Here is a 144,179-nt window from a genome sequence, read left to right on the forward strand (position 1 = left end):
TGTTTTTTTGTATCTATCTACTTCTACTATGTGACAAAATAAATAATATCTACTCATTTCAGAACAATATTTATTGGATTTCATTCATTATTTGTTAACAAGTCAATATAACAACTGAGGTATGTAAAAATATAACTAATAATTTTTCTTTTAATAATACCGGTTCTAATACCGGTATCCCAATATTTCTTATTTCAAATATGAAATACCGGTATTCAGATTTTGGCTCGGTATTGTAAGCCCTAGTTGACCTAGATGTGCGACTCCCTCTGATGCTTCATCATAACTTATTTTAAATCTTTTTACATCGCTGCTTGAAGCCATGATCAAAGGGAAATCGTTCGAAAAGAATTTTTAATATTGATTGATATTTGTCTAAATGAGAGTTTTTGACAACACGAAGTCAAAATATATCCATCAGTTTTCTAGCGTTCTTGAAAAAAATTGCTTAGCAGTCGAACAGTTAAACTATTTACCGTTAACGATTAAAGTAGTGTAATTAGTTTTTATATTAAACTAGCTGATCCCGCAAACGTTGCTTTGCAAAAAAAAAAAAGTTTTCATTAACAAATAAAAAATAAGGGTTTATCGTAGAGGGAACACAAAAAGGGAAAACAAAAAAACATAAATTTTCACAATTTATGTTTTTTTTTGTATGCTGTATTATAAAAAAATAAAAACAAAAAATTTTGTATTAAAAATAAAATAAAAAATTTAGGGGTGGACCACCCTTATCACTTAGGGGTATGGAAAATATATAGTGGCCGATTCTCAGACCAACTGAATACGCATATAAAATTTGGTAAAAATCGGTCAAGCCGTTTCGGAGGAGTACGGTAACTAACATTGTGACATGGAAATTTTATATATTAGATTTTAAATACATGGGGTGATTCAACAGGAAATTTAAGTTCTGACAAATAAAAGATATCATTAACAAATAGCTTGAATAGGTCAGTACCTCATGTCACATGTCACACAGTTTTTAAACAATGCATGTGTCGTTTACAAAATGTCTAAATCGCATTGTATGTAATGAATTATTTATCGAATGTGTGTATAGTAAGGACATGTTAAACTTTTTGAAATGCAGTCTTAAAATTTGTATTCTGTAACTTAAAATAGGTTGTCGTTAGGGGAAATTAAAAATTAGGTAAAAGTCCCAAATAAGCACTGTGGTAGATTACATATATCTAAATACATTCTTTGAATATATTTATTAAACTTTACTCCCTGTTATATTTGTTTTCAATAAAAATTGATCTTGTTGAAAATTAATATAAATACTTAACCAAATTCCGTAATTATATGTAATAACAAGACACAGATTGTAGATAAGTAATATATTCCCATCAAAATTTCATAACACTCGTGTTTTTAGTTTATAACTTAACAAATTGAAGTTCAACTATGAAGTACAAATAAGTAGTTTGAATTGCAAATACAGATTGTAATATTGTAACGTAACATTCTCGAATTCATATTGAATTTAGATTTGAAATTGTTTATGTGGTATGTGAATTATTAAATAAGTGATGTAAATTATACCCTTATAATTAATTATTCATTTTTTATCAACCGTGGTAACAACGCAATTTACATGAAACGATAATATTACAATATCATTTGTTATTGAAGATTTGAGTTTGATAATTGTATTTCAACAATTCTCGTCAAAAGGCATAAGCCTAATAAAGATTTATGAGGAATAGACCATAATTGCCACACTTGGCAACTGGATTCGCGATTGCAATGAGGTATTATGATACGCAGAGGACGCTGCTGCTCATCCTCTGAAAACTTGTTGGTGAGCAGTGGAAATCCAGGATAATTAATACACAAATTGTGAATTTTATAACATTGTTTATAGGGAACAGATCCCACAACCTACGATCGCAAGTCAGATTTCTTACCACTGGGCTACTACTCCTCTTTCAACAGTTAATAACATATCAATTATAATTACATGTACATACATATATTGGTAGGTGGTTAGTTTCTTCGATTCATAAAACACACAATTAGTGTTAAATCCATTACATCACCTTTACAAGTAAAGAAAAACGTCACGCAAATATTAGCTTATCCTCGGATATGTCAAAACGAACTATTTTAGGAAAGGTCTCTTAGAAGATTTCAGAAGAGAGAAAATTGTGGAACCAAAAAGCATATCTTTGTTCTATAGACTAGAGTACTTTATACATAGATGGTAGATCTCTATTGATGTCTAAGTAATTATTACTGCAACCTTTGCATCTCTAAAAAATAGTAGAGTAAAGTGCTTATTTTAAGAAGGAAAGCGAGAAGTTAAAAAATCTTTCCTAACCTGCCCTGCAATGCCGTAGTCTTGTAAATATACATGGGTATTAGTTATAGGTATAAAAAATATAAGGCTTTTTATGGGCTATACATGCATACCTTTCAAGCTTTTACACCTATAACGCTGCTTAATTTTAGCCACAGATTATATTTTTCAACATGGCATCTTTACATGTGATGTAATAGTAAATTATTAACGATTTAGTCGATTACCCAGAACTACACTTTTTAAATAGAGTTTTCCCAACCTAGTAGCCGGTAAAGAAATAGAAAATGTTATTACCAGCCATTTTGCAGATATAATGTGGGAAAACATTCTACTTTTTATAGATTTTGCTCATATAGTAACAAGAAAAGATATTTATTTTATATATGCTCTGGTTCTTTGTTAAATTTAATGTAAGTAACATTTTAAATGAGTTCGAGTTTTATCAATGGCACGTACTCAAATTCAATAAAGCAAGTTGTGTTCAATATGTTTCAGAAATTATTCACGTTTTTTTAAATTCTTATGTAATATAGGCATTAAATGAGATTGATATATATTCCGAATTGTAAAAAAAAAAACTATTAAAACTGTCGAAATACAAATCATCCTAAGCGTTGTTAATACCGGTTATAATAATAATTTTGAATGTAATTGTTATATAATGCAAGCTATGTGTTATTCGTAGCCATTGTTATATTCTAACGAATGAAAAAAGTTTTAATATTTGACATTGCGATTTCTTTCTATTGCAATAAATTAAGCAAGACTATTACATCTGTGTAATGTTCAAAACCTTAACAATTCTGTAATGGAATACGACAGATTTATGATAGTAGGAATTTTCTAAGATTCATAATAGTAGACATGCAATCTTTATTTGTGAAAAGCTTAAGGTATAAATTAGCTCTCCAGGTATAGATATTAAATAATGGAGCCTAATAAAACTTTATAGATTATATAAATTAAACTAAAAAGCTTGTTTTTCGGTTTATTTAATTTTTTGTAATGTAAAGGAAGTTATCTCTTTGAAGAATATTATGTAGAATTATCGCCACAGATATAATGTCAATAAATGTAGTGACATTTATGCCTTCGTTCAGAAATAAAATATTGCCAGTAGAAAAAAAAAATTTCTGTAATAAATATAAAAGACGCGACTAGCGGGTAAAGGTTATTAACCACCTGAGCACGTTGAGAAGTAAAATAATATGTACAAAGATTATTTTTAATTTACACGAACCTAACCGCAGCTGTGACACATCACTGATGGCGTCGAAATTCAAATTGGCGTTCGAATTTAAATTGGAACGCATAAGAATATTTTGAAATAAAAGTATTGCGACCGTAGTGGCCAGCAATACGGAGCGTAAACTCTACAGGTGACTATCTCTTGGTCCAGATATTTATATAACCATGTAGAATCACCTACCTTAAAGCATATGCCTCCCCTATAGATCATCACGATGATCGGCGTTCGTTGCCGGCATCCAGACAATGGTTTTACTCCACCTAGCCTACCTACTCCTAGTTCTACTATTGTATATACAAAAATCTTTTAAATTATGTTAAAAAAGACACCGATTAAAACTATTTTCCCACATACAATTCCAAATAGAAAATACATAGTAGTAAATATATTAATACGCATGTGTTAACACACACGTAATTCAAATATTGCAAAAGTTATAGCACCTTGTGTAATAAAGTCGCACAGCTAGCAGTGCACGCTTAAGTGAATCTTTCATATAGTCTAAAACGTTGCATAAAGTTCTTTAATATGCAGCGAAATGAAATCTAAGTTTTGAACAAAATTTATGCCCGACAAATTCAAGAGTTAGCGGATGACTAGATATAATGCTAGCCTGGTAACATTTAATTTAAACGATGTATCAGGTCACCTGTTCAAAGTTAATAAATTTTAGTCGCTTGTACAAAATAAAGGTTGAGTACCACTGCTTGAAACAGAATTATATCTTACACAAAGTCTATTATAAGATTTAGGTTCTCAAATGCGATTAAAATAAATTTCCACAAATGTCCAATAATATCACTTTGAAGCGGTTTGCATCCAATGTTTTTCGACAATCTTGACGAGGTAGTCTAGTCTGTCCACCTTGTTTCATGTAAAAATAATTAGCATTACAATACTGGATACATTTATATATTTAATTTAGACATAGTTAACCATTTCGTCGGTCCGGAGATAAATTAATGCTGGTAAAAAAATTATGTGAATAACATAAAAGTGAATAAAATAAAAAGGAAGGAATAATATAGATAAATAAAAGATGGATGTAAATGGACCGAAATTACCACAATTAATTATTAGTGAAATAAAACATATCGTCTTGTTTACTAACGAAGCTAGCATGAGTTATTTAACCCTTTCACGACCACGGGGACACCGGTGTCCCAAGCAAAAATCATGGATTAATAAAATATTTACGTAACCATTGTAAATTATTTTTTTGTTTTAATATTTCGGAAAGTACCTTTTTATTATTTTTTACTAACAATATAGCATAACTAACACCGTTTGTTGTTTATCGTCATCGGAACGTTAGAGTTCTTTTGGCGCGAATGATCTGCTGTTTGGAATAAATAATTGATATTGTAAAAGTGCAGTAAAAAAGGATAATGACCAAGGGGTATTTGATGTCGAGGTTGAAGAGACGACGACTCTTCAACGGCAAGAATCACCTGAACCTTCAACGTCTCAAAAAAACAATCCATCTAATCACTAATCAATCATCTAACAACAGGAATTGTTTCGCCGAGTACAACAAATAACTTGCCCTATTATATTTATATTATTCATAAACAAATAAAAAAAAGTACACTAAGTAACAAATGTACATTATTTACAACAAAACAGACTTACCAACAAGTAAACCAAAATTTAGAGTTTAAGTAGAAAGTAACCCTTAGCGACCATAGGGACATATTTGTCCCATAAATTTCCAAAAAAATTGTAAAACTTTTTTGAATTTTTAGTATAAATTATGTTTTTAGGATGCCTATTAATTCATTACATCTAGCTAAATTAATTAAATAAGGTACCGTAACCTTATGGTACTGAAAGGGTTAAAAAGGCCACTAAGTGTCATAGAAGTAAGACTTAAATAACATATTAGACCAATTAAACATTCACATTTTCTAATAACCGGCATACAGCTGTAATTGGGACGCTTTGCGGGTATAACTTTTTGACTATATCACTAATTAAAACATTCAGAGTTATTAAGCCCTTTGTGCTTTACGAAGCTAACTAGGAAGTTATAGCTGTGTAAGTTGGAAATTAGTTTGCAACCTTCACTCGTGTGTAACCCTATAAATAGGGTTACCAAAAGGAAATCAATATTGTCATTGTAGAAAGTTTTTGTAAATTATTTCTAATTTTAAAGAAATCTTTATGATTTTCCCTTTTTAAAATTTTTATAATTTACAAATGTAATGTTAAAGTTTTTCTTTTTGACTGTACTTTCACTGCTGCTCTAGTGGCATTTGCAGATTTAGGGATTTCGAGGCAGCAGGGCGCAGAAGACGCCTAGCTTAAGACCTATTTTAAGGTAGTAATACTCGACAGCTTTAGGAGGCCGCCGATGTCTTAGATCATTTCGACGAACGCGAGGAGACCTGGGAACAGTATTAATAATATCCGCTTAAAATTCCAACACAAGGGCGTTCGGAGGTCCAATCCTAAATTTGATCGCTTGCTATTGTCTAGTTAATAACTACTACTCTACTTCTAGTATTATCAAGGTTATCATCATCCCCTGTGATATAAGATTTGGCCTCGTTTTGTCGTTGCTTCGGCCGAAAACTTCAATACGTATTACGTGTCAGTACGGTGCGGCGTTTAAATCGCGCACCTACAATTAGTGAAGTTATGAGTGTGACAGCATATTTTTGAAGTTTAAGTACATAATAATTTGGTACTTGATCTTTTCATCATTAAATTTCTCATATATTATTCTATACTAAATAAATAGTTAAATATAAAAAGCGTGCATTTCGAAAGTTTTAGTTGTTTCAATAGTTTGCATTAGTTGGATCCGCTAAAGCGTCCGTCGAAGTTTTATTTTGGTTAAAATTATGTGAAACTCAGAAGTTTAACATATAAGTTACTACAAATAGTATATACTGTTGAAATTTTTGGTATTAAAATTGTAACAAATGATATAGAATTCATCACCATCATTATATCAGTCCATACAGGCTCGCTGCAAGGCAAAAGCCTCCTCCAGTATCAAATAAGATATGTAATTTATCGCGTGCCGTAATTAGATACGTTTTTAGTTCCGCTAAAAATATTTTTCTACATGAGAAATGTGTGTATTAAATCAAAATATTAAAAATTGAACGCATTATTTTTACTAATCATGAAAATGCTTTAGAATTGGGTGCGTTGTTGGTGACAACATTTCGAACATTGAAACAATTGGACAAATGAAGCTAAAAATAAACCTTCAAAGAGCCGCTGATTGGACTCCTCTGATATATAACATAATATGATCTATCTCTGAAACATAATATATAGCATAGATGAATATTAATAAAATATTTTTATAAACACGGAAAAGCATTTTTTTTAATATTCGTACAAAAATTCTAATTCTAGTGTAAAATAAAGAATACTTTATTTTTAAAACTGGTATGTAAATTAAAAAAAGAAATGAAAACTTTCGATGTTGTTTTATCTACAATTCAATTAAATGTAACATCGTCTTCGTTTCAGCCCATAGACGCCCACTACGAGGCATAAGCCAAAGACATTTATAATGGACAATACCATAATCGCCATGCTTGGAACCCGCCTTCCACTGGCGATCACACTGTAGTATTATGGTGCGCAGAGGACGCTCCTGCCCATCCCCTGGAAACTTATTTGTGAGCACTGGCAATTCTGTATAAATAATGCACAAAGTGTAAATTATACGAGGGTGAATCAAAAAGTTCTTGGAAGTGCATATATATGAAACTTTTTTGGATCAAGTTCGATATTCAAATTAAAGAGTGTCTATCACACTATATTTATGCAGACTGTCACTTGTTTTTGTCAGTTACAACAAAAAATTTATTACATGCGAACGAATGTAATAAATTTTTTTGTGCAACGAGTTGCTAAAAAGTCAAAATTATGGATAAAAGTGAGTTACGTGCGGTGATAAAATATCTCAGTTTGAAAAAAATGTCTACGAAGGAAATTTTTTTGGACATTCAGCAGACATTACGGGGTGATACTGTACCCTATTCTACGGTTGCGTACTGGGTGGCTGAATTTGAAAGAGGTAAATCAAGCTGTAAATATGACCCGCGTTCTGGGCGGCCTTCAACCTCCGTTACAGAAGAAAATGTCAAAAAGGTTGAGAATTTGGTTTTGGAAGACAGAGAATGACTATAAAACATATAGCTGAGATCCTAAAGATATCTTTTGGTAGCGTTCAATCCATTTTAATTGATTCACTGGGGTTCAAAAAAGTGTCTGCAAGATGGGTGCCACGAATGTTAACCGACGAAAACAAAAAGCGACGTTTGGAAATTTCCAAGCGTAATCTCGAAATGTTCCAGCGTGATTTGGATAATTTTTGCCGTCGTCTTGTCACCATGGATGAAACGTGGGTCCACCATTTTGATCCTGAAACTAAAAGACAAAGCATGTCTTGGAAACGACCATCCTCTCCATCCATTAAGAAATTTCGAGTTGCTCCTACCGCTGGCAAAGTTATGGCCTCTGTGTTCTGGGATAGTGAAGGAATCCTTTTTATTGATTACATGCCAAAAGGCCAGACGATTACTGGACCCTATTATGCAAATTTAATCCCGAAAGTGCGTGAAGCGATTAAAGAAAAACGTCGTGGAAAACTGTCGTTGGGCGTGTTGTTCCTTCAAGATAACGCTCCTGCTCATCGATCGGAAGTTGCGCTCAACGCAATCCGCTGTGCTGGCTTCAATCTCCTTGACCACCCACCATATTCTCCGGACTTAGGCCCAAGTGATTTTCACTTATTTCCAAAATTAAAAGAGGAAATTCGTGGAACAAAATTTCACGATAATGACGCGGTTATAGCTGCCGTAGAGGACTTTTTCGAGAGTCAAGAAAATAATTTTTTTTCACTAGGAATAAGGAAGTTAGAAACGCGTTATTCTAAATGCATTGTATTGGAGGGAGATTATGTAGAAAAATAAAATATTATTATTTAAATCTTTGCATTTTTTAATATTGATTCCAAGAATTTTTTGATTCACCTAGGTATAAGATCGTATCCCGGGAAATGAACACGCGACCTACGATTACCAGTCGCAGTCCTTTACCGTTTGGCTTCCTTTGTTTTTAACATAATAAGTGTAACATTTTTCAGGGTAGAATAATAGAAATAAATCAACCGAATATTTTTACTTAAGAAAGGCATTTATTACATTTAAGTGAGTTTAAATTTGAACTTTAATTAAATTAGATTTATATACCCGCAATAAACATTTAAAAGTATATTTTTTTACACCAAAGACAGTTTTTGGTATAAAAAGATTAATTGATGCAGTTTTGTAAAGCTAACACTCATTAACAGATTTATGTAATTTATATAATTAGTTGTTTTATCTTGCTAAGTTTTTCATACATTATTGTAGTGTACATATATTATTCGGTATATGATTTAGCACATCGGCCGCAAAAAAAGTTATCAACTATCTTTAGCATTTTAGGAACAATGAATGGCGATAGACAAAGGTTAATACATTAAAAAACTGATTTGATACATCTTGATTTTCTTTCCGACGTGCCAAATAAAATGCCGGATACTGTGAAATATTTGGTAATACTATTGACACGATATAAGCATTTTATTAAACCAAGGAAATTTAATATTTTGTGCATTTAAATAACGTATGTGTATTCTAAATATTTTATACTTATACAAGGTCTATGTTATAATTCTATGAACTATTGTATATAGATTAAGTTACATTTCAACTTTTGGAGGTTCACGCTCCTGTCCGATGACGCTGATTTCTTTTTGCTCTATTTCTTCTGGTTGTACCTTGGTAACTGATGCTTCTACTGGTGGTACTGCATAATGCATGATGTGATCTGACAGTAAAGTTTAATATTATTTAAGTAGAAACTTTATAGAGCTACCGAAAATGCTGTACCGCGCCTTAGGTATGCGAGTGGCAATGCAGAGGGGCGAGGGAGAATATCGGCCGCGCCGTCAGTCTGTCGTCAACGGTCGGAGCAGCAGCGCTCATACTGTTTTTATCTCGGCCCCCACCTTGTCGCACTTATCTACGGCGCGGTACAGTTATTTCGGTGTCACTGTAGTTGGTAAATGAACGTAAAGGAATGTGATCCCGATCGGTAATGTTGAATATTAAAATGTGATTAGTACTATATTGTCTTTATTCAAAGTTATAGGTTGCCACTGTACTATTTTAAACTTTACGTTAATATTTCATATAATTATTTTATCGAGTATTTTCCATCTGTGAATTGTTTTTAATATCATTTATTTTCTCTTTGCTGTCTATATTGGGACATGATTTTGGAGTAGAGACGACGGTTCGGCAAGAGTAGCGTAGCACGTCAAAATATAAAGTGGAAAGACGACCCTGTTAAGCTTGTCGGAAGATTCTGGGTGCAGGCAGTTTTCTTTAGGTCCTATTGGAAATCTATGGAAGAGGCCTTTATTCACCAATGAACGTCATACTGCTGAAATGATGATTAATATAATGACATATTTTTGATATCTTGCTCCCCAATGGCCGGATTGAAATAAACACAAAATAGACATACTTCTGGTTTTAATAGACATATTAATTTATATTAGAATCGCACATGAAGACTAGCGTTTGGAATATTGTACTAGTAAAATATAAAGTAGTGTTAACTTTAGCTCGTGTATTTTAAACACACTCTATAATTATCTTTTGTTTTCTTACGTATATAGTTCGTTTTTATTTTTAAAGATACCTTTTCATATAGTTTTGTTTTGTATATTATTGAAGAGTTCATTATCGTTATTTCACTATTCATAATTTCAATTATAGGCATTCATTATAGATTTTTAATAGAACCGGTTGGAAGCGGCCTGCATTCATCGACTTCCGTCAACCTTAATATGGTTGTTGTCTACCTTGTGAGTAGAAGTGCTACTACTCAAGAACATTAAACTTCCATCTGTTCTGCAGGTCACAGCGCTGATCTGCCTACTACCACTGAACTTGCATATCGACTAGGCTATTTCTGTTACTTTTGTTCATCTATGGTCCTCCTAATTATTTATTTGATCTTGTAGAGAAATCTAATCGAGTATAGCCCTCTCCATGGCAGCTTCAGCGATTGATAGTTTACAAAGAGACTCGAAGAAATTATAACGTTTCAGTGCCGTGTTTAGTCTATATAATTTTCAAAGGCCACTTACCTTTGAAATTGAGAAGCAAAGCTCCGATCGCTCCAATTATTCCGCATGTCAGGAGTAACCAGCGCACCACGCCGACTACACGTTTTGGTATAAACAGCTGATGCTTCATCATCTTGATGAAGGAACTATTCAATCCTATCCCCTTTTAACATATAAATATAGAAAACATTTATTAAAGTTACAAAACTAAATTTACTTTCATATTGTATGTTCTTTATACTAGGTAAGCCTGTTTCTTAAAAACCTTTCGTCATCATCATTTCAGTGGTAGGACGTCCACAGCTGGATATAGGCATCACCCAAAGATTTTTAATAGGATCGATAGGAACCGGCCTTCATACTGCGTTTTCTGGTGAACTTAATAATCTCGTCTGACCACTTTGTGGGTTGTGGTAGCTTGTGGTGTCCTCTATTTTCGAGCCTTAAGGATAAAGATGAAATTCATTTATTTAACATTGGAACTTTTAAGGCTTCAGCCACCGCATATTCAACACTTTTACAAAAACAAATTACTGATTTATGAAATAATATTGTCGAAAAAGGTAGAGTGATTTTAGAACTTGTACTGTGAAGTCACATTATATATATAGCTTTATTTTTATAAATTAAGAAATAAAGTGTGTAACTTCAGACTTGTACATATTGAACTAGTGCCATTTGAAGATCTTTTCACGTAAATAAAAAAGAAACATAAAATTAATCTCCTAAGCACAACACTTAATAAAATATAGTGCTAACATAACAGCTAAACTATGCAGTTGGTGGCAAATCATAACTTACTGTGTCTCTAATATATTATATTTTATACACTTTATAAATTATGTTACCTCTTCAACCCAAAACAATGGCGCTATAGTGTCCGGAAGGTTTTTGCAGAGTTCCATTTTGTCTGTTTTAACCAGTCTTAAGTTAAATTGGACACGTTGTTTGGCCGATAAAGGAGTTCCAGTTATCTATTGTTCGTTGATATTATAGAAAATAAGAGAATAAATAAATTAGTAACAACCTTCTAACTGATGTCAAGTTTGAATAGAGGTAAATATAATTAAAATCGCAAATATTTATTGAAACTAATAAAGCTTCATTGCTTATTACTTCGTATATTATCATATAGGTAACTTTTAAAGGAACGTATGATATTTATATGAACAAATTACGAATCCAAAGATCTCTAATTTAATGGTATCTCCATTTGATAATTATTAAGAGGTATTGTCAAAAAATCTAATATCCACGCCTGCTTATTGCAAATATTTGGGACTGTACCCGTAAGTTTTGCGAAGTTATTTATTTATTTTATAAATTAGATTCGACGTTTCAGCCCATAGGCGCCCATTGCAAGGTATAGACATACCCCAAAGATATTTATTGAGGATGGTGTGTGGTATTATTGTACGTAAAGTACATTGCAGCCCATCCTCTGGTTGTTTCTATGCAGAAGCAATCTTATACAATTAATTTGAACTCTGTAAGATGTAATGTGTTAATTATTTAAGATTCTATTACGGGAATAGAACCCGCGAACGACGGTCCCAAGTCTCAGTCCTTCCTATCCGACTACCACTTCTCTGCCAAACATATTTATATTTCAAATTTTAAATATTTAACCAGAATTTTTTAAACTATCGTGTTGTACTTAAAAATGATATTACGTCGGAAAATTTGCTGACAATTGGTTCACATTGATGAAATTTTATATAGAAGTTAAAATAAAATGAATAGTTTAAAATTTATTTATATAATCTACAAAATATTTTAGTTTCTATTCTGAACACTTTCTAGTTTTACTGTTTATGTAAGAGTTGCTATTATATTTAGTTTATAGTAAAAGTCCAACGTTCCATATCTGTTATTTTTTACGTTAACAGTCGTAAGTTCGAGATTAGCTTACAATCACTTTTAAATCACTAATAGTGATACCTATTATTTAAATTTAAATCAATAATAATTTAATATAGCATGTAGGGTGTTTTGGGTGATAGTGAAGCCTTGGAACGTATTGATTTAAATATTATATAAGAGACCTCAGCAAACATTTTTTTCTAGTTTTTATAAAATTTTGCACTTTTGGAATATTTCTTATGAAGTATATATGTGAACAGTATCGATGGTACAATGTGGAGCATAATTTTAGTGAATTATAAGAATTTATCATAAAAATAATTACCGGCTCAAAGTCTATAACGATTTCGTGTTCGTTGGCGTCGGGATTTAATCCTTTAACACCTGCCATTATTTTTGGATCGCAGTCCAAAAAGTGTGGCATGGAGACGTACATCGGTGCTCCCAAGCACTTTGTTAAATCCATCAAACCTTTCGGCGGGCAAGTGTCGGGAGTGTCGCAGTAACACTGAAGTTCCGGATCGTTTGCATAGTCTCCGATGTTAGCGATGTATCGATTAGTTTTAATACCTTGGTATGAGGTCTTTTTTTGATACCAGGGTTTAAATGACCTGTAAGATAAATTAAGCAACACATTAAAAACACTTTCATTAATATGGTTACTATTCACATGGTATTATTTACGATGACCACTTGTTTACGTGAAGGGAAGAAAGCCGGAATAGCCTAATTTGGTAGTAATTAGAATCAGATAGAACTCCTTTATATTGATATCCTTCATCTTAAAGGTACGCGAGTTCCTAATGCACCCGGATCTTTGTAGAGCCCAGATCAAACTCAGACTTAACCGCAGCGAGACAGGGTAAGCATCGGCCGCTCTGTTGAGTAATTTCTCAGTTAACGCACGCAGCGGCGGAACTCTTGCCCTTTTATCTTTCGCTCCCACCTTGCTGTAAGACGCGGTACAGCGGTTTCGGTAGCTCAATAATGGCTGTTAGGCCATATTAAGCAAGTTTGTAACATTCTAAAACCAATTATACCCGAGACTACACCGCAAAGTATTCAAAACTTCAGGAATATAAAATTAATCATTAACATTTCCATTAGTTTAAAAAGTCATTATTACAACAATTTTTTGCTTGAAGGTAAAAATATCTTTAGTTTAAAGTTATGTACCTGCAGAAGTCCGCAGAGAATGACTCTAGACGATCGGATTCTGTCAAAAATGGCGGGAATATTGTGCCATCTGCCCCTTGATACTCATTGCATGAATCTCTGAACTGGTCCATTTCTGGTTTGCCGTCGATTGCAACCACTTTGCCGACGTCCATTACGTTGTCCATGCCTCGTTTCACTGTTATCACGTGACTGTCCACTGTTGCATTACGCTGTATGGAGAAATAATATTTAAAAACTTACTTTATTTTTGCTTCCAGGTGTCGCGGATGTACATTATTTAGTATTTTATGCACAAAGCGATTGATGAATTCGCGAATGTATTGATCATTTTACCCTGTACAAAAATCAAAGGCTTCAGATAAAATTATTTGGAATAAATAATGTAACTAAAATATAATAAGACAAAGCAATTTCAATATTCGATATTACTCTGTATTGTCTCATTTATTACTGTTTATCATTTGTTCCTGTGGACTTTGTACTTGAGAAAATTATTTTACATATACACAAGGACCCAAATCAATAATCAATTATGTCTCAAATGAAAGTTAATATTTATTTTTATCGTTGCTTTAATGTAACAAATTCAAGGAACAATACGAGTATGTCAACCCGTTGACTTTTCCGCTATCTCTTTGTGTATATATCATAATTTTCTTTCTACAACTTAAACAGATGGTAGCAGGGGCTTTAAGGTTTCTAAAGTGGAAAATACCGGTCGGTGTGCTAAAGTACAGGACGAGTTGGACAGACGATCTTGTTGACGTCGTTGTAAAACGCTTTCAACTGATCTTATTTTAAATTTGTGAGAGAGTTCTATGACCAGCGAAAGGCGTCCTTTGGTTGAAATTCTGATAAATGTAAATCTATTCGCTTTCGTGTCTATATCGTTATACAGTTATAACGTATATCTGATATTATTGTGTGGACTTTAATATAAAAGTGGTTTTTAATAATCTTTGTTTCAAAAATGTTTTAGTAAATTACCGGGTGTCACGTTTTCGGTCTTATTCGTTGTCGCTTAGATATCTATTTCATTTTGTAGCTTTCTTAAAATTTTCACTCTAGTGCTTTGTGGTACAAGATATTTTTTGTATAGTTACATCTTAACAAGCCTTTTTTGTTTTTTATTGACGTCATACATTTGAAAGCTGTGTTAAAGTAATAAGTACTTTTTACCTTTAAGTCTCTTTGGGAAAATAAAATTTTTGTTTTTGTTTTATTTTACAGCATTTTCACTTTTTTTCTTTATAAAAAATCTTTATCGTCGCTTATCGAAAATTAAAAAAAGTAAGCCAAATTGGTTGAAGTATTCTCGATATATGTTTAACAATACGTTTGGATATTTATTTCTTTGTATATAGATGTTCAATTACATATATAAAATGTTATTTTCTTCAACATGTTGTACACATATATGTTTTAAAGACATACCATTCCAAATAAGGAAAAAAGATACTGATTGTTTGGTCCGAAGATGAGGGAGTTAGCGGCCTCTTTTTTAAGCGCCGTACAAACAGCTTTTGGAGCGAATTCAGTTCTAGAACAGTTGATAACAGTGCCTCTGAACAGTAAATCTAGCGCTTTCTCCCGAGCGAAAAGATCTGGTGGATTGTCGAAAATTCCATTAAAAGCTTTTCCGATCATGTTGAGCATTGCTGGTTTTTCTTTAAGCACCACTCCGACCATTGCCTGAAATGATTCAATGTGTTTAGACTTTGAATGTGTTTTAAGATAAATATCACGTAATAGTAATTAAGAATTGAAAGCCCAAAGTGTTACACTGAGCCATGGGAAAGGCTATATTCGGGATTTCTTTACTTGATCGGACTAAGAACGAGATTAGCAATTTCAAATGCAGTGGGTACTTTAGAAAGCGTGCAGAAATTATGTCCTTAAGGGACAGGAATGAAGACCACGGATCAACAAACACTGCGAACCGTATCCACCCATAAGTACATGTATGCAGGTTGCTTCCAATCAGTTCTAATGGAAGTCTATGAAGGAGGTCTATGTCCAACATAGTCCATGGTTGAAATAATGAAGGCTTTAAGTAAGATAGTTACCATTAAGAATGGATGCGGCATAACAATAAGTTCTTCTCCAGTCAGTCCAGGCCCTGAAAGTTCTTTCTTGAAGTAGTATTTGTCCAGTCTTTTGTACGTAATTGTATCAGTATCTTCATGATCTTCGACTTCAACTTTTTCTTTCCATTCCCTGTTTAAATAATTTTAATATAAATATTTTATCAGTGTGATATAGCAAAAGTATAATTTATTAAACAATCCTAATATATACATGACTATTTTGATTAACCCTTATTTTTTATTTGTTTTTTAACGTTTCCTAGAAATAAAATACATGGCAAAACAACGTTTGCGGGATCAGCTAGTAAATTATATAAACATCAATACATATGGTGAGACTTATTGTTCTTTGTAAAATAAAATTATTCTTCGCGTATGATATAGGTAAACAATTTTGTGCGAAGGAATAAACTCGTTTAAAGAAAATAGAGACATTTAAAAAACATGTGTCGAGTATTTTACCGTCGATAGTCATAAATAATAAATGAATATGATACAGTGGTCTCATACATATAACTACACATGTGTATTGCATATACATTTGCATATTTTATTTAATAACATAATTCTTTTAACATGACTTTGAGGTTACAGGAAATTAATTTTTCATTATCTTTAATTTTTTATTAAAAGACAGAACTCATGGTATATCTTTTTTGCATAAAAGAAAATTACATATTTCCTTACAATATTTTAGTTCGATATGCATACTTTTTGTTACATGACGTATGTCTAAAGGTAATAAAAAATAATAGTGGATGTGAAATTCGGAGCTTAGGTAACAATATAAATATATATTTTTGTAAGGATCATCATTATTTCAGCCGTAAAACGTTCACGGTAGGACAAAGTTTTCACACAGGGATTTCCTACTAGTCTAATAGGACTGGTTGCAGAGTCTTCCGTCGACCAACATGATCGTCTGTCTACCTTTTAGGTTAGCCTCCCACGCTCTCTACGGTTTGTGGTCTCTACTTCAGAAGCTTAAGGCCCCAGCGACCACCTGTGGGCTAAGTAGATCGCCCATTGCCTCTGCAACTTGTCAATTCACTGGGCTATGTCGTATACTTTCGTGTGGTAAACGTTAAATGATATTTCTATGATTAAAGAGTATCTTTTATTTATAATTATAAATTACTTATCTTTGTAATAAAATATCTGCACATGTAACTCATAATCTTTTTAAAAATATTTTTTAGTGACATTTTCGTTTTGTAATATGCAATATTAATCAAATTTTTAATGAGTTTGAAATTCATAGCTGAAATAAATTTTTCTTTTAATGATGATAGCATAGGCCAACGACAAAAATGTTACAAAGAAAAACCAATATTTTTAAGTGTCAACTTTATGGTCTTTCGTTAGCAATTGACTGGATCGTAAAATACCATCTTTCATATGTCTCATACTTAGAAATTTTAACACGACGCCGTTTTCAAACAAGTTTAATATGATTTACTTTATTAGACTATATCTTACTAATCTAAATGTCGCTTTCATGTTTATTTTATGTTGTTGTATTGTAAATTCATAGATGCAACAATATTACGTTAATTTTCACGTATATCGTAAATGATTTCATACAGATAAACTTCGTTATGTTACAATGACGTAATATTTTAAATGTATGCATATTATATTGGTCAAGTTATCCGAAGATATTAATATATAAAACATTATTATGGGTAATCAAATTGTGTTGTATAAAGAGACATGTCGCGAATGTTACCAGACCAAGTTACAGAAATCGATTCGCCCAAGGTTTAGTTGATTGATGAGACTATTTTAAATTCAAAATGAATAATCAAATTATTTTTTTTAGTAACGAGACTTTAGTAAATTCAACGGTAAAATAAGAATGTAATTCGTATATAATTATTAACATGTGCGCATTCGAGTGTCAAGTGACATTGTAGAACAGACGTTTAAAACTAGTAATGTAATGAATGCCTTGAACAAATAATGACGTGGCATGTAATAGACAGTCCAATAAAAAAAAAAACAGATTTACGACGAACAATCAAACGTAACAAAAATGACACAAAAGTTATGTTTTATAATTTTCATTGTTACTTTAGCAATTTTATATTATAATACTTACCACAAAATAGCATTGGACAGATTTAAAAATAATAGCTTATAAGAGGCTTCGTACATCAGGCTCCATATGATTAGTAACTAATTTGTAGGCAGCTGTTACGATTTTAGAATCCAATTTCGTGTAACATCTCAAAATTTATATGAGTAAATTTAAAAGGATAATTTAGTAGTTAATCGGAACATTAATTTAAATAATAAATGTATATAAAAATACGTCAAAAACATAAAACTTCGTAAATTAAATGACAAAATGAAAAATTCTGTGAACTTACTCGAAGTAGTAGGGTCCGACTTCTTTCACTATAGGTATAGCTCCCTTGTGGACTTCCTCTGCGTTTGTGTAGTTGAACAAGTAAATCTTGAAGTCCAATGCGAAGGGAATCTTCATCCACATCTGTCGAATGTCGGTTTTCGGGGAAAGAGACATTTCCTAGACGAATTAAAATCGACATGAAATTAAAATGTAATTCAGGGACAGGAACCCTTTTGGCAGTGCATTTACAGTATAAAAAAACATAGAATTATTAACCTATTTAAATTTGTATATTATGAAGGTGATAACTAAATCCAATACTTGATTAAGATTACGATTTAGTAATAATCATACAAAAGATTTTTTTTCCCATCGGTTCTATAGGATATCCATGGAGGAGTCCTGTGTCCAGAAGTGGGTGTCTTACGGTTGAAACTATAATGATAATGATACACAAGATTTTTATAAACGTTTGAGTATAGTAATTTACTTAAAAACGGTGCTCGTACGGGGCATTAGATTTGGCACGCCAGAAATAACTTGTCGTGCAAATTTTTAGTATTTTTTTAACACAATCGGTTTTAACAGCTCTGTGTATATATAAAAATGTGTATATTCTATAGTTTACAGCTACTCAATGGTCTTTGAGAAACCAAACACCTAAAAAAGTGAGAAGATCTTTCTAGAACGCAGTTTAACTAAAAAAATGTTTATGGTAGTGAGTGTTTTTTTATGATTGAAAAAAACAGGGTGGTTGGTGAAGCTTTAAAGGAGTGAATGTATAGCTCATTAGCAAGCTAAAAGCTTTGAAATTCTTACACCTACTTCCAATCACATATATCACTGTATAAAGTGATCAGTTTGAAAAAAAGTACATTGATTTATTTTTTTTACTACAAAGTCTGTAGATCTATGGTAAATTATAATTAAATTTGAATTTATAATAATTCGAATTTAAAAACCCTTTTTACTATATTATCGTTACTTTATTTCTGAATGCAGCAATTTTTGGATAGTACATATTAATTGACAGCATATACATTTACCCTTTAGAACATTTACACCTATAACTAATCAACCTGTATATGTCAGCTTAATCTATACTTTACAATTGCTTAATAGTTTTATTTCTGGTATAAGTATAACACGGAGAGAATGGAAATAGATTATTCTAGAATGAAGTTCAACTAAAAAATCATAATAACGATCAATCATCGAAACAAAAAAATGAACAGTAATTTGTTCTATCTTGATTTGATTGAAAAATATATCCTAAATATAACAATCTAAATATTTTAGTATTCAATAACATATATTTGTAGTAATTGATTTAAAAAATATCTTTGGTTGAGAATAGCTAATCATAAATCATGTCAATGGAGACCATAAAAATAAAATGTCTGATATAAATCTTGATGTAAATAAATACTACATACTCAGCGAATTTTTTCGCAATGATAAACCGAGTAGAGTCCGTCGAGATACTTTTAATTAAGTCTGTGTAGACGCATTGACATAACGTATTGACATAATACGTTTTAATTATTCCCGCAATTTTGCAATTAAAACGTGAAGCTATAATTAACTGAATTCGTAAGGATATTTCTATGTTGAATAAATTGTGTCACATTATAATTTATGTTTGAAATTGGTCTTGTCATTCTTTTATAGAATCGATGTTTGAATTTTTTTGTTCATTTGTCTTGAAAAATTTCTTGTATCAAAACACATTAAAATGTGTGTTAAATTTATAAATGTGAATACTGTAATACATACGAATCTTCTTGAGCGATATATATAAATAAAAAAACCAAATAACTCTCCAGATGTTGTAATCGACCGGAAAAATGAGGTAGAGATTTTTTTTATTAAAGGAGAGGATTAATTTAAAATGTTCACTCTTTTATAATTTATTTGGTAATTACTTTTATAACTTTGTTACTATGCACACTAAGCTTAAAACTTGAATAAATAATTCAAATTGTATTGCAAAAGCTGCGTAATAAATATTTATTCGTGTTTATGTGTATCTATACCCTTTATATACAGTACTCGGCGATATATATTGCACATCGACCTTTGGAAGGAGACAATCGGCTAATTTCGGATTCGCAGAGCATTATCTCTGTTCCATACTACCTATGTGATGTTTTGTTAGTCGAACGATTGCCGATTGTCTCTTTCTAAAGGTCAATGTGCAATATTTATCGCCGGGTGCTGTACTAGTTGATCCCTTCCCATTTCGCGAATTTAAGGAACACTCCCCTCACTCCCCCTTGCATGGGAAATTTCGTAAAATCCGTTCTTGGCTGACCTCTTTTTAATAATATACTTACCAATTTCCAGTCACGAAAAATTATGGTTCCAGAAATGTTTATTATGTTTCGAGTTAGTACATATGTGAAAATCTTATCTATCTATTATATCTATATATATCTTATCCATTTTATTATAAATATTATCTATATAAATATACATATTTACATATATAGGTATAAACCAATGTGGTGCAAAATGTAGCTTATTTTGTACTATAACGTAATGAAATTAAATTCACTTTGATGAATCTATATTTTTAATTTCCCTTCATGTCAGCAGAATTAAATTACATTCGTGAATTCGTTCGAAAAAAATTGCTTACCTTTTTTAGTTGGCTTTTTAAAACAGTAGGAAAGATCACCCAGCCGAAGAGCAAGCCGAAAATCGCTACCCCGAAACATCCGATTGCAATTTTTATGTGCTTTGTCAACTGCATCATGACGGCACACTTGTTCCAGCTGCAAAGAGTGCGATACAACATTATATGGCTTAATAGAACAGAATCAATTCTATTTCTTATTTTCTTTTATTACGTTCATTAGCTATATATATATATATATATATATATATATATATATATATATATATATATATATATATATATATATATATATATAGCTCTAATCATGTACAATAATGGCAGGAGTGTTCCAAACACACCTTGCGACAGATTCAAATGGGTTTTTTTGTAAAATATTTTCTGTTTTCTTTCTCTAGCCGTCTTTGACAAGACGGGGGTGACAGTCATCCAGAGTAAAAAGGTACCTACAAAAACTGCGTGCTCTATTGATCACGTCGTCGCTTTTAATTAGGCGAGTTGGTGGTCAAACGTGGACAAAAACCATTAATATACTAATTAGATAAGTTTTTCTTATCAAAAATGTACCTTCGTTATCAACAACCTTTTGCAATCTAGTATACAAATTTTCAATGCCGTAGCGGAAAAAATCAATTGGTGTTTCTGTAAAATACGTCGACAGAAACGACATTGCCGTCTCGTCTTCCTAATATTTAAGAAGGATGTAGCTGATGAAATGCTAAGCGAAGATTCGTATGGTGTAAATTCTCTATAAATACTGTACTAAATTTTGTGTTATAAAGCATTGTAGCATGTTTATAATACGTGAAAGTCTTTGTTTTGTTACTTTATAGAGTATATACTCACTTCTTATAAGCAGTAAAAATGTTTAATATATATAGTCATTAGTTACAAGCATAAAAGCTTCAAAGGGGTACGTATAGCTTTTTTAAAAAGTTTTATGCCTTTTTCGGTCACTCTGAAGTTTTATTTATTAGAATGAGGCAGGCTAATAACTTCCTGCATTACAAAGTGCAAGGACCGGTTATAAACAATTGTTTTAAAAAAGTTTTTCTTTAGTAAATTAATTACATTGTTTATTATGTTTGAAATCTTTGATTTTTGGATATTATGTACCGTAATTATTTATTTTTCCTGAAACGTTTGATTTTTGGATAGGATGTACCATACATTCATTGACAGTACCTTTTTAAAGCCTTTGCAGCCGAAGAAGCCTAAAAGAGGCGAATGTATAGATATAATTAAACCTATATAAAGAATGTCGAGAAAGTTAACAGCTGTTCTTTGAATTAAGCGATTAAATATGATTATAGATGTCGCTGAAATCAATAGAAAAAGACAAGCTGCGTCGTAATTGATTCACCGGTTGGCTTGCATATTTTCACACGGTCAGGAATTAGACTTACGGTGTCTTAATAGGCAACTTGATTACGCTAATGACTTAGTTATACTTAAATAAGTTATAAAGATAGTAGGAAACTAAATTATTAATGAAACATTTAAGCTATCCGCAATGCTACTGTGTTTTATTTTATGACCCTGGTTTCCGGAGGCCTTTCGTTCGCCTCTTGTTTGTCCGTGGGACAGGGATTGTACAACATCGGGTTTTTAAATTATTTCTATTTTATATTCTCTTTCATACTTCACATTCTCTTTAATTCATTCCTACACATGAACTGTCATTCTTCGCTTGCAAATCTTCCTTGCATCGCCTTCTTTCCCTTATCTACATTCCTAGAACATTGTTTATATTAATTATTTTCAAATCGACAGACTACTTGCGTATTACAGATTGATAAATGCACTATACACCGGCTTATGTTTACTTCTCAATGAGTTTCGTGAAGAGCGCAATCCGCGCTGAACACAACCGCATTTGGCAGGCTAGATACGAGAGCTCGGCTCAGGGTCGAAATACCATAGAACTCCTTTCGAAACTCACCGATATAAACAAACTGCGAAAACTCATCAAAACATCTTTCCATCTCACACAATTACTAAGCGGGAACGGGTACTGGAAGCAGTACCTGCACCGTTTAAAAATAGTCGATAACAAGACTTGCCCATGTGACGACTCCACAGTGCAGACTTTTCATCACTTACTTAGACACTGCTCCTGATTCGAATCCAAAAGACGTTACCATGAGACCTTATGTGAAAACCTTAATATACTTCCGTTCAACTTACCGGACCTTCTCAAGAAAAAATCTACAGCAGAATCTTTTAATGAGATGGCCCGGCACATTGACCTAAACCTCAAGACATTTAACGGTTTGTAGCGCTTGAGCAGCGACTTGAAATAAAATAATGTACCAACTAATATATGGTTGAGTAAAACTTCCAAATTGTTTTGTTAATATGTATAAATTTTAGCTGTATTCACCCATAAGAGAAAAATATGTATGAAAAAATTGTAAATGATTATAAAACGCTGTTGTGCCTCGCAGCTGGGAGAAGAAAGATCCGTATCAAATAGTGGCAACCCTCTCCCAACTATATGCGATTAGTAAAAGCGAAAAAATTATATTGTAAAAAAACACTAGCGATACAAATTAGAATTAATAAAGAAAAAAACTACAGATTGATTTTTACATATTTTCTTTTCCTCATAATTTTATTTTTTTTGTCTTGCAGTCAGTTATTGCAATCTGCATCATTTTTATACAGAATGCCAAGAATGCAACCATGTCTATGGCATGCATATCAAACTCAACATTTATGAAAGTTTTTTCAAAATTCAAAATCATAAATCGCACCAGATTTTTGTTCATAACCTATTTTACCATTTTGAGGGGTATTCAAATGTCTTTATACGGCTCCGTAATATCTGAAAGATTTACTTCAATTGGTCAATGTGAATACTGCCTTATAATTTCATATAATGTTGTTAGTTAAGAGTAGTGGTAAAGTTACTTGGTTCAATGATACTTAAAATTAAATCAAGTACACAAATTTTTAATTAAAATATTGTCTATTTCAAACCCTGAGAGTTATGGGAAACAAATATTATGAAATTTTGAGTAAGCATACTATAAAAAATGAAGTTACGAACATACAAGTACACTCAATACTACAATTAAACATCCTTCCTAAGCAAAGTAAGTGCTTCGCGAACGTCGATCCCTATCGAATTACAATTGTAATTTTTTTCTTAAATAAAAGTTACTATATTAATCCATAATAAACCATTAAAAATTATAAAGTATATACTCAATCTTTCTTAAAAGAATATAACTATTTTTAGGACATATGTAATACAGTACACAGTATTTTAAGATTGACAATCCCTTGGCAATGGACAGGTAGCGTAGCATAGTGTGAAAAGATGGCCGCTAGGGCCTTAAGGTTTTGGAGTCTACCACGCACTGGCCAATAGTATAGGAAAATGGCCGCTTGTTCTATTGGAAATCTATAGTGGAGGCATATTTCCTGTAGCGCACGTCATACGACTAAAATGATAAAAATGATTTGATATGAAGTACCAACTTGAGTCGAGCCTTTCAAGTGAGACCTGGATAGTTATAGAGCTTAGTTATTGAGGAGTTTAAAGCTCAGACCAGGTTAACTTAAACTCAGATACTGTAAGTATCAACAGCGACATAAGTAACCTATAGTCAGTATTGATTGTAAAAAATAATACCGGGACTTTAAGATGAATACGTTTTATGTGTATTTTTTCAGGTTCATACCCTCCACTGATTTGTTTGTAATGAAAAGTTGGTTTGATTTTTGATATTGATATTGATAACGATCGTGGATATTCCAGCATTGACATATATCAAGATATTAACTAAAATGATTGCGTTAATTTTACTTTGTGTATATATTTTTATATTTATTTATGCCTATACAAATATAAAAAAAATTGAAATGTATGCTTGTAATATTAAAATAACCACATGCGTATACGGTAAATGTACCCAATTTTTAAAATTATTTTCCTTCTGTCTGTCACTTTGTTCCGGCTAATCTCTAAAATGGCTGGGCTAATTTTGACGAGAATTTTACGGGCGCGTAGATAATATAATAAGGAGTAACTTAGCCATTCTTTCTTTTGAAAATTTCTTCAACAAAAAAAAAAACAGAATGAACTTAATAATTTTTGGTCAAATTCTACACGCACAAAGTAGCGGGCAAAGCCAGTTTAAAATTTTACTATAATATTTTGTTATATTTCTTCCAAGTTATTTTCATTTATATTTATTCCATATTCTACAAAATGATTTATGTTATTAATTCTGACAGTTAATCTTCGGCGTGCGTCTAAAATACAGAAGATAGTAATGATAACAATAGATTTTATTCATTGAATAAACAAAATTTCAATGATAGAAGTATGATATATCATCATCATTATTCTTGCAGTAAGACGTCCTCTGCTGAACATAGCCCTATCTCACTTTATATCTTTATCTTTATATTGTTTTACGATTACATATTAATATGAATAAATATATTGTCCATTTAAGTTGTGCAAATACATATAAATTTTAACATACAACTGGGAGTTGCAAAGCCAATCTGCAACTTGCGAGTCACGTGTGGACATTTAAAGGATTATTTTTGGCATCGATTTTCGCCGAATTATTTCTATATTCGGAGCACCGTACATATGTCTATTATACTCTAAAATTGGTGAAATACAAACACCGATCATAATTAACTAACCTGTATGTTAAATAATTACAGAGAAGACCTTAATTATTGACCAAATTTCAAAGAATTATAAATTTTTAATTGAAAACAAATATTATGAAATTTATTTATATTTTTTCAATAATCATATTTTTTGCAAACGTCAATATCTTTGTTGTATACCTTTTAAATACGTTTTTAATTGTGGCTAGAGAATAATTCCAAATTTGAAAAAAAATTTGGTTTACCAAAGTGGTTTGCTACTCCTTCTATAATAAGCCTTTATGATAACTAATATTTATATATATTAACAATCAATAGAACCTTCTATAATACTTTTACTTAAAGATACATAGGCCAAAGGAAATTTGCGTTGTATGTACCCCCTTTCTAAATTCTAAATCTTTATGTAATATGAATCGAAGAGGATATTAAGAACCTGTTTTTGCAAACCTATGTGCGAAGTACATTTTAATGACGTTAAGAAATTAACTATTGAATGATTAGAAATGCTTTTTTAATTTAAAATAATACTATAAACTATCTATAGTATATTATCTGTATGTTTTCCGAACTTTCCAGAAAAAATCTCAAAGTAATATTAAATATTTATGAATGACTTAAAATAGTTAAAGAATTTTATAACGTATCACATATATTATTGTTTTCTTTTATGTAATATTTAAGTAAATCTGTTCTAAAGAATCAACTTATTTTCTATTTCTTCCATTATTAGCCTCTATTTTAGTTAAAAGTCATTTTTACATACTATTCATCGTGTAATTTTGAGGTACGATTCCGATATGTGAAAAAATAGGAAAATTCAACTTACGTAACAGTCCGTGTATGGAGACAGCTGTTGGAACACTTGACCACAATTGCAACGCTTTCCGAAGGCGTGGTGCACGTACAATCGTGTAAAAAATGTTTTAAGAAAATTAATAGCTACTTTATAAATTTTGTCAGGTATTATAAACGTATAAACTTATATTGCTTGACTGTTACGTGATACCAATTACTAAAATTTTAGGATCGAAGAAGGGTCTATGGGATTTTAAACCAGCAAAGAAATATAAGTAAACAAAAAAATTAAAGAAAAAGGTACTGCTTTAAAACTGAAGCACATTTGTGCAACCTAAATATTAAATAACGTATTGTATTCCGTCAAGTATCGGATGTTAATTCTAAATAGGTCTAAATTTTAAATTTATTTGTTCTGATATGAACTTGTAAGTTAGTTATTACTAATAAGTAATATATGTTTTTCTTTTTTACACGAATGTACTCGTCACCGCCTACAAACCTTTGGCGGAGAAAATGTATATACGTCACATATGACACAATTAAAGTAAAAAAAATATATTCAAGACATGATTGGTCTATTATAAAAGACATTCAATATTGCGACATTACAATATTTTGTTTTAAATATTGATCTATATTATTTTAAAGCAAGGACCATTTTTAGTAACCACTTCTACAAGTTATAAGAAAAAGCCTAAAAGCCCGGTAGAAATAAAAATACAATAGTGCTTCCCTTCTAACGGCATTTTTAGCATGAATTTAGTGGGTTCAGATCCTCTCCTCTGAGAAATGCCCACTAAGTCAAGGGTTTTGTAATATAAAATCACTAACAAAATAAGGACACAATTATTAAAACGCTTTAATGACTAGTACATAAAAATAATATTATACACAATTAAAATCATAAACTGTTTATTTATTTAATATTTAAAGTAAAATGATTACAATCTGGCAAGATTTCATAAGAGATAAATAAAATGAAATAAGTTCGCTAATAATTATAAATAAATAACAATAAATGAATATATAATAATAAATAACAAGTTTCTACCGATAAATATTTTGAATCTAAGTTTTTACTACATGCTGTATCATTTTAGTAATTGGGCTACTATACCTATAGGACATATAGTAGTTTGGAATAGAGTAGGTTTGAGTTTTTGATTAAGCCTTTAAATGCCCACTGGAAGGGATAGACCTCCCCAACGATATCAATATTGTGATATACTATAATCACCACGCTTTACGGTCGGGTTGGCGATCGCCGTGTGGTAGTATGTTAAGCAGGCGACGCTGCTGTTCATCCCCTAGAAATTTGTTTGTGAGCAGTGACAATCTTATGTACTATATGTGACGCTGCCAGCCGTTTTGGCTTTTGCAACTTCATCGGACAAGGTTAGTGGACCCGAAATCCGCGAGCTAATAAATTAAAAAAAAATCTACGTCAGATGCGTCTTCTGACGTATTGTATTGACTAATTGATATCTACTTAGTTTTCGGAGAAAGGTGTGGTTCCTTCCTTCGAAGACATTTTATCTAAATAGGTATCGGAACTGGGAGAGGATCGGTTGGAGTCGCCGGTGCGTGCGGCATGTCCATACTACATTGAATACATCGGTTCTCGTCCTATGTAATAAAGCAAAGTGAGTAATAAGATTTAGAGTATATAACATTGTTACCCGGGAATCAAATCCGTGATCTAAAATCGAAAGCCTAACTCCTCTACCGCTGGGCTACGGTTAAAGTAATATCCTCGTTATACGAGGGTCAAACTGAAAGTTCTTAGAAAATCAAAAACTAAGCATTCTAGCAAGTTATTAGTTTTATTATAACTTTTCAAAATAGCGTCCATTTACATCAATACATCGCTGCATTCGATGGAACCATTGAGAAAAGCACCTTGCCCACTCGGCCTTAGGGGTCTCTTCGACGGTGTTTTGAAACGCAGCCACTGCTTCTTCGGCGTCCATAAAATGTTTTCCTCGAAGTTTTTCATTTATTTTCGGAAATAAATAAAAATCGCAGGGTGCGAGGTCGGGGCTATACGGCGGGTGACCCAGTAATTCCACGTCTGAGGTCGCCAAATAGTCGATCGTTTGCCTGGCGGTGTGCGACGAGGCATTATCGTGATGAAGGAGGATCCTGCTGCGAGGTCGTTTCTCTCGAACTTTTTCCAAGACAAGTGGCAAACAGTTGTTAGTGTACCACTCTGCATTAACCGTTTTCTGATCCTCTAAGACAACTGTCGCGTAATGACCTGTCTTTCCGAAGAACGAGGCCACCATCTTTTTTCCAACACTTCGACCTCTCTTCACTTTAATTGGCAACTCTTCGGAAGGAAACACCCACTGAGCAGACTGTCTTTTGGTTTCCGGATCATAACAGTAAATCCAGCTTTCGTCACCCGTTAGTATGTCGAACACAGCATTTGAGTCACCTCCGTTAAATTTTTGGATCATTTCTCGGCACCAATCAACACGGCGGAGTTTTTGAGCCTCGGTCAAATTATGCGGTATCCAGCGGGCACAAAGCTTCCTGGCCGCTAAATGTTCATGGAGGATTTTGTGCACTTGACTCATACCTATGCCTAGACTTGTCCGAATCTGCTGATAGGTCACTCTTTTGTCAGTCTCTATCATACGCCGCACAACACTGATATTGTCTTCAGTCGTCGCTGTAGAAGGCCGTCCCTCACGCAAATCATCGGTGAGATTAGTTCGACCACGTTTGAATTCATTAAACCAGTTGTAAACTGTGGCACGAGATGGGGCTTCATCGTGAAAAGCCAATCGAAGTCTATCATAACTTTCTTGTTGACTTATATGACATCGAAAGTCATAAAAAATCATTGCACGAAAATTTTCTCGGCTTAAATTCATTCTGACGTGCACAGACAATTTTCAATTTGCCGCCAAATCGTAAAACAAATGACAAATGAATGAAATGTATACTCAATATTATTGGTAAAGAGTTCTATTTTCAAAATTTAAACTTATTTTTTTAATATAATGCTTTTAAGTTGCCAGTTCTAAAAACTTTCAGTTTGGCCCTCGTATGTAGTCTCGTCAAAATGGCGAATTTATTTTTAAGAATTAATCTGTGATTTTTTGGAATATTGTGTAACATATTCAGCTTGGTTTTAAGTTTGTTAATATGCAGCAGTGCTATCTAAAGATGTCATTATACCATAAGATTTTTTATTCTTGATCTTGTAATTCCAGTTCTAATTGAATGTCATAAACATTTAGATGTTTTTAGCTTTCGAGTTACAATAAGTGGAAAAATTCACTTGTTGTAAAATGTTTTTTTAACCACTCCAATAGCTTGCCATGATCTACAAATGTAAAACGCACTCCTCAGGTCCTTTACTTTCGAGTTGATTTTGCCGTCTGTCAATTCAGGGAACGACCGCCTAAATAACCTAACAACATCATCATCATCATTGCAGCCGTAAGACGACCACTGTTAGACATAGGTCTTTCCCATAGAACTGGGCAACCTTAACAAAAGCTTTTAAAGAGCTTGGGGGCCATCAAATTCGGTGCAATAAATAATGTAACAGTCGGAACTGGAATTTCCTAAATCTTAAGACCGAAGCTAAGAATGTCAACGTGAAAATAATATTTGCCAATGTCAAAAAAAGCCACGGGCCTCCGTTTCTTCTTTGTACCTTTCCTTTTTACGCAGTCATTGCGTGCATTATTAAGTTATAAAATATATAAAATATGTATTTCAAATAAAGAATAATTCTTGCAATAAATAAAGCATTGGATAACAAGCAGGGCGGAGTTGTTAGTGCTTTGCGAAGGTTGTTAGGTGTCAGTTGTAAAATAAAACACAAAGGAAGTTTTCTTACATGTGTAATTAACAAGGTAGCTGTAAAGTATATTCAAAGAATAAAATAGTAAAAGAAAGGGATGTTTAAAATGTTTTTAATGTCTGTTTATGTAAGATTACTACCTATGTAAAGACTCATCATGATAAATCTGGAACTATAAGGCTGAGTGGCTTAAAATTCGGTAGAAATATTAATTTTGGTGCGTAAATGTTAGTTAAAGTCGAAGTTCAGGAAATTGCACCCTTAAGGGGCTAAAGATGCGCATATTAAGTTCGCGGAGCAGGCGGGTGACAGCTAATTTATTATCATTTGTGGTATTATCATGGTAACTAATAAACTTGGTAATATAAATAAATATGTAACCAAGACGACAATGTAAATTAACGTATATATTGACACGATTGATTATACGAATAACACAGACTATACTGTGATGCGTTCTATTTAAAATAATGTAATATTTGCGGTACACGGGGCCATATCAGACTGGTAATTGAGAAAAAGCTGCCCTGTACATGTCTGCCATATACAAGGCTATTTTCCCTACGCCCTCAGGGAAATCTACATCTGTTCAGTTCAGATTGTGTTTAATTTTAAACCATGCATACTACTCACTCCCCCTTTTATCCAAAAATACCCCGGTACCCTCACACTTGAAGAAAATTCAGAGACACGTCATTACGTCATCAAGACTATATTGTATTACTTACAAAATATTTATCATAAAGTTTCTTATGTCGGTTTACTCAAAAGGTTTCTTTTACCGTTGGTGAGAAGTAACGATGTCATAACAATTTATTTTTAAAACAAAGTGAGTCTGTTGATATCTCCTGTACTATTCAATTCGATTTCGTACCAAATATACTAAAAGTTATGTAAAATAAATAATTATCGATGTGATATAATTATGAAACATACATACATACAAATTATTAGATTTTTAAGTAACTTTCTTTCTTTTTTCAGTTATCAGGGAATTTAAAAAGCGAAAAATATAGTGGACAGGTGACGTAAATGATCAAAATAAGTATCTATTTATTTGTGATGTACATCTTCTAATTGTTATATATATCGATTTTATAGTTGAACAGAATTTCTTTACTTAAAAAGACAAATTCAATTGACATATACACCATTATAACAACAAAAAATATTCCTTTCGATTTCTTTTTCAATATCCTTACAATTATAAAATTCAAATTGTCCAAATTAATTCTTCGGTGACAGTTTAACTAAAATTATAGTCTCACTAAACTGTGTTTGGAAACTTGATAAAATATTCAAGAAGTTTATTTTCATGGTGATTTGATCGGTTGTTTATAACGTACATGGTGTTTTATTAATTGCTTAAATTTTTATTTTTTACTGTTCATTACGAACCAGTAGACACAGCGGCAATCAAGTCACGGGCATTCAATGGATGCGGGTAGCCCCATACTGGTCCTTGGCAGTCTTTGCAAGAGGCATTTGCCTTTCTTTGGGCGTTTATGCCAAGACTAATAACAGGGATTTATAAGATTAGAACAAGACAGAGGACGATATATTTTTATTTATTTTACTAATTGTTATAGATGTGAACTAAATGTTAATAGCAGTGTAAAGAATACTTAAAAAAAAAACCATTTATTGCCTTATTACAATACTAAAAATAACTGTTTCTTTTATAGGATATTAAAAAGATAAACGGAAACGGCTTTATGATTTCATGATTCTGAACAACGCTGGTTTTCGCCATCTCCTGTTTTCCTAGGTGTCATCTCCGTGTATGTGTGCGTGAAGTATGCAGCACGTTTGTATGGATGCTCATGTGCGTGCGTGAGTCCGTGTGTGCGTGTGTGTACGTGACAGAGAAACCGTGTGTAAGAATTAAATTTTTAAAAATCAAGAATGTCTTTTGTTAACAAGATCTTGAATATGTAGTCTTTGTGATTAAGCTCCGCATGGTAGGTATAGAAAAAAATCTTCATGATTTGAGCCCTTGTTGCTGTCTTCAATAATCTGGTATATTTCCTGCTTACGTAAATTTGAAATGTTCCAACTGATGACCTATAGCCATAAAAATATTTTCCACTGTACACGGATGTTCTGGAATAAAAAAATATCTTTAATCATTGTACTTAATGATGTAAAAATGTTTATATGTTTTTATGTAATAATCTAAGTTAATACAAAGCTATGTGACGCACACTACCTATGTGACGTTTTGTCAGTCGTTGTATTTCGCGCGACAGAGGTAACGTTCTACGAAGCCGTAAATTAGCCGATTGTCATTTCCAAAGGTTGATGTGCAATATTTATATTGAATTTGCAAAAAATTTGAACACCGGTATATTAAAAATAAAATAGTCTTAAGGTGAACCTCGCTTATCTAGTTACATGTGTTATAGCAAAATAAATTATAAAAAATGCCACATCTTTTTATCATCATGCAATATACATCAGAGATTTTGTCTACTTAATCATATGTACTTAAAGCCTTATTATTACCGTGATCAGAATTACATTTTATTTTATAAATTGTCCAATGACAAGGATGAGTTTTAATAAGAACCACTAAATTTTCCTTTCAGAAAATTTAATGTATATTGTAATCACTACTGCAGACAGAGAAGGTAAAAAGAGTGGTTGTTTTTAGACTTGTTTTTGCCTTTTAGAACACAAGTACCTTTTAAAAAAGGCTGTTTTTAGTGTTGGATAGTAAATAAAAGGTTTCAATTATAGATATGTTGGATTTTTTGTTAAAAAAGAGCGTATTTTTAGCAAGCGATTTACCTAATTCCACCCACTGGTCCTCAAAACCTGCGTCAAGTCGAGCTGAACGTATGGCTTCACGTAATGCGTGAGTCACGACGGATGCTAAGCATAGTGCCGGCTCTCCTGTAGCTGATGAAGAAATTAATCACTTAGTTATGGATAAAAATATATTATAATTACCATCGGGAAGATTTATTATTTGCGAAGCATTTAAGAAATCAAAGAAATATAAGCATTACATAACTTAAAATACACAAAGGAACCCTGAATAATTTTATTACGATTAATAGTGAGAATTCAAAACATTGTTTGATATATCAATTGGTTCAAGCACCAAGAAGTTATATTTAAAATAAATTAGATGTGTAATTACTTAATATAACATATTATTTTCGATTTTCTTAACTTTCTCTTAGTGTCACAAATTGTAATTCTTTTCAAGTAACTTTTAGATTTGTTATACATACAATATTTTCAACGCATCCTTTACGGCAATCCAATGTTTTTAATTACGGTATTTTTAAATGTAACAGAAAATTAGAGAATAGTTGAGCTTCATTAGATATGTCTTATAAGGTCTTCAGCCTACCTTTCGATTGAAGAAATCCAAGTTCGTTTGGCGAATTTCTCCTAAAGTATATTCTGAAATCTGCCGGAATATCCTTCAGGCCGGGTGGTTTGTACGTCCAAGTGCGATCTGTCAATATTCTACCAGTCGCTGGATCGTAGATTATTTTCTCCGACGTCCATAAGCCGAGACCCATTACAAATGCTCCTTCGATCTATCCAATGGAACAATGCAAAAGTTGGTGAGTTTTAACAAACGTGGACCAATTTAAAGAGAGAATAATTTGATATTGGTAATTATAACATAAAGAGTAAATAAAAAATGTATACCTGACCAACATCAATTTCCGGACTAAGGCTTCTACCGGTATCTTCAAGCAAATCAACTCTTCGAATATCATGATTACCAGTTAAGAGATCGAGTTCAAGTTCTAATACAACAACACCGTAAATTTCGTATGGTTTTATGGGATCTGATGTAGTATACATATACGATGCCTGTAAACAAATGTCTGAAGCAAATGCTTTTTCTACAATTTCGTTCCAAGATGAGTTATGATTTTTTTCTCTGATCGGCCGTAATCGCTCTAATATTATTTCACAAGCCTTCATAACCGCGAATGATACACATTCACTTCCAATACTGGCTGCTGTAGTCATGCAGTTAGGTGAAGTAAAGCTACTGCTTGACTTTACGCTAACTTTCTCTAAGGGAATACCAAGTGTATAAGCACACACTTGCGCAGCTTTTGTATTCAACCCTTGTCCCATTTCTATTCCACCGTGTATAAGAACCACTGATCCATCAGCGTGATATACCGATACAATTGCATTGTAAGGACCGACGTAAAATATTTCATAAGTCATTGGCATTAATTTAATCGCACGTTTCCTCCAACGACTAGTCTTATTAAAATTGTTAACATCAGATAATCTAACTTCATAATCAGAATCAACTTTAAGTTGTTCGATTAATGCAGGAATAGGATTGTTGTTTTTAACTAAATTTACTAATCGAACTTGCCAAGGATCTTTACCAGTGTGATGAGATATTCGTTCCATAATATATTCTATCATGGCTACTCCTTCTGTGGAAGCTGGAAAAATAATTTTATACTGCTGGTATACTAAAATGATTCTTTGTTCATTAATTTAAATAATATTTAGATCTATTAGCGAAATCTAAGTTGTTGTTAGAACATACCAGGCGCTCTACACCAGGTGTTCCCAGCAGTGTCAGTAATGTAACTGTTAGCTTCGATATACCAGCGTTTAAAGTCATAGCAGTTGTAAAAATGTTTGTAGACTAAAGACGTCACTGTATCATTCCACGAATGGCCATTGTCCTGGTAAAATGTATTTTTTAAATATTGAATTTCTCCTTCGTTGTTAATTCCAACCTGAAAAAATCAATATATGATCACGCAAAAAATCGTAGTTTTCTAATTTATATTATTCACTTAATACTCACTTCATATTTGCAATAAGTTGGTATTCTTTTTCCGACAATTCTCATGTTAGTTTCCAATGGAAGAACAAACCGACAAGTTCTGCCGAGCAAATGCGTCACAAGTGCTGCCGCGCAAGCTACTTGACTTGATCTTGTTATTTTACCGCCATACGATCCACCGACCCGTCGCACGATAACGTTAACTCTAAAAAAATAATCAATTTTAACTTGAAGAATATGAATACCATCATTTAGTACTAAATAAAAACTATCGATAAGACCTAATTTTGTTTAAATATCGAGTATATACTTATTAACTTCATCGTTGAGAGAGAAAGTTGTAATTACCTATTGAGTGGAATGCCTAGACATTGTGCCACTGCTATATTAGTAATGTCCAACCACTGTGTAGACGAATACACAGCGATACCGTCTTCAGTGGGAGTCACGACACACGTTTGTGGTTCTAAGTGGTAATGGTATTGGGGTCCAATATTAATTTCTCCATAAAGTACACTTTTTACATCGTTACCTTGATCAGTCGGTTCAACAACTTTATCCGTCTTCAATCTTTTATCCTTCTCTTTAGATTTTAAAACGTCATCAAGGGTTAGTAAAGGTTTATTTCGATTTACAGATGAATAAAGTACTTTAACAAATTCCGCTGCTTTGTTAGATGTCTTCTGCCTGTCCGCAACGAGAATTGCAACTGGTTGTCCGTAATATTTAATCTCTTCTGAGCACAATATTTCTTCTTTTTCAGTAAGTAGGTTTGGGTAAGCAGGTGTGAATGTGTTCACTCCAGGTATATCTTTAGCAGAATAAAAAGCGATGACGCCAGGGATTTTCTAAAATTAGACTTTATCGTTATTTTATATTTTAATCGTTCCGTATAAGAAAAATGTTATTTAATACAGTATACCTAAAACATTAAAACATAACTTCTAATATAACGAAATGTGTAAAAACGAAACGGTGGGTGTTGCGGTTAGTAATGATATCGTATCTGAGACGTCTACGGTCTAATAACAAGATTTAAGCCAAATCACCCAAAGAACAATGGAGGGTGTTTTGGTCGGAACTATACTGCGATCGGAACCAGAAATAGGCAGAATCATAAAAGAACTGAGGTCACCGACATGGCTCGAAAAATTGTTTGTCTGTACTGTCATTGGGCAAGGCACATGGTCCGTGCAAACGAAGGTCGTTGGGGCTGAAAGTTTTCCAAATGGGGTCTTCATTTGATAGACGCACTGATTAGGCCTTCCACTGAGTGGACTGACGACATAGTTAAAGTCGTGGAAAGTCACTGGATGCGGGCAGCGCAAGTCCGGTCATCATAGCGATCTGTGTTTGAGGCCTATAACTTACATAGGGTGTCTATTAGGTGACATAGTGACGATAACTAAAGCAGGAATGTAGTTCCAAATAACAAGAGGTTTATTTTTTGAAAATGGAAGCACTAAAGATAATCAAGTACTTACAAATGCTTCAGAAGTATCGAAATCTCTAATAACGCTGCCTGGATTCACGTCAGCCGTTACAAACGATGCATATACCTCACCAACTTGTGTTGGCAAGTCATTAGCGAAATTCGCTTCACCGCTACATTGCGACAGAGCTTCTAGTTTAGGGATAGGCTTATTTAAAGGCCATACACTTTTATCAGTATCAAAAACTTGACTTCCTTTTGAAGAAATTCTTTTTAAAGTTTCTCCTCCTGATTTGAAAGTTGAATTGAGTTTATCTTCAGGACATAAATTTAATAATGCCTGAAATGTTTTAACAGAATCAACAAGCAATCATATACAACATATTGATTTACATATATATATATTAGTCAGACTCAATATTAATTTCACTTTATTTTTATAAAGAAGTACAATAACAAGAGTGAACATAATATTAGTACACTTAATTACAAATACAGTATTTACAACTACAGTACAATGATATTTTTATTTACTTGCTCGATTTAATTGATTTAGAACATTTATAGGTGCGTAGTGATCAGCAAGTGAGATGAATAGCTTCTGTACTAAAGGATTCTGCATGATAGTCCATCAAGAATCACAGAAAAAATGTAAAATAAGATAACGTACGATAAATATTTTCTTTACACCACAATGACACACACATTGTTTTTCGTACTTCCTCTGTCTTTTTTCCATTATATTATTTGCGTTCTCATCTTTTTACCTTCATGTCATTGATTCATTCTTCACAAATTCATCAATTCATGCCGTTTTTTCTTAATCCTTTCATTCATTATCTAACTTTTGTTGCCTTCCTACTATAGGTTTACATTCTGTTCTACTTTGTAATATTCCAATTTCTAACATATACATTCATTTACGATTTAAATTTTACTTCTTTTTTTCTACACTAAATTTATCACAAATTTTAGTATATAGTTTGGCTAGTTTTAAACACTTTTGTTTTTTTTTTCCCTACTTGTTCCTTTTAATGGTCTCTCCTATGACCCTTCTGCAGTACTCTAAAAAGTCACCCTGAGACATACATTTTTTTACATATAAACTAATTACAAAATATATAAAACATTTTATTTTTGTTTATTTTAGAGTGGCTGGCTAACCAGTGATCAATAAATTACAATACCTTATAAAAGAGAGAGATTGCCAGAATCTTTCTGAAGGAAGCTGAAGGTTCTGGTGGTAATTCCTTAGGGTTTATTTCAGTGGCTAATTTTGTCAGTGCTAATTGTAATGTTTCATTGGTAAACAAGTCTTTTCCAATTAAAAGTGACTCGGTTTTTCGAGCATGAATGAAATCTGGTGATATGCCACCATACACTATGCTTGCTTCTTTAATAATTTCTGTGTGTGGTTCAAAATTGAACAAGAATCCAGCATTAACAATTGCATGTGCATTTTGTGATCGCGGCATGATCTGAAATTATTTGTTAACTTCATTAATAAAAATCTACGAAGAACTTTATAATAAATTTAGGCTATATTTTAATTCTTACCTTAAAAGTTTTAACTAAACAACAGTTCGACCTAGGTGGTAACATGACGTCGATTATAATTTTTCCTTTCATGTCGATTTTTAAGAATTCCTCCAGGTTTATTATTTCCTTATTATCAACAGCACTTGCTGGTTTAATAACATAAATAAATTAAAATATATTTAATAATATTAATTAAATGAATAATTTGACCATATTAGTATTTAGTTGCGCTGATTGTGGTAGTAGAGCTTCAGTCCGTTATTCAAAAATTAACTTTTGGTATAATGTAAATAGGTAAGTAAAAATAGTATAACATAAAAATTAAGAAATGAGCTTATAAGATATAAAGCTAATGTTAATTTTATACAAAATAGGGATTAAATCTATAAGAAGTAAATTAATTAGATATAAACAAGTGAAACAAAAAAAAAACTAACAAGCTAAATATTATGTTTAGTGCCTACATAGCACGCATGCGTATCTATAACATAAAAATTAAGATCCACATAAAACAATCATAAGAGCTAGAGAAACAATTTTATTAAATAGGAAATAAAAAAATGTAAATTAGGTCGTATAAGTTCTCTGTCGTTTTAGGTTATGTGGATGGCGACTACATAAAAAAAAACTTTTGTGAATTACAAAGGTATGATATTTGATGGAATCAGGCGTTACCTTGCGGACGTCCATCCTAAGTAAGAAAAGGACCAATATTTAGCCACTTCCGCACATGCAGTGGTAGTCGTGCAACAAAGTGCACCGCCCGCCAGCTCGCTGATAAATGCGAATGCGGCAAACAATGCGAATTACACAACTACCACCGTTAATTCACTCAACACGTGTTTCACCCCTCCACGGGGCATCCTCAGGAGTTATGTTACACCGATTAGAGCCAATATGCACTCTGTTTGGCTACCACTGCATGTGCGGAAGTGGCTAAATATTGGTTCTTTTCTTAATTACAAAGGTATGAGTCATAATATCACTGTCTTTTACTGCGAAGGACACGTCTGAGGCTGTCAATGACAAGCTTTGGAAATGGTTTTGCGTTTCAAAATTTTAATTAGTATTTTTTATTCATGGAGTAAGAGTCTTGAATTTCTAGTTAGTTAAATTGATATAAAACTTATTTCTCGTCTTGTAAAACTTACCAATTGTGACCATTGCTCCAAGGGTTTCAAATAATAGAAACAAGTCTGACGGAAAGTCAGGGTGTGAGTGCTTCATAAATAAATTTCCACCGATTGTACCAATCTGAAACCATTTTTAAATTTTAATATACCATTTATGAGGAGATAAATACGGTTAACAGTTTGAAGATTGAGAAAATACGTATTGAAATGTATTTCCGTCTGTTTTTTTTATAAGTGATATTTAATTATTTAATCATAAATTACTTGATCCTCCTTCCTACTTTTATAATGTGTACAGTAAAATATTCTAGTATTAATAGTGTTTACGGGTTTTATATTTGCGAGATTCTTATATTGGTCATCTTCGAGGGAGATAAAAACAAAAGGATTAGAAATACGCGTTGTTAAGTGAAACTTACATTTTTTACAGGAATGTGAGCAACAAGGTCCATGTGTGTGTAAAATTCTTTCAGGTACGAAAAATCTTCGTTATCCGCAGATATTGTTAGAAATATTTCCATCATATCGAATAATGTCATTCCAGCGCCCAATATTAGATTGACGTCCAACAAGAACCCTTTTATTTCAGCGACATCGGATATGTCTATAATGTTTGCGGGGTATTGTCGTACGTGATAAACTCCTGTAACACAATAACCAGTTAATATGTCTGTCTGCGACTTTTTCTTAATCTGTTTATAAATATTTATTGAACTAAATTCAAATTATTCTTAATAATTCTTTATTAAACATACGATGAAATACAACTTTAATTTTAGATGAACATACCATCTGTTAGGAAGTTAAAAGCCTCAGAGCTGATAAAAAAGGAGAAAGAAACTCAACACAACTATATACATATACATACCTACACACACACACACATATATATAAATATATACATACACACACATATATATATATATATATATATATATATATATATATATATATATAGTATAAAGAAAATATTATAAAATTACATATTAGATCACATGCCAGGGTGAGCATTTAATGTCACGTATCCTTTCGCTCTCTTGATCTCAGTTCCAGTGAAGCTGTAAAAGCCCCCGGGCTAATAGCATTAACTTTAACCGAAACCAAGTAAGAGGTTCAGATATCTTTTATTATCAATATTTTAGCATAAATTGCCCATATAAGGATTTAGTAATTTGTTGAATTCGAGTTTTAGGTAAACAATTTTTTTTTTGTATCTGGAATTTACAATGTGTAAACTATATTTTGAAAATAATTGATAATGTTTTTGTGGACATACAATACATTTTCTTATACGTATTTAGAAGCAAAGGTGATGCCCTCGGCAAGATACGTCCGCAGGATGAACAACAGCAGATGGGCAAAACGCCATACAGAGTGGGTGCCAAGAGACTTGAAAAGAAGAAGAGGATGACCAATAAAAGTTGAAACGAAACCTTTTGCTAGAGACGGAGAGCGTGATGAATGGAGGGGTTTAAGAGAGGCTTACGCCAAAGATGCGACTACTACTTACTAGTAGAAATACTAGCTATTTTTATTTACTTAAAAGAAACAGTCAACACATCTATTTTTTTAATTATTATTAAACACTGCATATTTTTGGTACTCACCTTGTCCCGTGTTACCAGCTATTAATTTATAGTCATTAATATTTTGATGCATAACTGTAAAAAGATCTTGTAAATTATACACTTTAAACCATCTAAATGAGTCATCTTCCACTTTCACAGGTTCGTTTTGAACATTCCCGAGAACGCACCATGAATCGCTTTTTTCAATTTGTTCTTCAAATCGTACTTTTATAGGATTTCGTTTTTGACATCTGTACGAACATACTTTTGTACATTTGACTCCGCATGCCTTGAATTTCGATAAATCCTCTACGTCAACTAGTTTCTTGAGAATATTTTCGTCTACGTCATAAGCGAATGTTTTGAAAGCATCTGCAATGGATCTGTATCCAGTACATCTACAAATATTACTGGCGAATGAGTTCTCTATTTCAGCTACACTGAGTTGCTGATTTTTAGATTTGTATAAACTGAAATAAAAATTCGAGTAAATTTAAAACGGAATAATCCAAAACTTTCCTACATTAGGAATAGGAACACAATTCTCTTTATTACCTGTACATATTCATAACCCAACCAGGCGTGCAGAATCCGCACTGGGTCCCATTAAACTTAGCTAGCGTCGTTTGAATGTCGTGATATCCAATAGTTCTATTTCCGATCCCCTCCACTGTTACCACTTCCCATCCATGGCAGGATAAAACCGAAACGAGACACTGCAGACATTATCTTACTATTAAAATAGTTAAATAATAAAAAAGTTTTTAATTTCCTTTTCCCATGAAATAAATGCGTTCTATACTATTTTTAGTAATTAACTAATAAAAACGAGAGTAATATACTAGTCTTGCCATAAATTTTGTCACAAAAAACAATATATTTTATTGTACGTAACATTTATTACTATTATTGTAATAGTAGTATTGTAGTAGTAGTTTCATACGTTAATATAAAATCATTAAATATATATAAAAGTTCGAAGTGTTTTCCATTGGCTGCAATACAGTCTTTTAAACCGTTAGTATGGATTGTATGAGGGACTCAAAATTATCATGGCGTTTAGAGCAAGCCTTACTCTAAAACTGACTATAAATCATAATCCAGTGGATTAAGATCTGGAGTAGATGAAGGCTAGTTTTCAGCTCGGGTGAAGTCCGGAACATCATTGAAGTCGGATAATGCACTTTAACTATTGGAAGGCTTTTTTAGAGGTTTCAGCAAAAATACAGTCATTTTCTTCGTTAAATTATTGCTAAATTGTAAAAATTTTCTCATCCATTAACCATTTTTTTTTGTGACCGTACATGTGAAAATAACAGAAATGAAACCGATATGAAAAAATCTATTATTTTTCTGTCAAATATGTGTCTTTTAATTAATAACTCTATGTATCATTTGATGATCGCAGTTTTCACCTCATATTTAACTTCGATAATCATATTATCTGTATTTTCAATATATTGTATTTATATAAAATAAAGCAAAAATTATCACATAAACGTATTATGACAATAGAATAACAGCTAAGTAAACTGTGACATGTTAGAGCGTGAACAAAAAAATAAATGTTCTTAAATTTTAAACGTAAAAATAAAACAAAGGCACGGACTCTTAATGTCTGCGTGTAAAAAAAAATGTTACGTCGAAACGAAAATTCTTTAAATATGAGCTATTACAACAAAATGATGAAAGCCCCTTGTCAATAAAAGCCATTTATGTAAAAATACTTACGGAATTGACGGCGAATATTTTCAGTTCGCTTGAATTTTGCGATGGTGCTCTGACAGCGACAACACAGGCCCCGCAGCCTCCCTCGTGACACATTGCCTTAGTACCACGGAGGTCTGCTACAGTTCTTATAAACTCGTTTAATGAAAAATCTGGGACGTATCTCCCGTCCGCTGTCAAAATTAGCGTACATAGAATATTATTTTATGATTTAAATTATTCCATAATTTCGACCTGTTACAATTCAGGCTTACGAAATAAAATCTTTTATAAAACAATCTAAATTTAAAAGGAATGTCGCTAGTTGCAGGCAGAGTAAAAATGGCCATCGTTGTGATCCCATCTCGCTGAAATAAATGTAGTTCACAAACATAAACAGTTGTAAAACACAATATTTAGCATTGCCTTTTGTCTTTATTTTACAAAGGTCTAACACGAAGGTTAAATTTAAAGTTTGTCTAGACATTAAATTTTCGCTAATTTCAACTTGCTTTGTACCTAATTCATTGGCAATTTAAATTATATCAATAGAATACCTCTTCAAGCGGTTATTAGAAATTCAAAGGTATAAGACGTTCAAATAGTTATATAAAATGGTTGACTTTACTTTTGTGTTAGTATTTCTTGAGCTTTATTATGAGTTATATTAACTATACTGTTATATTTTACAGGATTAACAAAATGTTACATTATACGTCTTTTGATTACGAGAATACACTTCGTCGTCCATTAGTGTTATGTATAGCTGGTAATTTATAAATTGTCTGATTTTTTCCGAAAATTTAAAATAAATTTAACTTATAAGAACCTATTTTAAAATTAATAAAAAAAATATATGCAAATAATATATCTACCAGATCAATAGTCAATATATGGGAGTGTGTGTATAAACGATTACTAAAATATTTCAGTCATTATATTAGAAAAGAACGTCGATAGGCACGTCGAATATAACAGATGTATGTGATGTGATTATTAAAAGTTTCTTACTAAGGATTTACCGGTGGGAATTAACAGCTTACGTTGCAGGCTTGTAGTCTAAATCTCTGTGCAGTAAATATACCCTAGTGCTCTTTGAGAAGTCTCATGTCAGCCCTTTAGTTATTTTTTAGTGCAAACTTGTTTAACCTAAGCTGTTATCATACATAATTAAGTTTTTTCTGTTTTACAAACGTCACCGAGATCATCCATTTTTATGGAGAAAAATTAAACTAAATAGAATTAAACTTAAAATCGTCAATGTTAGTTAAAATCTTACTAATACTGGATGAGACATCCACAAATAACTTATAATTAAAATTATTAGCTCGAAATAAATAAATAAATTGACCTAATAAATTGAAGAGGCAGCCAATTTGTTTGGTTGCAGTAAACGATACATGAGTTTTGGCGACCTTTTTAAATGAATAGTCACTTAAAAAGGCCGCCAAACTTCTAGATAGCCTAGGTGTTCGAGATCTTTGCGACTAGGCGCAATTCCATTGAGTGATTAGGCGTAAAAATCCGCGATAAGATTCTTATCTTCGGCAGTCAATCAAAAGGCGTTGGGTTTTTCTGCAATGACAACAAGAATGAGCCCCGCATCTGGGCGCCCTGCTCGAGAAGGATCGATTGTGGCTATTAAATATAAAAATAAAACTAATTTATTCAACCTTGGAACTTTTAACAGAACTCTTATCGCTCATCAACTTGTTATCTATTTATTTTCTTAATCTATTTTTTGGCTCTACTCTGCTTCTCAAGGCGAAAGAAACTCTATTACAACATCATCTTTTAGTAAAGTTAAACGAAGATTTATACATTTACACTTTATCAGATATAGCCTAAATGAAATAAAAATAATCAGATGACATCATTGCCAAGGATTCTTTCCATTTAAATATTGGTTTATTGAATAAAAATCTTATTTTAAAAGCTTTTTATTAATTTAATTATTATAGGCCTATTTTATAAATAAACGTTATGTGAAAATAAGTTAATAATTATTGAACATTATTTAATAGGTTGATCAGTAACGTGAACGTAGTGAGTAGTGGTATGGTGTATTCTTTTTTTGGATTATCTTACCTTCATACTGTTTTCCATTAATCTTAAAGACAATTTTCGACATGTTTAAAATTACCTGAAAAAAGGTGTATAAAGATTGGTTGTAAATAAATTGCGTAAATAACAAGAAGAAAAATATGTCATTCGTTTTACATATGTCAGTGCAAAAAATATAGTCCACATTCTATCTTCTCTTTGGTATATACACTACTACATTATAATAGCGTAGTAGATATTTATAGATTTTATAATTATATTATTAAATAATGTATTCTAATTGAATTATTTTATTATATTAGACAGAGAAAAACTAGTGATAAACTTAGTCAGACGCTATATGTAAAAACACATAGAGACGCAATTTAAAATAATAATATAAGCAAAACTAAATGTAATTAAATTTTTATATTAATTTATAACTAAATATTTTACTTCTTTATTACATTTAATGTACTTAATTAACTGCGGGTAATGTTTAGCTCAGCAAGGATTGCTGTTAATTTTATCGAAGAAGTGCGACTAGCTTTGGCCAGGCACGACTTTACCTGGGCCAGCATATAGTCGATAGTAAACGGACAAGGTGATGTGTATATAAATTTAGATAATACATAAAGTATTTCAATTATAAGTGTATATAAGTAGACGATAACGTCGTATAAGAAACGTAATAAGGTATAACAGTATGTTATATGTCGCCTATTATTGGTGGGAATAAGTTGATATCCATATAATATTGTAAAGGAGTGATAGATAATACATAAAACAGAGAAAAAAAGAAAATAACAAATGGATAGTACAATTATTATTATTGTTGATGCCGTAGTGCGAAAAAAAAACGAACTAATACCAACCCTCAAACCTGCTATGGTCAGTTCAACATAGTACTTGGTATCTAAAGCAAATAAGCTATGTACTATATATATAATACCATCCAAAATATAATGACTATAATTGTACATAAGGAAATAAACGGTTCCAAATCTAGACGAATAATCTTCAGTTAATATAACAGTATTTTTAGATTTTTTTCCGGAATAACTCAGGTTTAATATTAAATTTTAGTAATTATTTATATAAAAAATTCTAATTATAACTGTATGAAGTTTTTAAAAGTCACTTACGAGTGATGGAAGAGGATTTTCAGTAGCTCAAAAAGTACTTAACTTAAGATTTATGTTCACCAGTATACCTCTAAGAGATTTGGAAATATAATATAAAATATTATTACCAAATTGGTTTGTCTTGGGTAAAGTGTTAATCTATCATTATCTTCACACCCGCTTGGGAAAGTATGCAGATGTTTAAAGACAAATACGGTCATATATGCGAAAGAAGACAGACTGATGCTTTATAAATAATTTTAAATAGATTACAGTGTTTAAAGATGTGGTAAAAAATAAGATTAAAATTGAATTTCAATGACAGATTCGTATATTCTCTAAAAGTGATTTCCACTCTAGAATAACCTACCAAATTTTTATGTATATATACGTCAAAGTTCCATTTTTAAAAGAAGATAATAAATTTAGATATATTTTTGTAAATTAGAATATTAAGTTATTTACCGAAATTCTTCTGAAGTGGTGTTCATGCTTCGAAAAATGACACGAGACTGTTTCATAAAATTATAGTAAAGGTTTCATCGCTAATGCAGTAATAGAGCTACGAGGAAGTGACAATGTTGGCGTAACTAATAACTTAATATTACTCTATTACCACATTTGCCACTAATAAATAGGTTGCGGAAAAATTTACGATCATTACTAAATTCGCGGCTTTAGAGGATATTACCTATTTTACACGACTTTCTATAATTACTGCGACATATATACTCACTGCAGATGAGATAATGTCTTTTAATGGTGAAGTAATACTACCACTTTCTTTGCCGTGGTATGTAAATACTACCTAAATTTTCTATTTCATTATCATCATAATTTCAGCCCGACATAGCACTTTCCAGAATTTTATAGCACCGCTTGGAAGCGGCTTCTGTCAACCTTAGGTGGACATCTTACGCTCTGCTGGTCGTTACATTCACTTTAGAACTTGCCTATGTGACTTGCCTACTGCACCTTCTGTTTTGCTAATCAGCTGCGTCGCTGATTACTTTCGTTCAACTACAGATCTCTTTCGATCGCAGAAGAAATATAATCTTTGCAAATCCGAGCCGCTTCCCATCGGTCTTATTTAAAATCTAGAGGAAAGGCTTATGTTGGGCAGTGAACCTCCTGCGGCTGAAATAATGATGATGAAATTTCTCTTCTTCCTTTGATACGTCTAAAATAATCTGGCAATGAAGATTATACCATTAGATCACCATACCAATTTAGTAAAATTTCACATTTTTTTAAAAACGAATTATATACACAGAAAAACCTATTTAGTATACAAAAATAATATCACACACACTTCTATATCCAAGACTCGATAAATAATACTATATTGAAAATTATCACTGCGACAGGAGACTGTTTTACTCTCTGCGGCAATATCTAGCTAGAATTGCGTAATAAGAAATGTTTTTCAATATCATTATTGGTTTTTTGTTTCCACTTCTTGCGAAACAGAAATTATTTATACTCGGAAATTTCGAAACGATCCGTTTTTTTCAAACAGTAGTTGAAAAAAATACTAATGGTATAATTTATTTTATTATACTAATGCTTAGCACTTAGCACGATTTTTGTTTTATTAGTTGTTAACACAGCACGATTTTCGTTTCATTAGTGGCAAGGCCTGTTTTGCATATGCGTATTTCAAGAACAGTCGATTGCTTGGGTTCATTAGCTATTTCTTTATTTATGTCGTCATCGTCATCATATCAGCCGATAGACGCCCTCTAAAAGGCGCAGGCTACAAAGCCCTAAATTTATTCACTTTCTTTTCTTTTTATTTCCTCTTTTATCCTTCACATAATCTATCAGTCCTTTACCTTTTACGCATCATTTTTTTCCCTCATCATTTCCTCCCGGACTGCTTTTTGTTTATTAACAATTTTTTGGTCCCAAATATTGGCGCGATGATCAGTCTTAAGTTGGTCGCAACAAAGTGACTTCCCGCAATCTTAACTATGCCGTTGGTCAACCTAGCGGTGGACCTACTCACACTGCGTCTACCAGCCTTTGGTCGCTACTCGAAAACCTTTTGGCTTCAATGGCTCTAAATTACACGAACTATGTGTATGTCATTGACCTTGGTTCCTCTGTGGATCTTCAAATTTCTGATTCGAATTCGCAGCGAAGTTCCGAACGTATCCCTTTCCATCACTCTTTGGGTGATCTAGAGCCTTTTTATAAGGCTTACTGTAAGCGACCATGTCTCCGATCGATATGTTATCACCGGCAATACGTACTAGTGAAAGATCTTCGTCTTCTGACATTGCGTTGTTTTGGACGAGAAGATGTTTGGGAGCTTTCTGAATGTTGTTCATCCGAGTTGGATTCGGCGTGTGATCTCATCATCGAAATAGGAATTTTATATAGGAATAGATATATAGAAATAATAGGAATTATGCATCGCGTGAAATCGGAGATATCTTTATTAATCACTATCAACGCTTCCAGAGTTTTCTACTGGCACCGTAGTAAATGGATAGTACACTAGGACTGAACATTGAGATGAAAAGCAATATTTTGACTCAAGATTTAGAAAAATTAAATTCGACTATCTACTGACATGGTTCCAGTAAGAGAAAGAGTTTAAGCAAGTACCTCTTACGAGTAAAAAGAAATGTTGTAGATAGGGTCAAGTTGATTCTCCGGCAACTTCTTCGAAGTCTTTGACAACATCCGCAAAAGGCTTGAACAATGTCAAAAAATAAATGACATCGTACATGTAATGATACATTCTAAGTGTTAATTTTGGTAATCAATAAACGAATATTTACAATCAGCATATATATTTTAGCAATTGTCCAGCCGTAGTCCAATTTAAAAAAAAACATAATTTCATGTCTTGTTATTTATTTATTTGTTGTCTTAATAGTTAAAAACGGTACCTTACTCGTACAAGAACAAGATTTTCATTTCGTAAATCCGAAGATTAACAATGTCATTATATTTTCACAGTAATGCTTCATGATATTTTTATTTTTTTTTCTTTTGGTTTCAATTCTCGACAAATGTTTGACAGCTATGAACAGGTATTTCAATTTACGCTATGTGTACAACAAAAAGTGTTATTTTCACAATTTACCACATTATTATGTTTTATTTTCATTCTAAGAAAATCTTCCACATGTCTTAAAGGATTAACAAGAACTTGAAAAATCGGACGAGCTATTTGCGAGTTTACCGCGTAGTAATACAATTCGCAATTCATTTTTATTTATAAAGATAATACAAAGGATATATATATATATCCTTTGTATTATCTTTATAAATATATATCTATATATATATAAATATATATATATATATATATATATCTATATACTATTCGTTTTATTACAACAATATTGATTTCTTTGTTTGAACTAAAAGAGTTTTGAATTATTAATGAAAAGATCGAATCTTTACAGTCTAAAGATGTTTTAATCAAGAATTTTTTGCTATAACGCTTCTACCATCCACGTTAAAAGAATTAATACTTTTTATTCGTTACTTATTCTTCCTCGTTCGAATTTGAATTAGGTAATATTTTAAGCCGTTTTTAGTTCGGATGCTATCAGTGATGTAGTTCCTGCCATTGTGTTTTGGTCGAAATTGTAAATACGTAATACGTTCACGAAGAATTATTCATATAAAGTGGCAGTAGACGAAGAACATCTGTCTTGCAGCTGGTAGCCGTTGAGCCGAAAGGTACAAAGGGACGATCATTAAGTGGTAGACCCTTTATTTAATCAAGATCGAGGGAAGTAGTGGAGATCTTTAGAACTTACAGTCGGCGTCTGTTGGAACAAGAATACATATAATATACACCATGTCAATCGCACCTGGCTTTCATTTTTTTGTGTTCCTTATTTCATCTGCGATCAGTCCCAGGACTATAAGCGGATTTGTTGAGTGGTGTTTGAAAGGGGTCTCCCCGGCGGGAGACACTCCTAGTTCACCATCGAGCGTCTAGTCTCTGGATGTCATGGCGTTTAAGACATTTCTGGTACTGGATGCAAGTCAATTCGGAAGCCAAGTTATTTGGGTGTTTGTCTAGCCCATTTTTATAATTAGTTGATGACTGCTGGATCTCCTTCTTTACTGTTTTGATCTCCAGAGCTTCGTGGATTTCAGAGTTCGTGAGGTACCATGGAGCATCTGTTATGGTACGCAGTATGCCATTTTGCAGCCTTTGTATGATGGTTATGTTGGAGTTACAAGCGCTTCCCTAGAGTTGGATCCCGTACATCCACACTGGTTTTCATTTATCTCCGTCGAGAATGAACTAATACGTGTTCACTATCACTGCCGCTCGCATAATGTGTATATGTACGCTGTACATATGTCTCAATCAGATGTCAAGATTTTCGCCACATTTTAACAAATGTTCTTTTTTATTTATTTTTCATAATTCTGTGTACCTTTTGAGACGTAATCGTTAGTTAAAATACTTAGGAATTCTTTTATAATTTGACTTTTTGATGAAAAAACTTATGAAATTTTGTAGCATTCGAAAACAACGTTTGTTTTTCTCGTCACCAATCAACAATGACAACTTTACTTTCCACACATATTTTCTCTCGTTTATACGCAGTTTGAATAGCGTATGCTTTAATAAATTAAAATGGAAAGTATTAAAGTATGCGTAGCTAGTTAGAAATTATGACGAAAGCTTAAAAATAAATAATGTATAATAATCCTCCGCGACGTGTTCTGTAGTTCAAATGTAAAAGGATCTCTATATGAGTCTGACAGGTTAATTTTAAATTTGTTTATTAAAACAGAAGAGCTTTGTATCATCAGTGTTAAAATATAAAATATTTTAAATTGTAATTTACCATTTATACATCAAGTTATATTTTCTGACGTCTTGCTTAGATGGAACGAACTCTTGATAAATTAACACAACAACTAATTGCCTTTTCGTTTATTATTTTGCCGAAACTCGATCGGAATCTACGAGACAGTAAATACATACAAATATATGTACATATACATGTTTGTAGTCTTAATACATATATGTTTAGAGCTTTGGCCAATATAGGACCAGCATCACACTAAAACATTTTATTATACAACATATATACGTAATTTGATTTGATCTAATCATACATTTTATTACATACAATATACGTTATTACAAATTATATTCATATTTACATTGACCAAGAATGAAAGACGATAAAAAGGAACTTTTTATTTATAGTTATAATTTTGGCTCTCCGTACATAGATGGAATTATAGATTCTCTAAGAAAATCCAACGAAAAATTCAAAGTCAGAATCTAAAACTATAAAAATTTATGTGCTCTTGTAACTTAAAAATGGATTATATAAGACCATCGTTGTATATTATTTTTAAATATAATATGAAACATAGTAAAAGTCAACCTTAATTATACATTATGATAATTAATTATAAATTCGGAATCATCAACAGTAAACGTAATATAAAATAGGCTTAAATTTACATGAACACATTAATTTTTCTATTTTTATTGCACCGTTATACTTAATTATGGACTACATGAGTAAAATATATCTTAAGTTAAGCTCAACTGTATTATGCAGGCGTCCATTAAATATTTATTTTAGAACTTAACAGTACTTAAGAGTTCGTAAATATTTTACAAATATTTTTATGTTATTATATTATTATTATGAAAAATTTTAATCGTATACAATTTCTTAACGAATTTACACCGTAAAAACTAGATTGTCATATTAAAAAAATAGATATTATTTATTAATTCAACATCTAAAGCAGGGCTGAGCAAGACGCGGCTCGATAAACACGTTAATCCGGGCCACCAAGCGTTTCTTATCTTGTATTTATTTTATCGATTTTATCTAAACTAAGTATTGTTAAAAATTTGTTAGTTCCAGAAGACTTTAAATTTAAGAATTAACATCGATTTTTTTTATAAATCTTATGTGAGTCCTGAGAAATTTCCACTTTTGAGGAAAAATTATGTCTCTGTTCGAAAGTATTTGTTTGCAAAAAAATATTTTTAAATTAACCAAAAATGACCAACGACCAAGACTGATTGATATTACTTCATCAATTCTAGCGAATATCGATCAGCTTGTATCGAAGGAACAGTGCCATATTTGTGATTAAAAATTTCAAGTAAATTTCCTTTTTCTCTTCTTTTATTGTTTACTTTTATTTGCATTAAAATTAAATCTTTACTTTTTTTAATTTAAATAATTACAGTTTTGTTAATTATTAATATACATTATTTCATGTGCAGCCCGCTAAAAATTTAAAAATATCAATTGGCCAGTTGCTATCCGAAAGGTTGCCATTACTTGATCTAAAGCGTTCTCATTGATTTTTCAAGCTTTTTTCTACAAGACTGTATGTATATACAATTTAATAAGTTTTATAGTAGTAAATACTATAGTATGCAACGCGGTTACATATTATTGTTCATTATCGACATTTCAGTCGTAGGATGTCCACAGCTGGACATAGACTTCCAATAGAATCGATTGTAAGCGAACAGCATTCAGCATATTATTGACGAAGGACATAAATTCTAAAGGGCTCAGAAATTTCTAGTTACCAAGAAGTGTTATAAGGCTGACACGCAATATTCATGGACTATCATTAACACAGTTCACCGCTTCTATAAAGTGTTTGCATTGTTGTTATTTATGTGAACGTGGCGTTTTTGCAATTACTTTGTAATGAAATTTAATTTTATGTTGATTGCATTAATACGTATTTAACTTGGAAAACACACAGTCCATGGCGTTCGACAAATGATACAGATTATAAGACACTAAAATTACTTTATTAGTCTGCACAGACTGGGATAACATTGAGTCTTCGCTCACTTTATCCAACATTTATTCCTAGTTAAAAGTAATAAAGTAAGTTATGACGGCCCCTGTTTTAACAAAAATCATTGGCTCCATCTTCATCAACATCATAATTTCAGCCTTAGGACGTTCATCTGTCTAGACCAGTGATTCCCAAAGTGGTCTATATCGGCCCCTAGTCTAGTTTAGTCAGCGAAAAAAAATTTGGGGGTCCATGAAATGAAAGTGGGGGTCCACGATAGTGGATCTCAACACATATACTGATAGTACCTATTTACTTACATTATACTATCTTATAATATCAAAACATTTATAATATTTATAAAAGTGCCTATGAAGAAAAAAAGAAACAGACTGGACATCATTAGCAGAGAAGATTAACCCTTACAAAATTGATGCCAAATGTTGATAATTTATTATTAAAGCATCATCCTCTCATAGAGCAATCTATAGACATTAACAATTACGCCGGTTGGAAGTGGTTTAAACCTAGCTTCTTCGGACGACCATAAAAAGGGCTTTTGTTCGCCATGTGGGTAGAACGCTGCCCATGTACGTTCGTGGTTTACACTCCAGAATCTTCATCACCCTGCGGTCATCTGTTCTATGCACTATGCAGCCAACCCATTGTTACTTCAACTTGACAATTAGCTATGCTATGTCGGTTACTCTCATTTAAAATAATTTTGTTAGGACCTCCTCATTTTAGGCTTGTACACTTATGAATGCAAATGTAGCAAAAAAGAGTGGAAGACGATGACTTAACTAGAATAGTATAATATATAGAATTGTTTAAATAAGTAAACTGCTATATCATAATATGGAACCAGGTATTTGATACATAAGTTTACCTGTCGGTTTTTATCATCAAAGTGAAATATACTTCAAACTTTCTCTTCGTTTTCACATGGATAATAACGCCAAAGAGATTTTTTTATCTTCTCCTATCTCCTCCTTCTCGTATTTTTACGAAGTAAAATTTTCTAAGAGGGAGATTCTCTTGGGTAGTGAACATTTGAATCCTTCCAAGTTCAAACTTTGGAGGAGGTTTTCAGATTATAGCCGGTCAACATGATAGTGTCGGGATTTTAACCCGCTTACCGATATTCGGCATTGTACCTCTTGGTTTCTAGTAGATGTAGATACTGTTAGGCTTGTGGGGCTGTTACAGCTTCGTGAGTCACAATAGCCAGATCAAATAAACATGTTGGCTTCTAAATGGTTATTTAAAATAAATAATAATATATTACGTAATTTGCAAAATTAGTTATAATGTAACTGGCAAAGCAAGCTTTCGTTTCTAAGCATAAGTTTCAATGTTGAATGTTTGAAAGTACAGGAATGTCAAAAACATGTACCAAAACAATGTTTCAAAGAAATAACAATTTGTATACAAAAAGAAATTAGAGAGGCGTAGTAAGTGCTTTAGTACTGAATTTATTTTGCCCCAGGCGACGCAGTTGCCTTCATGGTTTTCTTATTATTGTCTTTGTACAATATTGTTTGAAAAAATGCGATGTAGCGAATTGTTGCCTATTGTAAATCATCTAGGAAGTCGTAAATCGTTTTTATTATAATAAATAAAAATCATTGGAACATTGAATGTAAATTATCTAAGTAATACTGAACATACATTTTCTAAAATAAAATATATACCTCTTAGTTAAAATATAAAAATACTATTTAGCTCAAAAATAGTCGCCTTCGTGTCGCATAGCAGACTTTTTCATTGAATAAACTATACAGATTGTTACAAAAAATTCACGAATTTCAAGCAGTTAAAGTGTTTTATAGGATAATAAAAGTTATCCTTAAGACACTTATTCCACGTGCGGATCCCTGGTGATCTATAGATCACAATACTGAGTTAGAATTTTATATTTTCAACGGTACATTTGTAATTTAAAAATAAGATTGTAACTAATTTCTATAATTTCTCAGAAGTAATTAGGTCACCGCAGTGTAGGAACTCAGATATATGTAATTTTTATGTTAGATATACAACAAACCATTTTACGATGTAACTTGTTACACAATAAAGAAAAGTTTAGTAGAAATTAAGATATTATAATGTAGCCATTTTGTGATTCTGAAGCGGATTCCATGGACAAGTAAGCGGACCATAGAATGTCCTATAAAGTGGACAAAAACCTTGTTATAGTCGTAGAATGTCACTGGACATAGACTGCTTTCGATTGATCCTATTGGAAGGCTATAGGAGAGGCAGATATCCAGCAATGGAGGTCTTTACAGATAAAATGTTGATGATTAGTCTAACCACTTCTTGTCACAGAATATAGTAGACATTTAATATTTTATGATGACAATAAGTATTGCATAAAATTCTCAGTTTGTGAGACAACTGTCATAAAACCTTTTGAAGTAACTTTGAGAACTAGTACGATTAAAATACATAATGTATTAAGAGATGCCTAAATTTTTTTGATTATTCAAAGAACAAATCTAAAGATTAGGCAAATTTTATGTATAAAAATATTTTTTGCCTCTTAATTCATATCACTTCGTTATAAAATCCACGTCTAAATATCCACAACTGTGACACTTATTGCAGCATGCCAGAAACTTAAGTGATGCAATATCGTCGTTTCAGCCCATGGACGCCCACTCAAAGGCATAAACCTCATCCGAAGATATCTATGGGACAGTTATACGATTGTAATCAGATATTGATAAAACAAATTAGTGGAAAAAACGTGATCTCAATAGTTGTGTGTTTATTAATATTCGAGAGTAATCGTTTCAGCCCATACAGGTCCGCTCCAAGGCAGATGCCTCCCCCAAAGGTATCGGTGGGGGGATATTCCATAATCGCCAAACTTGTCAGGTGGGTTGGAGATCGCAGTGTCGTATTATGGTACGTAGAAAATATTGATACCTATCTTCTGAAAACAAATTAAAATACATTTATGTTATATGCTTAATTAACATTGCAATAGCTTGATGGTTGGCGGCTTGGTGAATGCATCACTTCGAAGACGGGCTGTTTTATCTGAAATAATTTATAACGTATTTTCTTCTTACTTGACGTCAATGCAATGTCAGAATACTCTACCTCACTGCATATAAATATATGAAAAACATAAAAGTATATTCTATCTGTTGTAATTACTGTAAATTCTTGACTTTATTTCGAAATATTCCTCTACATTCCTTGTGTATTCAGTTTATTCTTTAAATTATTGTTGTACACGTTAACACACTATATATAACGAGTACAAACATATTTAAAATTTACTTTGTGAACTTTTCTTCAATTATAAACAAAAATAGTTAGTATTTTTGGACATGCAATGGCCTGCGTCGGGCGTCTTCCTTCGATTTGTTTTTAATAGTTTTATTTATTTTTTGTACAGTTTTTAATTAGAACACAAAATTAATAGTATTTTATGTTTTGGACCGATATCGAAATGAAAAATAGAACACAATACATTAAAACATTATAGCGTCATATATGACAATATATAACGGTGAATATGATAATGTCTAATGATCTCAAAGTAACTTATAAGACTTACTTCCTAAACTTAGATATATTTAAGGTAGGTTAAAAAGAGAGATTCAAACTGTTCTTAGTGAAGCAAAGCAAGCATGATTAGAAACGTGATTGTCATTGTTTTCTAAGGTTGACATGGTTTCTGATTACATGTCATTACAAATTGTCTATAACTAGTGAGCCTGAAGTTCGTAGAGTACAGTGACCATGTTTTGAACAATTTTAGTAATATATGGATTAATCCTTCAAAAATCATCGTCATTTTAGACGTCAGACTTAAACTGATGGTCATTAGCTGTCTTTTTTTTAATTTGGCTCCCGATTTTCGGGTAATAAGTATTATGATAAATTTGTTTTCAATCCTAAAAATTTATATTTTTTATTCAGCATCATTGCCTTAAATAATAAATATCAGTATTATATAATTGTCTTATTCATAATCAATCATCGTTTTAGTTATAGAACGTGTACTATTTGAAAAAGTTCATAGATTTCCAATTAGACCAGTTTACATCAAGCGTCTTTCGACGACTTTGAAAATATCATCTTTCCACTTTGCAGAGAGACGTCTTACGTTGCGCTTGCTGATCCGTCGTCTACACTCTATAATGTTAATAAAGTCCCAGCGGCTTCCTGTTTTGCGCGCTATGTTGCCTGCCGCCACTTCCACATGTAAATTAACTGGACTAAGTCGACTACTTTCACCCGTCTACGAATTTCCTCATTCCTTATTCGATTCCTTTAATAATAAAACATTTATTTGAAATAATCACATTGGTTTATCTAACTAAAGCAATGGTCTATCAATTGCGTTAGGAGACTTTCTTTCTTTCTCTTGTCATCTCTACTACTCCTACTCCCTACTGGCTCCTACTGAATCCTCCTTCAAATAGCTGTGTCTATCGTTTACCAATGTTTGTTGTATTTATGCAAATTACTATCTCCAGCTCCTGTGATATCTAGTCTTCTCATAGTATAGAATTTTGGTCTCTCGGTCACCCATTATTCATAATTATTTTAGCCGTAGGATGTACACCAGCATGTCCTTGATATTTGATTGCGACAACCTTTTAAGGTTGTTGAAAGTTACTAATTGTTAATGTTTCCCAACGATCCATTTGTGACAAAATGTTTAGAATAGACCATGTCCAGTAGTGAAGATTCCACGGCTGAATCGGTGAGGATAATGGTTACTTTCTTTTCTCTTTTCCAATACTTCGTTATAACATTTTTGAACTTATATTTGAAGTTGAGGTTAGCTTTTAGAGCAGTGTGGCCAAAACATTGCATTACACGCGCTACTTATACTTAAGTTTTTTTTTTTAATTCGAAGTTAATAAATTTCAACTTATCTACATTTTCTTCTCTACTCTTTTTTCTTTTCGTATCTGAATATAATTTATTTCGTCATTAGTTGAATTACGAATTTAAATTATGAACAAACTAACAATGATAAACTTCGCAATATCTGTTAAACCATTGGGTTTCTTTTATATTATTTAAATTGAATTACAATGTATATTTTTAGATACACGACGCACAAGCTGTCAAATGCAATTCCATATCTGTTGAAATAATTGACATACAGAACGTGACCACGGCTGTGACAATGCGTGGATCGTGAAACTGAAAAATTTATAATTACATAAGATAAAACCGATGTTTTATAAATATTTACAGAATATATGAGTGTTATGACCCGGAGCTCAGCTCTATTGAAAAGATCATTTTTGATTATGGAACATGGTAATGTAAAAAGGCTTAAACGCCTGAAGAATAGTGTTTTGACAAACTTGTGTCAATGTATTGAAATCTATTACATATTTATAAACGTCCGGGTTGAAAAGTTTTTGAGTGGTGATCAAGAGCCAATAGGCGCGGTGTGGGTGGGCATTTCGCTAGGTGGGTCGACGACATCACCACAGGGCTGGCCACAGTAATGGACTTTAAGCCCTTGCAATTGGCTTCGATCGGCTGAAAAGAAACAGAAGACGTGGAAATGTTGTTAAGGTCGTGGAAAGACGCTGGATGCAAGCCACTGGTAACCGTTTTTGTAGAATCTATGTCCAGCTCTTGACTTCCCACAGCTGAAGTGATGATATGCATATTTGTTTATATATATATACAAATATATATATAATAAAAAGGAAAATGGTCGGTTTTATAACACGAGGCAATTTCTTTTAGACCATAGTATGAAATGAGTAGAAGTACAAAAAAGTATAAGAATGCTGATATAAAAGAGTTTTGAAAATTCGGTCTAATAAAACTGTATCTATTCTATATTTTATTTCATCTTATTATACAAGTACGTTAGATTCATGTTACCTATAATGTAAACAAATGAACATGCGTGATAATAGACGCTAATGCGGGTAATGGTAGTCGCAATCAGTTAGGCATTATCTTAATGATCTAGAATAGCTGTCATATTGCACGTTTGGTGTATGATCAAAATTAAGTGTAATTGTGTACACAGAACCTGCTTTATCTACTGTCAAAACAGAGTGGCCGTTATAATAGAATATCATTAGTCTATGTTTATTACTAAGTTTTGCACTAACTACTGTACCATTTCTTATATATGAATAACGTAAATGATGAACATTAAAATGTAAACGTATTTATTCACGCATAAAATTTGTGTTTTATGTCTAGGGTTTTGTAGTGTGATCCATATTTTGTTATCTTTAATCGTATCATAATTTACAATTTACAGTTTTATCCAGTCATTACCTTTATCTTTGCATCTCCCAAAAGATGAACTGATAATGACTTTGGTACTATGTTTCTTTTGTACGTAGTAAAACAAGTGTTAGATAAATATACATATCACATTGATTTTTGTAGCTCGCTTCTACATATCTAAGATTTACTCGTAACTATTAATGAGCGAAAACAGCTGACATAGTTCAGGGTATATGCAAGTCGAGGTGGCAGTGGCAGGCTACTTAGCTGGTGGATAGTCGCTGGGGCCTTCAGGCTATGGAGTGTATACCTGGAAACGGCAAATGTAGCGTGTGCCGTCTACAAGGCGGAGAGATGACTGTGTTAAGGTGTTTGGTAAACGCTCGATGCAGACCGCTTTTAAACGTTTCTATTAGAAATTTTTGGGCGATGCCTACGTCCAGCAGAGAACGTCTCGTGTTTGAAATGATGATTAAAATTTTACGTTGTTGATAGTTCGTAATAGCTATGGGCGTTTGACAGTTGCAGCTTTGCGTTTTTGATACTCGTGGGTAAAGCGCTATAAATTTTGATTGTCGTTTATCAGCTGTATCAATCTATATCATCAAAATCATCTATCTTAAAATTAGTTTATTTATTGCACATTTAGTCAATAAATAAAATGGCCTTCAAAGTGGCTAGGCTAGTTACATCAAATATTTTCGCCCTAGAAATATGCGACAAAACTATTCTGTCAAGAATGTATGTATGTATAGCTATATATTAACCATTAATTGATAATTACACTCCAACATATATATGCTAGTCACTGACTTATTTTAGAATATCTGCAATTGCTACCCGTGAAGCATTACATATTCTCGTTTCTAGGATTTCAATTCTAAGAAATGAATTCAAAGAAATCAACATATATCTAATATTACTCCTTTTTACCCTTCATTAAGAACTAAATTACCACTAGTGTTCATATTATTTTAAGAAAAGCGTGATTTATCTTTTGGATAAACATGCTACAAGCTTCATTAGCCGATCTATAGCTTTTATGGAATTCTCGTGAAAACTTGTGTAGCTCTTTTCACCGTATCAATTCTGTTCTATTTTGCCTATCTTTAAAAGACATTGTGACGGAACAACGGATATCACATATTCCCAGTTTCATTATCACGAAAAGGTTCGAAAATAAATTTTTAGCTGCGCATAGACGTTCCTTATGTTCAATAAAAAATAATGGCCATTCCCTTTTCTAATAACACCTCTTGTTGCATACTTTTAATAATGTTCTTTATATTTTGGTTATTCGATAATATTTAACAAAATTTGGAGATGATCACAATATGTTTATTAATTTGTAAAAGAAATATTATACAGGCCATTAAGTTGAAAGGATTTTAAACAGTTTTAAAACTAATACTTGGAGTATTAGTTATAAAACTGTTCTTAACAAAGAAGTGTAAACACGTAAGAATTTGAAAGCGTAAAAAAGTCTGTGACATCTAAACGTAAACACTCATTGAATATAGATCGGCAATTCGTGAAAATCGCTGCCATCCCTCTCAGGATCGCGGACAACTCTTCCCGTAATTTATTTTTGAGCTTGGCAATCGTCATCGTTTTATGGAAACAAACATTGCATGAGCCCTCTAGAAAAAAATGCATTGGCATGAGATCTGGGATCCGTGGAATGTGTCTTCCTTCAACTACATTAGTTTTCCACTAAATTTACAAAGGCTGATGATTCATTAATTGTATGGCATATTACGCCATCTTGTTGAAATCAGGCCGTGATATAGGGTTCAAAATTATGTAGTTGTGAAAAAAAACATTATCTAAAATTTTGATTCGCAGAATGTGCGACTCCATATTAACTAGAAAGCGTTAATCATGGTTTGGATTTTTTTTAAATAATAGAATTTTTTTAAAGCGTACATAGATGGATATAAATATATCAAAGTAGCTACAATCGTTCTGAACGCGTTCTGTTCTGAGAAGAATCCACACCAACTCCAACCCAGTTAGGTTTACTAACATAAATGTCCCTTAAACAGTAGAGTAATTGATTCCCGGGTAATACTATATTATATATATGTCACGTATATTACAAGTTGATGTATTAGATCCTTAATTCAACCTTGTTTTAATCAAATCGTTTTCTTTTAGTGCTTCAGTCACTATATCATTACATACTAAAATTAAATTGTTGTTATTATCATAATAAATATGTGTAATTAAGCGCTCAACGGCTAAATGCAGTCAGAAATATCTGGATCACATAGAAATCCGTGTGCCTGAAATAAGTGCGCGACTCAATTTTTTTTTAAATTACGTAATAATGTTACTTATTTCAGATGCAAATTACTTATGACAGGATTTGCTTTCACGTGACACGGGACCAAGTCATTTAGAAAAATATATATATATTTTTCTTCTGCCACTTCTTAATCACACGACAGTGACATTTACTCATTTTTATTCCCCTTAATTCTCAAAATTATTTTATTATTTTAGCTTTATATTTAAGCATTAACATTAATTTAGCATTAACTTAGTGGTGATGTATTTATTATGTACATATGTCCAAATAATATAAATAAATATTATGAAATTAATGTCAAATAGTAGCCTTTTGTGAGATAATGGGCTCAAGTAATACGATTTCTATTTTGTATATTTCTTCGACTTATGAGCTTAGCTAAGTGTAATTATGACCGAGAGCTGAGGCTTTTATCTGTTAACTAGCTATGCCTGTGAATTCATCCGCGTGGTTTTTAATGAAAAGGTTAAATAGTTCATTAATTTTTTTTCGTTAAAGAATTTTTCTAAAATTAAAGTAGCCTAATTTATTCTTTATTACATTAGCTACCTGCCAGTATAAGTCCTGTCAAAATCGGTTGAGCTATTTCAGAGATTAGCCGAAACAAACAAACGAGTGACTAAATATATAAATAGAATATAACAAAATAAATGTAATTTAATGAAAATTAAAAAACAAAGAATTAAAGAGATGTGTATAATTATTTACTAATATTTAACTTTGTTTTGATAAATAGCCTAATCGTAATAAAATTTTTCTTTTTTTTTCTAACTTTTGCTTTTTATACTTTAACAATAAATGTTTCATCTTATTACGTTAATACGATCAATGATAGATATTGATATTTTTCTCTCGTCTGTCGTATCTATGTAGGCGTTAGTCCTCACCTGATCTAAACCTGGATAATAAGATAAGAATCAATGTCTGTCAATATTAATGTAAATTTTTTTGTTTAAAATAAATTTTCAGTAACTTGTTTTATTTTTGGCTGGAGTTTTCATACTTCAGTAAGATAATTCTGTTATTATATCTCAGTTATATTCTTCTTATAGATTTAAAATGTTTGATTGAAACGGCATCCAGCCTCCTTCAACGACATTCACAACTTTATGTAAGGAACTCCTAAGCCGCGCTTGTTGGTCCCCTGTATTCACTGTATAACATTAAGAACCCAGCAGCTATTAGTTCTGCTATGTGGCCTGCCCACTTGCAATTCAATGTACCAATTCATACTTCTGCGTTGGTTACTTTTCTTCGACTTCGGATGTCCTCATTCCTCGATCTCTTCCACAATCTAATAAAGGAATGTTAAATATAGCCTTCATGGCATAATGAGCTACTGTAAGCTTGCTAATAAGGCTCAAAATGAAAGATCACATTTCTGTGACGTAATTCTTGATACATCAAGGTCTTGTATGAGGATTCGAAAATCTTATGACTTTTTTATCACGTTTAACTCCCTATTTATTTTTTCATTTATTTAAGCCTTTTTCACACCATAGACAGTAAATAATGAATAAAATCTAAAAAACAGAAATAGTTCATAAGGTAAAACAGGCGGTTTTATCGCTCAAGGCGATCCCTATCAGACAACCTCTACAAATTAATAAACATACCTATATAAATATAAACACAAATATAAACATACATCTATATATATACACATGTATATATATAAATAGATATACATGCATACATATATATATATATATATATATATATATACATCGGAAAGGTACCTACGTAGAATTTAGAATCAAACTATACCACACGTTTACTAAAGGTTTTGTACACAAAAGAAACAACATCTAAGTTATGTGCGTATAAAGAATCTCAGTCTAATAATATCTTTATCTGTAAGACTTTGTACATTGCTAATTGTTACCGACACTCTGAAATGACTGCCAAATAGATTTAATTAATTTAATAGTAACTTTTTGTTTAATTTATAACAGTTTATTGAACATTGATAATTCGGCACAGGTTTTGAATTTTCTTATAATATTATTTTTAAATATGATTCTATTACGTAAACTTTCGTGATTGGAGAGTAAAATATTTTTAACGACGGTTATCAGGCTTCATGGCTTGTGATATACTAAACAGTTTTGTAGAGTTTACGTAAAGCCAATTTATATTTCCATTTATTTTGTTTGCTGTTTTGGTAAATTTGACGAAATATGCTTTGTTTCGATAAAAGTGACCATGAAAATAATTCGTCTCTGTTTATTGTGGGATCTTCTGAAATCAGGACGCGTTTTAAATCCTTGAAGTTTTAAGATATAGGGTGTTTATAGAGAGGAGTTAAATCTGATTCTAGTTTCAATCCAATTGGGCTCTTCTGACATTATTTGCTTACAATATACTTTCGGTCGCAACCTTGCCATTGGTACTTCATTATTGGTTTCGCAATGGCTACCTTCTGATAGGCACTTTGTTTTGGCTAGCTCATGATTGTTTTTTTTTTTCGATAATGGTTACTTCTTTGTTGTCTCCACTGGCGACCGCTCACCGCACGAAAAAACGAGTGCGATGCTCAAAAATCAAGCACAACTTTCCCCACCGTCCGCTATGTAAACGTCTCCAGACGCCGCCGCCGCGAACAGCGTGGGCGACCCGAGGTAGGATCGGTAACCTTTCTTAGATTGCCGAGTGGTCCACGCTGCCCTCCACACTTAACTCCTCAGCACACGATTAGCAACACTGCCTCGATCAGACTTAAGCGCGCTCGACGCGAGTTCTGCTGGCCGGCTGGGTCGCGCGAGGTTTGTGTCCTCTTGTGCCTCGCTGTTACTGCCTCGCGGCTACTGCCTCGCTGTTACTTCCTCATCCTCCAACTGAGTGCTTAATGCAGGTTCGAAAGCCCGAATCCCCCGAATCCTTTAGTTCTATATAGTTCACGGACCCCTCCGTTCCGTGAACTCGATTTCCATGAAGCTGTAAAAGCCGTAAGGCTAACAGCAAAAATATCTCAGAGACAATAGACGATACTTCCTGAGTAGTAATTCATAATTATTACCTGGATCACCTCGCTGTGGATACTTTATACCACCATTACGCTATTGCATTTACGAAGTGCATATCAATTAATAATACTAAGCTTAATAATGTCCAAGAATTTACTCATCAACTCCACCCGATGCGGTTTTGTTCGTTACAAAGTTATTGGTTTGAGTAAAGCATTAATAATAAAATAATACCTAAAACTAGATGAGAAATTAGGTGTCATCATTATCATCATATCAGCCGGTAGACGCCCACTGCAAGGCCTCTCTTAAAAATCTCCACAATGACCGATCTTGCACTGCCTATATCCAGCGACATCCTATGACTTTGACTAAGTCGGTATCATCTACCCACGTTAATCTAATCAATTCGTGGTCGCCAATGGAGAGCTTTTCGGCTCTAGCGACAGTCAGTTGCACGAACGATATGCCCCGCCACTTCAGATGAACAAAGAATCAACGTCAGTATCCTAAGAGTTTCCTTATTTATGATTTAATGTCGCAGTGAAGCTCTGAGCATCTCTCTCTTTCTTGCTCTCAGATTATTAGTTGCTAACTCTATAAGAACGATTTTAAATTATACGTTCCGCGAAACAATATTGGGAAACCAACGAAAGCCTTATAAAATGTTTAAGTTAAGCCATATCGGCAATCGTACAAGTATTGGTTAATCGTAAAGCAAAGAGAAACTCTTTCGAAAAGTTCAAAGATGTTTCGAAACAAAACTTGTATATCACAATCAACATCGGTCGTTTAAAAAGTTATTTTCATCTGCACTTTTCAGTCTTCGCAATTTGAAACTTTCAAATTATTACGAAAGCTTCGAGAGGGCTCGATTTCGCTTTTGAAAGCTACGAAGTTGTCGTCAATTGTTTGGTTTTTGTTATTAATTGTGTTTATAATTAATAATTTATGTATATGAATTTATAAATTACATGCCATAATAAGATAAATATTTTTAAGATAGGTCATAGGACATTGAAAAAATTACCTTCGCTAGTTTTGGTGTACATGTTTAGGGAGGTGGATTGGTCACAGGTGTTAAAGTTTTAGAGTTTTTTTATTTAGCGTGTAGGGTACTCTATCTAAAATCAATGGTTTCAGAAATAATAAATAACAAAATATTAATTAAGTAAGAAAAAGGGTTTAGAAAATTCGGATTACTACATATATTTATTATTTATTATTGGTCACTAACAATAATTAAACTTAATTTGTTTATTTTAATATTACTATCTGTTCCAGTAAATTATGTGATTAATTAATATTGTTAAGTTCTTATTTACATTTATTAATTAATAAATGGAACGTATATAAGAATAATCGCTTTATATAGAAAGTCTGACAATAGATTTAAAAGCTTTCAATCTTTTTCAGGCTTTCATTCTTTTTCAATCAACGTCAATTTAAAGAAGGCATTAACTTTTAAATAGATTCTGAATTAAAAATTGAAAAAAGTAATAATTTCCCACTAGTTTTCTGTGTATGTCGTTGATATTTTATATTAAGGATGCCTTCTCATTAAATCAAGTATTTATGTTTGCGTTACATGATTTTCTTTTTAGAGATATAGTATTAAAAAAGCAATAGTAATATTAGTGAAAGCTTTACTTGCATTGTGGATTTATTTCCCCGATACCAAAAATCAACAATTCACGTTTTCACTAATTGTCTGCAATCGCATCCTTTCGAATATGTTTTGACTTTAAAGTGGTATATGAATATATATCTAAACGATAATATTGAAAGGTCCTTGAATATTCGTTGTTAAAACCATCGAATGTTTGATTTTCATTACTGTAAACGTTGTTTATATCAATCAGTCTTACATACGATGTGTTTGCTTGCCATTAACTATGTTATTCGACCGAAGTCTTTAAAAATTTATCCATTTAGTATGTAGTCCGTTAACCGTATTGTAAGAATATTTTTCGCTTGAAAAACATTACTTCATTCGCGCGACTTTTAAATTAAAACAATTTAAAAAATACATGTTAGAAATGCAATAAAAAAATATGACAAAATTAAAAAAAAAAGTTTGAAAAAGATCGTTAAAATATATCTCGTTAATAATATATTTAATTAGTTAAAAATGAACGAAACATTTAAAGTTGCAACTCTTTTTAACTGTTACTATGTGGATGAAGTAGAAATAATTCATCAATTCGACCCAGTGTGGAGACAGAATGCTCTAAGTTGCAGAGTTCTTCTTACGCTTCAACAAATGTTTAACTTCAAGTAAGTTATTATTGTTAACAGATATTTATTTTGCTTCATCTGTGTAACATTTAAAAATAATTTTATATAGTATCTTAAAAGTAATATGTAATGTTATATCTATATATTAGTATGTCTTTTACGAAGATAGTCTTATAGATTGATTTACAATTGCAAATCGCAGATTTGAAGAAAGCACTATGAATATAGCACATGACAACATGAACACGTAGATAGTCGGAAGTCACTGGATGCAGGCCCTCTTCCTTTGGTCCTATTGTAAATCTATGGGGAAGGTCTATGCCCAGCTGTGGACGTGATACAACTGAAATGATGGTGATAATATTACCGTCTTGTAATTCACGTTATTGAATTTATTATTGTAGTAATTTTTGATAAATAGGTAATTTTGAGAAAAGAAGGAGAGCCTCAAAATAGGTTGCTTGTTTGTGGAAAATAAATGACGATACATTGATGGCATAAGAAAGGATCATCTCGTCGACCAATGAAGACGTTGTTATGCTGTTAAGTGATAAGAAGATTATTCGAACGGCGATGAATTGGAAGTGGTTTATCTTCACCGAAATTAATTTAGTTGTCTTTGTTCATCAGTCGGTGACATCCTATTAGAAATATTTCTTCTAGGGTTATTTGAAGACTGTATTCGCTACAACGTGGTGGTCCACCATAGTAATTTGAAAGATCGCGTTCTCTAATGAAATACACCCATGTTTACCGCAAACCTTTCCTCTTTCAGCCCTTAGACGCCCATAGCAAGGTATGAGCCTCTGCCATTGATTTCTTTGGGGGGATATACTATAATCGCCGCACTTGGCAAACGAGTCGGCGAACGCAGTGTGGTACGCAGAGAACACTGCTGCCTATCCTTTGGAAACTTGTTTATGAGCAGGGGTCATACTATACAATTAAGGCATAAAGTGTGATTATATATGAGATACCTCAGAACCAGACCACATACCTTTGTTAAGTTTAATTATCTTAATAATAATTATAGAAAACACATTATGATCATAATAAGAAATATGGATTTGTTACTTACTTCCATATGTACGAGAAATATTAAAATTGATTCGTCATCACATATTAAGGTTGGAGATGATAATTAGTTACCTTCGATTGAATTATTAAGTATACAAATTTTTCAGTATTACATTCATGACACAAGAACTAAACCGGAGTGCGACAATTGACAGAGAAATCAACTTCTATCCGCAAGTGAACGGTACAAGCGATATTTACCTCAAGTTAATGGCCGTAACTAACGAATTGCTAAACCACGCGACTCCAATAGAAGCCGTATTTGTTTGGAGGTAATTTTGTTTTCATTTACTAACTAGCTTGTTCGTCAGACTTTGTGCTGCCGGAAGTGGCCGTGCCGAATTGGCTTGTCGAATTTCAATAGAAACAAAGAAAACGAATTAATACAGAGCGATCAACTTATTTATTGATTAAAATTGAAATAAATATAACATATTCTATTATTGATAAATGCAGACCGAAGTTACAAAGTAAATTTTCAGCAAGCAAACTAGCATATGTGTTGATTCAGTAGTTTTTTTTAAAGAATTTTCTAATTCTTTCTTTTTTTTTTCGATATTAAATTTCTTCGGAATATTTTGAAACTCATGAAAAATTACGATTAAATCAATTAGGTTATTCTCAAGTTATGGTATTATCAAGGGAAACGAGGATTCATTTTTATCGTATTAATTATTAATTTTGTCTAGCGGTTTGTTTCATCACGTTTTTGGGCACGCACGCTATTTCGTTTCAATGCGAATTACACAACTACCACCGTTCAATCACTCAACACGTGTTTCACCTCCCCACGAGGCATCTTCAGGAGTTATGTTACACCGATTAGTGCTAAACATAGAGTCTCTGTATTTGGCACTAATCGGTGTGGCACTGTTTGCCGCATGCGCATTTATCAGCGAGCTGGCGGGCGGAGCACTTTGTTGCACAACTATCACTGCATGTGCGGAAGTGGCTAAATATTGGTCCTTTTCTTACTTAGGATGGACTTCCGTAAAATAACACCTGATTCCATTAAATGTTCTAATTTCGTATTAAAATATTTTTTTTTAATTTTGTATACTTTTCTAATCTTTCTCCTTTGTCTTTTCACAATTTCTTTTTCTCTTTTCTTACATCCCACACTTTTTCTTGTATTCATTTCTTTCTAATCTTTTACACACATCACCCTTTTTCTCTCATCTATATTCCTAGTAGCATTAGGTTTTTCAAAACATCTTTTATTGTGTTTTCTTTAATAATAATTTCAATTTAAAATTAAGCTTTTTTATTGTCACTTTTATATATTTATTTATTTATGTAGAATTTTTTTCTTTTGTTTATTTTGTAGCAAACTACCCGACCGGTTTGTTGTTGTTTGTTATTGACGGTCTACTGCACTGTCTGTAAATTCTGAGAAATGTAGGACGACACTCATCGTCTGCCACGAGGGAGGCGATACTCTCTTTATCTATTTTTCTTACCCATTTCCTAGAGATAAAGGCGGAGTCCTCAAAACACAAATAAATTATGTTCCAGATTTGGTTTCATACTTCGTCGTGAGTACCTAGCCTTGATGCGTCCGTACTACAGCCTTCCGTTCGCGAAATCCGTGTGGATCTGCATTGCAGGCATGATCGTTTTGGTGACTCTCATTTTCTACATTGTTCGAAGATGGGAGAAACGTTTGAACGGACATTTAGAGTGTAATTTTATTTACGAATTTTATACTACCATCGGGGTCGTTTGCCAGCACTGTAAGTATATTTAAACCAAAAAAAAAATTTTATACATACAAAATGATTGCAGATAAGTGTAAAATCATCAAATGGGTGAACGGTATAGCTCATTTGTAAAGATTTTACTTTTTTTCGTAAAGGCATGTGCCTGGCTAATTACTTCTGCCAGGGACAGATAGAAAACAAATATTAATTTATTACATAGCAATTCTAATTTCAAAAGCGCTGCTTCTTACCGTATAATTATTGTTATTTATTATTTTAGAAACAATTGATTTTTGGATAAAGTGTATCATACTTAATAGCAAACGAGCAATACATTCACCTAAGTTTGTACACCTGGAACAATTAAACTTGTCAATTTACTTAATACAATACGAAGATTAGACTTATAAAATAAAATACAAAAATACATTGTTCATCTTCATAATCAAAATTAATACAGCCATAGGACGTCCACAGGACATAGTCCCTGTTCCATAATATAACCTGAAGGCTCCAGCGGCCATTCGTTCTATGCGCTATTAATACGGTGTTATTGTGCATTAATTATAATCAATCAAAGGTTTTTTTGTAAATTAATAATAATATCATCTAAATGTTCTTTATTTACTACAACAATCCATGCGACAGTCCAATGCGACGTAGAAGGTTAATAAATTTCTTCAAAAGTATAATTTTAGAAATTCCTTCACGTACCGCCCGGTTGAGGAGCACGTCAGCCATTAAAATATAAAAATAAAAGGGAACTAACTACGTAGAAGTGAAATAATTTTTAAGGGCTCTACGACGAAGTTTAAAAAGTAGACAAAGCTTACAAGCTTTTTTGACAATGCATGGCTGTAAAAAAAGTCTGAGTCTAAAAGTCTGAGTTAGTCAGGTATTCAGGGTTTGTTTATCATCATACCACAGAACGACCGCAGCTGGACATAAGCCTCCATAGATTTTTTTATAGGATCGGTTGAAAGAGGCTTGCATTGAGAATCTTTCGACGACTTAACAAGGTTGCCAAGGTTGTCAATCCAACTTTCGGGAGGAAATCCTTCGCTGCGCTTACCGGTTTGTGGTACTGGGCACTATATAACTGATTTACTGCCATTTTAACTTGTCAAACCACGGAGCGGAAGGGCTTCGTAAAAAGGCACATGGTCACCTAGAGAGCAATGAAGAGGGATATATTTGGGGTTTTGTTGCGAGATCGAATAATAAGTACCAAGACCGAGGTAACCTTAAGAATTGCTCGTCTAAAATGGCAGTGGCCGGGGTACATCGCTCGTGCAACCGATGATGGTAGAGTCCGGAAGATCTTGTGGCGACCACGAGGCGGTAGACGAAGTGTGGGCAGGCTCATCACAAGGTGGACGAAAGTTGCGGGCAGCGTAGAACCAGTCATGATGGCGATCTTAACGGGTGGCCTGTGCCTTGCAGTGAGCGTCTATCAACTGAAAAGATCGATTCCTTTCGTTTCTCTACAGATATCCTCATTCCTGATTACATCTGGTAGAGAAATCTCGAATATAGACCACTTCATTGGCTCGTAGAACAACAATGAACTTGCCTTGACTTTAATTATTTAACAATTTCAGTTCTTCCAGTATCATCCGATCTATGGTCCCAAAGAATGGCGTATTTTTTCTTCGTTATCTTTGCATTCATAACTTATTCGTACTACACCTCTAACCTTCTTTCCTACATTGTTACCGACAAAGAGGGCAGAATGGATTTAAGGGCGCTGGTTTACAGTGATTACGAATTGAAAATTTTGGAAAACATGAAGTTAGCTACCGAGAGAAGAGTAAGTAGTATGTCTAGCTTTTTATAATACGATTTTGTTTAATATCGTCGAGCATTGAATTCAACGAATCTGCAAAGTTCTGAACGGTCCAAAAATGAGAAGATGTAAATAAGTAAAGTATTTTCACGAACTTATTCGAGAAAGAAGCAACAGTAGCTTCAAAATTTATGAATATTTTATTCTATTAAGTTTTGACAGGAAATCTATGACGGAATAAAATATGAGATATGTATCACAGCTAATTAGATTTTTTTCTTTAAAAGTAACAGATTATTGTAAAATCTATGCAGCCTAATGTGACAATTATGTAAAGCCGATATTAAATTATCTCCAAACTTGCTGTCCCGACAAATTTTGTACTGAAAATAATAATTCCAATAGAATATAATAACGAACGTAACACTTTTTAAAGTGACCATTTTATTAATTAAGAGTGAAATAAATTAATAAAATTTTTGATTAATTTTATTTCAGAACCACTGAGTAAAGCTTTTTATATTTATTCATTTAGTTTTTGGTTTGGTAGTAAATAAGTTAAAAGTATTAGATAGAGTACGGCCTTCCGGAAATCAAATTTATTATTTTTATTACATCACAACGTCAACAGTATCATGGTCTCAAATGAGATTAAAAAATAAATAAAATGGACATAGACACACAAAAATGTACCAAAAGCTCTGTGACCATAGTTTTATGACATATTATTATTCCAAAAATTAAATTCACTTTAACATGCTGATAACCTGTTTTGACTATATAAGTATATTAAATATAATTTAGAGATTAACCTTTCCCAGGAAGTCTTACATTCAAGCTGTGAAATAATAGCTAAAACATCATCACCATACAAGTCATAAAGGACCATAGCTGAACAGCCAGCTAGGTTACCCGTACCAATTGAAAAAAAACCTGCATTGAACGTTTTTTAGCGGCCTAAATTCCTAATATACTATCTCTTCTTGAGCGATGAGACCGTAATTTACTATTGTAGATAGATTTGATTCTCAATGCGTAACTAACACAATTTTGTGAATTGTTGTAAACTTTTTGTGTGTGAGCAATGTCAATAAGATTACCTGACAGATGTTGTTGTGGGCTCTTCTCAAAACTGAATGCGTTTGGATACCTAGTACATTTATTTTAGTCGCGTGATTTTATTATAGAAAAACTCCTTTTGATGCTATTTCCTGGCAAATTGTAATCATTTGGCATTTTTTAAATAACATACACTGCGATCACTATAAATAATTACAACTGTTTAATAATTCGTATAAGGAATGTTTAGAAGCGGAGAAAAAAGTTTAATTCTAATTCAAAACATCTTTATTAGCATTTATGTGCACATTTGAATTATTGATTGTTTTAACATTAAATAGTAAGCTACCATCGGCATGGTACGCATATCTGCTGGAAAGGGACGGTTATAAACAACAGCGACTCTTTTAAATGCTCTTTAACAATTTGATGTGTACATTATAATATTAATAATGTAAATTAGTCATAAAACAAGTTCCACACATTTCCGCACATCGAAAAGAAACTTGAATCACCTAGGATTAAAAATACGGGCAATGCCTATCTGTACTAGGATATCAGAATCAATGTAGCAGGTATAATTTAAAGGGTTAAGACTCTATGAATGTATCCGTTACACTACAAGCCAAACGGCTATTTTATTTTGCTCTACAGGTGAATTCTGCTGATAGGAAGCTTACTTTAATCGAGAAACGGTTATCGCGTTCAAAAGCAATTAACATATCAGCGGGCTTGGAGGATGTTCGTACTAAGAAAACGGCTTTATTGTGTGACTATCCTACAGTTTATTCTACGATTGCGAGAAGTTAGTTTGTGTGACATTTGTATGTAAAATTTATTTATTAATATACATTTCTTTCACATTGTTTAATGTCAAACTTAATGCGTTAGAAGCATTATTTACTAGATAATTTAGTGCTGCAGAGATAACAAGTAAAATGATGACAAAATTCATGATAGAAAAATAATACGCCCGCTCTGCGAATATATTGAAATGCCTTTCCACTCACATTTTACGATAGAATTTCATAAATTCCGTTCTTAGCTGAAATATAAATAGCATAAATAATATTTTTACCTTATTTCAAGTATCTAAGCCTTAAAGTTCTAAAGATTTTGTGATGAGTCAGTACATGTATAGGTGGAAATCTTTTAAGTAGATAAACACTACATCGATTATCTAATTGCATTCGATATGTGAGCTCGCGTAGTGCGTTAGCGCATACTCTTTATCTGAGAAATGGTTTTAGTCCCAGCGATGGTATGAATAGAGGGCTATTACTATATATAAACTACTCAAAACAAAATAGGGCCCACCGCAACTTTGTCTCTAATCGTGTTTATAAATAACTCATATACTAATCATTGACAAAATGAAGCACTACCACTTCTAGCACACATGTTTATTAGTTCATTATGATGTTTTAAAAGTAAACTTTCTTGTTAATTTCAAGTGGGTAGACAAAAAAGGAAAGTCCTTAAATTTATCCATTTCTTAAATTTTCAATCGTTTGTGTTCTCAGTCTTGCTTTAAGCGCAATACTTTGATCACACTTTGTTTAGCTGTGTTTTTTTCGTTTCGGCATTATTCCCGATTACAATGCCAGGTTCTCGTTGTCATATGGATGTGGAAACTTCGACAAGGGCAGTTCTTTTGCTTCAAGAGGGAGAATCGCAAAGATCGGTTGCATCTCGCCTTGGTGCGTCACGGCGAGCTATTCGAAATGTATGGGAGCAGTTACAGGAGACAGGTAGATTGGCTAGAAGACCTGGATCAGGAAGGATTCGAGCCACAACTGCTCAAGAAGACCGGTACATTCGATTGACTGCGCGCCGGGACCGCACGACAACCGCCCGGACCTTGCAATCCCGGCTAAGGCAATCTACTGGCACACGCGTTAGTGGTCAAACCATTCGGAATCGACTCCACGAGGACGGGCAACATTCTAGGATGCGTGTTATTCGTTTAAAATTAACAAGGGCTTACCGGGCAACACGTTTGAGGTTTGCGCGTTAGCATTTGGACTGGACCATGGACAATTGGAGGACAGTACTCTTTTCAGATGAGTGTAAAGTTAAGTTTTTTAGCGATGACAGACGTGTACGTGTGAGGAAAAGAGAAGGAGAACGTTTTACTGAACCATGCATGCACGGTACTGATCGTTTTGGGGGCCCGAGTGTGATGATATGGGGCGGTATAAGCTTGTTAGGCAAAACAGAGCTGGTGATCTTGAACGAAGGGACGGTCACTGCAGCCAGTTACGTTGAGCAAGTAATCTGACCTTATGTCATCCCATTTTCACAAAGAGTAGGTGATAATTTTGTGTTTATGCAAGACAACGCTCGTGCGCATACAGCTAGGGTCATTCAGAGGGCACGTTCTGATGCCAATATCTCGGTTTTACCTTGGCCAGCAATGAGTCCCGATCTCAACCCGATTGAGCATTTATGGGATTCATTGAAAAGAAGTCTTAAAGAGATCCATAGCCACGTTAACAGCCAACAGGACCTCATAAGCGCGATGAAACTCTATTGGGAACGAATACTTGACCAAAATATTACTCATCTGATTGAGAGTGTTCCAGATAGGCTCAAAGAGTGCATACGGAGCAAAGGAGGTCCTACTCGATACTAAAGAAAAGCTCCCGGCAAGTTTATTAAAAACAAACAGTGACTATTAAAGTTTTTATTGACAGTCTACTTAGTGCTCATTTTCTCTAAAAATGTGTATTTGAGTGTATTGCGATAAAATTAAACAATTCAAACGTTATTTTGTGTTTACTTAATGTGTAAAACCCTAATTCAACATCGACTAATTGTAAAAATTTAATATTCATGTATGCACATAAATTAAGGGGCAAAATGATGGTGGGCCCTATTTTGTTTTGAGTAGTATATTTACACACACAAATGCGTATAAATATACACATATGTGTGTATGTATATATAGTATACAACTTAGCTCCAATTCTTGAAGAAAACGCGTGCTAATGTATGCTGATGTAAATGTTCATGTTTATAGCTAAAATATTTTATTGTACGTGATTTCAGCGTTTGAAAATGAAGAAATTTGTGAACTAGAAGAAGTGGATATATTCTCCAATATAAAGATGTATTTACATGCCGGAAAACATTTTCGATACACTGAAAAATTTAAAATTGGGTTAGTTTCTTTCTTTCACAAGAAATATTATATATTTACAATTTTCTCTTAATTTCTCTTGAAAAGATTACATTGTATTTATTGAAGAGAAATTGCACTAAAATTTGTGCACTAGAGAATTAGTTGCTAATGCTAATTGATCAAAATATGATAATCGTAAAGTTGTAAATTTCCTTTCAGTAAACTTTTATTTATTTGGTATTTATTTATGAAAATGACAACCAGTACAATAAATAACCTCATTAATCAAATAATATTAATACTAATCAAAATCTAATATCTGATGTTTGCGTATTGGTGACCATACGATCATACCGTAAAGAAGTAACATAAGTCTTTCATATATAAACTATAGCATCATATTTCATATATAGCTATTATATCATATATGGCGTATTTAACAAGCATTGGAAATTTGTATACTAGATGGCAGAAGGTTGTTAATCACGAAGGTGAATATATTGTTGATAAGAAATAAAAACTTATTAAATATGTAGTCGTGTGATTTTAACTTAAAAAAGCGACATTATTCCCCGGTCTCTGTAATACTTTAGTTATTATTTAATATTTAGATAATTATACATGTGTTAACCTTTTCAGAACTCTAAGATTGAGAGAGGCTGGTATTATCAAACGACTGATATCAATTGATGGTTTCTCTCCACTGAGCTGCGATACCAACGTCTTTTACATTCGTTCCCAGTTCGAGCATATTGTAGCACCGCTACTAATTATTATTGTGTTATACATTTTCGCCTGTGTTATATTGATTGGTGAAATTTTGTTTTATGAAAATTATAAATTATGGCCTTATGTAAATTAGCTTGTTAATTGATCGACTTAGTTGTAATACAATATTAATTAATAATATATTATATCTAATACAATATGTTTTAGGACTCTCGTTATTTTCGTCTTAAGTAGCTAAATCCAAACGGTAGAAGTTGGTTAGAAACAGCGTCCCTCAAGGTTAAATATTAAGTCCGTCTTTATTCCTCGTTTGTTTGCGTCGTAAATTATCGTAATTTGCTTTACCTTGCAAGAGAGATTATTTGTAGATGATACATCCATAATTTTTAAAACTAAAAATTTTCAAGTTATAATAACATATTATGCAGACAATTCTCTTTCTAAAGTTGCACTGTGGTCACAAATATAGACGGTTTGCGGATGGCAAAGGAAAGCTTATTTTTACGTATTTTTACGTATATTATTACGTATTTTATCCATCGTAGGCGAAGGAAATTAAAACCAGTTGTGATCTATCTCGTATATATCATAGATACGTACAAACTAGCTCGAAAAATATGATCAAATAATCGATGCCTGTATGCGTGGTTGGTGGTCCGTGTTCCTATATACTCTTACTTACTTATATAGGACGATCGATGTAAAAGCTTTAAAGGGTTGAAAGCATATGCCATTTGAAAACAAAAAGCCTTAAAGTTTGTATGCCTTTTACCTATCAACCTGTAGAGTATGTATTATTTTTTCTTTCTTTACTTTATGCAATTATGTATATATTGTCTAGCGTGTACAATAAGGAGTGTAATAATAAACTGTGATAGGATTGGAAAAGAAAGTCTGCAGACACAGATAATTAATTTCAATATGTATTAATCCGAGTTACAACTACGCTTTTTCTTAGTATATTATATCTATGTCATAAATTATTTCTGAAACCATTTTACGTAGGGTGTACTATATATATATATATATATATATATATATATATATATATATATATATATATATATATATATATATATATATATATTTATATATAGTATTATATATTCATGGGCAGTAATAAGTTACACACTTACCTTTTAAAAGCTTTCACATCTGTAACCAATCATCCTGTATAACTTTTAACATTTGTTAAGCCTTTCCTTCTCCGATACAATAAAAAAATTACTTGAATTATTCAAATGAATTATTTGTTTTGTTCCAATTTCAAAAGCATCATTTTTGTGGGAAAATCCCTTACTTTCTTAGGTCAGTATCATGTCTTATGTGTAGGTGACATGATATTAGTTGTACAGAAGAATAGGTATTTGATTTTTCTTAATTTAAAAATATTCAAATGAATTCTTTGCTTTGATCTATTTTATTAATAAACTTACAAACTTATTATCTACGCACTACCGGCAGCACCGAGGCCATAAGGTGAGGTGGAACTAGTGGTAAGATAATATGAGCCTGCGCTTCCTTCTCCGGCCCGAAATCCCATAAAGGTTACTTCGTTTTTCACACACTTTCCTTCACTAAACATCGTCCAGTTGCTACATTTTCGAGCTGAAATTAATAATTTTCACTATATGAATAATACCTTAATCTCAACTTGTTTTATTTTTTTCCGTGTGAAAACAATGGTAGCGTAGTGGATTAGAACTGTGAATTAAGATCGTGGGTCGCAGGTTTGATTCTCTTAAGACGGCATAGTTTGCGAACTTTTTAATATCATCCATACTCGCAAACCTCATTTTTTCGATCGCCCTTTTTCTGCTCCTTTCAACCTTAATACATGATTTTTTAAGAGCCTTCAACGAATTTAAATGATTAATAAAACGGTTTGAATTTCATGCAAAATTATATACTTTTTGTTTAAATAACTTGCATACATGTACAAGAACTGCAACAAAAAATTGCTTATTATAATCTATCTCAAGGTAACTCTCAATGTAAACACTTAGTACAAGTTTATTAAAAATACAGTATTTAAACCCAAGTAGATCCGACGTTGAAAAATAAAAACTTAAAATTTAAACTTACCGGGAAAATGTTCTGGAAATTTTAGGGATTCTGCAAATATCTCCCACGCTCGGCTATGATCACAAGTGGACAAGAAACATCCAGGTTGGGATGATCCTCCATTCGGATAGAAGTCTTTGTGACCTGTAAAACAATGTTAAAAATAGCAAAACAAAAATTTTTATTATTGATGCTTTTAGTTACAGATGAATTCTAATTCAAGTGTTAAATGTAAAAAAGAATCTACCGTAAAGACTTTGTTTTATTTACTCAGGTTACCTCGTCTCGAAACTCTTACCTACTTGTATTTACCTACAGGTTCTTTCAGTCCTAATATGCCACCGTTGGTATGTATCACATCAACATACGCAGCGTCGTTGCGATCTAGGCGATTATCTGGACTTATGTTACTAAAGCATGGTCCAGCTGGGTCTAGCGCTATTATATGTTGAACACTTCGTCCGGTGAGCTTTTGAATTCTTTTTCCAGCTATACCTACTATATGAGCGCCCAAGCTATGACCGATTAGAATAATGTTTTTTGAATCCTGGCCATCTGAAATTAATAAAAAGTTAAAATTTTATATTATAAATATATAGATAAAAGATTTTATCCTATGTAGTGACTTTTCACGAGATCATAGGAACCATAAATCTTCAGACTAATTTAGACGAGAATTTAAAAAGGATATTCCTTTTGTCGAGTAAAGGTTAGTTAAAACAGATTTTGCTAAATTCCATCCACAAGGAGGTTGACGAAGCATTCGTAAAGTTCGTGTCGCGGATTATTTATAGTAGAAAGTTATAAACATCGTACAGAGATGGAGGATTAGCTTTATCTATTGAAAATTGTCAATAGTTGCATTAATTCTTCTTGTCTTTTCAGCTGATTATCATGGTTGAAAGTAAAAAAAATACAAACCTACCATCAAAACGTATTGGTTTTTAATAAAACGAGCTAGCAATAAGCATTAGATGCAATTATTTGACATTATTTTATTTTTTAAATATCTGTCTAATTTTAAAATATATTTAACAAACTATGAGTGGCAATGCCTCTAGCTTCTCCGATCTTTCAAATGACTTAACTTTTTAAATTGTATTCTATAGTATTGCCTTTAATTTTATTTGTGTTGTTGCTTTGTCATTGCCTAAATATTCATTAATATCACTTATTAGTAGAAATGTCACTGGATTATTATATAATTTTCTGTTAGTTTCGTAAATATTTTAAAATATAATGAAATACCGATAGTTATTTTGTACGTTTAAAGGACTACTTTTGAAATAATGAAAAAAAATTAAAGTTTCCTTTTGTGTTACTTACTTTTAATGTTTTCACTCAACAGTGATCCTAATCTTTCGCCCATAAATCGTGTGTATGTTGTCGATCGGAAATATTCATATGTTATGAATCGTCGACCGTCTAACACCAACAGATTTAAATCTTTATTCTTTAAAAGCTCCGCGGCCACCGCTTTAACCATTAGTCCGTCTGAGCTTTCCAAAAACCCGTGAGCTAATACGACGGTCATTTTTGAATTATCTATCAATTTATCTAGTAGTTCTGAACTATTTACATCGAGTTTAACGCTGCCTTTGTTCGTAACGAAGTCGATGTTGAGGTTTTCATTTACGTACGGAGCATTTTTATCTTGCATTTGAGTATAAGTTAATCCGAATAACTTTTTTATGGCCTCACCTGTTGTAAGTCATAATATTTTCATTAACATATACAACACTAATAAAAATTATTCAAAATTTTATTAAGGTCCCCGACTTTTGGCATATTCTACTTACGAACAATTCGTAATTTTTGCAAGATATTTGAGGATAATAATAACAAAAACCAAGAAAGCCTGGGACAAAAGGCTTGTATATAAGTTTATACGAATATAAATTTTGTCATATATATAAGGGAAATACTCAAAAGCATGTAATAGGTTTCTTTAACATCTTTGTGAATCATTATCATCATAATTTTAGCCAGTAGATCATCAACTGTTGGACAAAGGTCTTCAAGATCTAGAGATTTTCAACAGGAACAACAGTAAAGTAGATCCGTCCTACGCTTCGCTTGTCAGTCCGTGGTGACCTCACTAGAATTTTATGTAGACATGTTGTAGAATAAATACTTCAGGCAATATTTGTAAATTTTTTTGTAATATCTTGTTTTAAATAATCTACATTCCCACACACTTTCAGAAAGTAATAACTGAGACAGTCAAAGGTGTACCGTAATCCCATGATAGTAATTGATATAGCCCAGTGGTTTGGCAAGTTGGCGTGACAGTAGCAAGTGGTGTTTTAAGATTTTGGAACAAAAAACACGGGGCTCTAGTGTAGAACATCTCTTAACAAGGTAGATAGACGACCTTGTTAAAGTGTCTGACTATGCTGGATGCTAGTTGCATCTAACAGAACTTATTGAAAATCCATAGGCCTATAGAAGGCTATGTCCAGTAGTAGACGTCGATGACGACTGAAATGACAATGAATAATTATATATTTAAGTTAATAATATAAAATTTAAAACTGCTTATTATTGGATCAACTTCAGTATGTCTTGGCAACTTCTAAACTAATTATACTTACATCTATTCGACCCTGCTGCTATCAAAGGATGTACAGCCGCAGGTATAGCAGATTCAAATATGGATGTTAATCTAAATTTTGAAGGTTCCTGACGTTGTGACTTAGGACTATGTGCTCTAATAAAAGCTATGAACAAACACAGTAATTCTAAATTCTTAACTGAAAACAATAAAATTACTATAGGTTAATTATGGAATATTATAATTAAAGTTAATAATATTTAAAATATTATCTGAATGACACTAACCGCCAATCATTTCAACTCGCGTCAAATCGTATCACATAAAATATACTGTTGACGGTGAAACTCTTATTATATTGATAATCAGTACGACCACTAAACTGAGAACTTGGGTCAATTTTGTATTACATAGTTTATATATAAAATGCAAATTGGTTTGCACTAAATTAAATTTTATATATTTTATACAAAAAAATTATTATATATTTTATAATAATTTATAATATATTTTATTAAATAACATATGTTTCATATTATAGTTTTGTCTCAATATGACATGGTAAAAAAATCTTGTCTATTACGTGCAAATTTTTTTCCACATCTCAGCGCATGAACTTTTGAATATTTGATACAAGATCGCCCTCGGGATGTTGTAACTGCGACTGAAGTTAATAGATGGCAAAAGTGATTTCACAAGAGCGCTCTGCGAGGTTGATTTGAAAATCAATGTAGTGAAGAATGTAAGAACACAACATATAAACCCAGTTAACCTATGGGCTGAGCTGAAAAACGTGTTGAGGTTGTCGTGTTAAGACAGAGCTATATAGAGCTCTCTTGAACTTGTTTCTTCCTTGTCGTGGTAAAAGGGCTTCGACCGTGGCCCAGTAACCAACTGTGAGGAGTTTATCTGAGAAAACTTACAGGTCTAGGCCGAGGCAGTGTGTATGAGTAGGATCAATAAGTCCATTTCCAAGCCGAAGCTGCGTAGCAGGAGGGAAGTCACAAAGGGAGAGTATTTTGCCTTTCGCTACAAAGCAGTAAAAGACCAGATCAACTTTGACTAAACCCGTCTTTGCAGGCAAATTTAAGCAATTATTAAAAAAAAAGTATATTTTAAGTTTTGCAAATAAAATTAAAATTAAAAATAGGACTGGTCCAGTTTCTGTCACTCCTTTATATATATCTATAGTACAATTATTAAAAGTAAAAATACGAATACGTAGGTTAAAAAAGTCAAATTATTTTTCGAAAATGAGCGATTTAATTTTATAGTCAAAACAAGTTCACGTGTACTTTGTCCATGCAATTTGTTCCGCCACATTTTTTATTTCCGCACGATTGTTTATGTGTCACAATAGTTTTCAGTTCGTTGATTGTATCATTCATTGTACATTGGTGCGGTAAATTTGGATACGAGAGTTTTTTTGCACGGAAAAATGACATGCGGTTTACGCAATATTTTATATGTACTTGCCATCAAACAGTTATTTTATTTGAGCCTCATTTTGCACATTGCATTACATAAAAATGGGGGCTAATCATTTATTGACTTTTGAGAATGTAACAAAATCGTTACAAAATTAGAAATTAAGATACGTTTGAATTATATAACATTTGGTTAATTTTTGTCCTTATTGAAAGAACTTAAAATAAGTTATAATTTTAGCTTTAAAATTATGTGACGATTATTGTTGTGCAGATCCAAATTGTAAACATGATCCATTTCTAGAAAGTTCTTATATGATTAAAAAAAACATGTTATTCGTATCTTAAACTTCAACTTTGTTTACAATTTTAATGAGTTACACCCTAAGTTTTCTGTTTATTCATTTAACATTAATGCTAAGCTAATATAAGCTAATTAGTACAAAACAAAAGTGAATGTTTTTCCTAAGTTTCCGTGGAATACCTTCCTAATTAGGTCCCGTGTTCATCGCATTTAATGTTTATATTATGAAAGCTGAGTAAATAATCATTAGTTCTATGGTATTAAATAATATTTTGTTTAGAATATTTACCGTTGTTTTCTTTCGGTGGTTACCTTGCGATTTAATATTATTGTATTAAAGAACGTCTTTGACGTTTTTTTTTAAGTAAAATTATTTGAACGTGCTTCTCTGTAAAGAAAAGTTGATTGAAAGATTGGTCAATATATTATTTTAAAACGATCCTCGTTTCATAATATTCATATTAGAAATAATGTTTTTGCCGCACATTATCAAGTTCGAAATTCATATTCTTTTAACGATTTTTATGAACATTTGACATCCGTCGTTCTAAAAAGTTTGTATATTCGTATAAATATATTATTATAAAAGTATATAGACTACGACGAAAACATATTTTAAAATTGTAAATAAAACACAAATTTATTATTCTGATCATTGTTATTTTATTTAAATCAAACGACAAATTTAAGCAGACTATTATTTTGTAAATTTATCACACGAGTCACACAAATCAAGATGGTTGAAATTAGTCATTTAACCTTTTAATATTTCCAAAAATGCTTTTAAAAAATTTAGCTCCAAAGAAATTCCTTTGCTATTTCCCATTGAAAATTGGAGCGATATGTGTTGGTATATTTATGAGTGTAAGTACATGTTTATGTGATAACTTTATATGCCTTTAAAACCTCAAAACTTATTCTAATGTTTACGTTGTTTCAAAGCTTAGTACATTGGAAGTTAAATTTAAAATTGTTGCAAGAAACAGGAATGTAAATTTATTGAGCCTGTGTTATATAAAAGTAAATGACATTATAACGAATAAAAATAGGCAATACAAAAAAAATTACTAAGAAAGAAAGCCATGAGTAAAAAGCGATGTTAGCTGGTATGATTTCGAAATAATAATTGTTAAAAATGCTAATGTCATATTTTAACACATTTATGCGTTTCTTTGAGCATATGCCCAAAGACTGAGGAATATGACTTGCGATCGTAGGTCGCGGATTCGATTTCGGGGATAGAGTTTTACACAATTCATTCTTTGTGCAATAATTATACGGGATTGCTTCTGCCTACGAATAAGTTTCCTAAGGAACGGTAGCAGCGTCCTCTGCGTACCATAAAACCACACTGCGATCCCCAACCTGCCTGCCATTCGAGGCGATTATGGTATATCCTCTCTTGATATCTTTAGTGGAGAACTATGCCAACCACTGGGTATCTATTGGGTGTAACGAAAATGCTTTTCTTTTCGAATAGAGTGAAATTAACACGTTGCGTTTATAAAATCTAGTTTGTGTCATTTTGTTTGACAGAGGCGATAATATGACGTAGCATTTGTGGATTAGTCGTATCATTTATTTCCAGGGAAATGTTCGCCTAAAAAATCTTCATGTTATCGTACAAAAGATATTATCACTATTTTTTGTTCTTCTCCTCAGTTGTCTCTCAGTACTGAGGGTCATGACTCTCTTGAAACGCCTTGACCAAATTAATGACAAGTTTTTTTTATACTATCCTATTCTTCTGTTTTTCTGGACCATAACAATATAGAATTCAGTAATTGATTCAACTCCACCAATCATCGGTTTATATCGTATCGGTCATTTGGTCTCTTAACGCCTATTTTGACTATAACCAGTAACATGTTGAAGTTTTCTATTTTTCTACGATATATTTCTTAGTTGGTCCAGGATGCTACTATTATTCCATGATATATATAACAGTCTTCTATTTCCTTTTAGATCAATAAGGCCGATTATGACTGGTCAATATAGAATGTATTGTAATATGAATTAATATATTTACATTGATACAATTCTTTTTCTTAATTTTCAGTGTATCGCAACAATCACTTGCATTGTACTGCTCGTCCAAGTAACAAAGATGGACGTACATGCGTGCCAGAAGTTCGTTTGGCGAGCTGCTTTCAGTTTTAACGTTATAGCTATTATTTACAACGTTATTATAGCCGTTATAAATTTAGTTTTAATTTGGGCTGTTTTTAATGTAAGCTCTGACATTTAAACCTTTACATATAATCCTTAATAATATACTTATAGCGTTTAATTTAATTTATTAAACACAATGGCAGTGTTCTTCGGTATTGTAAATACTATTGAAAATAGATAAGAAGTTAAAGGATTTGATAGCGTATTAGATGCGAATGCTTCCAATGGTGATTATAGTAAGTTAGTTTTTGTAGTATAGTTACCCAAACTCATTGATAGGAAAAAAAATTATACTATTGTGTTATGTGCATATTATTTATCGACACAATGACTTTCGGTTGTTAGTATGTGGTAAACTTTACTAATAGTAATGTGACCAAAATGCGAACTTAGTTAAGTAGTTTCAATTAGTTAAACTTGTAATTTAAAAAATATCAGCCTCTGTTGTTTATTCATTTATTTAATTTACTACCAATTATAAGTTACACTTTGCTGCGAGATCGAATCACATATGAGAGGATCTGCAGAAAAACTAAGATGACAAAGCTCAAAGAATTGCTTGGTGGTGGCGATGTGTGGGGCATATCGCTCTTGCAATCGACGGCAGTTGGTGTTGAAAGATTTATGAACGGTTACCACAGGCCGGTAGACGCGGAGAAGGTCCCCTACTTAGTAGATTGATGGTACAGTCAAGGTCGAGGAAAATCGCTGATCATCGATGCGATCTTTGGGAGATGCCCCCTGCAGTGTACATCTATTGACTGATATGATTATAATCCATGGTTACACTTAATAAAGTTGTGTAAGACATTCTATAACAATATATTAAGTGTAAATAAGTTTGTGAACTGTCAACAAGCTCCAAAACAAATGTAATTGTATCAACTCCGCTTGAATAACCAAAAGCAATGGTCGCCGATTCACTGGAGTATATTTTTGTTATTGTAAGGTTCTATAATATTTTCCATGAATAACTTTAGCTAGCTTTTTATATCCGTATTTAAAGTAACAAGTTACATTTTAGCCGGGGTTTTTTGTGGAGGCTTTTGGAAATTTAGAAAAATTGCCGTAGATGATAATTGAGAAATTTAACAAATTAAAAAGAAAGTAATTTTGGTAACCTGAAAAATTTTGGGATATGTGCAACAAAACATACACATTTAATTTAATATTTATTATCAAGTAACAATTGCAAGACTATTTCACTTTCCTTAAAATGCAGTGGCAAGTAAAAGTGAATGGGAACAAAAGCAATCGACTCACAATTTAAGTGATTTTGCGAATACCCAAAAAAGAAGTAACAAAAATCGTCTTGCGTTTTAAAAGATTTAATTAAGGATTTTTTAAATTATTTTCCGACCTTTATTAACACTTTTTATATTAAATAGTTCTTCTTTTTATAATTAAATGTTAACCAAAAATAAATTTCTTTTGCAGAATAAGCCCACTGTTTTGCTTTGTTGGTTTATTGTAACAGGAATATGGTTAGCGCAAACGTTTTTACTGTTAATTGTATTGCTGTGTTTATACAGCTTGGAAGTAACCCTCGGTGATTGGATACTTTCTATTTTATTTGGATTTTTAGCAATTGGTAAGCTGTTAAATGAATTTGATTTATTTTTTGAACAGTATTCTTAGATTTCTTTAAGCAGTGGTAAACTAGCAGTAGAGGACTTAGACCAACGATCGAAGATCGAACGAAGAGGAGTAGACCAACGATCGCGGGTTCGATTCCCGGGATACAATATTACGTAATTCACACTTTTTGCATTAATTATATAGGATTTCCACTGCTCAAAAATACTTTCCAGAGGCTAGGTAGCTTCATCCTATGCGTATCATAATACCACACTACCATTGCCAAACCGGCTGCTAAGTGTGGCGATGTGGTATATACAACCATAGATATCTTTGAGTGAGGCCTATGTCGTGCAGTGGGAGTCTATGTTATGAAACCACTTTTATTCTTTTTGTGTTTAATCTATCCTAGTTATTATTGTATAATCTTTATTATTTATTGTAAAATCTAATACCTTTCTAGATTAAAAAAAAATAAACTTTATTTTCAGCAATACTTATCTATCTATCGATGATTGTTTATGGCTACTGGCTGGAGATAAAATTTAAAAAAGTTGTTAACCCAACTGTAACAGCTGATGCAAATATTTCAACGATGTAATATATTATACATTATAAATAGTTTAATTCTGTTGTAATTGTGTTATGATGATCTGTTTACATGTAACAATTTAAACGTGTTTTCAAAACATTCAAAATAAATATTTATCTTTTATTTGTGATTGTTTAATTTCTTATGCACAGGAAATTAAAATTAAAAAAAATTAAATTTTGACTATTCGTTTGGTTTGAATTAATCAAGAAATCTGAACAGGAGAATATGGACTGGTGACCACAGTGTAAGATGTCCATTGGCAAAGAAGAAAGTCGACCTTGTAAATGTCGTTGCAAAACACTTGTTGTAAAAGTACTTGATAATTGGTTATAGGTGTAAAAGCTTTAAAAAGTATATTTAAGTCGCTAGTTTATTAGCACAATGCTTTAAGGCTCTTAAACCTATTTCTTATCAACCTGTATAAAATGATCACTCAAGTATGTTACTTAATTTATTTTTAATATTGGAATGCGACAAGCCAATAAATTCTGACAGCACAAAGCCAGCAGGGACAGATAATAAATAATAATATTTTACGTATATACTTCTTACCTACGTATGCAAGAGTATAGATTTTTTTAGTTGAATTAAAAAGTTTAATTAGTTTAATACAATGATAAAATAAGAAAAAAATTTTTTTTGGAAAGAGATTAAGCCGGCACAAAAGCAACAAAACCCAAAAGGATCTTAGAATATACATAATGTGTAATGGTCCATGTGGTTAATGTATGTATTTGATTATAATTAATGAAGATAAAACAGTAATCAAGTATCTTAATTTACACTCTAGTGAAAACATTCAAACCGGCTTTCATAGTTATTTTTATTATATGCACTGCAGTTTTATGGGTGGGACAGATTTCTTATCACAAAATGTACGATTTCATCTTTTAATAATTTATAATAATTAAAAATAAAAGGTGAGGTAATATTTCATTCGTTCACTACCAAGAATCGAGCCTATTTTTGAAAAATTTTGTTGCTCACTATATTACGCCATCTGTGCCGGTTTAGCTGACTTTTTAAAAAAAAAAAAAAAAACAAATAGTTTATGCTACATAAATGTTTGTACGACATTATGTGTCAATATTTATCTAATGTCGCTTGTAACTAAGTAAACAATAAATTAGATTTGATCCCGTTTTAAGTTCGAACGCTTGTAACTAAGTAAAAAATAAATTGGATATCAATCCGGCTTTAAGTTGAAACACGATAAGTTGTTTGTTAAACATGTTATTAGAATTATTTGTACCCAAGAAGTTCCTTTGTTTCTGTCCACTTAGTACAGGCGCTCAGTTTGTAGGGATATTTATGGGCGTAAGTATGCTTCTTCTAATTTCAGCCAATGGACGCCCAATAGGTCTCTCCACACTGACCGATCCTGCGCTACCTACATCCGGCGACTTTCCGCGACTGTAACTATCTTACGCCTCGCTTACGTTTATATGAATTGCGATATTTCTATATTTGTATCATCATCATCATGTAAATCGATAGACGCCTACAGAAACGCATCACCACTATTATCGGTTTTGCTATGCCCATAGCGACTTTCCACGGCCTTGATTACGACGTTGGTTCACCTAGAGGGAGGCTTACTCACGCTGCATCTACAGTCTGAAAATCGCCACTCGAGAATCTTACGGCTCACTGTAATTTTAAACGATTCTTGATACTTGTACGGTCCTATAAATGAGAATAATCTACTACCACTTTCCTTTTAAAGACATTTCGTTTGAAGTCTCAAGATATATTTAAGTGTGTATAGTATTTCCCAAATATAAGATTTCCATGATAAGGGCTGATGATTTTAATATTAGGCTGTCATGTTATGTAGTACAATGATAGATTTCGCTCTAAAATTTAAAAAGTGAATTATATTTTATTAAGAATCATAACTGGAAGTTGCTATTGTTCTATTACAAAAGAAGTCTGCGTGATATAATAATGATAACAAAGGGACAGTCTGATAGCGAGTCTATATTTTCTTTAGTCTCCCGTTTAGCGGTTAAAAGCTTAGTTTAATTTTCTCTGCAAAAATAAAAAAAACTCTAATGTTTGTCTAACAAGAACTGGCTTTGCAATTGCATTAACAATACAAAATTTATTTTTCATTCTTACGGGTATATTTTTAACAAACAATACACGTAGAAATTTCTATATATGTTTTTTGGGATTGAAAGTTATCATTATGTTATTTTTACTAAATTATTTCAATTATCATTCTCGCATTATTTTTGTTAGTAATTGGGAGTAGAAGAAAAAATTTTATTAAATTAATTCGTTTATTCGAGTGGCGACCACGAGTAGGAAGCCGCACCGTGGGTAGTCTGCCACTAAGCGAACCGACGATATAGTTAAGGTAACGGGAAGTCGAGATCTAGATACGGGCATTGAGTTCTTTGCCTTGCAATGGGCGTCCATCGGCTGAAAACATGAATAAGAATTCGTTTATTTACTTGCTCTTATAATTTCGCAGATAATAGCGCTACTTACCGGAGTTACAATTCTCATTCAAGTCATTGCCGTTCCCAGTGATTCGTGTGAAATATTTGTATGGCGTACCGCATACGGTTTCGGAATTTCAACCACCATATACAACGTTATGATTATATTCATAAATGTCTGGCTTATTTGGGCTGTTAAAACGGTAAATATTTATTAATATAAATAAGATATTAATATTAATTATTCAAGCCCATTAAATTGTTTAAGAAAAGTGTTAAGAGTACATTGCAGCGCAATTTTCATTTTAAAGTTTTACTAAAATTTATTTTAGTATCGAATATATATAGTATCGCTATATGTCTGTATATAAATGCTTTGACACGTGGTTTTATTTCTGACAAAAAAAAAACAAATCAATCTAAACATTTTTAAACAATCAAATAAAATACATTCAGTTTACAAACGCAATTTAGAGAAATTGCTGCTAAAGTTAGCAAGTAGCTGTCAACGACGACTGGCTTAATACGAAACGAATAATGATATAAAGGCAGTTTAGACAGGAAGTGCCTTGGGCGACAATTGTTAAGCCTTTAATGCTTTGAAAATTATTTAGTGACCGTTATTTAGAATTGTGTCAGCTAGTGGTGTTTGGAAATAAAGTGGATGCTCTGTGGGCACAGTTATATTTTAATGAAACTAAAACAATATTAGTAAATAAGTGTATTCTAAAAAGGACTGATTCACGATATTAATTCGTGGGTATTATTACTGGCAGACGCTCATTTTGGAAGAACATAACATAGCTCGTCGTTTTAATCTATTGACGCCGACTGCAAGGCATAGTCGTTTGATATGATGGTATGCAGAGGACGCTGTTACCAATCCTCTGGAAACTTGTTTTTGAAGTGGCAATTATATATAATTAATGCGCAAAGTGTGAATGAGACTGCATTGCGAGAATCGACCCCGTGACCTACTATCGCAAGTTTCGGTCCTCTACCACTGGGCACATTCACTAATTAGCACGCGGTGTGTGGATTATGCCATTTTATTATACTACGTTACCTTGTGGAAGTCCATCCTAAGTAAGAAAAGGACCAATTTTTAGCCACTTCCGCACATGCAGTGGTAGTCGTGCTATAAAGTGCACCGCCCGTCAGCCAGCAAACAATGCGAATTACACAACTGCCACCGTTAAATCACTCAACACGTGTTTCACCCCTCAACGGGGCATCTTCAGGAGTTATGTTACACCGATTAGTGCCAAGGACAGAGTCTCAGCCTCTCTCTCTCTCAGTCCTTTTCTTTCTTAGAAATGAATCACACTAGAACTTGACAACTACTTTATCAAATTTCATTCATATTTTATTATCATTTTTCAAATATTAATAAAAAGCAGAACATTTTAAGTGATGATAAAACTTAGGTAACATCCCTTTATATCCTGGATTAAGGATATTTCTGACAGTGATCATAAGAAGTTACCACTCAGTTTTTTGTAGGTTTTTCTTGAATCCGCGTACGGCCAGGCCCCTCACACATGTCTATTTTAAGCAGAAGGACGTTATTCACCAAAGTGTATGATGTATAAATAAATAGTTAACGAAATTAATGAAAACTTTTAACTCTTTCTTTGTTCAATTATCTTTGCTAATCATTTACGTTAGCCGTTAATTATAGACAATACGCAGATGATTAATTTGAAATTTCGTACAAGTACAGAAGAAGGCGACGGTGCTACTTGTCTGGGTAGTGATCGCTACCGTTTGGCTGGTGCAGATCTTCTTGCTGATTGTTGTGTTGCTCTACGTTCATGAACTAGAAGCGAGTCAGATGGCTGGTACAGTGTGTCTAGTTCTTGGACTAATAACTGTTGGTAAGAATTCTATTTCGTTTCTTTATATTTAAAAAATTAAACCTGGAACACTGCGCGATTGCTTTAGTATTATTGATATTATTTAATAAATATAAATTTTTATTATCAGTACAGTGTTTGTTGCAAATATAGATCTGGTTTGTAAGATAGCTTTTTTTGCTCCTGTGGAGACACAGTACAAGCGATATTCTTTCTGGCATCAGAACGAAAGGGATTTATACTCGAGTTATACCTTTTAAAACTACGCACCTAGATCTTCTTTGCCCTGTGAAAAGCATGTGGTATTATTTCGTGCAGCCAGGAAGCTTTCAAACATCTTAGACGGAGTTTCTCAGAATCGTCATCAAGGTCAAGGCTAGAGGGTTTTGAGTAGGTCACTATGTGTCCTGCCATTAAATGAATAAAGGCACCTCGCCATTTTACAATAGTATTCAGAAGCTTCGAGAAATAATTCGAAAGTTAGTTAAAAACGAAAGAAATAAAAAATAAACAATAATACAAACAAAACCGTACAAATGAAACATATGCTTTTTTTATACCTTTTAGTTCGGAAGTATAGTTTATTCAAAAGAGCTTGCATGCAAAATGTTATTCGTTCTCTACGTTGCAACTATGAATAAATTTTATTCCAATTTATATCAATAAAATAAATGTTTATGAAAAAATTACTTTTGTAAATCGAAAAAGACATTACTTCCTAACTTTAACTTGTATGTTTATTTGTTCCAGTTATTCTTGCTTATTTTATTTTAGTCGTCTTCGGACATTGGATGCAGTTGAGAAAAAATAAATCAGTCGCATTCACACCTTCGACTAAAATTTAAGTTTTAATTTTTTATGTATTTTTGAATTCGAATAAAACCTCCCAAAAATATTGTTAATTATTTAACTATTATATAAATGAAGAACTTTTGAAAGACTTTAATGAGAAAACGTGTTTTATTTGAAATTACAAGGGACGCCAACCCCCGAGCCCTTGAACTTTTCTTCTGCTACTTCTCTCAGCTCTAACGTTTTCCAAAGTGGTAGTGTAGTGATATTATTTATGTCGGAATACTCAACGGGTATTATCAACGACTGACGGCCCATATCGAGGTCACCTCGTAGAGGTCTTTGAGCATAGCATCTCCATGGAGCGTCCATAAAATAGTAGCATATAGCGGCCTAAGCCGGGGTATTCCCGGGAGCCTTTGAATTTCACCTCCTTTAAAAAGATTTAAGGCTGGGCGCTCTTTACGCCCTGCCTCCTCAAACTCACGGAATCCACAAATGCTATTTGGACAGCAGTGACAGTTCAATAAATTCACAATTTTTGATTAGAAAACCCAACACGGCACGGAGTCAACGTGGAAAATTATTCACGGTTGGACCATTTTTTTTTGTGTTTTTGGTCTTCTGTTTCTTCTGTAATTTATCTTCATCCGAAATGTAATATTAATAAGGATATCAAGTATGTAATTATAATATGACATACAAATACTAGAAAAAAATTTCATTGAATACACATCAGTCGGGCCATGTAAAAAAATTCGCATATTTTTGTGGAAATTTGAAAATCCGAAATCTGCTCATTGATAGACTGTTATGCGGAACGAAGTTCGCTGAGTCGATATAAAGTAATAGAAAAATGTTAATAAAACTAAGAAAAAAAGTAGCTTATTTATTAAAATCTTGTAAAACAATATGCCTTGGAATTATTTCAATTCCAAATTATATCTTATCGATGATCTTCTCGTCTAGATTATGTGCTTTTACCAATTCCTTTCGATGACTGTTCACTACGAGAATGAAGTAAACTGTCACTGAAATTAAGGATATATACATTATTATAGAGACATTTATCGGTTTGAACAGAAATTAGGTCATAAACAACATTGTTTTATACACACCCTGACCCACTGCAATTTTTTTAATTTTTAGGACCAATTTTTAATTTTTAATTTTGTGTTAGCATTTTGGCATTAAAATACATTATACCCCGCAACGGCATCAATAAGTTACTTTTAGACTAAATCCCCACACTAACAATTAGTTTGTATTTAACTATCACAAATATCTGTTAGTAAAAATTTACATGGTATAACAGATTTTGCTCGATTAGCTAGTATCTATATAACTTAAACATGTTATAAATCTAGAAAAAATAATGCATACATTCATGTGTAAAAGGTATACCTAAATTAAAAAAAGAAAAATGTGTAGGTTTATCATTTGGAACTTTGTGCCCAAATTATCCGAAACAATTATATAGTTCAGAGGCTCTCAACCTTTTCATCGCAGAACATTTTAAAATTTAGAGTTGGAAAGAAAAAGAGTTTAAAATGGAGCCGGAAATTTTTACTAGTAACAAAATAACTTTAAAATATCTACTATGTACGTTTATTAAATCTGTCTGCTTTTTAAAGTGTTGTGTACACTTTAAATTTACGTGTACACTTTAAGTTTACGAATTATGCGGCTCAGTGGTTGGGAATCACTGACGTAATTAACAATACCTTTTGAACCAAAACGTTAAATGAGGAACCTAAACTTTCACACTGTATTATGTCTATGAAAAAGAATCTCTGTTTTCCACGTCATAACTCGAGAATGACTTTATCGATTTCATTAATATTTTTTGATAAAATTCCCAATACTTTATAGAATGTTCTAATAAAAAAAAAAATTCGCGCGAAAACTTGAAAACTGATGAAATTTATATAACTATTAAAACTTATAACTATATAACTGTTAAAACTGTGTGTTTGACAGTTGCAGATTGCAAATTTATAATGCATACAAATAAATAAAATTAGGGTCTCTGTAGTATTTAAATATTTGATTTTTGATATATATATATAGCTGTAAGGTAAGTAGGGATAAGGTAGGAGTAACTTGGCTACTTTTATTTTAGAATAATTCGCAAACGAAAAAAAAAACTAAGTACATTGTCTGTTAAATTCCACGCGGATAAAGTCTCGAACACAGCTAGTAATCAATAAATAATGTTATATCACTAAAATAGGCAATATTCAATTATTTTTCTTTTTAAAAACCAACAAGGCAATTAGTTTTGCCATTACAAAATTTGTCTAGAGAGTTAGTGATTAAATAAAACTTACATATGTACCATAGCATGCCCAGGATGACAACAAAAACCCTGTTTCTTTGTCTCCGCGACGTGTACACCAATGCCAGCAGTATCATCATCATAAGCATTACTACCACGAATATAACAGCGTACCAGATCCAAATCGCAATAAGGAGAATGTCATTCTGAAATTATTTAAATTGCGTACATTTTTTAATTAACTTTGAATTATTTAGTAAAGCAATGTATAGTTCGTGCCCGGACGCTACATCGAAAGAAATTATGCTATCAGACCCATGAAGGAAGTTCATGGCGACGAACAACGGGTCAAAACTTTTATTCTAAATATTATTATTATAACTCGGGTTAAATTTACTTCGGTTATATAGATAACCATTTTAGATTTAAATATTAAAGCCCAAAGTTGCATTGTTATTAGAAATTGTACATCAAAAACATTAAAACTGCTTCAAAATGTTACTATAATCCATAGTTAACGTGGAACAATGAAATACACGACTACACATCAACACTGGCGAAAGATATTGCTATTAAAAGAAAATATCGAACGTCTGACATAACATTCTAATAATTTCTAATTCATTTCTAATAATTGCTTCTTGATCGGTCATCGACATCAATGTAGTTAGACGCACTGGTCTTCTGCTCAAAACCAATCATCATAAGTAAGAAAAGGACCAATGTATTAGCCACTTCCGCATATGCAGTGGTAGTCGTGCAACAAAGTGCACCGCCCGCCAGCCCGCTGACAAATGCGCATGCGGCAAACAATGCAAACTACACGACCGCCACCGCCAAATCACTCAACACGTGTTTCACCCTTCCACGGGGCATCTTCAGGAGCTATGTTACACCGATTAGTCTGGCTTGAGAGAGTTTGACTCTGTGTTTGGCACTAAAAATTTTGGTCCTTTTCTTACTTAGGATGGACTTCCGCAAGGTAACGCCTGATTCCATTAAATACCAATCACCATGTTTACCAGTGTTAACCATATATTTACAATAATAGCTTAATGATTACTTTTTAATTTTCTTATTCTGATAAAGTTATTCTTAAAGTAATAAGGGAAAATTATAAAATTACCGTATGGATACCAAAAAACAAAGCGACACTTGCAGCGAAGTAACAAGCCACGAGTAACCAGATCGTGACAAGCAAGTAACTTAAGGGCATAAAAAACGAGCAACCGTATGCCATTGGGTGGACCTGGAAAACAAAACTCATTACGTTTCTAAAAAAATTCCTATTTCAAAAAAAAATTGAAAACAACACTAAATAATAATTACATTCTATATCATCGTATACTATATACTATGTACTACGTACTGTCTACTATATACCATGTACTGTATGCTTACTTTAACACTTATACTACATGTACACACACCCACAACATACACACTCCGTAAATACTGTCATACTATTACATCCTATATTTCGTACGTAATTTTAATTAATAATATATAGTCCGTAATTGGCATAGTGAATCTATTCTTATTTTCAGCCAATAGACGATGACCGGTCTTGCGCTGCCCGCTTCTAGCAATAGCGGCGGCTTACTCACGTCACGTTTACCGACTCGCCACTCGAGAAACCTAACGCCCCAACGGCCATTGGTTGGATGTGCGATGTGACCACTGCCACTTCGTAATTATTTGAGTTACATCGGTAAAAAATAGTTCTTACATGTATCTTCTCATTTCTGATTCGGTATCTTGTGGTTTATATTTAGTTATGTATGTATTATCTGTTGTGATTGACAAATTAAATAAATAAATAAACGATCTAACCCTTGAAAATAATCTAATATTTCATTAAAGTCTCATTAATATACGTATTTTAACACTGATATATCTGAATTTAATGCGATATCAAACTACGAAAATATTGTAATTTTTAGACCTTAATGGACACTGCGCTAACCTAACATTAATTATAAAAAGACTAGCTGCTCCCGCAATCTTCGTTAACTTAAAGGACGCCCCCTCAAGGCCCTTGCACGTAAAAAGTAATAAAAACAACACTAATAGGTATAACATTAACATTATACATAAATTAATCGTCTAGCGGTATACTTATGATCTAGAGATTGTAAAATTAGTAAACATGACGGACGTATAATGTCATTGGTTGTAGTGTAATAATTTTATAAAAGGTAGTTTTATTTTTCTTAAATAGCAACACTACTCCGTCACTCTTTTGTGACAACTTCCGATAAAAGGAATGAGAGTGGTAGGGTTGAAACAGCGTTTTGATTATTGAGTCGGGAGCTCGGTCACTCGTTCGATAACCATCGAAGTGATAAGTTGTCTAGTGGAAACTATGCTAGTTGGCCTATAAGAGTATTAAAAGTGGAAAAAAAATATTTACTGTGCTCTTAATTGGAGTTTTTCTGATAGTAGTATTAAAATTAAATTGCGTATAAAATCAAAATTTTTAATCTGTCACACTTTTGGCTCCAGATATATCGTGATGTAAAACATATCTAGATTATTGTATCTGTTTTATATCTATCCACATTGGTAATAAATTACACGACACTAATACTATCAGGTTAAAATAATACAATGCTTTAAATATAATAAATGTTTTAAAACCGCATTTGTAGGTGAATCACTCGTTACAGTTTTTTTGAATAATTTGTAATACAAATAATGGCATAAAATACGTATAGAGTCGATATATATATAATGTAGAATCAGATATTATGGCATGATATTATTAAACCACATAACATAGTGTTATAAAAACATTTTAACTTTCGTTATAATATTATTCTGACATACATAGAATATATTTCATGAGAGAATTCCAAATATGCTACGTCTCTTTCTATTTACTCTAGTTGGAATTCTGTTGACGCGTGTTCCAAACATTAGGGTGGTATATTTTAGGAATCCCTTTAAGAATTCGTTATTACCGACTTTGGTTTCTTGGCCAATTATAAAGAAAGGTCGGCAATTTAAATATACTCATGAAAATGTTTCAATTTCACCCCCATACACATAATTTATTTGGAAGTACACCTAGGTTGGATGAAGTTAAATGTAAGGGCGAAAAGCTTTTCACGTATTCGTTCATTTTACACAATACATTTCGCTAAATTTAGTCATTCTAATTTAATGTACAAAATTAACAACATGCTATATATAAACGACTAAAGTAATTATAATTATTTAAGTTTTTATTACACAGTAGTACATGAAAATTAAAAACAATTCCACTAATACCGCAAACAAAATGTTAACTCTAAAATCTCTGGACTGAAAAATAAAGTGCTAGGAATTTTACACATTGACAATATAATATTTTAGGATCAATTGAAAGATCTCACATGAACATAAGTAATTCAATTTTGTAAAATACCACCGCGGAATTTACTATCCCGTCCTATTTGAAAACTATGGCTCTCCCCATTTTGTATTATATCTAGCAGTGGACAACTAGCCGATATCAATCTATTTAAATATAGTTTTACAGTCGAAGACCTCATGTTATCAAAAATATATATATATACTCGAAAATATGATGCAATTAATACTTACTGACCATTCATCAAATTTATAAAATGTCCAACGTTAAAGATCAGAATTTAGATAAACAATTTCAATAATTTTACAAATAATATCTGACGGAGTTGATCTGTGTACAAATAAAAATAAATAAACGCTTATAATAATAATAAACAAATACTTACTATGCCCAGAGCAGCAACTATCATAGATCCTGTTCTAAGGTCAGTACCAAAAAAAGTCGTTACATCAGGTAGATCTTCTAATGCAGTCATTGTGAAACGAATAATTTATTTACTGCTTCAATTTTCCATCTATTTCTAAAATCTGCCAAATTGACATTATTGTCACATCATGATTATATATTCGACCAACCATAGATAGATATTTTTGTGGTCTTTGCAATCTGTATATTACGCTTATATATTACTGAATCTTCTATTCAGTTATATATAAGCGTGAGTATTTATTCTTTTATTTTATGAAGACCAGGTAAAAAGCTTAGGTGTATATTCCAAATAGATTAAATAAAACTAAAATAAAGTTAAAATAAGTCAAATTGACTGATCAAGATTTTCTAAAACAAACATATTTGTTTCTCCTTTCTGATAGTAAATTAATTATGTTTGTGGCAATTTTACAAGAAATATTTCATGCGTACAATACAATTATACTTTTAATGCTTTAGTTAGAATTGTTTCTTTGTTTATTAATTTTTTGTTTAATAGTAAAACATATTGTAATCGCTAGATGTCCAATAAAACTGGTGTCTGATAAAAATGGGGTACATCGCTATGATAGACTAATAATTAATAACTGATTTAGGTATTTAAGAACAGAAAAAAAAAATAACACCCCACTAGGGGTAACGAAGAAATAGTGAAAATAGCGGAAATTCTGCATCTGCGGGCATCGCAAGATTATCTATTGTGGCGATATTTGCGGGGTGGCCTATGCTCTGTAAAAAAATGTAAAGTAGTCATAGTTGTAGATTGCAAACTATAGAATAACAGTGTCAGAGCTAGTACCGCTCATATCCATGTAGTTGTAAAACTTATGTGAACACAAAAGTATTTATTAGGATTATTAAACAAAATAATACAATTACCTCGTGTTTATGATGCACATAATCTCATAGACGGCTCACTCCTTTTTAATCATCAAAGAACTCAAAATAAAAGAGAGGTTGTGCTCGAGAGTTCAAGTACGAATCCTTAACTTCTTTGGTATGTCACCAGTACGTAATGAGGACGCAATGGAACATTTAGTGGTTCGAGACAAGCAATATTGTAGACTCTCTCAAACAAGAGGGATTGACTTTATCAAGACTGCCACTAATAACTCAATAAATGAATGTCCTTACTCCGCCAAACTCCGAGCTACATGACGACGCATATCAAAAGCAGCGAACGCACCAGAATTGTCCAGAGCATGAGCACAACCACTCCAACAAGAGTGCATTACTGAGATGTGATTATATTTATGAGTGTGTGCGCGTGCTGTATGTATGTTCGCAAACAAGAAAGCTACACAATAAAAATAATATTCATCAAAAATTAAGGAGCATCTGTTTATCAGCATATGTGAAGGATCATTAGCTTATTCACTTAGACGTTTTTAAAAATATCATTATTATCTTTAACTTCAAGAATGAGATTGATATCCGAAAAAAATTACGCATGAGTCTACTTATTATGTCTAGTACTTGTTTCACTTAGCTTAATAAAATGGTCAGAAAAGTAATATAAAATTGAACAGAACAATTGAAAACTTTTAATGCCTTTTCTTGTTTTAGTTAGGGGTTTGCAATTGACTTTTTCAATTATTACACCGGTATCGGAGCAATAAAAGTGACATCAAAGATGCGACAAGAGATGTAAATCGCTCAAGTGATTGTACAAATGTCTTATGGGAATTCATAATTGATTTTCTATATTTCAACAGTTATGTACGTCTGTTTATTTTTGATAATTATATCCCTGGTTAAATTAGACGCAAAACATATTTAAAAATAATTTGTCTTTGGTACACAGTGATTTACACTGAATATGAAATTTTACTTGCTCTCGTTGTGCGTTGAATGAGACAATAACTTCATTTATATAAAACAGGACAATTTATATATCAATGTGAAAGTGTTATTATTTATCGGAATACTAACAACATATATGACCTTTTACTTTATTCTTCTCACAAATTCAACTTCAATTGTTCTTTTTTGGTTGTTCAAAGGGTCTTAATATGAAATAAAAGTTTTCTCTGAATTACAAATTCAGCTAACCGATATATGTTTAAAAAGAATATTCAAGGCTTATTATCAGAAGAATTTATGTATTTCTTCTTGTATATTATTTTCACAGCTGGACATAGGCGTCAACTATAGATTTCCAATAGGATTGGTTCTAAGCGACCTGTATCAGGCTTCTTTCCGGGATCTTCACTTTAGATCCTCTTAGGGCCCCAGTAATCTGTATCGCTGTATATGGCCTAACAGTGACATTATGCAGTATATCTATACGTATAATTTATGTGTATATCCTCTTATTTAAGCATGTATTTATTAGTAAATATACATCTATTTACTTGGTATTTATGCACCTCTAGATTGACTGATAGAAAATACCCCGAAGGTATTAAGTCAGCCGTTACACAAAGTGTATGAAGAACAATTATCGTTATAATTTAAGCTATAGGAAGTCCATTACTCGAAATAGTCCTCCCTGTAGATTTCTAATAGAACCGGTAGGAAGTCTCTGCATCCAATGTCTGCCGATGATTATAACTAGGGCTTACAATACCGAATTAAAAACTGAATACCGGTATTTGAAATTGAAATATCGGGATACCGGTATAAAAACCGCTATTATGAATAAAAAACTTAATAGTTATTTTTAAACTTACCTCTGTTGTTATATTTACTTGTTAACGAATAATATATGAAATCCAATAGATATTGTTCTAGAATGAGTAGATATTATTTATTTTATTACACAGAGAGTAGGAGTAGAGAGAGAGACACAAAAAACGTGCAAATTAAAAAGTATTTATTAAATATCATGTTGTTTGTTCAATTTTACATATTATAGATAATATAAATAAAAATAATATATATATATTTATATATATATATATATATATATAAATATATATATATATATATATATATATATATATATATTTTACACGTTATACATATAGGATCGTATGGTACTATACAATTATAGAAGTAAAAAATACAATTTAATTGAAAGTATTTATGAAATAGTATTAATTATTTTAATTTTCGTCTATTTCTGCTTGTATCTTCTGTATGTTTTAGATTTTTATGTGTGAGCCGTTTAGTTAAACTTACAATTTTTTTAATGATTGTAAATTTGGATATGCGTTTAAATACTTCACGAACATTTTGTGAGCTCCTTTGCAGATTCTGAAGTATTTATGATAATTCATTTTATTACAATGGGAAAAGAAATTTTGTAAATAATCAATATTATTTTAAATTAGATTTATATTGTGAATAAATTCAATGTTATCAACTAATGTAATACCAAAATACTGGTATTTTTATATTTTTACATAAATGCCGGTTTTAAAGAACGTATTCGGTAACGTAACGATCACAGAATTCCGGTATTGTAAGCCCTAACTGTAACAAAAGGAGTAAATATATAATTAAATCATCGGAACTGTCCTCCTCAAATATCCATACTTTTTTAACTCTATACGTTGTTTTAAATGACAGTTAGTTTAATTGGATTATAAGGTTTGATATTGTTACGAACGTTCGTGTATGGTAAGCCATTTTGAAGCAGTTAACATTCACTAACGAATTTAATCTGGAAAAATCCAATCATACGTACGTAACTGTTAAATATAAGTCTCTTTTGTACAAATACGAGATCCCGTTTGATTGACAATTTGGTACGGAGTCATTAATTGTTAGTCATTAGTGTGATATCTAAAACTGGAGATATTTTTTTTATTTGACTTTATTACCACAAGGTCTCTGTTTGTTGAAAAAATGTCAAACCCGTTTTGTCCTCTCGTACTTTCCCTGTTTTAGGTACAAAGGAACTATTTTTACAAAATAATTTAATTGTACAGATTTTATTTCTTCCGTCCTTATCTTTTGTCCTTATTCATTCATCTTTTATTCTACACAAATTATTTCATTTGTTTTCTATTCCTTTCATTCATCACCTCACTTTCGTCGCATTCCCTCCAGAATATTACATGTTTTCTGGAGGGATTTTTCATTTTTATTTGTCTATTTATTTTGCTTTGTACTACATATAAATTCCACTATAATTAAATTTTTACTTTGCTATTTCCTTTACATTTATGACATATTTATGTATTTATCTTGAGCAGGCTGATTTTATGCCAATTTGTTCCTTTTAATAGTTCTATGTCCCTTTTGCAGTACTCGAGAAAAGTTCCGCCACTATTCTCATAGCACATAAGAGATGCAATGGCCCTTCTTCTTGCTGCAATCGAAACTATATCTGATTCTTTTTGCTAATCGTCTGAGGTTATATTATGTGTTTATTGTTTTCATTGACCAAAAAAATCTTGTATGAGTTGGTTGTTGGCTCTTTTTAGATTAGAGTGCGTTTGGTACTCGTAGTTTTAGGATGACAGATACGGAAGAGCTTGCTGTAATTCTAAGTAAGAAAAGGACCAATATTTAGCCGCTTCCGCACATGCAGTGGTAGTCGTGCAACAAAGTGCACCGCCCACCCGCCCGCTGATATATGCGTATGCGGCAAACAATGCAAATTACACAACTGCCACCGTTAATTCACTCAACGCGTGTTTCACCCCTCCACGGGGCATCTTCAGGAGTTATGTTACACCGTTGTCTATATTGGTCCTTTTTTACTTAGGATGGACTTCCGCAAAGTAACGCCTGATTCCATTAAATGCTATAATTTTAGTTTCGCTATTAGGTACACAAGTGAACAATGTTAAATAATACGAATAAATGGAAAGAATCGATCGTGTTTGAATATAATAAACAAAATTATCCCTGGATTGTTTTTATAAAGTAAAGATAATAAAGGCAACATAGGATAAAAAGATGTTGAAAATTACGTGTAAATGCTAATATTTGCTCAATCTTAGAATTAATTAACTAACTTTGAATGTAAGTAATAAAGACTCAGTTACTCTGTTTTATTACCTTTTTAATGTGATTATATCATTCATTTAATATATGGACTCAAAAAAGTCTAGGCTATATTTGATTGGTACTGGACGCTGGTGTTCGTTCTGGCTAACAAATTAAAAAAAATCTATGGCATATACGTCACCTAACGTATTGTATTGACTAATTGATATCCACTATATATATATCCACTTGGTTTTTCGGAGACAGGTATGATCCCGGTGGATCAAACATCTTTAACATTAAAAAAGCTAGAAGATGAAAAACATGGGTAATTTTTACGATAATATTGGCAGTAACAAAGATAGACTTAAAGAAGTTAAAACTTATTTAAGTATAGACTTTGAAGTATTTTATAATATGTTACTTTGTGTAATTCCATTCTTAGACAGTAGTGTTTTATTTTTTATTTCAAAGAAGGTGATGTTTTATAACTCTGGTTTTGCATTACAAAATTTTGGGAAGTCCCACTTGTGTATATTACGTCCTCGTTGTGAATTTTTCTTAGGCTAAGACTCTTTTGCAATCCTTGTAGCAAACTTCTAAAGATGTCGACATAAAAGAGGTTAATATGATTCGTTTCCGTGAATTTTTGGCTCTACGAGCATTTCCCTTGATACGATATAATAAAATATAAATGAATTTGTGGAACTTTGAATATTATTCACAACAAGTCGCCAGTTTTCGCGCATAATTGATTCATAATTCAAAATGTGATTGAATGTAGAAGAATTAAAAAAATAATCGTTTTTTTTTTTACTTTTTATAAATATGTATACATGGTTGGTTAAAGGTGTAAAACACATTTTTTAACGATTAGTTTTAGATTTCATCGCCTATTTTCAATCTGCCTGTATAAAGTGATAATGCAGAAATTAATATTTATGTATATACATGGCGATTGGTTTTAATTTGAAGCTATCATCGTCATCGTATCAGACTATAGACACCTACTAACTCAATTCGGAAGGCCTATGCTTATAAGCCTCCTTAAAAGATATCTTGGGGGGGGGGAGGGATTTAAATTAATGAAGTGTGGTATCATGACATGCAAAAAAAGATACTACTATCTTTTGTAAATTTATTTGTGAGCAGTGGCCATCTATATAATGAATGCACCGAGTTTAAATTATATAAGATTGTATCACGAGAATCAAACTCGCGACCCAGGATCGCAAGTCTCAGTCCTTATCGCTGGGCTACCACAGGTTGAAGCTTTTATTCTCGTAACAAATCATCTTGTATGTAAATACTTTTGGTATTGGATTTGGATTTGGATTTTGGTGATGGTTTTGGTTAATAATCTTTAGCATATCACTTCTGCCACTACACTAAAACGGTAAGAGATAAACCTAATCTAAATATCAAATAGTAAGATAAAAATGCTAATCATTATTTAGAAAAAAAAAGTAATTTGTTGTGAAAATTCTGTATTTAAAATTAATGTTATTTAAATAGCGTAAAAAGAACATCGGTACTTGTATTTTATTTTAATCATAAGGAGAGCATTGATCTCTTGTAACTGAAATTATATACATATTTTGTTTTCATGTTTTAGTGCAATTTATTTATGCAGCTGCTATTTTTACGACAAAGAATTATTTATTTTCAAATAAAATTCTAGAATTAAACATAAAAATCATTTTTTCTTTAACTTTAGTCAATGCTATGGAAATAAGTTACTAGTAACAAAATGGAAGTTTTAGAGAAAATTCGTTTAAAAAATTGTCAAAATAGTTCATAGTTGCTGATTTAATTTTCATCGATCTAAGATATGTCTGAACATCTTGCTCAAGTAATGAATTGAGTTTTTTTGATAACTTTCTAAAATAGCTCTTTTCTCTTGCGCATTATATACATATGTTATAGAAAAAATTAACTTAAAACATGTTATGAATATTTAAATATAATGAGCAGCGTTCAAACGGCAATTTTTTCGCATATCATAACTTTATATCAACACGGGTCAAACGCAATATGTCCACTACTACTTTCTCACATTACTTTCTATTTTATTGAATCACTTCTAAGTATATTCTCAGTGGAAACTTTTACAGACGACCGTTTAGAATATATCGCGTAATTTACATGATTGTTAATATACAAAAAATGAATAGTGTAATGAAAAGTAACCGCAAACTGTATGAAATAAATGAAACAATAGCAAAATGTAAGAATAAATTAATTTAAATGATGATTTATTGAAAAAAAAGTAATTCACTTATTCAAAACAAAGATTCGTAACATGAATCAAATTGAAAAATAAATTGAAACATGAGTAATTTTCGTTAAAGAAATTTTATCTTTGAAATTACTTCAACAAATGTTACTCGTTTTGCGTAATTCAAGAAGGCGCGAAAATCTACGTAATCCTTGTTACTTATTTCTTATCAAAATTTGAAATAAAAATAATTTATTACTTATAAATAAATCAATTTGTAATAAATATACAAGCAGCCATCGTGACGATGTTTTGGGGTTCCTACGCCTCCGTGTTATCGGCGGAAAAGAAGAAGATACAAACAAAGGGCGTTTGAGGTCAGACAACACTAGATTCCGATCGCTTCCAACCAGTCTCATTGTAGTAGACGTATTACGGCTGAAATGTTGATGATAATAATACATTAACATACATTTTAACTTAATAACTATGTTAAATCATACTATGTCATAATTTGTGACAGTATAATAAAATGTTATTATTTAATACTTGAAAATAATAAGATGATTTATTTCTATAAAATACAATAGTACGGTGTTTATTAATCTGAAACTTTTTAGAAAAAATTGCAGTGAAAGTTGTTTTGTATTGGCTTATTAAATCTTTCCAAACATTCCTTCACCAGCGTTTGTGCAAAGTTTCAATGATTCTGATGATTAACTTGAAAAGCACATTTTCCGATCTGTAACAACAATTACCACTACTTTCTTCTATTTTAAAAAGCAAGTGATACTGTAGTACACAATAAACCCTTCCCAATCCAATCCTTCAGATTAAAAAAAAAACCTTCAGAAGGCTCCTGATCCATAAAAACTATTTGAAGATAATAGAAAATTCATTTATTTTAAAGTTGGACAACCAGCACGTCCAAAAAACTTTGCACAAAAACATTGCGGACGCCGATCCATTTATACATGACACGCAATAAATTAACGATACAGTACGCACTCGCGAAATCTGCAAATGACACTTGAGCAGCAATCTAAGCCAGTTCAAAATAAGAGATACAGCTAAAATATTTTGATCAAAATTTTTATTTTGCAAGAGGTTTTTAAATTTAGAAACCTTTAAAAATGGACTTTTAAATGCCGTAAAAATAAGTAAAGCTTAAACAAACCATCTAAAAAGGCAGACCATTGCTTCATACTACTAAAACAAACTGAAATTAGTGAAAATGAGGTAAAATTTGCCAAAATTCTTAATTTACGTATTAACGTATTACTTAAGAGGATAACAGAGGACTTTCTTAAAGTCGTCTGAATAGGCTGAATGTAAGCCACTCCTAACTAGCCTTGTTCGAAATCTATGTGGAGGATCAATGTCCAGCTGTGGACTTCTTCGTCTAAAATAATGATGAACATAAACACATAAACAATGAATTAATCTTGACCATTCTCTGTCACAAGCGCTATGATAGTAGAAGTGTCCTTACTTTTAGTGTATCAACTTTATTCTGCGCAACAAAACATATGAACTCATTAGATTCATCCTAAAACTTCCAAGGTTTTAACTATAAACTAAATTTTGGTATTAAACAACGTATCTACCGCAGAGCAAGTCATACAACACAAACTTTGATCATTAGAGATTAATTTTGAATGCCTTTTGTTTTATTTTATAACATGGTTTCGTTCGGTTTTCGATGAAAGCGCTCCATTGTATTTATGAAATGTTTTAAAAATTTAGAATTTAATTTTTTTAAATATAATTAGTAGCTCGTTACTTGTACCTTCATTGAGATTAAAACAATATCGAAAATTACACGAACTTTAGCTTTTATGTAAGTCTGAAAATTTACTTTACAATCAATCTGATTAAAAATGGGCCCGTATTGTGTATTTTGTTTAAGTTGCGTCTGTATTTTATGAATATTTTAAAAACTGTTAACATTTTTTCAATTTTACTTAATTACGTTCATGGTTTTTTAATTCATTGTCATACATTGTACATAATATTATAAATTGCTTGATACTTATTTGATGACATTATACATTAATTTATTATTACAATTATGGGAACGTTAACGGGAATTATTACAGTTACAATTCTTTTATAACGATCCAGCTTTCTTCGTTTCCTTATTGTAAAAACAACATAGATTTGTTATGAAAACCAGTGCCAACTTTTTGAATCTTCATCAGAACTCTGGATAATTAGTGTGGAGACCAAAGTTACAATTATCCGTAAATTAAAGGTTATCCATACTTAAGTTGGTGTACTTATATCGACTTAAAATGCCAGTAAAGTTGAATTCAACTTGTTACTTTTGACTTGCTAGGTATCTAAGATAATGCTTGAATTTCAGAACTGATAATTTTTCATCATCACAGCCGTGGACATCGAAATCGAAACAAAAGCTTCCTTTAGTTTTCCAAGATGCAAAGACCTTTTCCAAGCCATCTGTTCACGTAAATGTGTCAGTGGACTTCCTTCGCTGCGCTTACCGGCCCGTAGTTTCCACTCCAAAACCTTAAGGCCCCAGCGGTCACCTGGTCTGGAAGTTATTTATTTTATTTAACATTCTTTATTGCATACGCTAGAAAATATATACATTGTTGCATAATAGTTAAGAAAAAATACACGTGGCGGTTTTATCACACGAGAAATTTTTTCGAGACCATCATAGCATGGAAACAGAGGGATAACTAGCTGGTAGTTAACGTATACATATAGACAAAACATACATGTGTACAAACATTGAAATACAGTATTATTCATAATTAGAAATACAATTATAAATAAAAACATCAGACTGACTAGCATCGCACAAGCCACAGTAAGAATAAAGAAACAGAAAAAAACAATAATAAAAGTATTAATAATCAATGGTCTATAAAATATTTCTTTACCGTTTTATTAAAATAGGCAGTGAATTAGCACATTTTAAATTCAAATGTAACGCATTTCACAATCGAACGGTCTGTGTGGTAAAAGATTTGGACAGTAATGCATTAGTTTAGGAAAAGATACGCGTAATAAATGGTAAAATTATTTTAAATTGTTACTTCATGCTGATTTTTGCTTCATTTCAATGATGAAAGAATGGTAAAACAAGAAAAACTTAGACTTCTATATTAAGCTAAAACTATGAAATGATCATTTTTTTTGTAATCTTTATAATTGTTTTGTGATAATTTTAGCCGTAGACCTCGGTCAGAGATTTCCGAAGGGCTCGTTGTGGCATCGACCTTTACAAAGTTGTCTGCCCACCTCCTAGGTGGCCAATAGCTTGCTCATAACTAACATTATTTATATATATTTTTTAAGAAACAACGTTTGGAATCCTTGACCCAACGTACACGTGTATTCACTTTTGATTCTGCTCACAGACTATCACAGCGGTTTCACACAGAAAAACAAACTGTAAGTCCTAAACAAACAATTATGGTTAAAATGCTTATTTAATCATAATTAAAGTACAGGATACACAATTATATGCATAATGTGTTTTGTTTCAGAAAACTCTACTTTATTTTTGGAACAGACTAAAGGAGTTAATAAATAATACATGTTATATTATAACCATAATAAATGTTATAGACAAAAATTAATTTAGACTAATATTTATAATATTCTGGCATCTACGATTATAAACAACTGAGTCAAATGCCTCTAAACGACTGCTGGAAATATTTCCTTGTAATGTTTTTATTCTTTTTGATTTTATTTTAAATGCTTTGAAGAAATGAATGTATAGCTTATTTGTCAGCAGAAATATTTAAAACTTTTACACATATTTCTAATCACTTTGTGCAATATGATCAAATAGGTAAATTCATTGTTCTTTCTTTTTATTGGATTGTTACATGCCAATAACTTTCGGAAGTACAAAGCTTGCAGAGACCAATTAATTTTAATATATAGATATTAACATTTTGAAAATGCTTCTTTTTACTATTTTATCATTAAGTTATTTATTATATCTAAAACTATTTGTTTTTAAGTACATGCTATCTTATAATTAACTGTAAAAGTAACTGTAAAATATATTCATCCCTTTAAGCGTCGTAGGAAAATGCTGAAGCCTGAAAATATAAAAAAGCTTACTAGGGCAAAAAAATTTGAAAGTTGAAAAAAATAAAATCAAAACTATCTATATACTCGTATACATCTCAGAAACTTGTGTTAAAAACGACTCATTTTGTATTAACTCAAGTCTAGCCATATTACAAATTTTGGCTGAACCTGGAAAACTCTGTTGAAAGAAGTATATAATACTATAGAATATTTTTATTCTCCTTAGAAATTTAAAATGCTTTAAATAATTAATTTAGTGGAATAAGCCATGTGTTTACGTATTTAATGTCATCCGATATTACGGAAAAATTTTTAGTTTAAAAGAGAGATCTATTTTCGAATTTTGAATAATTTATTGATATTGTTTTTAAAGAGGATAGTTTTATTTTTTTTTGTCAAAAAGGTAAGATTTACTGTTTAAATAACATCGTAAGAGTATTATATTTGTCATTTATCAAAGATATCTATGGGGGCATACACCTTAATCAGTACGTTTGACAGGCTGGATTGCGATCACCATTGTAGTATTATGGTACGCAGAGAACGCTACTGCTCATCCTTTGGAAACTTCTTTACATGCAGTGGCAAACTAATATAATTAATGCACAAAGTGTGAATTATATAAGGTTGTATCCCGGAAGTCAAACCCACTTACCATCGCAGATATCAGTCCTCTACCGTTGGGCTACCACTACTAAATTTTCCTGATTAAATAGGCGTAAACAATTTCTTCAGAATAAAAAGATTTTCTTTCTATCTTGCTCATGCATATATTTTGTGACAAAAGAATTACATCGTTAATGACAGAAAAATTTCAAATAAGAGAAAAAAATTTTTTTACATTTGTCTTGAAATACTGCAAACGAATAATAATTGTTTTTGACACAAAGAAAATTAAATTTTATCCGACGAGTGATATTCTTGCGTTATAGACCAACAAATTAATAACTTTTAAATTATACTCTGCATTTATTTATTTTAATCCTAAAGTTTAAGACATTATATTAAAAAAGTATAGATAATTTTAATATTATTAGGCAAGCATGTACCATCGTGGACTCCGCGTCGCTTTTTTTGGCCTCTGTTTTAGGGACCTTTTGGTTAGCCCTACTTGTGGAAAGAGGACATGGTTTACAGAATTTTAATTTTTTTTTATGATTTAAATTTTTTATTTTATTTCATTTTCTGCTTTCATGCTTCATAATTTCTCTTTCTATTTTTATTTTTCTTGCTTCACAAATTCTAACACATTTTTAAATTTTTACATTTTTTTCAGACATCTCCATTTATCTCTCACCGTCACCCCTGAGATATCGCATGTTTTTGTAAAAAATTCAAAAAAAATAAAAACCTTCCATGTATTGTTTTGGATAAGTTAACCCTTTAAAAGGTAATGTACCCAAAAGAATTTTATTCTCATCTTTTCATTAATAATTATATTGATTCCATATATGGCATGTGTTGGCATTAGAAATTGTGGGTTTGCATTAGAAATAAAACCAAGCTTACAGGAAACTATTTACGCTTTCACAGCAAACTAATTTAATGCATCTGATACAATCCTATAAATTTTAAAAGATTTTTATACAAAAACTATAAAAAATCCTATTAAGTATAAAATAATTTTATGCCTTAACAAACTTTGGAAAGATCTGACTGCTGTATTAAAAATATTTGCGAAAATAATAAAATAAAGAAAGATGGGACTAAGTGTTTTCCCGTTTCAGGATAGAGCGCTTTTGAAATCCACATAGTTATATTTTAATACGAATTACAGGTACTATTATAAGGGAGTTAATTTTTTTTTTTGGTTTCTACGAAATTTCTGACATTAATCTCATCAAGTAAAGAAATGAACTTAAGTTGATGAATAAGCGAATGCATAACGTGCTAATTTAAATCAGCTCTTAGACAATCAATTTTAGTACAATTTGTCATTAGTTATTTAAACTCTTTAATGTAGTATAGAACATAGTTAACAAGGTGTAGATTGATAAATATATTACTTGTAGATTTTTAATCCTGATACATGTACGACATTGCTTCCCAAATAAATTTACGCTTATGACTATAATGCGTATAATTCAGGCCACGATCAACCCCGTTAAGATACAATTTTACCATTGCGTAAATTTAAATATTACAACTAATTTTTTTATTCATTATGTATTTAAGATCGTGGCACCGTAAGTTGTCAAAAACCTTGAACTGTGAACTATTTATTGACAAAAGTAAAATAAATATAATGAGGTTCATAATTGAACAATATAACTTATTTGAGACCATTGTAATATTATTAGAGCGAACTGGTACCATGAAAGCCTTGCATATATTGGAGTATTAGGAAGACGTTTGATAAAAAGCACACTATAGGAGACTGTACAGTTATTGTCGCTTTCACGTTATCGTTAACTAAATTTTGCTCGTGAGACGTCTCTAAAATCTTGAACTTGGAAGAAACTTAAACTTTTAAAAATTAGAACATCCGGTATGTAAGTTAGCCATTGCTTACAACAAATTAGTATAGCGTGCGAATATACAAACGTCCTGCAGTCAACTTCAGATATTTTACCGCGATTAATAAAAGATTATCTATTGAATAGTGAGAAAGTTTAACAACAAAAACACACCGAGTATTTTAAGTTATGACAGATTTAAATCCATGTATTCATGATATCTAGTGCCACTCTAAGCAGAAGCTTTTCGTCTTCCATTCATTCACATTGTTGTTACTAGCGTTCGGTACTAGGATTATCTATCGGCTATAAGACGATATCATTTCTTTAAAGCTTTTTAGTCCGCGTTTGAAACTCGCTAGATGAAAAACGACGACGTGCGTAAAGATAATGCAACCAGATTCAGTAAGTATCGACTTACTCGGATCCTAAAGAAACTTGGATTATAGTTCTCGGGAAATAAATAAGAAATATTACATATCGTAATTTTAAAGCAAATATAAGTTTTTGGAAAAATCTGAAAGTACATTTTTCTTTTATGTTTCACAGTTTGTGGTTATTATTTCATACTTTTTCAGGACTGAGGATCAAAAAGCTTGAGTCGAAACACTTGGTACGCCTCTAAGGAAACTCCATAGTGAGTCATCCCCTAATCACAATAGTTGAAATAGCAGCCGTACCGCTGTTATGATGAAAATAACCTGGTCAGAACACATAATTAAAATAAATGAGAGATATTAAAATAACGTAATTTTTACACAAACAGAAGCTTTTCAAAAATCGGAAAGTACATTCTTCTTTTATTTTTTTAAAGTTCATATTCACTTTTTATTCAATAAACTTTAAAATTTTTACAGTGCGAGGAGAAATAATAACGAAATATAAACGTGTAACGTGTGGTGAAAATGCAAAGAAAACAGTGTAATTAATATGTGTTATAAAAATTCAGCACAACGTACTTAAATTAAATATATTAACATAAGAATTTACAGAGTAAATATAGTAGGTAAATTAAATAAAGATTATTATACACAGAAAATAGCATTTCTTTGTTTTTCTAACGTTTTCATTCAAATATAAATGATTTGTTAATTGTACAAAGGCAGAGTTTCAGTTATTGCGAGCGCGTTTATTTCCATAGAGGTGCTGTAATTAATTTACCCAAAAATCTTTAATTAAAACGAAGTTATTACAACTGTATGTAAATTTAGATATACTAATTAACTTAAATTATCTATTTGAAACTTATCAACGGGTAATGTAGCAAAAGAATTTCACAATGGTGACTTGTAAATTTGACGGTTTGTCTATTGTCAAATTTGATTCTTTTAAGTTTAAATACACATCCTGTGTTTAAATATGTAATTAGTTTGATGATTTAAAAAATAGTAACTACAATGTTAAATTTGATATGAAAATATATAATATGTATATAAAAACTGCGTGTTTAATATTACATAGTATATATTAAAATCCTTTGTCCACGAAATTTAATGCTAGTGCAGTATTTTGAGAATTTCTCAGATATTACACTCCATTATTCTCTCTTTACTGAGAAAAATCTTTTTTTATTATTTATAGGTAGATCATTTGACCTCGGTCTCATCTGACGTTAACCGATGACGTGGTCCACGATGATATATCCTTGCCTAGAAGTTTCACACTTGAAGACTCCCAAGCTATTGAAACAATGACGCCAGTTGGTTGTTCCTTGACTGTTCGTACTATAAAAGTAGTTTTAAAACGCTTGGTGCGGGTTGAAGGGATTTCAGCCGAGTATGGCTGTCGGGTATCCGTGCGTCTTGATTTCCGATGGAGAGAAGGAAAGTGGAGAATTAATTCATGTACACACACACTGTATAAAACGGAGTGAATTGAATACCGATAAGCTGGAAAATGTTATTGCCTATGTACAAAGCTCTGAACTTTTGTATACAACCTGCTGGCAGCTAATAATGAGATATTACGTTATAACATTGGAACGTCTAATAGAGCCACTATAATGTGTTAAAAAAACTACAAGGAATTCAGTTCAGACCTGATCGTAGGGGCTCGAATCACCAAGTTATTTTATAAAAAAAAGCATTGCATCAAACAAACCAATGAGGCAACCCGTTGACGAAGTCAGTGCGAGCTGCGTATCCTCAGCAGTGAGGGAAACGATCAAAAATATAATAATTAAACCATAATAATTAATGTTCACTAATTCCTAGTGTACTTTTTATAGTAATTTTACCTAACCTGTTTCTTTAGTGTCAGTGTTTCGAGAATAGTTAGATAGTGTTTATAAAAATTCTGAGCGTAAAGCACATCAAGGAAAGATTGAGAGAAATAATTAATTTTAACCATTAATTTAATGTTTTATCAATTTATTTATTTATTTTATCATTTTTACACATCGACGGAAAAGGAAAAATCAAATGAAATAAAAATAATACTAAATAGAAAAGAGGGACTTATCGCAATATGCGATTTCTTTTAGATAATTTATACAATGTTTTCATAAACGCTGTTGATGAATGTTATATCTAATAAATAACGCAACTTAACGAAAAAAAGGAAAAATCACGAACTTATGTTCAGTCACTTTAGTGCTCAGGTCTAGTAGGGCATTTGTATCTAAGACAAACAAAAAACATTATAGAACAGCTAGAGCTTCCCTCAACGTGTGATTAAGTATCTGTAGACATAATAGTTAACAAAATACGTTTAGTAATAATTATAGAGAATTTTTCATGAAAAAATAACAAAAAATAAGTACGTCAACCAACACACAAAGTGTTCTATTTTTAAATATAATCCAACAGGTGGTTGAAACAGTTAAATCACGGCTTCGTATAAAAAGGAGTTCGCGACCTCAACCACATCAGTATCGCTTTAGATGCGTAAGAGGAGGGTGGTTTTCGTGCAGCATCCAAGTTAAACAGAGCAGTTGCGAAATTTTCCGACAAACTTTGTAAAATGGATTTACTGGATCTATTGTAAGTATGTGGTACGTAGATTTGATTCGAAATTCATCGATATTATTTTTAAATTTCTTTTTATTTCATCTTAAAGGCATTGACGGCGTAAACAAAAACATACAAAAATATTTATACAATTCTTGTCACACTTATTAAAACTACATGCACAACAAAATCTAGGAACTATGTATTAGGCAGTAGTTTATTTCTGAATGACGTCGTACAGTCATGATAATTTTAACAAATTGTAAGATTTTGAGTTTACTCATAAACTTATTTTCTGAACATTTGTCTATAATATTATGATTTCTCTTACTATTACACGACAAAAATAACGAAAAATTACCTATAATTCTAAATTCAAATAAACCGAATTCAAAACAGCCTGATACGATACATTTTTAAAATTAAAGTAAAAATTATCCTTGAGGTTAATTTCAGTCTAGTAGTATACACAGTATGACAACACTGTACATCATAGGTTAGACACGGCATACCGACGGTGACAAGATAATCATTGAGCCATCGCGACGTTAGCGGACTCCCGCACAACGGAGTTTGTTTCGCAGTTTATTGTTTAAGTAAATTTTTAATGCATCTAGTAATAAATTAATATTACAGCACTTTTCTAGTTCTTTTATAATACAATTATTCTGAAATTTTACTTGTAGCTATGTTTTTTTTTTCATAGTCTTTACATAAATAATGCTTTTATTAATAAAACAAACTAAAATTTGTTCAATTACATTATTGTGAACGAAAGAGTTTATCAATATAGACCTATTTCTCAATCAGAATTTTTATTATTAAAATCAGCTAAAACTGAAAAAGTTTATACGTAAACAAAAATCAAAAACTAATATAAAATAGTAACTTCGTAAAAAAAGTAACTTCGCTAATATAAAAAAGTAACTTCGTAAAAATGACATTAGTCCTATATAAATTAATATTATATATTATCTAAATGTTACTCTTTTTTTAATATAATTCAATTATAATATTTATTACTTTTTACCTCTTGCATCAACTCCCTTACATTGTAGACTTTTTGTGACAAATATAACGCTTTTAATTTATTTTGTTTGTGAGTGATAGCCCAGAGGTAGAGAACTCAGAATTGCGATCGTAGGTCGCGGATGCAATTCCCGGGACACAATGTTTTATAACTTACATTCTATGCATTGCTACAGCTTAAAAACTAATTTTTAGATAATGGGCAGTAGCATCGCCTGCGTATGATAATAACAAACTGCGATCGCCAACTCCTCTGCCAAGCGTGGCGATTTTGATATAACTCTTTAAACATCTTAGGCAAGGCTCATGCCTTGCAATGGGCGTCTATGGGCTAAAATAACGACGGTCTGTATTTGTGGCAAGCATATTGAGTATGAAAACAAATGTAATTTATTTGCAAGTAATTTAAAGTAAAACAAGCGAACATTATATAACATGAAAATGTTTTAAAATCCAAAAAGTTATCGTAGCTTATTTATTATAAGTATCTTCATTTCTCTTCAGATATAAAGATCTATCTAAAAAGAAACGAAGATACGTCGTTATTCCGGAGACTTGTTTTTGAGGACTGGAATGGAATCCCATAATAATTAATGAATAGAGTGTGAGTTGTATAAGACTTTACCTCAGTAATTGACCCCGCGATCTATGATCCGAAGTCTCAATCTTCTACCACTGAGCTGTCACTTCTCATTTTATCCTAATTTAATTTACTGTATGGTTACCTTAAAAACTATTTCACTAAAATCATTTATTGAATCAAAGTCAAACAATAATAAAACAAGACAAAAACATTTAAACAGGAATCAATAATCCAACGCATTTTGCAGAACAGAGAGTAATAATTACGAGTCACAGAAGCCGTCATATTCCAATGAGGTTTATATTGTATTGTGTATATCTAATAATTTCGAATGAAATTTTTAAAAAAAATGAGAGCACGAGAATATATAAATATCACTAATATATGAATATCTTACTCCACTTGCAAGTCTACTACAGATTGTTCGTATAATATGCCAAAATTCACTATGTTAACGGCCCTACTAACGTTTAGTTTTCAGTGATTGAACCTACAACGTTACGAGTCGCCAGCCTTAACCACTGGGTCACTAAAACCTAAATTTTACGTAATCATGTTATCATATTTTAAGTGATTTTTAAATCGCTTCTCTAACATTATTTTTGACTTATTATTATTATATAGTAAACAATGTATTTAAGAAAAATATGAAGATACCGGAAACTGTATTTTTAATAAAAGTGGAGACTTTGTTGGTAATGTGCGTTAATAAGAAAAGCGCATTATTTCAAGAAAGCAATGCTAATAAGAGTCAAGTGGTGAAAATTCGCAACGTCTTGGACAAAGGCCTCCAAAATTAAAAATTAATTAATCTCATTTATTTATAATGAAAATTACAAAGCACGTACATAATTAAAGGGTCTTAGATAAACCATTATAAAGTTTTTTTTTTTATTTTGCCGTACATTTCCGGTAAAGCTATGAGTTTCTTTTTAATCTTCGCGTTAAAATTTTTGTCACAATAAACACTACCAAATATATTTATATCTTAAATACTACATTACTCAATTTAAAATTAGATTTCTATAGTAGTTTTTTTTAGAGTCCTTCTTTATTCAATCGCCAGCATTTATAAAAATATCATGACGATCTACTAAAGTAAATACTTAGGGAGACTACAATCGAATATACTTAGTTTTGCCTGAAAAATTGTTACAAAGAAAAACATCATATTTTATTTTACGTAACATCGATTACTATTACAGTGTGTTAGTTAAATACATTAATATAAAACCATTAAAAAATATGTAAAGCTTATTCGAATTGGTTTCCACTAGCAGCAATACATTAAGACCAGGTATCAAAAGCAGCACGCATTCTTTTAATGAAAAAATCTTTACTGCCAATCGTATGGATTGTCTTAGGAACTCAAAATTATCATGGCGTTTAGTGGAAAATTATTCTCTAAAATTCGCCATAAATCATAAACAAGTTTTATTAAAATTAGGACTAAATGACGGTCATTCTTTAATCGTGATGAAGTCCGCAACGTTTGTTTCTAATCAGGATTGAGTGTATCGAGCTTTATGACCCGGCGTCGAGTTTTGCTGAAAGGACCATTCCTGACCAAGTCATATTTTGTTTATTTTTAATTATTACAGTATTTGTAGCCAGACTAAATAAAAATTAAACATTTTATTATTTAAACACGTAAGAATTCCAGACAATCTGTTGTAGCATAATCCACCTTATATAAGATGATTATCGTATTCATACTCATGTCAATTTTACAAACATAAACATATAATTTAGTAAGACTTAAATATATTTTAGTTGTGGAATATCGATGTAGCAACTTTGCGGTTAATAAATACACTAAGAATCATCCAATTTTATAGCAGAGGCTCAAATGTAACACCTAATAACTTTTTACTATACATTCTATAAAACATTAAAATATGGGAACAGTAATGATAAATAACTGGTTGTTAAGGTGTACGTATATACTCGTACAGACAAAATATACATATATACAATCGTACATACATATACATATATGTGTATATAACATATATAATGAACATTCTCTGCGGTAAAGTAAGATTTTCATTTTGGTTAAGCACAACATAAAGACAAATCTAAATGTTTGAAAAAAAAATTAGTGTTACCTATATATCCTATTATCACAATGTTTCTTAACAAATATAAACCAAGAAAGGTGAAAAAGAATAGTGTACGTTAAAGTTATAATACATTATTTTACGGTCGCGAAAATAGTAACGCATTATTTATTTTATCCATCAAGGATCTACATGATCTAGACAACGGTCGATTATTCCTATCGTCATCTTTATCACCATTATCGTCAACATGTCATATGCGCCCTCTCATAGACGACCACTTTAAGGCATTCGTCTGCCCCCAAAAATCGGCACAATAATATGCACTGCTCGCATTCAGCGACTTCATGTGACTTTGAATATATTGTCCATCCACTTAGTGGAGGTTCTACCCATGCAAAATCTACTGGCTCGTGGTTGCAACTCAAGAACCTATTGGCCTCCACAGTTGTTGGTTGCACGAACCATGATCATCATCTCCACCTTCTGCCACTAGTCTGAAAAAAAATGTTTCCATGAGCTAAGCCTTGTTTCTTTTGTGGATCTTTTGGTTTCTTTTGATTCGACATGGCAACGAAGTTCCGAGTATAACGCTCTCCGTTACTCTATTAATGACTTTGAGTCTTCTGATAAAGCCCATAGTAAAAGACCACCTTTCAGTACCATATACCATTACCGGTAAAAACACGCTGGTAAAAGACCTTCATCTTCAAACATTACAGTATTTAAAGATCGATCACGACATGACATTAATTGAATAAAATATTTATTAAATATTTTTACAGATGGCGGTATATACATTAGCATTAATTACTAAGGCGTACGTTAATAAAGTGAAAACATTTATTCGAGAATCATAATTTGATTTAAATAGAAATATATTTGAATTTATAATCATGACGCTGTATTTAGAGGACTTCAATGATACAGTGTTTCGTACTAACACATACGAAGAGTTTCCACTGTTGATGCCGAGATGGGGCTACGTGGTATCGGCTTTTGTATTATTTATAATTGGATTTTTTGGCTTCTTTTTGAATCTCATGGCCATTTTGCTAATGTTCAAAGATCGGCAGGTAAGATATGTAAATGATTCAAATAAATTCATTTATAATTAAATATTTTACTTACAATGAAAATTTTTTTTTACAGCTTTGGACACCATTAAATATAATACTTTTCAATCTCGTCTGCTCCGACTTCTCTGTTGCACTTCTGGGAAATCCGTTCACTTTAATTTCAGCGTTGTTCCATCGCTGGATATTTGGACATACCTTATGTGTTTTGTATGGATTTTTCATGTCACTATTAGGTCAGTATTTTAATACTTTGAATATAATATTGCTATACATCTATACGTTTTAGCTATACGTCTATGGTGAACGCGTGTGATCTTATGAATGAAATGATGATAATGATGATTGCTATGCACAAATCAATACGTAAATTTCAGTATGCTGATGTAAAAGACGGTTAAACCTAAAACTCTAGTCTTTGTGCATTAAAATATGAGTTGGAAATAATAGTCCTTTAAAAAAACACTGAAAATTTTTTAATGTAGCAATTCATAATTGTGCAATACATGAGTGAAGTGTAAATTAAATTTTCTAACCATTAATTAAAAAATAAAACTTAAAGCAACAACAAGCGAATTGTTAATAGTACCTAGTTATATTTTCTGTCTCTTTTGTATGAATTTACTACGCAGAAAAGATAATTCTCTGATTTATAACAATAGAATTTGCTCCTCACCCATTAACATATAACTCACGCACTTTCGTAGAAAATACTATCAAGAGAGACGAAATGTTATTATACTTTATTATTTTTACACTAACGTAAGCCATTACGGAAAGCCGAGATGAAGGTTGGGCTAATTCAATAAATTTTTATTTCACTTAAAATAATACGATTGCTTTATATGTTATTGTATTTATACAGTGTAATATACCGTACGTATTACAAGTATATATGCTAAATACATATATATGTATTATATGTTTACGTATGTTTATTTGTATACTTATGTATTGGATACATAACCTTTTCGTTATTTATACTTCTACTATTTTCATACAACGAATGTCTGGAAGAATTTGCCTCGTGGGATAAGATCGCCCATTGTACTTTTTTCTTTACTATTATGAAACTATGTGTATATTTTCTAGCATGTAGAATAAAGAATATTAAATTAAATTAAATTATTGTTAGCAAGAAGACTTATAAATATTCTCTCTTTGCCACGTATATAGAATGATCGATTTTAGGTGTAAAATCTTTAATAGAGTGGATGTATAGCTCAGTAAGCAAAAAAATATAAAGCTTGTAAAATTATTTTCAATTACCTTGTAAAAGATCATCTCTGAAACATGTTATATTTATATATTTATTCAATTGGAATGCGTCTGACAAATAACTTCTGACAATACAAAGTCTACAGTGACAGATAGTAAACAGTAATTATTTTTTATAAATGACTATCCAAATTTTGATAACCGTTTTTCTTACTATTTATATATTTATATCCGACGCCATAGATTTTGAGATCGCACGTACCATGCATTAATTGACAAAATGAGCTACATTTTTATCACTTTAAAGACTTTACACCTATAACGAAACACTCTGTATATAAGAGAAAAAATAGCATAGCAATATATTTGTGACAGGAACAACTTGTACAGGAGTGTTGAGAAATTTATTTAATTCACTCAAACGTTGCGGCTACTGTCAGAAAATGAACATGAGAGCTACCTAAGTGACAAGGCTGTCACTGAAAAAAAGACTTAATGGTAGTTGGTTTAAAAGCACTTTTTGTATAATAAATTGCCCAATGCGAAGCAAAATCTGGAAAAACTGAATATGCTACATTAATTTTTGGAACAATGCTTGCAAAGCCCGTTAAAAAAATAAACTTGGAGTAATATAGACTTTAAAAGATCGGTATAATATTTAATAATAATTAATTTTGCTACATAAACAGTCAGACTGGTGATATTTACAACATTTAAGCTTATTAGTGAGAAAATGTATAAACGTAGTTTGTATCTGAACTTACGCAAAAGCAAATTTCAATTCTATTTCGTCACTCAGAATTTTAGTTTCAAGAATTTGCCAAACTAACCTTTATGATACCTTTGGTAAATTTTGTAATTTGATATCGTCTTTGTTTTAGGAATAACTTCAATCACAACCCTGACAGTGATATCTTTTGAACGGTATATGATGGTAACGAAGCCCTTGAGTTCAAGACATCTTACTTCAAAGGGAGCTATGTTGTCAATTGTCTTTATTTGGGCGTACGCCTTGGCCCTTACCACCCCACCTTTATTTGGTTGGGGCAACTATGTTAATGAAGCGGCTAATATCAGGTTAGAACATATTAAATTATTTCAAATAATATCTTATTTATTATAACTGTGATATTAATGACCAGTGGTGGGTCCCGGGTTTGAATCCTGGGATGCAATCTTTTTTAATGCCCACTTTGTGCATTGGATTGCCACTTCTTTCAAACAAGTTTCAAGATGATAAGCAACAGCGTCCTCTGCGTACCATAATACGACACTGCGATTACCAACATACCCACCAAGCGTGGCGATTATGGAATGACTCCCTTTTAGATATTTTTGGACAAGGCATAGGCCTTGCTATGCTTGGATTTATCACAAGTTATTTCATTGACTGACTCGTAGTACTCGTTCGCCTTTCTGTTTGATCTTTAGTTCATTTAGCTATCTACACGGACTCTATGGCGTTTCTTATTCATTAATTTGCAAATTAAAAAAATATATACAACAATACTCGTATATATTAATATTTTTTGTGTGTGTTGAATCGTATAATAGTAGAGTTAAATGTAACAAACAGGTATTTTAAAAATACTTATATAATATACTCATGTTAAATACTGGGTCTTTCTTATCAGGTCTTAAAAAACCTAGAAAACATGAAAGGTTTTTTGAAAGACTAAAGAAAATGAAATATCTATTATTACAATATTCATGCTTTTTAGGTTACTGGTAACCTCTAATATCATTATACTTATGTATTACGTGCTGCGAGATCGAACCAGTTATGGGGTGATCCGCACAGTGAGGGTTACGGGTGTAGTTCAAAGACTTGCAAGTCTGAAGTGACAGTGATTGGGGCCGGAATAATCTCAAGTGGCATCCGCGAGCAGGTAGACGCGGCGATTTCTATTCACGGACCCTTCTTTCCCGTGATCTTAGCATCGATGAAGCTGTGAGAGCCTCCGGGCTCACAGCATCAACTTCAACCCAGAATAAGAAAGGCGGCGTAGGTAGGCCCCTCACTAAGAGAACCAGGTACATAATTAAGATTGGGAGATCACTGGATGCCGGCAGTATTCGTGGCGATCTTTGTGAAAGGTTCTTCCAGTGAAGCAAGTTTGCAAGCTTACAGCGTTAATAGAATAATTCTTTAAAACTTTGCTTGTTAATTATTATCAAGAATATTGCATCTTAATGTCTAATTAATAATGTATGTTGAGATTTTCGCTAGACATTACAAGAGTAAATCATTCGAAAAGATAGGGGTGGACGGCTTCTAGCAACCTACCTCAGTAGAACTATTTTTGGTTATGTTAAAAGGATTGTTGGAATGATTTGGAAAAAATATTTTATATAAAAAAATTCATTAAAACATTTTTTATATTAAATTGTATTGACGTCATGGACTTGTTAGTTTTGTATTTAATGATATTTGACAAATTTTTGTTGTAACTTCCGAGAGATTTTTATTTTGGAGACTTTTCTTATTTTACATTTCATTCGTCTTTAAACATATCAACGAATAATAGAGTATTAAGATTGTTTATTTAAAAACTAAACATTCAAATGTCTTTTTTAATAGTTGTTCCGTTAACTGGCACGAGCAGTCGTTCCTCACACTCACCTACATACTGTTTCTCTTCGCTATGGGCCAAATCTTACCGTTCATTATTATCACCTTCAGCTATATCAACATCATCCGCACTATGAAACAGGTAAGATAATTTTAATTCTACACGATAATTAAAAAACTAAAATTTTGGTTTCATAATTTCTGCATGTAAAAATAATTACTCGTAATCAGCGCCATGGAATTGTCGCAGTTTCAGGGCTGTGAAGTAAATATTTGAATCATTTAATACTTAGAAAAAAAGAGAAAATGAAATTTTAATTTCACCAATATAAATAAAGATTAATTATATATCATTGTTGCCAGTAGTGGAAGAATAGTGATTATGGGCACCTTCAATTGTAGATCATGATTTTGATTTCCTACAAACGCAATACAATAATAAAATTGTGTGTGTGCGTGTGTAAATTTTATAATGTTCTGCTCACAATCAAGCAGCATATAGTTCACGGATCCTTCCGTTCCGTGAACTCATTTCTGATGAAGCTGTCAAAGTTTTAAAGCTAACAATAAAAACTTCTTGAAACAATACAATGTAATCAAGAAGAGAAAAAAGACACAGTTAAAAAAAGTATAAAGCAAAAGGTTTTATTCACCACTTTATGCGGTGGTTTGTATGTTGAACTGTTTGGTTCGAATGTGGTATTTAGATTAGACGAGCTGTATTTTTAATTTAGATTTTCACGTTGATAGTGTAGTATATACAGGAAACGTCAAATATAGTTCGAGAGTACAAAGATTGAACCACAGCCGAATTAAAGGACAAATAAATATTCACACCTAATTGTGTAAATGTTCTCCTGCATATCTATACTCTTCTTACTGATCTCGATGTGGCACAAACACTGTGGGGGCTTTATAATAATTTATCACTACTTTTATAACTAAAATTGATTTGCGGAGATATCAATATGACTATTTTGCGAACCATAGCGGTTAACACGCGTCTCGACTTCGTGTGCGGTGGATACGTGACGAGTACTGTCTTGACCAATCACGAGTCGTTTTCTTCTTAGCACATGTTTAAAAGGAAGGATGTTCTTAGGATTTGGACATACACATTTTATTCGACGCAGAAATTTAAACCAAAAAAAAATGCTGGCATAAAAACTCGAAACATGTAACATCTGCGCGATCCTGACCAATGACAGACTTCCTATGAAGTCTAATCTAAGTAAAAGAAACAATTTGTTGAGAATTTTCATTTCAGACTTCTCAACGTATGGGGCGATTGAATCGTGCGGAGAGTCGAGCGACAACAATGGTGTTTATAATGATTATATCATTCACTATCTCTTGGACACCATATTCTCTATTCGCATTAATGGAGCAATTTGCGACAAAAGGAATTGTAAGTTACAGACCTCTTTTATGATTATAATCATCATTATTCTAACCATAGCACGTCCACTGCAGGATATACCTTCAAAGGGATCGATAGGAAGCTACCGTAACAATTACTATATCTTGTATATTTAGAAATATACGATATAATTGTTTTTATCTGTTAAACTAAATACAAATATTGTAATTCATATATTTATATATAAGTAAAGAATCCTAATAGCATAGTATTCTCGACAACCCAGCACTGTTTTGTGTAAAATAAATTATATTAGAAAAAAAATAAAATTACAGATTTCACCTGGCGCTGGAGTCATACCCGCATTGGTAGCAAAAAGCTCTATTTGCTATGACCCACTTATATATGTAGGCATGAATACTCAGGTATGGACGGTCACACTATTTTTTTTATAAAATTATTGTGATCACATGCTATAATATTTTTATATTTGCTTCAGTTCCGTCAAGCCATAAAGCGTATATTTGACACTCGCAGCAAAAGTAAATGTTCCGTTTCTGAAAGAGCATACAATAATACTGTTCTATCACCCTCACATAAATCATCCGCTACAAACGATGTGACAGTTCGATATAATTCTTCTGAATCAAAGGTTTCAATAAAACCTAAAAAGATATATAAACATAATGGTGATAAGTACAATCAGTCTGAAGAAATAATAGATGAAACAAATAATAAACATCTGTACCAAATTTGTGAAGTGAGTAGCGTAAGAGAAACAAAAACCATGTCCGACGCGGAAAGATCTGGAGATACAATAATCGACGAAGAATGTAGCGTAAATAACAGGAAATTAGAAGTTTTTGGCGAGTCCTCTAACTGGAATGATGATTCGCTTTTAATATCCGGAAATAGAACAGAAAAATTGAAAAAAGTGATTAATGATTATAAAAAATTACAGAAGAACACACACGGTAACGAAGAATTTAAAAAACATTTAGTAGGCATTAAAGCAGATGACTTAAATCAACATTTTAAACGCCATAAAACGATAAAACACAGTCATTCACTTGATCTTGGGGCTATTTCAAATGAGGGAAAACGAAGGAAATTTTCAATCGAAACCAAATTAGAGTCTTTGGTAACACCAAAAAATTTCATGACCACTATGGTGAGCAAGTTTTTCGATCAGGAATCTAAGCAAGATGGTGTTAAAACGTATTTGTGTGCAAATGAGGACAACGAAGATGACCCGGTTAGTGCCTAATTTTGAACACGAGAACTTGATTGAAAAATTCATTGTCCCGACTATTACTGAACGGTCGATGTAAATGACGTAATGCTAATTAGTGCTACTCTGCATAAATGATCTTTAGCTACGAAAGGTCTCAGGCACTATTCTGTGTGATTATGATTGAAAAGATTATGAGTCTGTGATAAAGGTATGAGTGCTGTAGAAAAACACAACAGAAAAAAAACGAAGATATTCTTAATTCTTTTTAAGAAGCACGAAACGAATTACTAATAAATATTTATAAAGATTAATATTTACTAAATTGATATCTTGTACGTTTATTAAAATATTATCAAAACGTATTATAAAATTTAATCACTTATTTATACTCTAGATGTTTCGATTGAAATTAGGTATTTGATTCCAATTTGTAACTTATATTTTATAAAACGTAATTTTAAATAATGTAATTTTTGATCGAAAATTTATAGAAAATTATTGGACATTTATACGGATTGTTTTTTTATAAAGATACGTATATTTTGACAAAATTATTACGTGAAGTACCAATATTTCATAACACTAAAGTTGTATTATTAATATAAGTAAAGAATTATCAAAAAAATTCAAATATTTTCATATCATGTTATAGAGATAATATAGCGAAAATTTACACAGAAAAGTCTAAAGACTAATGTTTATAAATATTTATATTTGTAACACAGTTGGCGTAATTTTATGTCTGTAAGTACGACACGATGGTTTATTTAGACTTTGGCATATATATGTATGTGTATAGTAAGTAAAATTTTATTAGTAGCACTAAAAGGGAGAGAAAGAGACTAAGAAAATAAATGTAGATAATATTTGAAGTTTCTTAGCTATAAGTCGACGATAACCTAGACGAATAAACGAATGATTTATGATCTGAAAAGGTACAGAGAAATGGAAAACTGATCATAACTTTTAGGAACGTTAAACATACTTTCACAATATACTTATGTAGGTCACAATGAAGACATAGCTGCTTTAATAAGGTATCAAGTAGTTATTGTAGTGGTTCAACATGGGCAGAAATAAATTGTGAACGGAGTCCAGGTTGATACTAATTGTTTCAGTTTGAAGTCGACGATGTTAGCCTTGTGGGGGGGCTGTTACAGTTTCATCGGTCACAGGGTTCTCCTATTACTAATTCTACCCATTCTTATGCGCTACTCAGATGTTTTGTGGTCCCCCGGGTGTTGTTAGAGGGAGCTCTGAAAGTTTACTAGAAAAATTACCTATATTTATGTAAATTGATTAGCAGTCGTCACGGCTAATGCATCCGAGCACGAAAATTTCATTGTAATCATTTGAAAATAAGAATGTCTTAAAATTAAATAAAAACTTTTAAAACATTTATTGTGGATATATAAACAATTTCTCAATAACTTTGCTTGTGTAATTTTATTAAATTTCACAATACTTGTTTACTTTTAATAACTTTTGTGAGAATAATTTAAACTTGTAAGGATAATGGCTGATATTTAACTAAGAGTAATTAGTTTAAGGCATTCCCTTTTGATGATCTTAAATACAGAATTCAAAAAAATATATTGTAAAATTCGTATTATAGTTCGAGTAACAAATTTTGAAAAAAAAAATATTTATATAAATAATGAAAAGAATAACTAAAAACGCCACTGTTGGCAGAATTAATAAAATTTTATGTAATAATATTTAGTAACATTTTTCCATATTAAACTGCTTTAAATGTACTGGTAGGTTATAAAATTAGAAAAAAATATATTTAAACATTATAACATTTCTTTAAAAATTAAATTAATACTAATTTATTCATGTCATCGCCTATGTTATTTTTAAATCTTATATTCTTCTCGTGGATGTGTATATTACATTATAATAAGAATCTGTGTTTTGTTTGATTTTATAAAAAAAAAAATCCAATGCGTTTTGTTTCAAATTCTAATATTTTCGTTCCTGTTTAATCACTTAGTGGCCAGTATAAATTACATTTATTTACGAATTAATACCCAAATTGATTGACATTGTGTTTACAGAATATTTTTAAGCATAGTTTACAATCATAAATATATACTACCAAATATGAATATTAAAAAATATTATTTTACCAAATTATAAAGACGATCACAACATCTACCACTTGTGGCACATAAATCTAAAATCAGAATAAAAACTTGAACTAACGTTAAAAAAGAAAAAGGTACCAATCACAAAGTTTAATTAATCACGATTGAAGGTACACAGGAATAAATGTCATAAACAATGATAATAAGATAATCTAAAATAGATTATATGTAATTGTTTGTGGAATAGGATTTATACTTCGATTGCCTTAAATTTTTTTTTGACATCGTAATTAAAAATATATTATAATAAACGCACATTTGAATTGTCAATTATTTTTAAATCAGGTAGTAAAAGGATGGTTCGGGAAAAGGATAGTCGAGTAGCGTCTAATTTAGCTACTAAATTACTCTCTTCTACGCAAAAGCCGTTCGCACTTCCTCGGGTACGGTTTACAAGTGAATGGCATTTTGAAAGCTTATAACATAATAAAGTAAACGAACTAGTTAAGTCAATTGTAGCGGCTATTTTAAAAGAGGTACATGAGGTAACTATTCATCGTATTTTCTAAATCGAAGGTTATTTCTTGTCATTTTCATTGTAGAATACCATCATTCCTGTTCTACATATTTGACAATAAATTTTATAGTAGTTGATTCGCTCCAGCGAAACGATATTTTTGCCACAGCTAATAAACTCAACTAATTTGGTAGGTTCGGACTTGTTTAGCGGGTGAAGCATTGTACATAGACGCATAGTGAGTAGTGCTACTCGTCTGATGAAACTTAAATAAAATGTTTGATACATCTCTATTTAATTACATGCTAACCTACTCGACAAAATTTTCCTTAGACAGGTCAAGTGGTTAAATTACTCGCTACTTGACTAAATTACTATTATTGTCCGAACTAAACTTAAGCTACCGGCGACTGGAATGTCACAGGCGATATGTACACGTAACACAATCTCAAAGATCAATCAAATGGAATCTAAAAGGTTTTAACGTTAATCTTTATTGAAGTAATCGTATAGAAGTTTTTTTTTCAAGAGCGGCAATTGAGGCGTGAAATTGCTCAAAAATTATACCACGAGAAAATAAATAAGTAGAATATCTATGTAAATACATTTAAACACATTAAGCGTTTATTGAGCAGTGGTAGCTTAGCAGCAGAGAACTGCGACTTGCGATCGTAAGTTGCAGGTTCGTATCCATACATAAAATCTTATGTAATTTACACTTTGTGTATAAATTATTTAAGATTGCCACTGCTCACAAACAACTGACACAATACGAACAAACGACTCACACAATACTCAACAGTTCCCTGCGTACCATTACACCATACTGCAATCGGCAATCCGCCTGCCAGGCGTGGTGATTACAGTATATCCCGCCTTAGATATTTTTGAGGAAGTCCTATGCCTTGTACCATGAACGATGAACGTAGATGATGACGATCTTTTCGAAACATTTTCTTGTTCAGAGATATAAGGCTACAGTATCCTCTCTAATTAACAACAAACAAGGTGTTAAAAGAGCCAATTTACCACCGATTACTCTTTGATACAAGCGGTAAACGAACATGAAGTTTTGACCGTAAGAGAAGTAATTACACGCTGTTATAACCTATTGAATTTGTTTATTATCTTTCCTTTGAAGAGATAGTTCGCGAATATTGCTTACTGTCCGTGATTATTGCATGGACACCTGAGTGAAGATTGGAAAAAGGTTAAATGAAAAATATTTGACAAACATGAAAAACAAAATTATGTTTTTATGTTTAAAAAAAAACAATCAGCCTCATTTCAGCCTTTGGACGCCCACTACAAAGAATAGGTTTTCCCTAAAGACATCTTTGGGCGGATATACCGTAGTCGCTAGCTACGCTTGGTAGGGAGGTTTTTTTTTTTTTATGACCCCCGCTATTGGGGGCCTCTCGTACCCCTATCTGATTTTGGGACAGGGACCTTTTATACAATATTTTTTCACATACGTTTTTATTTTCTTACTCTTCTTTCTTTCTTTACATTATCATTTTCTTTCAGTCTGTTTTCTATCTTTCATTCAACAATTCATCTTTCTTTCTCATTCGCTCTATTCAACTTTCATTCTTTCCTCTTTTCTTATTACTAATTCCATTTTTTGTTTTTATGTTACCTTTTTATTTTACATTTAAATTTCTTACTCTATAATTATTTTTCATTTATCACAGATTTATGTTTACTATATTATCACTTTATTTTCTATTTTCTATTTGTTTATTGTGTTTGCGTTTTATTTATGTTTGTGGCTTTTTTGACAATTTCCTTACAGAGGATCAAGAATGAGTGTTTAAATTCCCCGCCTATCGGGGAGGCAATCGAGTCCTCCCTGATTTGCACGCCAGACCGGCACTCGAAATCGTTGGTAGGGAGGTTAGGTTAGGTTAGGTTAGGTTAGGGCGGTCGCAGTGATGAACTATGGTATGTAGAGAATGGTGTTGCCAATCCTCTGGAAGTTATTTGTGAGCTTTGGCAATCCTTAATAATTAATGGGAAAATTGTGAATTTCATAGGATCGTTTTACGGGAACTGAACTCGCCATCTACGCTCACAAGTCGCAGTCCTCTACCGCTGGACTACCACTGCTCTACTGTTGAATTGGAATTAAATAAAAGCTAAAATGAAATGATAATTGATAAATAAAAATGAAAAATAAAAATTACGTAAGGACAATTTTTTTAATAGTATTTTTAAAAAAATATCTTTTCTTGAAATAATAAAAAATATATTTATTTATATTTTTTACAAAATTACAATTTTACGTCAGTTTTTGAAATAATTACAAAAAATAAAATATTATTTAGCCTTAAATCTTAATAATAGGATACTAATGCGTCGTTGGGTCTCATCAAAATTCAACTCCTGTTATCCGTAAAAGGTCGGACCGGTCAGGAACAAGAGAAGTTAATTTAAAAGATCTGTTTGTTAAAAGAAATTGTATTAATTTGTCGGTACAAAAAATGGAAAACGTTTACGTACTGTGTTTTACTAATGAAAATAATTGTTATTAAGAGAGCATAACGATAGACTTACCATATAGCTAGAATTTGTAATTTTAAGGAGTTTTAAAACGAAAATAAAAAATGTACATCCACATTACCAGGAACCATATTATTTCATTGGCTCACTTTATTAATGCATACAATAAAATAGAAATTTACTTCACGCTTACTAAAACATAGATACTAACAATAAACAATTAGTACTAATTGCTTTTTGTTCATATATGGATTTATCTTAGGTTGAAAGCCAGTCGCAGGAAGTCCCGTCGATATGGGCAGCACATTATCGGTCATTGTAGCGATCGTTATGGGAATGGCTATGCCTGGCAGTGAACATCTATCGGCTGATATGATGATGATGATAATTAAGAAAATGACCAATATTTAGCCACTTCGTGCAACAAAGTGCATCGTCCGCCAGTCCGCTGATAAATAAAAAAAAGCACGACTACTACTGCATGTGCGGAAGTGGCAAAATATTGGTCTTTTTCTTACTTAGGATGGACTTCCGCAAGGTTACGCCTGATTCCATTAAAGATGATGATAATATAATGATTTCCTTAAACATACTATGCATCTAATTTAAGAGCCTCCGAAACTGTGAGTTGGTAGCATAGTTTGATTTTAACATAGGTTGTTCATTTTCCTTTCAGCTACAACACCTTCAGGTACTGTGAATAATGTTGTACGCCCATGGATATTCACAAGTTTACCAGATAAAACGCTTAGCTCGACACTTTTACAATATTTCCGAGTGTTATAAAAGCTCTCTTAGAAGCCTCGACATTTGCTTCATCTTTAAAAAACATGTTCCAATTAAATATTGTTTATCATCTGTACTTGCAGACTTTGAACTACCAGAATTTATTGAACTGTCGCATTACAGTAGAAATAAATAATAATTTGTGATATCTTTCAGAGTAGTAGCTTTTTTCAGCTAAAAAGCTTAGACATAGGTGTCAAAGCTTAAAAGCTTTTTGCTGACAATTAAGCTACGGAGCACCCACGAGGCAAGCCAGTGTGCTTGAGCTGCTGAACCCAAGTTGACCGTCACACGAGCGGAGGACACCTCGTGTTGGACGATCACAAATTAGCTATGCATCTACTCCTTTAGCTAGTTCCTCTAGCTTTACACGTATACTGATCATTCTGTATGAAAAAATGCACATATTTTTCTCTTTTTATTTTATTTATTCATTCTCAATTTAATTTTCATTTATATATTTATGAAAAGACCAATAAATATTAATACGATGGAGCGATTATTTCATTGTTATCAATATTTATCTGTTTAGAAGGAAGTGTATATATAATATTTTTATGAAAATATGATTACTAGCTTTTGAACATTTAACATATTTTACATAATAAAAACGGTACAATGGAATTGTAAATACCGTCAAGATCACCGACATAGCTAAAAAAATTTGCGCTATATCAGATAAATATTTGTCATCCTTAATCAATGACCTAATTATCATTTATAATAGTACATAAATTGTAACAAATGCGTTCTACTTTGTGCCATAAATAAGTAGATGAGTTCATAACTCGCATAGAACTTAAAAGAAAGTCACGTTAAAATAATTAATAGTCTTCTCAACCTTTTATTGGCAAACGCTGCTCCTCTCGAGCTTTACGTCTAAATTACACTCTTATTCTTATCTTATTTATATATAGGTTTGTTCGGTTTAAATTTTTCATTCCTAAATACTTATAACCAAAATATGAATAGATTATATTTTAAGCTTATAGGAGAGGTCTGTGTCATGCAGCGAGCGTTGTACAACTGTGAAGATAATGATGACGAGAATGGTATTTTAAATTAAGAATAGATTAAATATATTAGACATTATTATATATGTTTGGAAAATATGCGAGCGATGTTGGTCAACAAGTCCACGTCTATGTAAATGGAGAGGAGATGCATACGTCATCAGACTTCCTTATCTAGAATAAAAAAATATAGAATTGATCTTCATCTAAATTCTTTGCCAATTTTCTCGGCACATGTAGAATTATTCTACATTTACATTCTGCCTGAGACAGGAGAATTTAGATGAAGATCAATTCTATATTTTTTTATTCTAAATAAGGAAGTCTGATGACGTATGCATCTCCAGAGTACATTATTAACATTTTTTTAAATATCTGCGTAATTAACATCGATATGAAATATAGAAATTTAATAACTGTTATTTTCAAGCGCAGAAGTTTTAATTTAAAGTTATTAAAATCTTTTGCTATTCGAAAAGAAGGTAAATTCCTCACAAATCTCATTAGATTTTCTCAATGCGGTTTAATTGAACAAATAGTGAAAACACTTTCGCTTTCTCCATGTAGAGCGTCATTCGGAAAAATTTACGTCGAAAAAGCGGTTTAAATTTACTTCCCTTACAGAGTAATATCTGATTATTCAGATATAGTTCTTCAAACGAACATTTAAAAGTAGCCAAGTAAAAGAAATTCTGTCGGTCTTGGTTTTTCGTCCTAAACTATACCATCGGTCCATCTAGTGGGGGCCTATCTCGCGTCTACCCCCCTTTGGTTGCCATTTGAGAACCTTTCGGTTCCAATGGCCATCAGTTGCACGAGTGATGTAGCCCGCTTAACGCCATTTCAGAATTGCAATTCTTCGAGCGTCGTCATATACTTACATAATATATATACACATATACACACACTCATATATATATATATATATATATATATATATATATAAATGCAAATTCATAAATCTGGTACGTGGGTCATCAATCCCGAGTACCGTGACCCTAAACCTTGCCCTACAGCGTCATGTAACCGGCACACGCGCCGTAAATTCATTGAATGTAAAGAAATTACGTCTCATACAAATAAATTCACATTAATTTTCCGTAGCAATGTATTATTCATGGCCGGAATCTTTACGTACCTATTTTGAAATTTATGACTGCGAACTACAAATACAATTCTCATCCAATATACATTAGACCATGACAGATAATTGTTTTCAATTAAATTTCTTCTTTAACTGTACTTTAGATTAATGTGAAGGCTGTCTATATGATACCAATTTGTTTGAAATTAAATTCTTTATAGTTAAGAGGGATCGATATGGTGAGAGGTTGTACAGAACAGTCGCATTCGTTTTAGCACCATAATTATTTTAAATTAGTAAAAAGTAAAACTGTGTACTTATTATGTATATAAATATTGTTTAAATTGTCTACCTGTCGGATTAATTTTTTACCTCCTGTCAAATCATCTCCTTTAATTCACCTGCGATAATTTTACTTTTGCTTCATTTTTTCGCTAAAATGGAGTCTGGTTTAGGGGCCATTATTGAAGAATTGGAAGAAAATTTTGAAAAAAAAAATGGCCTCTTTTGAACGTGATCTGCAGAAGGCGCCAAATACGCCAGGTGGTCTTCAGGGATAGCAGTGGAGTTCGCCCCGTTTCATACGTTTGTTACCCAAACTTTTAACTTGCTGCAACAACAAATCGACGCATTATCTCGTAGCGTCGGCACCATTGACATGCAGAGACAGAAAAATGATGATAAAGTGCAAAATGTAAATACTATGCAAGTATTTTCATTTGCCACTTCACTCACTTTACACTCAAGGGTTCAGCGGCTGGGGATCATGAACTTCAGTGTCATCGATCAAAATACAACGTTGTCAGGCTGGGCTCCGTTCTCCGCGGAAATATCGTCCAATTTTTTTCAAAGTTACAGGACACCTTAGTGACAATCTCTGGTGCAATAAGACCAAGCTCTCCTCACTAGAGCACGGCATGGCATCTTTTTAGCAGCACGTAAAAAGTTTGGTGTCACAAAATGTTGATGAGTGACGTCTTTGTCTGATTTCGGTCGGATCTCTGTGGACGTTGCAATATCCGTGGCTGTGACAAAGACTGCGGCAGCACTCAAAACTCGGCGTGTGGCAGCTACTAAGAATTGATGTGTGTTCCAAGTCAGTATCAAAACACCTGAGCTAGGTGTAGTATAATATTTCACTTTTTTCTGTATCGGTTTGGTAATCTGTATTGTAATCCAATGACCATGTTTCTGAATTTCCTTATCAGCTCAAGTGGTTACTGATTCGACTTCGCCGGAATATCCGCATCCTTTCCCTTTTTATCGTATTTTGTTTAACCCGCTTGCTCCTTCCTCTCTTTCTTTTCTTACGTGACTAACATTATAAGTTGCTTAGATCATCGAAGAACTTAAATTGATATGCCTGTTCATTCTATTATGTTTATGGAGAAGTATTTAACTGTTGTCGCTGTTAGTTTATGTAATGAGAAACCACGACCAATTTAATGCGCTAAATTGCGGTCAGCGTTTAAAAAAATGGTAAAAGAGTCCTTAGTCTCTAAAATAGGATATTGTGGTGCACCTGTTATTTATTCGTGTTTATGTATGTGTATATTTCTATATATAAGTGATTTTGTATGTATAGTGGTGTATGTATTTGTATGTATGTATCTTAGTGTGTGTGTATAATATTGTATGTATTTGTATGTACATATATACACCCTAAACTGCGCTCTCCTTCGTGTCTCTAATCTCTATCCAAAAGTTGTCTGGTAGAGATCGCCTCGAGCAAAAGTACCACATAAATTGTTTCTTATTTTTTCCTCTATTTATTGTCAGTGGTATACAAAAAGTGTTAGTAAATAAAAAATATATCACAAGAGGAATATATTGAATATAACAACTTCCACTAATTATCATTAGTATCCATATGGATTTAGTTAATTTTACAAATAAGTGTGATAACAATATGACTAGAACATTTGTTTTATTTATATGATAAATATTTTACTATAATCGTAAACCGAAACAAAAATAAGGCGATCCGTACATAAACGAAAGTAGCCGATATAACCCAGCAGATTAGTAAGTTGAAGTGACAATAAGCAAGTCAGATGGCTGGTGAAGCATTGAGGCTCCGGAGTGGCGACCATGGACCGGTGCAAGCGCAACGCAGAACGTCCGAAAAGGAAGTTAGACAACTTCTTTCAACCAATACCATTGAAAATCTATGAAGGAAGAGCTAATCTCTGGATGTCCTATGGCTAAACTGATAACGACAGTGATGAACTATATACAAAAATAACGTTGGCTTACAAATCAAAATCATTGCGAATAAAATGTTTTTTTTTTATCAAATCATCCGATATTAAATGTAAGCTATGTTTAATTTTATAAAACCCAAAACCATACATTGTACATAAAACGCCAATTCGCCAAACGTGGCTATAATGGTATGTCCCCCACAGATATCTTTGGGGCAGTTTCATGCCTTGCAGTGCCGATGACGAAACGACGAAGATACATTTAGAGACAAATATGGTTTTATAGCTATAGATATTTAACAATAGAATGCTACGAAAAAGAACCTTTATTATATTAACATTAATATTACCTATTCTGTGATTGGAAAAATTTAATTTTGAGTATAAACCGTAAGTCTTAGTTTACTCAGAGTCGAAGAGTTTAAATAACAAAACAAAGACTTTATTTGCTACAATTCAATAGCCTTTTAAATAAATCACTTATCTCAATTCATTGAAATATGGTAGTCACATTAGAGATATTTACGTAAAGTTTTGATTGAGCATTATTTTTATCATTTCTTACTCTAAACAAACAAAATTTCTTCATCACTGGGTTTTCAATAACGCAATACTCAAAGTAACTGAATAGTCTTTATAGTTTAAATATTTTAAACATTAAATAATTAAACATCTACGATGTCCATTTACAGCGTTCCATTAACTCAGTACTTCTGAACTACAAAATTGTACCAATTTAGGTTAGGAATCAGGTATTTCTTCTTTTGATCCCATAGAATCCTACTGCAAAGCAAAGGCCTCCACCACGGACATATGTAAAGAGAAATAACAACCGTAACGCTTGGCAGGCGGGTGAGCGATATCAAGGTGGATGCAGAGGATGTTACTTCCTATCCTCTGGATACTTATGAGCAGTGGCAATCCTATATAACTAATGCATAAAGTGTGGACTATATAAGATACCATTTCCAGAATCGAACGCGTGACCTACGATCTCAAGTCTCAGTCCTCTATCGTTGGGCTTCCACTACTCTACATATATTAACAATAATTAATATAATAACAAAAACAAATATACAGAGCTGTTGAAAATAGATATAAGAGCTTTTAAGGTGATATATAGCTCTTCAATAATCTAAATTGTAAAGCACTTAAGATTTATACCTATTTAACATATGTACACTGAGAAAAAACAAGAAACGTTTATTTAGTGAATTTAATCCCTTTGTTGGCGTAAATAAACAGACTTCGGGTTTTACTCCGGGAAAGACATATTATCCAACTTCCCACTGTGATTTATAATTGTACAGTCCGTCGCGCTTGAAGCAGTACGTGGAATAAGTAACCAGTTTTACCAATATTTCAATTAAGCTGTAATTGTGTTTATAAAAAAACTTAATACCATCATTTCAATTTTAAATGATCAATATAAAGGTCATAAACACGTGTCGCTAATATTTTCAATATTATAACGATATACCTAGTGAGTAGCCTTTCCACTAGTTGGGCAGACATCATAATCAAAGTGCACTCTGTGTTTGGCACTAATCGGTGTAACATAACTCCTGAAGATGCCCCGTGGAGGGGTAAAACACGTGTTGAGTGATTTAACGGTGGCAGTTGTGTTATTCGCACTGTTTGCCGCATACGCATTTATCAGCCGGGATGGCGGGCGGTGCACTTTGTTGCACGACTATCACTGCATGTGCGGAAGTGGCTAAATATTGGTCCCTTTCTTAATCATAATCAAAGTTGTGGGAAGTCTTTGGCATCTAGAGCATCTAGGCAGCCCAAGATCGGTGCAAGTAACTGCGTTGGTGATAATTATGTTATCTTCCTTTATTGGTAACACGGTATAAAATTTCCAATAAAACAGTTATATAAAATAAAACTTTAAATATGACAAGAATCGTCGACGTTGTTGTTTCAGCCCACAGACGCCCACTGCAAAGCATAAGTTCTCTCCAAATATACCTATAGGGAGATATACAAAAATCACCGCGCTTAGCAAGCGGGTTGACGATCGCAATGTGATATTATGGTACGAGGGTACTCTGCTGCTCCAGAAACTTGTTTGTGAGCAATGACAGTTCTATATAATTAATGAACAAGATGTGAATTGTATAATAATGTATCCCGGGAATCAAACACGCGCACACTACTATTGCAAGCTTTAATCACTGCTAGATAATGAGAATAGTGATTGAAATCGGCCCCATGGCCGTGAAGGCTATTTCAATCACTATTCTCATTATGGCTTCCATAAGCCAAAAGGTTCTTGAGTGGCCACCACGAGCCTGTAAACGCGAGGTAAGTGGGCCGACCACTAGGCAGTTCGACAGTCAGGAATAGTTTGTACTTTACAACGTTTCAGCCATATGCTTTATGAGATGAATTCGCTTATATTATTGGCTTATTGGATAATTGTTTTATAATATTAACGAAGTCCATGTATGTAATTGCACGCTTAGTTTTATACCGTGCTACATTCATCTAGGGTACCCGATTATCTGTCACAGCAGGCTTCCATGTATTATTGAAAAAAAAAAATTACAGTGTGAGAGGAAACAATAGTTGTGTAGTATTTTAAGCCGTCCGCTTTGGTTACATTAATGGCTCAACTACTATTATAACCTATTTTTCTCTTGTAAGAAAAACCTTTATAGAATACATTTCCGTTTTTGAAGGCAATGAAAGGGTTAAGGCAGCTCCAACCTATTAAATCCTCACGGTTTTCGTTTCAGCACGTTGTCAGAACTACGAGATTATTATTTTTATCGTGCTACCGCACCTGCTGCACCGCGCCTTAGGAATGCGAGCGGTGAGACGGGGAGAGTATAGGCCGCTTCTCTGCGTCATTCCGCCGTAAACTATGGCAGCACTAATCACCTTTTTCTCTCATTTGGTTGCCGTAACATTATAACCAGATTAAAGTGTAAAGCAAAAGATTTGTTGGAAATAAACGAATAAAAGAAATGGCAAATATATTTAAATTTATTATTAACACATATAATAATATTAATGTACTATTATGGTACAAAATCTTATAACATTTTCATATATTTCTATTGTTGTTTACAATTGCTAATTTAATACTATAATTATGAATGTTTAAAAGAATATTGATTATAATTTACAGGAAGATACAATAGATAATTTTTAATCCCATATAAAGGAATGAAAAAAATTACACAAGATTTCTTTGTCTTATTACCCTCGTCAAACGTATTTGTTATTTAAAAATATACATTTTATGACATAATTATGGAACAGTGATCCTAATTATTGAATATTATATTTTTAACGGTAATAATAATTAACCTAAATCTTTTATTGATTAGCTTAAAAATACTTAACAGTTATCTCGATATTTCTAAAACCTTATTTGGAGACTTGAAGCTTGATGGGAATATATTTTTTGCAGAATAGTGATCAGCTAAGAACGTACTTTACAAAATTACACCTGTGAATCGAGTTGTGGAGGCATTTATTTGATTAAATACATATTTTAAACTTATAGTTAAAAGGTCTTATAGGTTAAAATTACGTTCTTAAAAAGACCCAAACTGCACTATAGTTAATATCATTTGTCCCTCACACATCATTACAGATCTGTGGTTGAAAAAACGAGTATAGGATCCATAAATCTCCGTAGCGTTTATTAACAAATATAAATCTATTTTAAATACTGCCATAACATTAAACATAAATACGTTTTTAAACATTTAACACGTAATGAGATCATAGACTTTTTACACTTTTATTCATATAATATATTACTATACAGATCATGAAACAAAATCAGTACAGATTAAAAATTTCATCTCCACATTTAACAATGTGTCATAACATTAAAAGATAAAGATTTATTAAACCTTAATAAATTTAACAAAATGTTTGAATCAAGAAGATTTAATATTTTAAAATCGTCGTTTATCTTTACTAATTATCTATATTATTATTATATTATTATGTTTTGCTTTTTATTAAAAATAACATTACATTGTATTAAAAAAAATAATGCAATATAAACCTCTTGAAGATTAAATAACATGTTTATTTTATCTAGTTTATTAGCTTAAATATTAATTTTTTTCAACTTACGTAATCTATAATTTATAACTTAGAAAAATATATCGTCGCATTTCTAATTAACAAATCTATCAGATTATAATAATTAAGAAACATTATTAAGTTTATGCTTATTTAGTTTGCCTTAAGGTTAATTATTAAATATATTAAGTTACAATAATATTGTAATATCTGACGATCGTTAAATTCGTTTAATTTTCTAAAAATATAATATTTATTTACACTGTACCTTGGCGTCATATCACAGATTCTTGATGATGACTCTTGAAACTTTCATTTAATGAATTCACAGTCTCTCCATACCGAAATGAAAACAGAAATATACATATAAATTTTAATAAGCCGATAGACGTGTCAGGATACAATATCGAAAGATATTTAAACGAACATCGTGCATTAAAAATATTTATGTAGTTTAGGATATGTTAAGTATGCATCTATTATAATATTCAATATTTATTTAATTAAATATTGAAATAAATAACTTGCCTTAATATTAAAAAATATTTCATTATTATTAACAAAAAGTTTGATCTATTAATTATAATTTTTATGTTGCGTTTTATAGCCAAATGTCACTTTGTGCATTCGCGAGCACATTAGTCAACTGTCGGTCGGCCAAATGTCAGTCGGTGTGAAATCAAAACACCAAGACCTAATAAATTTCCTGCGTAAAAATATTACACGACCGTAATAATTTTACACCCCTTTTTGTTAATTTGTATAGTATATAAAAGACGATTGAATAAAGTTTCACTTATTCTATTTCAATTTAGAAGATAACACTCGTTTTTTAATGCTGACAGCCAAAATTAAATCATATTGTTTATAAAGTCAAAATGAAAAAATGACTTAAAATGGAACCATTTATTTATTAATTTTCACCTTTGTACTGACTCATCGCGATATATTTGGATAAAGTTTTATAATATTCTTCCTTAGTTCACCTCAACTCAGCTATTAAAATATTCCTAACAAATTTGAAATCTCTAAGCTGTTTCAAATATATCGCGATGAGTCAGTACAAAGGTGAAAATTAATAAATAAACAGCTTAGAGATTTCAAATTTGTTAGGAATATTTTAATAGCTGAGTTGAGGTGAACTAAGGAAGAATATTATAAAACTTTATCCACAAGCGAGTTTAAGGAGTGTTCATAAAAAGAACCAAAATATATACTATTTGGATTTTTATAAATTACCAAGAATTATTGTTTTGAAATCACACACAAAGCGAAAAGGAAACAGTTAGTATTAAAATAAAATATAAAACGTCATAAACTATAAATTGACATCGTCGATACCTGTACCGTCAGTCACGCAAATACAATTTTTAAAATTATGTTCCTTCGAATCCTGTCCGAAAAGCTTACTAACTACCATATCTACAACAAAACCTTGTTGTGGTATACTCCGTTCGTTACAATTCATAAATTTTCTTCTTTTATTCTCTTGAACATAACTTAGATCTAAAGAGTGACTGTGTTTCATAGAGTGTAATGTTCTGGAAATTTGTATTTTGTCGTCCGAGCGCAGAGCATCTGTTGAATGTATCTCGAGAGCTTCGATTCCCCAATACTTCCAAAGATCTTCAATGTTGTTATTTCCTTTAATTGCGCGGCTAAGAAATAATCCTTCGGAATCAACAATTGTCAGAATGATCGAATGGTTTGCCAAATTACAATGCTCTTGGTAAGAATCTGCTTTAGTTTGGCTGTAGCTTGTTTCATCTTCAAATACGGTATTTTCAGACTTCTCCACATCTGACGGTGTTTTATTTTCTTGAATCGTTAGTAAGTCTGGTATTTTCGAGTAGTTTCTATTATTAAAATCGCTTCTAGTTGCATCATTTCTTTCGGCTATTATATTATTTTGTTCGGTTCTTTGCGGTATTTTTAACAAGTTTGACTCTGATGTATTATATCGGATTGTGATCTCATTAACAGCTGATAATTTTTGTGTTAGAATTGTATTGTGACATCCTTTATCTGTTTGAGAGTTTCCTTTACCGTGCACACTAAAGAACCGCCTGATTGATTGTCTAAACTGAAAATGATTATTAACATGAACAGTAATAACAATTTTGTAATTTAATAATCATTGTAACAGAAACAAAATTTTAAAAGACTCACCTGTGTATTCATTCCAACATAGATTAGAGGGTCGTAGCAAATAGAACTTTTAGCTATAAGCGCTGGAATAACACCCGCTCCAGGTGAAATCTGTAATAATGGAACCAATTTAATTTCATCACCGATATCATCCTTTCAGCCGAGAGTCGTTTACAGTATTGAAAGACGCTTTATGCAGGCCGCTTCTTATCGATCCTTCTGGAAAATTTATGGGAAAGGCCTGTGTTTAGCGGTGGATGTTATACTGTTGAAATAACAATGATAATGTAGAATCCATATCCAGTTACACAGCAAAGAGGATTCTCTTCAATGATCAAGCTCAGAGTACTGCCAGGGGTGATATATAAGTGACTTACAATGGAAGCCATCCCTATACTTATTACTACGTAAAAATACTATTTGCACCTAAGTTTTACAATCATACTAGACTACATCCCAAACAGCATATGTTTGAAAATATTTGCTGAAAATCTATTAAGATAAAAAATTAAAAAAATAAAAAGGTAAAATTCCAATAAATAAATAAATATTTATGTTTGACAGTTTTATTAGCGGTAGCGCATACACTTTTGTTTAATCTTATATTTTATCAGCATTATGTCAGCCCAAAGATGGCCACTGCATAGGTCTTCCCCAAAGATCGCCACAATTATCGGGTTCGCGCTGCCTGCATCCACCGACATCCCGGGACCTTGACTGTGTCGTAGCACCACATAGTATGGGGATTACTCACGCCAGTTAACACGTTCACTGCGGCTTGAGGCCGATTCAGCCTCATGGTAGACTTTGCACTGGTGCGGCGCGTAAAACTCGTGTTTTCTCTCTAGTGCGGCGGCTGTTTACACTCAACCATATGAGGTATGACAAAGACAAATATAGCTTTCTTAATGTCTGCGAAGCATTGACTCAATATTGTAAAAAAAATGATTGAAACATGAGGCAGAAAAGGCCTCAACCGCACTACTAGGAAGTTCAGCTTGAGGCTGATTCGACCTCAGCCGCACCAGCTGAAAGTTCTTCAAAATTGGGCCCGCAGTGAACTTGTTAAATGCTGTAATAAAATATAATGTAATGCAAAAAATGTAGTTACTTACAATTCCTTCGGCCGCAAATTGTTCCAGCAGAGCAAAAAGGGAGTAAGGTGTCCATGCTATAGTGAATGCAACAATCATCGTAAATACCATCGCCGTTGCCCGGGATTCGGCGCGATTCACACGACCCAATCTTTGCGAAGTCTAAAAATTATGTTTACTTCATTTATTTATTTACATTATATTTTATGTAACAAACGTAATAAAAGTAAACAATATGAAATAGGCAAAATATAAAGATAAATAGCGGTCTCAAATGGCGATTATTGTAGTTTATTCTGACATAGCATACATAAGTAAAAATACTACCCCCCTCTTCTGCTTCCTTGAATATTCCTGTCAAATTTCAAGTTTGTTAACTTTATGGTCTTTAGAGTAATCGTGATGAGTCAGTACATAAGTGAAAATCTCTTTTTTTTAGACTCTGTGTTTGGCACTAATCGGTGTAACATTACTCCTGAGGATGTCCCGTGGAGGGGTGAAACACGTGTTGAGTGATTTAACGGTGGTAGTGGTGTAATTCGCATTATCCGCCGCATGCGCATTTGTCAGCGGTGCACTTTATTGCACGACTACTGCTGTATGGCGGGTGTAGCTATATATTGGTTCTTTTCTTACTTAAAATCTCTATCACAAATTGTAAAAGAAAACTTCTTCATATGTCAAGTAATGTAGTATAGTATCAACGGCATTAATTAACACAAGCCCTCCCACACACACGTATGCACGCACACATCATATCACATTTAAATAAGCAGATCACAATTAATAAATGTACCTTTTTTAATGTCCGGATGATGTTGATATAGCTGAATGTTATGACGGCCAACGGTACGATCTGTCCCATTGCGAATAGAAATAGTATATACGTGAGCGTATTAACCGACTGCTCATGCCAATTCACGGAACAACTGCGAACACAGATAACACTGAACTGCCCAATATATAAAAAAACGAAATTTTTCTACAATAAAATAACAAATATAAACCTTTTTCCAGAACTACGTTAATATTCTAAGGACTGCTTAATAATAATAATAAAAATATAAAACTTTATTTAATTATTTTTGACTTTCCTCTGCTTCGCAAGGTGTTATAGTTGTGAAGAAGAAGCAGGAAGAAACTTCACAACAGCCCAACTTTTTATAAAGTTTAACGATTCATACTCATACATATACACTGAGAAAAGAATTGCCTCAGATCTTACTCGTAGATGGAGGCTACTGAACCGTTTTTAGTAAAGAGACTAAGATATCTTCTGTCTACCGTAAAAGGCGATTAAAACGAAGATTAGATTTGCGGAGCATCCACTCAAAGCAAATGTAGGGAGAACAGCAACACGAAGTGGCGGATTACTGAGAGGCATCGATGCTTTTTAGGAGATTTAAGCGCCTATCCAAAGGTATGGAAGACAGCTATAGTGGTGAGGAGGTTAGTGAACAGGAATTCTACATAACCTCCCTCCAGGGAAGAGGGTATTATGTACTGTCCATAAGGTTATTGTGTTCTCTCTTAAAGATAATAAAATTAGTATTCATAATTATCTAGAGTCATTTTAAAATACAATAGTACTATGTATGAAGTAAGGTTATAATTATTAAATATGTACTAGATTAATACCTTACAAAAAACAGTAGGTAAAACATTTCATTTCAGTCAGTAGAAATAATAGA

General features: G+C 32.0%; 7 protein-coding genes across 7 annotated transcripts in view; 2 read left to right on the plus strand and 5 right to left on the minus strand.

Annotated features, from left to right (window-relative positions):
- Positions 1–9,270: 9,270 nt before the first annotated feature.
- LOC137930161 (sensory neuron membrane protein 1-like) lies at positions 9,271–20,947 on the minus strand. Its single transcript, XM_068773306.1, has 9 exons — positions 20,831–20,947; positions 18,209–18,366; positions 15,816–15,966; positions 15,184–15,441; positions 13,747–13,958; positions 12,896–13,181; positions 11,556–11,681; positions 10,729–10,870; positions 9,271–9,398 (listed from the first exon to the last, which is right to left on the minus strand). Exons 1-9 carry the CDS (start codon positions 20,945–20,947, stop codon positions 9,271–9,273), a joined length of 1,578 nt encoding a protein of 525 aa, XP_068629407.1.
- Positions 20,948–31,700: 10,753 nt separating this feature from the next.
- On the minus strand, positions 31,701–44,385 carry LOC137928628 (uncharacterized). The gene is made up of 16 exons (XM_068771536.1): positions 44,343–44,385; positions 42,279–42,448; positions 41,103–41,263; positions 40,587–41,017; positions 39,399–39,622; positions 38,998–39,100; positions 37,865–37,992; positions 37,495–37,785; positions 36,360–36,647; positions 35,224–35,723; positions 34,897–35,080; positions 34,630–34,825; positions 33,756–34,522; positions 33,448–33,640; positions 32,877–32,987; positions 31,701–32,189 (listed from the first exon to the last, which is right to left on the minus strand). Exons 1-16 carry the CDS (start codon positions 44,383–44,385, stop codon positions 32,119–32,121), a joined length of 3,861 nt encoding a protein of 1,286 aa, XP_068627637.1. The 3' UTR covers positions 31,701–32,118.
- Positions 44,386–65,852: 21,467 nt separating this feature from the next.
- LOC137932295 (ionotropic receptor 75a-like) lies at positions 65,853–75,567 on the plus strand. Its single transcript, XM_068775904.1, has 7 exons — positions 65,853–65,998; positions 67,144–67,308; positions 68,552–68,769; positions 70,338–70,546; positions 72,236–72,386; positions 74,633–74,744; positions 75,345–75,567. Exons 1-7 carry the CDS (start codon positions 65,853–65,855, stop codon positions 75,565–75,567), a joined length of 1,224 nt encoding a protein of 407 aa, XP_068632005.1.
- A 1,314-nt stretch (positions 75,568–76,881) lies between these two features.
- Positions 76,882–80,349, minus strand: LOC137932306 (phospholipase A1-like). The gene is made up of 6 exons (XM_068775913.1): positions 80,340–80,349; positions 80,093–80,251; positions 78,825–79,199; positions 77,811–78,053; positions 77,520–77,642; positions 76,882–77,042 (listed from the first exon to the last, which is right to left on the minus strand). The coding sequence occupies exons 1-6, from the start codon at positions 80,347–80,349 to the stop codon at positions 76,882–76,884; spliced, it is 1,071 nt and encodes a 356-aa protein (XP_068632014.1).
- Positions 80,350–92,162: 11,813 nt separating this feature from the next.
- LOC137932316 (uncharacterized) lies at positions 92,163–97,331 on the minus strand. Its single transcript, XM_068775924.1, has 4 exons — positions 97,242–97,331; positions 94,628–94,750; positions 93,554–93,707; positions 92,163–92,254 (listed from the first exon to the last, which is right to left on the minus strand). The coding sequence occupies exons 1-4, from the start codon at positions 97,329–97,331 to the stop codon at positions 92,163–92,165; spliced, it is 459 nt and encodes a 152-aa protein (XP_068632025.1).
- Positions 97,332–118,433: 21,102 nt separating this feature from the next.
- LOC137932326 (parapinopsin-like) lies at positions 118,434–125,030 on the plus strand. The gene is made up of 7 exons (XM_068775932.1): positions 118,434–118,613; positions 118,690–118,849; positions 120,713–120,908; positions 122,413–122,545; positions 123,671–123,811; positions 124,099–124,188; positions 124,263–125,030. Exons 1-7 carry the CDS (start codon positions 118,434–118,436, stop codon positions 125,028–125,030), a joined length of 1,668 nt encoding a protein of 555 aa, XP_068632033.1.
- A 15,534-nt stretch (positions 125,031–140,564) lies between these two features.
- LOC137932337 (parapinopsin-like) overlaps positions 140,565–144,179 on the minus strand; it is a 9,098-nt gene continuing 5,483 nt past the window's right edge. The window contains exons 4-7 of the mRNA XM_068775943.1: positions 143,285–143,417; positions 142,510–142,650; positions 141,416–141,505; positions 140,565–141,329 (exon numbers count right to left, since the gene is read on the minus strand). Of these exons, the coding sequence (XP_068632044.1) occupies positions 140,565–141,329; positions 141,416–141,505; positions 142,510–142,650; positions 143,285–143,417 (1,129 nt within the window). The remainder of the gene's footprint in view (positions 141,330–141,415; positions 141,506–142,509; positions 142,651–143,284; positions 143,418–144,179) is intronic.

Source organism: Battus philenor, unplaced genomic scaffold (assembly GCF_028537555.1).
Source record: "Battus philenor isolate CCGP_79_NKW_IND1 unplaced genomic scaffold, ilBatPhil1.0.hap1 SCAF_11, whole genome shotgun sequence".
NCBI classification, from domain to species: Eukaryota; Metazoa; Arthropoda; class Insecta; order Lepidoptera; family Papilionidae; genus Battus; species Battus philenor.

Coding starts and splice junctions, on each gene's coding strand:
- LOC137930161 (XM_068773306.1), bottom strand. CDS start 20,947: ATGATGCAGTTGACAAAGCACATAAAAATTGCAATCGGATGTTTCGGG. Junction 13,182..13,746: donor TTCTCTGCGGACTTCTGCAG/GTACATAACTTT, acceptor TTTATCTTACAG/GTCATTTAAACCCTGGTATC. Junction 11,682..12,895: donor TCGTTATAGACTTTGAGCCG/GTAATTATTTTT, acceptor AACGAACAATAG/ATAACTGGAACTCCTTTATC.
- LOC137932295 (XM_068775904.1), top strand. CDS start 65,853: ATGAACGAAACATTTAAAGTTGCAACTCTTTTTAACTGTTACTATGTG. Junction 65,999..67,143: donor CAACAAATGTTTAACTTCAA/GTAAGTTATTAT, acceptor CAAATTTTTCAG/TATTACATTCATGACACAAG. Junction 67,309..68,551: donor GAAGCCGTATTTGTTTGGAG/GTAATTTTGTTT, acceptor ATTATGTTCCAG/ATTTGGTTTCATACTTCGTC.
- LOC137932306 (XM_068775913.1), bottom strand. Junction 79,200..80,092: donor AGCAGCAGGGTCGAATAGAT/GTAAGTATAATT, acceptor GACTTACAACAG/GTGAGGCCATAAAAAAGTTA. Junction 77,043..77,519: donor ATTTCCAGAACATTTTCCCG/GTAAGTTTAAAT, acceptor TATTAATTTCAG/CTCGAAAATGTAGCAACTGG.
- LOC137932326 (XM_068775932.1), top strand. CDS start 118,434: ATGACGCTGTATTTAGAGGACTTCAATGATACAGTGTTTCGTACTAAC. Junction 118,850..120,712: donor ATTTTTCATGTCACTATTAG/GTCAGTATTTTA, acceptor TCTTTGTTTTAG/GAATAACTTCAATCACAACC. Junction 123,812..124,098: donor AATTTGCGACAAAAGGAATT/GTAAGTTACAGA, acceptor ATAAAATTACAG/ATTTCACCTGGCGCTGGAGT.
- LOC137928628 (XM_068771536.1), bottom strand. CDS start 44,385: ATGTCGAAAATTGTCTTTAAGATTAATGGAAAACAGTATGAAG. Junction 41,018..41,102: donor TGGGTTATGAATATGTACAG/GTAATAAAGAGA, acceptor TTTTTATTTCAG/TTTATACAAATCTAAAAATC. Junction 34,826..34,896: donor CAACTTATTGCAAATATGAA/GTGAGTATTAAG, acceptor TGATTTTTTCAG/GTTGGAATTAACAACGAAGG.
- LOC137932316 (XM_068775924.1), bottom strand. CDS start 97,331: ATGACTGCATTAGAAGATCTACCTGATGTAACGACTTTTTTTGGTACT. Junction 94,751..97,241: donor TAGTTGCTGCTCTGGGCATA/GTAAGTATTTGT, acceptor TTTGTTTTCCAG/GTCCACCCAATGGCATACGG. Junction 93,708..94,627: donor TGTTTTTTGGTATCCATACG/GTAATTTTATAA, acceptor AAATAATTTCAG/AATGACATTCTCCTTATTGC.